Raw genomic sequence first — 141070 nt, forward strand, 5'->3', positions numbered from 1 at the left:
CTCTCACAAATAAATAAATGTTAAAAAAAAAAAAGAGAGAGAGAGAGGGCATTCATTCACTCAGCACCCAAACATAAGAACCCTCCTTTGCTCGTTACTTCAGTTTCCCTCACCAGACAGGTAGAGAACGGGTCAACACTCCTCTTTTATAGATGGGGAAACTAAGGCTCAGAGGGGGATTTGGATTCACAAAATTTCTCTTTAATACCTTACCACCTCAGAAAGGGCACCCAGTGAGTGCTTCACAAGGACGTATTGAACAAGAAGGAATGAATGAATGAATGAATGAATGGAAGCAAAGCACAATACTAAGCCCTGAGGACGATACAGACAGGGCCCAAGGGGAACTTCTCAGAGTTACACAGTTGAAATTATTTATATTTGAATCTGTATTTAAATCTACTTGTTTGTAAATCTTTTAAGGGGTAGATGGGGGAATAAAAAGGAGACTTGGGTCCAGCTCTAGTAAAAACCTGGCAGGGTCCTGCCCCAGCCCTAGGCTGTGGTTGTCTCCAGCCCTACTCACCTCCTCACAGAGCAACCCAGGATCCCGCCTGGGGCATGAGTGGTTGTAGCTCATTGGAGGCAGGCCACCAGCCTCAGCACCCCTGTCCCACAGCCTTCAACAGTCCCTTGAAATGGGATTTAGAGCGCCTGGGATCCAGTTCTGACCCTGCAGCTAATTTGGTAGGCTCACATCCCTGTGGCTAGCAGAAGGTCGGACGTATAACAAGCATAAAGAAAGAGAGGGAGGGAGGAAGGGAGGGAGGGAGGGATTGAAGTTTTCTTGCTTTCAACACTGGCCCCAGCCACTGGCCACTGAGTATAGACTGAATTTGTGAGGCCTCAGATAATAAAACTAGACTAGGAGTTGCAGGGAGGCACATTTGGGCCCAACATGAATGGATCCTGTATTGACCATTACAGCTGTCCAGTGAAACAGGCTGCTCATGAGGTAGTAAACACCCTGTCACTAGAGGAATGTAAACAGAAGCTGACGGTTATTTGGCAGTGAGGTCTCAGAAGTGACTCATATGTGATTTGCAGGGGATTTGAATCACCCAGTAGAATCTTGTCATTTTGTTTTTCGATGCATAGACTCACACCCAGAAGGCCATACCCAAGGTCGTACAGGCAGTGGAAATCAGTTCATTCTTGCTCAGTGCGGCTTATTTGTAGAAGAAAAAAATCAAAAATAAGCTGAATGTCTAATAGTAAGGGACAGGTAAATAAACTACGGGCCACACATCTTGCCAGTAAAGCCATGGTTCTGAACATATGTGGAAACGTCGAGAAGAATTGCTTTTAAGGTGTATCAAAAGTGACACAGAGGATACACTATTTGGTAGAAAAAGCAAGTAATAATACAGTATGTAAGGTATGTTCCCATTTTTGTTAAAAAAAAAAAAACAAACCAATATATTAATGAATTCAGCCTGTAAACCACGGACACTGGTTTCTTTTGCTTTAGCTAAGCCCTCTTCTAATTCTAGAAGTCTAGGAAAGGAGGCTTCCCAGCCCCCTGCCACCTGAACAGTAGCAACAGAGAGAAGGTGCCCTGACCCCTAGAGATCAGGGACAGAAGTCTCCATTCCCTCATGATCATCCCCTGGTTCTGATTTCTGGCCTTCCTTAAGGAGGAACTCCCCCGTGTGGGGGATAAATAAGGCCCTGGCTGGCCTGGGTCCTGTACCAGCAGCTTGTAAACCAGGCAGCTGGACCCACCTGCCCAGGGGCACCAAATGTCAGCCAGATGAACACTAAAGATTTTCAGTCACTGCCAGCCCCTGTGCCTGGAGCCCCCCTGATGGTTGTTTACAGGCTGGCAGACTCAATGTGGGCAGAAGCCGGTTCCACAGCACCTGAAACCCCTGTGGGTCCTGCCCCTGCCCCAGTGAGGGACTGGCTGCTCCACGAGAGGACCAAGCTCCTTGCCAAACAGGCTTTCTTTAATGAAGGGAGGTGTCCCCCACCCTGGACCTCTCCCAGCAGATTTGTCAAAAGCACCATTTTCTTTCTTTCTGCCCCTCTAACGCTTGCAAAAGGTCCCTGTTTTCTGACTACTGTTCCAGACACTCTGTCTCCAAATCACCAAGGCAGTTCACCTGGTACAAGAAAGCACAGGGATTCGAGGGCAGCTATGTCCTAAAACAAATACAGTGGGTGGCTCAGTCGGCTAAGTGTCCGACTCTTGATTTTGGCTCAGGTCATGATCTCACGATCCTGGGTGTGGAGCCTGGTTAAGATTCTCTCTCTCCCTCGCCCTCTGCCCCTCCCCCACTTGCTCATGCAGGCACACGCACTCTCAAAAATAAGTAAATAATAAAACAAAATTTAAAAACCCCAACACAGTTCAATGTTACTTGCCAAATCTAGGCGGGTTGTAAATGGCTTTCCGTCGTAGAATTCTTTCAAACCTTTTTGGCGTACGTTAGAAATTTTCCCTAAGAAAATGTTGGGGAAAAAGCACGGTGCGCACCTGCTGCTCCTCCTGCCTGAAACCCTCTTCCTGCCAGATAACCCCTCCCGCTCTCAGCAGCTCAGACCCGAGCAACGTGAGAACAGGGACTTTTGACTATTGCAGCTCAGCACCTAGTGTCTGGTCCGTAGTAGGTGATCCATAAATATTTGTTGAATAAATAACAGCTGCCATTTCCAGAATGCCAAGCACTGGACCCAGCATTCCGCATACGTCATCTCGTTTTCTTTTCCCCTCAAGCCTCTGAGTACAGGCACCGTCTCTTATGGATGAAGGAACTGTTGCTCAGAAAAGGCTTGGGAGTGCTCAAAGTCACACAGCCAATAAATGGTAGGGTTGGGACTCAACCCACAGCCGTGTGACGCCACGGCTTATGCTGGTGACTCCTTTGCAATTCTGCTTTCCGTTTAGTAACCCACTCACAGTCTCAATTTCCTTATGAGTCAAAGAAGACGAGCTGCTCTGCTTTCCTCACGGGGTGATTACAAATGTGAAGCTACGTAAGCATGAGCGGCAACCGGGTTATTGAAATGAAGGTGGGCAAGGGAGGCCATGCCTGCGGCAATCTGATCCGAGCGACCAGCCTCCCTCTAGGTGCAATGAATCAAGGCAGAGAGACTGCAGAGTTCCCACGTAATCATGCGTTTTCTGAAAAACAGGACTCCGTGGGAAGACTCACCATGCCGTCCTCATCTGAGTGAAGCATTGTAAAGCTCAGTCACCGGCAGTGACCGAGGAAGTAGGTGGGTCCTCCGTTCCCTCTCTGGAAGTTTGTCCACGCCAAGGGTGTGATCCTGCTCTGGCCATGCCCGTTTAAAGGGTGGCTAAGTCCATCATTCATTCATTCCACAAACGTGAGCTCCGGAGTCGGCCAAGCTGGGTTCAAATCCTGGCTCTGCAAATGATCGGCTGTGCGAACTTGGGTAGGATGATGGGTATCTCTGAGTCTGTTTCCTCATCGGTAAAGCAGGGAGAATCAGTGTCAACCTCATAGGGCGGTTGTGAGGATTGAGTGAGTGTAAGTGTCATGTAAGTGACATGTAAGTGAGTGAGTGAAGTTCATGTAAGTGTCAGAAGCATAGAAAATGCTCCATAAATGTTAGTAATTATTATTATTGCATGGGGTGGGCAGATTTACCGTAGAAAACTTCGAAAATTCAGACATGCACAAAGTTTACATAAAGCACCCGCGATTTTTAATATCTCCTAAAACCAGCTCTCCTTCTTTTTGTATATTTGTCTGATTTTTTTTTCTATTCATGTGAACGTATGCCTTGTTTTTTTCCCCTACAAAAGTGGGATTATATAGCACATACTGTGTGCTAACTCGCTCTTTTCACAAAGAATGTATCATAAGTAATTTCCAAGCCAGGAACATCTTTCTATAACACTAAATCACGGTGGCTAAGAACTCAGGCTCTGATACCAGAATTTCTGAGTTTGAATCCAGGCTCTATCACTTACTGTGTGACCTTAGGCAAAGAACTGAATTGCTCTGTGCCACAGTTTTCTCATTTGTAATATGACTCCAGTAATAATCTCTACTTCATAGGGTTGCTGCAAGGATTAGATCAGAGTGCATACGGTACCCAGTGCATATGTACATGGTAAGTGCTGTGTGTCACCATTCTCCAGGCCACACTGACTTCCATGGTAAGGATGTGTGATCATTTGTTTGGCCAGTCCCATTTGTGGGGTTTTCTGGGTTATTCTAAACACCACAATAAATATCCTCCATTAACAGGGTTCTCTGGGGGACACAGATACATGTATAAGAGGTGACCATCCCGGGGCGCCTGGGTGGCTCAGTCAGTTGAGCTACTGACTTCAGCTCAAGTCATAGCTCAAGGTTTGTGGGTTCGAGCCCTGCATCGGACTTTATGCTGACGGCTCAGAGCCTGGAGCCTGCTTCTGATTCTCTGTCTCCCTCTCTCTGCCCCTCCCCTGCTTGTGCTCTCTCTCTCTCTCCCTCTCTCTCTAAGAAACGAATAAACTTCAAAAAAAAAAAAAAAAGAGGTGGCCACCCCAACGTCTGGACTTTTCTGTGACTCCTGTGGGACAGGAAAAACATTAAAGGCAGCTGGGCCAGGCCTGCCCGGTGGACTTGAGAAGATCAATGCTATTGAAAGAGGTGGGAATGTCATTTTCTTATTTGTGAATCAGGGTGTGATGGTTACTCTCCAGGCTATTCTGAGCTACTCTGAGCTCAGGTGAAGCTCAAGTGCAAACCCCAATCCCTTGCCCATCAAGAGTCCCAGGAGAAGAGGAGGGACAGACCTGAATTCTTGTTTGGGCCTTGGTCTTTTGAATGAGACCAAATGTGAGGTGCCTGGGCGGCTCAGTCAGTTAAGCGTCCGTCTCTCAGTTTCGGCTCAGGTCATGATCTTATGGCTTGTGAGTTCAAGCCCCACATCTGGCTCTGTGCTGACAGTGAGGAGCCTGCTTGGGATTCTCTCTCTCTCTCGCTCTCGCTCTCAATAAACAAACTTTTAATGAGAGCAAATGATTTCCCTTCCCTGTCTTACTCATCTGTAAAATGGCCACTGCTGATGTCCCCTGGTTCCTGACTGGTGGTGGAGGCATGGGGAGCTGGGGGCTCTGTGGTAGGCAGACGGCCTGCCTCATCTCTGCCCAGGTCTGTGCCCTTAGGGTCCCAAAGAGCCATTTGATGGCTCGGAGGGGAAAGGCTGGCACTTGACTAAAGCCCAAAGGGGCTTGGGCTAAGGTGGGCCAGAAAAAGAGATCGTCTGGCTGAGGCAGGAGGAGTAAAAGAGAAGAGAATGGAGAAGGACAGTCTTCTGATGGCCTGTGCTTGGGCTCTTGGCAAGAGGACAATTCCCATCATCCCTCTGCAGGTAATCGCCAGATCAACAACCCTCATCATCAATAACTATCTACAAGCACCAGAGTACGTGCCTCTAGCATCAAAGCTTGCTCTCATTCAGCTGTTCCTTGAGCTAAACTGTTCTACCAAGCCAATTGCATAACTTTATTTTCTCTGAGCCTCAGTTTTCTCATCTGTAAAATGTAGCTAACATGACCTGCCTTTAAACATAGGGCTTGAAGAGTCTCCGGAGGGGATCTTGGCACAGGACGTGCAGGAACTCAACACCAGCGAGTTGAGACTGGAACCCAGACCTCCAGATTGCTTCTTCTCAGACCATCTCCCTGAGATCTCTGTCCTTTTTCTTTCTCCCACGTAGCCCTATGCCCAACAGTAACTTCCAGGCACTCCACACGTTTGCCACAGCATGGAATGCCCTTGTTGGGATGGTAGGCTAGGCAATGAGTTTCAGAACAATGGCACGACTCTCCTAGTGCCTCTGTCATCTTTTCCCTGGATTACTCACCTATTGGTTCCACGGTGTGCCTTGGCACTGTCCTGGATAACAGGGACATAAGGAGGAGTGGAAAAGACCACGGATATGGCCCTGTTATCACCTTCCGAGTGGGTTGTTGGTCTCTGGCCCAGGTAATCTGGAACCTTGAACTCGTGGATCCTGGAACCTGGATCTCACCACGTAACTGTCCTTCCTAATGCATTCAGGCCTCCAGCGTATTGATTTAGGCCTGCTCGTATCCACTTCCGTGAAACAATTCACCTTGGCAGCCGAGGCCTTTTTCTGCCGCTCCAAACAGAGCATTCCATTCAGACCCTTTCACAATGATGGGCAGCCGTGGTGAAAGTTTGAGCTCACAGAAGTGTGTTATCCTTGGCCACCAGTGCCGCTTTATCAACATGCTGGAGAGAGGTAAGGGATAAAAAACAAGTATACTATTAACAGTAATTGCTTGCTGCTACCTGCTGCATGCCTGGCCCTGAAAGTTCATCATCCTGTAAGCCTTCAAACATACCTGAGTGGAAACAGAGGCTCTAAGATCCTGTAACTTGCCCAAGCTAGTAAGTGGCCAAGCTGGAATTTCAATCCCACTCTGAAAAAGCAGGTACTCCTGCCATTTTTCTAAAAAAAAAAAAAAAAAGCAGCTTTCTGAAGAAGCTTTCATCCTTGGTGGGTGAACAAGCCTCACCCAAGAAACCGTGAAATTAGGAGCAGCACTGCTCGAGATGCTCTGTGAGGGAGCAAAGGCAGGAAGGAGGGAAGAGGAGGTTGCAGTGGGTTGAGGCTTGCTGGCCTGGGCAGGCTTGGAAGAGGAGACTGGGTCCCTGGTGTGACGGCTCTGGATGCCATAATAAAGAGAATGAGTTTTCTTTTTCAGGCATCAGAGGATCTTTTAAAGATTTGTGCGCAGGATAAAGTAACACAGAGCAGATAAGCATGATGAATTTGATATAAATTAAAGTTCCTCCTTGGGGTGGGTGTTGATTAAGGGGGTGATTATATAGAGCAGGAAGAGGTCCACCCAACTCAGGACAAAACCAGAGGCCATCTACTTCCTGGAAGTTTTTGAAATGTGCTGAAGACCACCTCACAGTCCCACTGTTACTGTGTGGTTAAGCTGGTACAGCCCCTTGATAGGAGCTTTGGCAACCATCAAAAATACTTAGGAAGGATGCATAATAACATGGGAAAACAGAATACAAAGCTGAATTATCTAGTATGATCATTACTCTGTTCAATAATAGTAACAGTAATAGTAATAATAATATCAGCCATGGGGGGAAATAGGGCGAAAAAATTTAGAATGCTAACAGTGATCGTGTGAAGGTGATGAGATCCATGCGTATTTCTTCTCCCTCCAGCTACTTTTCGACAGCTTCCCAGTTTTCTTTAGTGACATTCTTTTTCAAAAGAATCTCTGCTGTCATTTCTCATAGTGATTTTGCCCTACCTACGTTGCAAGGGAGTAATGAGTATATGAACAAATCGACGCAAAGCACTCGGCACAAATTTTGTGCCTGGCACAACATCGGGGTTCTAGGAGGGTTGGGTGAGACGGGTCACTGGCCCGGCGTCCCAACCTCTGAGCAGCCTCTCGCCTGGCCCTCAGTCCCCGCGGCCCCGGCCCCTCGCCCGGGCAGACAAGTCCCCGACAGACATGTCGCCGACGCTCCCCCAGTCCAGCAGGCGCGGTGCCCACGGGGCCAGCCGCCCAGCCAACCCTGCGGACGTGGAGAGGGGGTCGCACCGCCTCACACACCCCCGGCAGCCCAGCGCGACGTCGCGCGCACCCACGGCCCCGCCCCCTGTGACGCGCACCCAGGGGGCGGGACCGCAGCGGCCCCGCCCCACGCCTCCTCCGATTGGCCGCCGCGCTGTCACCACTTCGCGGGGAGCTGGCAGGGTGTGTGTGTGTGTCCGTGTGTGTGGGGTTTGCTTTGTCATTCGTACCCCTGTCGCGCGCTGACGCGGCGGGCCTGGCCGAACGCTCCAGGATCCGCAGAAAGGGCCCCTGGCGCTGACCCCGGAGGCTCCTCGAGGGGGAGGATGCTGCGACCCCCTTACATAATGACGCGACTGACTGGAGCACATGTCAGCGCAGAAACGGCACATGCCGCAAACCCAGGCCTCCCGGTTTCATACGGTGCTAGTGATAGCCCGCAATGAATATAGCACGGTATGCTCTAGCGTGGATTATAATACAATGAAACGCAATCCAACAGTCATGAAGTGTACCTTCGCAATAAGGCAGAATATAGGATGTTATATTTATAGGGCCTATTTATAAGCCTCTATTTAAATCTTTTCTGATAGGCCCAAGCACGGACTCAGACACTATAATGATTGGCGCATTCTTCTGTCCTTCAAAGAGGCGGGTTCTAGAGTCCGTTTTGCCTCAGCGGGCCCTTGGATTGGCCGGCAGAGGCGTACCGGCGCCTTCGATTGGTCCCGAGGGCCGTCCGTCGGAGCCGAGGAGGCGGGGCAGACGGCTGGCTGGTGCTGGGGCGGGCGGGCCCCGGAATTGTCATTTCTTTGTTTCCGAAGGCGGAGGAGGCTCTGAGCCCCCCCCCTCCCCGTCCCACCCCCTCCCCCCGGGTGCTGGCTCCATGTCTGTGTGACCGGCCCCAGGGGTAGAGTCCAGGCCCGACGCGGGGCGGGCCGGCGGCGGCGGCGGCGGCGGCGGCTGAGGCTGAGGTGAGAGACGGCGGCGGAGGCGGCGCGGGCACCCGGCCCCCCAGCGGGAGGATGAAGCGGCGGAACGCCGACTGCAGTAAGCTCCGCCGCCCCCTAAAGCGGAATCGGATCACCGAGGGCATCTACGGCAGGTGAGCGGCGGCGCCCCCGCCTCCGCCCGCGCGGGCCCCGCGGCCCCCAGCCGGCTCCGGAGGGGCCCGGCCCCGTTATGTAACCCCGACTAGGCCGCACGCCCGCGCCGGGGGCTCTTCGGAGGAGCGCGGCCCGGGGGGCTCCGGCCGGCCCGCAGGGGTGCGCCCCGGGGGCGCGGGGCGTGGCGAGGGCCGCCGGCCGGGCGGGGAGGGCGCGGCGGGCGCCGGTCGAGGAAGCCGCCGCGCCGCCGTTGGGAGCGCCCCGGCCCCGCAGGGGGGAGGGGCGGCGAGCCCCCTCCCCTCCTGCGCCCCCAGTCCGCGCCGCGGGGCGCCGGGCGCCGCTCCCGGGGCCGCCGGGCCTCCGCTGGTCCCCCAGTTCCGCTCTGGCCTGGGAGTCGCCGGCCTGAGCCGGGAGACGCGTGGACCATATGCACTAGGGGGAAAGGCTGACAAAGTTGGGAGCAGACGGTGGCCCCACGGTCCCCGGCAGACTGGGCAGGTGGCCACGTTGCCCCTTCTTTCGCCCTCTACTTCTCTTACGGGATCTCAGACTTGGCACCGAGGGCTGAAGCCGATACCCCCTAATCATGCCTTGTGGCCCCGCTCCAGACTCCGAAGGAGCTGATGGTCATTTTTCCCAGCAAACATTATTTTGATCATTCCAGGCAGATAGTTTTCTTCGAACCTTTCACAGGAGATTTTCTCCAAACTCAGTTTTATTTTTCTAGCGAAAAAAAGCAATGTTTCTTTAAATAGAAATTGAATTCACTGTTCTGAGAGGGGGGAAGGACGACAACAGGTTCATGGGGCAACTTAGTGACAATCACAGCTTCCTAGGCAGAACTTGTATATGACTTATTTTCTGGTTCTTCTTAGAATGTTCATTCTAAACGGTACTGGCCTTGATAAAGCAATGATTTTAGTGGAGAAATAATTAGTTTACAAAGGAGAATGCTCAGCATGTGCATATGGGTTTAATTGAGTCTTTGTGGCATTTTACAATTTAGCTCTCCTAGCTGTGGGACTTAGAGAGAGGTAGCTGATGACACCCAGGTTGTCACCAAGCTAATGACCAAGTGTTAGCATAACTGTACAGCTTGCACATGCTGTTGTTTACATACGTGGAAGATTGCTTTTCACAAGCAGCTGAGTGATGTAAACAGGAGGGGTTTTCTTTATTTCAAGTTTAAAATCATTAAGAAGTCAAAGTATAAAGTTCTTCTGTGTATCTATCCTTACATATAGATATATCCTTATGTAATGAGCCGTAGATCATAGGAATAATTCATTCATTCAGAAAAAAAAATATATATATATATACACATATATATATATATATATTATATGGCAGGCCCTGTTCTAGCTACGAGAGTACAGCAGTCAGTAAAACCAGCCAAAATTCATGCTGAATCAATCAAACCTGACCATTTAAACTGAAAAAGTAAAAACCATTTTCCTACAAAGTTAATGGGTGGGGGAAATGTCTCTTCAAGTTACACACGCTATGCTTCTTGAATAAAGGATTTTTTTTTCTGCCCATTGAAAAAAGATTTGAACAACTTAATAGTGACACAAGAATAGAAAAAGCGTATTAAACAGAATTGTAGACCAAAGACAAGTGTGGCTTTGAATGGCTGCTATTTACAGTAACATATGAGGAGGTACCTTTATTTATAGAAAGAAGATTGGGGATCCCATATTGTTTACATGTCTTCTGTTGTATTTCACCGTCTCTTTATATTTGGACAAATGATGCCCAATTTAGTACCTACCTGGTAGTAACCACTCAATCAACATGAACAGTGTGAAGTGAATTCATTCTTAATGAAGATCTATTTATTTTAGTGATGATCTCTTGGAATTCGAATGTTCTTACGCTAAAGGTTGATAGTAAATACCCTATGCAAGTTATTCAGAGTTTCGCTATAAAATTTTAAAACCCCGGTAGCTCTCAAATCTGTTTACCCTTCTCTGTTTGGCATTTTTTTTAAGTTAAATGTTAATAAAAGACCTACATATATATTTACTGGTCTTTCCTTTTGGAGCATCATATATCAAATGAATGTTTTCATTCACTTACCTGTTTCTCAGTTTATAATATGGTGTATTGGCCCGAAGCACAAGATCATAGTTTTGGTTTTTTCCAATTCTGTTTTTTAAAAAAAGTTTAAGAAGTTCTCCTTTATTTCTAAAGCAAACAGAATGAGTGGGCTCGTTATGAATTACGGTGTTTGAGGATTTGTGAGTATCACATTTCTGTGATCATCCAATTTAACTATACTGAACTGTGTTTCCTACCATCTATTTACCCATTTTGTTTCTCAACATGTGGCCAATTTTGGTCTCATTAAACAGAGAAGTTTGGTTTTTTTCTGAGTCTCTGTGGACAGTTTTGATAACCACTATCTACTGTTTCACAGCATAACCTTTCATGAACATTATTTTCACGTTCTCAGTCTGCACAATGTTTTGAACCTGGGACGGCAAGGAGGCAGCTGTGATGAAGAGAGCCCTGGACTGCGGGCGTCGGGAGACCTGGGTTTGGACTCCCCATCCCAGCTCTCCCACTTTGAGTCCCAGTTCGCTCATCTGTCAAATGAGTCTTGAGGACCAAAGGAGATCACGTTCAGTTTGTGACACTCTGTAAATTCTAGCACGCAATACAAATATTATTTACCATGTTGTTGTTATCACAGTTTAACATGTTTGGTTTATCCTGTAAGGAGGCAAGAGAGACTAGAAGATTTGGTACAGCTATAAACAGAAGTTGAGTAGTCAAAACAGAGGGTGAGTTGCTTCTTGGTCTTGCTGAAAAAAATCCTGTTGCTGAGACGCTTTTAATCATGGGCTCCAATCCAGCAACTGTGACTGAGGTGATTGTCGAATGATAGGATTATTGTCTGTATAATGGCTGTGGTAGAATTGTTTCAGGGGCAAGGTAGAAGGAAAATGGATTGTAGACCTATCAACATGATCTCCATTTATATATGTGCCCTTTGTTTGAAAATTGAAATGTATAGAAATATGTGATTCTGGTCATATTAACAATCAAGAATAGGAGAAAAGAAACAGAAATGGTGATGGATTTCTTTTATATTACTAAGGGCTAAAATCCAATGTCACTTATAAACAGCCCAAGCCAGCACAGAGCCAGAGTAGGAATTTAGTGCTGGATAAATGTTGAGCGTGTGCATTAATAAATAAATGAATATAAATGAATGTATCCTACTTGGTTAAGGACCTGCGTTGCTCAGGGAATTGTGAAGGGTGTGGGATAAGGCATAGTTTCTTGTCTTCAGGGAGTTTACAGCAGACCGTCACAATGCCCTCTTAAATTTGCCCGGTGGTGTGGGGGTTCCAAAGAACTTCACGTGAAAATATTTTTGTTGCATTACATTTTAGCTTGCTATTTTGGTTGTTCACCGGATGCACTAACAGCTTAATTTTGCCCGGTGCTATTTTATGATGAAGTAGACGGTCGCCACTAAGTGAGGGAGTATTTGCTAACTCAGATGAGATAGATGTGAAAGTGCTTTGGAAATTGTGAAGAAAGGCCATTCATAAGAGAAAGTAAAATAAATGAGTCCACTTAACTGCGACATTTCAGAGGTCCTCGGGTTTTACGGCCGGGATCCTCTGCCCGCGTCTGCCTTCACACATGCACCAGACGCTCCCCACGGTAACATCTAATTACGTGCAGTGATTTCTCCAGGCCGGGTGGGGTTGGAGTGCTATGTAGTTTTGAAAAGCCTTAAGGGGATTCTGTGTGGTTTACCCACCTGTCACTCCGCCACACTCCCCACTTCCTTCCCCCTGAGAATTACTGACTTGATAATAGGAGGGTGAGACGAGGTGTGCTATGTAGAAGCCAGAGGCAGAAACGCTGAGGTTTAAAGTCTCTGCAGTCAAAATTGTTACTGACCCAAGTAAGCATAATAAGAATTTTAAGTAAGGCACCTGTGTTAAGCTTCGGGAAGCTATTTTAGATCTTCGTTACTGGTGGTTGAAGGAAGTGCCCCATCACTTGTGAATTTATGAATACTTCCTGTCATCGTGTGCTGGGCTCTGCGTAGCACGCTGCCTGAAGCGTGGGCAGCGCAGGACCGTAGCCCGCTCTTAGATTTGTATGTCTTAATGCCTTAAAACCAGAACCGAGGACTCAGGACTTCCCTGGCAGATACAATACCTTGTCCCATCTTTATTTCAGACCAGAGTTGCCTGACCTTTGACTTTTTCAAATGATCAACGTTTGCATCCTTCTCAGCTTCCTAATTTCCTCTTTTGGATCCCAGTCCGAATAATCTGATCTCCAGAGATTTCACTTTCCTGCTTTTCCTGCCTCTTTAATTAATGATGTTTCCTAAGTCTAGTTTTAGCCTCCTCTGGGCTATGCTTATTAAAGCCCCTAGAGGCTGGTATGACCCTTGGCTGCCTTGATTGTACATGTGTTCTGCAACCGAAACCCCAGATACCAATGTTGCAACCTCACAGCCTAAAAGCATTTTGGTAATCTCGGTAGGCTTTAACGGCAGCAACGCAGGACCTGACGTGAAAGTGATAAATTCGGTATGGTTTTAGAGCGGTGTTGGGGGAGGGGGTGAGGACAATGTAGAAATGGAAATGTTCTAACCTTTCCAGTGACGTGTTTACCTAATCCTTATTTTTGCAGTTTTCATGAAAGACATTTAAACAAATCTGCCATACTGGAGTTTTGTACTTCGTTTTTGCTAGTAGTGTACTACCTTTAAAAAAAAAAGGTACTTTCCTCCAAGTTTCATTTATGATTTTTCTTGCCTGAGTGCTCTTGGCAGTTTAGTTTCATTAGATGCTTTGAAAATCCCTTTAAATTCCTGCTACAAGTTGAGGCAGGGGAAGGAGGGAATGTGATCTATTTCAGATTATTCGCTTTAAAATTTTTTTTAACTTTTTTTATTTTAATTTTTGAGAGACAGAGAGCACAAGCAGGGGAGGGGCAGAGAGAGATGGAGACACAGAATCTGAAGCAGGCTTCAGGCTCTGAGCTGTCAGCACAGAGCCCGACGCTGGGCTCGAACTCATGAACGCGAGATCATGACCTCGGCCGAAGTTGGATGCTCAACCGACTGAGCCACCCAGGCGCCCCTCAGATTATTTGCTTTAAAGCTTCCTGTTTTATTAGTGATATTTTCCTTTTTCTTTGATTTCTCATGGCCTTTCTTGAACCTCACTAGATTTGGAGATTGATTTTAATGGGAGACTTAATAACCTATTATTTTCACTTTCTTGTTAGTTGTTTGCCAAATATCATGGAGCCAATCCTTGTTCTATAAGCACTTATATTTCCAGAGGCTTTTTCTCTGGCCGTTTCTCCCAGATCTGCGGGGTTTTTGTGTGTGTGTGTGTGTGTGTGTGTGTGTGTGTGTGTGTGTGTTTTGTTTGTTTCGTCATTTTCTAGGCCGTGATCCGGGTGATAACTTCAGGAGATATAACAAGATATAACATACCTCATGGAGCCTGGAGAGTCAGATAGAAATTTTATAAACATGGTTAAGACCTCAAAGTGAAATACTATAATTGGCTTACTTTTCTTTCTTCCTTTCTTCCTTTCCTCTTCTCCTCTCTTCTCCTGTCCTCCCTTCCTTTATTTCTTTATTTCTGTCTCTACACCCAATGTGGGGCTCAAACTCACAACCCTGAGATCAAGAATTGCAGGCTCTACCAACTAAGCCAGCCAGGTGCCCCTGGGTTACTTTTCTTGATGAAATTTAGTATGCTCTTCAATATATTACTTTTATTTTCTAGGCTTATAGATTTGGGTGTAATTATCTTACTTGGACCATTTTCAAGAAATAGGTCCAGAAGAAAAAAGTTGTGTGCTCAATCAACAAGCTACTTAAGCATAGTGGCAAATACCAACAGTAGAAACACATCTCCTTTGCTACACATTTTTTTTCCATCATGAATTTCTTCAAGTACCCAAGGAGTGACTGTTTCCTCAAGGTCTCTCACCTTTAGGCACATGGATCCCGGTAATAGAGACTTTAAAAAAAAAACAACGCAATCAACTGTTTGAATGTATTCTTTGAGGCTTTATATCTTTACTCTGACATTTAACTGATGTCAGGTTGGCCTCTGCTCATCAGCCTTCCAAAATGCTTATCATCCAGAGACTTTGAAGCCCCTTCATAACTCTGACCTTCATTCCTTTGTTTCTGCCTGCTTCTTTTAAGGGTGATGGACTCACGTTGAGTCATGGGATTGTGACGTCAGAAATAATTTATCCCTCGTCCATGTCTTCTGTTGCCTTTTCTTTTTTAGAGGCTTTGCATTTAAGTGGATTGAAACAGTGCAGCGAGTCCACTTTAGGTGTACCTGTTAGACATCACTGATTGATTTGCGCTGCTTGAGATCTGTTTCCTTACCTAGTACGGCGGAGGTGGCTGGAAACGGTTTAGCTCTGTTTTCAAATTATATTATTACTTTTTTCATCTTCAAAACACTTCCTCTTTTTTTTTTTTTTTTTTAACGTTTATTTATTTTTGAGACAGAGAGAGACAGAGCATGAACGGGGGAGGGTCAGAGAGAGGGAGACACAGAATCCGAAACAGGCTCCAGGCTCCGAGCTGTCAGCACAGAGCCCGACGCGGGGCTCGAACTCACGGACCGCGAGATCGTGACCTGAGCCGAAGTCGGCGGCTCAACCGACTGAGCCACCCAGGCGCCCCTTCAAAACACTTCTAAAAGCCAAATAAGCTACTCAGTACTAAATTCAGTATTTTGCCTATCTTGTAGTGAGGACACTTGAGTTCTAGAGAGGCGAGTGCCACGTTCATGGTCAAACAAAAACTCCTGTCTCAGATGAGAGAAATACTAAGGTTGGAGTCTTCTTTCTCAGGGGTAATAAGCATTATTTTCTTATCTTGCTCTAGGCCTGACAACCTGTATACGTCATGGTTCATTGTATTTATGATTTTTTTTTTAAAAAATGAGTTGTCGGGGTGCCTGGGTGGCTCAGTCGGTTAAGCGTCCGACTTTGCTCAGGTCACGATCTCGCGGTCCGCGAGTTCGAGCCCCGCGTCGGGCTCTGGGCTGATGGCTCAGAGCCTGGAGCCTGCTTCTGATTCTGTGTTCCCCTCTCTCTCTGCCCCTCCCCCGTTCATGCTGTGTGTCTCTCTGTCTCAAAAAAAAAAATAAATGTTAAAAAAAAAATTAAAAAAAAAAATAAAAAATGAGTTGTCTTTTTATTTTTGAATTACATGTTTCCTTATTACAATGACCGTTCTAAGAGTGTGAATTTTGCTGGAAAGCAGTCTTGAGTTGTCCCATCTTTTGTGCCATAGTTATTTCTGTAAAGAACATTTGACTTAATTTTTTTTTCTGCAGAGCTTCATAGTGTGTTTACAAATTAAGTTTATAAATTCATAGTTTACGAATGAGATACTGGGGATGTATTCTTTCCTAAAGTACATCTCATTTTTTAAAAACTTGGTCCTGTTGGAAAAATTAAAGAATTATATAATTTGAATATACACATAGGAAAGGATATAAAGAAGGAAAATGATATTTACTGAATATCTAATGTGAGATGAGAAAGTCCAGTATGAGGAATAATTGTATGGGCTTTAAGTCATATGAACTTGAGTTCAAGGAATGTCCCCGACCCTAGTTATGTGATCTTGAACAAGTCATTTACTTGCTTTCTCTCTCTGTTTTCTCATCTATAAAATGAGAATAGTAAATAAGACCACCTAGTTTACAGGACTGATATAAGGGCAATTGAGATAAGTGACATAAAGAACTTAGCATAATGCCTGACACAGAGAGCTGCTCGGAAAGTTATTTGCTGTTACTATTTTTTTTTCTCTTCATTCTTTTATTTTGTTCCAGTAAGGGTATTAGCTTCAGTTTCATATGTGAGGAAACCAAGTTTGCCCCAAGTTTAGTTCCTTTGATAGAGGCCCATATCTGTCTAACCCCAAAGTCTGTTCTCTTTTTTGTTGCACAGTATGGTACTGCTTCATCACTTCTGAGTGTCATGCATGTGTAATAATTCATACGGAGCTCTCAAGTCTCTACTACATGTAGGGCAAGTGTCATTGTCCTCATTCTCCAGGTGAAGCAACAGTTACCAGGAGCCTTTTTTAAATGAGAATCTCTGTTAAATTAAAAAAAAAAAATCAGTATAGATATGACAACAATGCAAAATGTGATTCTGGACCAGGATATGTCGATGGCTCAATCTCTATTTATTCATCTGTTGCTTCAAAGGACATCAGTGAGATAATTACTGAAATTTGAATAAGGTCTCTAGATCAGGTAATAGTAACATATCAATGTTAATTTCCTGACTGATTAAAAAAAATAACCAATATGTATGCATGGTAACAGGGGGAGCATGATAACAGAAACTTGATAACTTATTTTATCATTTATGGAATCTAGGCGAAAGATAGGAGGGAATTCTTTATACAATTCATGCAACTTTTCTGTAAGTCTAAAGTCATTTCAAAATGAAGAGTTAAACAAATAAAAGTAGTGAGGGGGTACCTGGGTGGCTCAGCTGGTTAAGCATCCGACTCTTGATCTCAGCTCAGGTCTTGATCTCAGGGCTGTGAGTTCAAGCCCGTGTTGGGCTCTGCACTGGGCATGAAGTCTACTGAAAAATAAAATAAATAAAAGTAAAAATATGACAATGTATTAGCACAATGCAACAGACCTTAGTGCTCCTGCTCTGGGATAATCACTATTACATAGTTTTTAATTATTGTTCTTCTTTCTATATAAGCAAATGGGTATATTTCTTTCTTAACAAAAGTAGGATTCCATTTTACATAAAAGTTTCTTGGCTTTTCTCCTCACTTAATCTCTTCTCCATTTCTTACAATAGAAATGTATTTAGGGACGCCTGGGTGGCTCAGTAGGTTGAGCGTCCGACCTCGGCTCAGGTCATGATCTCACAGCCCATGAGTTCGAGCCCCGCGTCGGGCTCTGTGCTGACAGCTCGGAGCCTGGAGCCTCCTTCAGATTCTGCGTCTCCCTCTCTCTCTGCCCCTCCCCCACTCATGCTCTGTCTCTGTCTGTCTGTCTCTCTCTCTCTCTCTCTGTCAAAAATAAACATTAAAAACTAAAAAAAAAAAAAAGTATTTATTTATTTTTTTTAGCAACAGTACAACATTCCACATAGAACTCACTCTGTTCTCTGTGGTCTCCAAACCCCTATTCCTGTGCTCTTTCAACAGTGCCCTGCAGCCTCTAGGTTCCTGGATCCTCAGGTTTCTTTCTTATGAAATGGTAATAACTACCCTGCCTATTTCACAGTTGTAAGGCTAAAATGAGATAATTAACATGAAAGCATTGGGAAAAATTACACGTGTGGTGTAAGTGTAAGGTGTGATTAGGTGCGTGATTACTACCGTTGAAGATACGAAGTGTCTTCAACACAAGATACTGTGGCTTGTTCTCTTTCTCCTCATGTGCCTCTGCCCCCTCCCCATCCCAAACCTCATAGAGTCCACACTGTCAGAGGTGTGTGTGTGTGTGTGTGTTTTAGATGAAAGTGTTTTTGAAACAGAATTTCTAAAACTCTAAATATTCTCCAGCAGCTTTAGGTTCCAGTACCTGTCCTTGATATCTCTGTAGTCCATATAGTCCTTCGTAAAATACTATACCACACAATTCTTAAAAAATTCTTAAAAGCTTTTTTAAGTGATTTCTATCCTAGTTTTTCTTTTTAAATTGGTTGTATTTTACAGTAGATTTGTCACCGCGGTGCCTGTATATGTATATATATATATATATGTATGAGTGTGTGTGTGCGTGTGTGTGTGTGTGTGTGTGTAATTGACTCTCGAAAAGTTCTCTTTGCGGTCTGCAGGAGGACTAGAATAGAAAAGACAAGTAAGGAGCAGCTTAGGTCTTCTCAGACTGTCCCTCCTCTCTGGATTGCACACCGGGATGCAGGTGCAGAACATAGCAGTGGGTCTAGACCATTTGATCTTGATGCTTGTGCACAACTTTCTATAGTCCACCATTTCTCAGTTGTTTTTGTCTCAGGACCTCTCTCCGCTCTTGGTTTGTATGGGTTATAGCTATCAGTATTTGCTATATTAGAAATTAAGACAGAAACTTTTTTTAAGTTTATGTATTTATTTTGCGAGAGGGACGGCGCAAGTTGGGGAGGGGCAGAGAGAGAGGAGAGGGAGAATCCCAAGCAGGCTCCGTGCTGCCAGCACAGAGCCTGATGCGGGGCTTGAACTCCTGAAACCGTGAGATCATGACCCGAGCCGAAACCAAGAGTCGGAAGCTTAACTGACTAAGCCACTCGGGCTCCCCATGAAAGAAACATTTTAAGAATTACTAGTTCATATAAAAATAGTAATAAACCCATGAGAAGGGTGGTGTGGCTCTACATTTTTGCAGATTTCTGTAATGTTAGTCTTAACAGAAGACACTTTGAGAACTCCCGCTGTAGGCAGAGCCAGTGGCAGGTAGGCCAAATGGAATGATAGTCCGGCACCCAGAGCAAGACTGATTAGTGATTAGATTCGTTTGTTCCTAGTGAAGGAGAAAACAGATTGGGAGCATGTGCATGGTAATCTTTGGAGCAGAAGCTGTGTTTGTTTTGTTGGTTGATGTTGCTTTGTTTAAATACCCTTCCCAGTCATCTGTGCACGATCTCTCCATCTACCTTCATTTTAAGTGTGTGCTTTGGTAAAGGCCTTACTGTCGATTCTGAACACTCTTGTGCATTGTAGGTCATTCATTCGACAAATATTTGTTAAGCTTCTGCAGTGTGCGGGTGCTCTGCCGGGCACTGAGGCTAAAGCAGGGAACAAAATAGGCAGCTCTTTTGTTCTGGTGGACTTTACTTTTAAACAGTGAATGAAATAAAATACTACTTATTTATAATTGCGAGTAAACGTTCTTAGGGTCCAGGATGCTGTGTGAGCATATCACGGGGCACCAGTCTTCACTTTGGGATCACGGAGACCTTTTTTAAGGAAGTGACGCTCATGCTGTGCACTGAAGGGCGAGAAGTTATTAGAAGTGCGTCATGTGGTTACGTTGTACTTTGGTAGGGATCTTGTCTGTAACTCAGAAAGAAAGGTAAGAAAATGGACGAATTAACCTTAAACAGTGTTCCTAGTTGAGGGAAGGAGAGCTAACGGTTTGGAGAGAAGAACTGATAATCCGAGGAGATGGTTGTTTTCTTTCTGAGACATTGTGGAGTTCGGTGCTGGTACCATAAGAGCGAGAAGTTTATATGACGGGACAGTACTTCTCCAGTTTTAATGTACACACACACGGTCTAGGGATCTGGTGACCACGAACGCTTCGATGAAATAGGTCTGAGGCGGGCCCTGAAATACCGCTCTTCTGAAAACCTCGTCCTTAATGCTGATGCTGCTGGTCCCTGGACCACACTTGGAGTAGCAGGACTGAAATCATACATAATAAGATTTCAGCAGGAATATCAGCTGGACAAGACTGGAGGAATATTCTAGAGGTGATGTCGAGTAGGGAGAGGTATTTGATAACAGACAAGACAGCAGTTTGGTGTAAGAAGTATCATGCTACGTACTGAAAGCTAAAAGCAGTTCACGGTTGCTGTCTGAGAGGACGGGAAAGCTAGGAATTGAGATAGATGGCCACTAGCACAGCCAGTGAAGTGTTCTAGAGAGTCATTTCTGTGGTGAGGACCAAGTGAACTAAATGGCCATTAGTCTGCCGAGGGAAAAGGTCAGGTACTGAGGATTGATGGCCACACTATGGTAATTATGTGGGCTCCAGAAAATGATCTAAGTGACAAGCAGCTAGTGGTAGCAGAGAGCAGGTGCACTTTACTTGGAAAAAGAAAAATGTCCAATACTACTTCTCATTAATCATAAATGATTAATCCATAGGTGGAGAGTATTGCTAAATAGGTTCAGGTAAAAAATGGTTGTAAATGGCAAGGGCAGGAATAGAATGTGTGTGGGGGGGGTCGGGGGGGTACTTAGAGCTAACAACCCCTTTGAAAGAGTCACCGCCATTAAGCCTGATAATTACACACGTCACTTCTTTATTTCACTGGCATCTAGAACAGAAGCACGTAAGGCCATCAAAAGACACTATTGGTCTGCCTTTGTTTCATTATATTATTATGAAAACTATCTTTTTGTTGCAGTTATGCTTTATATTTTTGTTCAAGACATTTTATAGTTATTCGTAAATGTATTTGGATCAGAGAAAGTAACATCAGGCTATGAACCATGTTACGAACTGTATGCATAAAAATCTTTTATATTTAATCATATTTTCTTCATGGTTTAAAAGAAATATTGTGGAATGCTATAATGGCTTAAAACCTTATTTTCTGTCCCTTTAGAACGTCATCTCTTTGGATTTGGCAAAATCTTATGACCTTCAAAACATGGAAGGAAAGGAATTAGTTAGGGTGTCTACACGGAGAGTAGTCATTTTCGATTACTCGTCTTTTGGCTTTTTTTTTTTTTTTACAGGTACCTATAGAAGGATAATAAGCATAATTTACTGATAGAAAGAACTAAGTGAATACTGAATCAGGCAATTGTCTTAAACTTTCTAAAACCCCGAAGACGGAAAGGAATCAATTCAGTACTAGTCCCAAAGTAAAATCAACTTCTTTTTAAGACGAGTAAATTATTTATTTGCATATATTTAAAAGTGTGGCCAAATACATAATGTAAAATTTGGCATCTTAACCATTTTTAATGTCCAGGTCAGTAACCACATGTATATTCACACGATTGTGCAACTAAACTCTAGAACTCTTCTTGTAAAACTCGTAAAATCTACTTTGTTGATTAGATCGCCTCTTGATTTTTAGAGGCAGGTGCTCCTAAAAGGGGAGCCTGACGAAAGTTGAGGGTACGGCATATGTTTGTGAAAGATCAAGTTTCCTTAGATATCTACACTTCTAAACTGTGACTGAGAACTGGGTGCCAAGGAACACGAAAAGCATGAAAGCAGTTTTTTGAAAAGATACGAAATATATGAAAAGGAACCCCTATGAAGTCACAGACTTGGAAACGAGTAGTCACTGTTACAAAGATGATAACTTTTGTATTGCCTTAGGTTTAGATGATTAGGTCATGAAAAAGTATTCAACAGCCTGTCAGTCTTTGGATAATGGCTATCTAACTAGTGCAGTAGGATGTTGCTGGCCGGACAGGGGGGCTGCCACGCCTGGGGAGCGTTTGGGGCAGAGAGTGGTACTCACCTTCACCTGGGAGCGGCGTCAACTCCACAAGTTGACGTACTCGCCACATCTCCTTCAGCTGCAGTCTGGAGGCAGCCCCATGGGAAAAAGTGTTCACGGGAGAAGTAAAAAACATCTCCATGCATGCCATTTCTTAAATGCCTTAGAAACATGGCCGAGAGGCTATTATCATACTTCTTTAAAATCTAGAAACAATTCTAGACACAAGGAAAAAACCGTTCCGTTTGAAAGCCAAGCAGCTTGGAAAGCTGGTCTGAAACTAGATTTGTGTTCCCGCATGCCTATTCGGGACTCAGTTGTCTCTTCTAATAAAATATGTCTTGCTCTCCACTGGATCAGTGATAGATTTGTTGAGTGAGAATGGGGCCCCCATCGTCACCCGGCTAATATTGAGTCTAGGGAGATGAAACTAAAAGGTGGGACTTAGAATACAAGCCTGTTTTCTGGTTTGCCTTGGGTTCCTTGATTCTATTGCAGACCTCTTGATCGAAACCTATCATCAGAGCCCTAAGAGGTTCTATCAAGAGTTAGTATTAGAGGGGCGCCTGGGTGGCTCAGTCAGTTAAGTGGCCGACTTCGGCTCAGGTCATGATCTCTCGGCCGGGAGTTCGAGCCCCACGTCAGGCTCTGTGCTGACAGCTCAGAGCCTGAAGCCTGTTTCAGATTCTGTGTCTCCCTCTCTCTGACCCTCCCCCGTTCATGCTCTGTCTCTCTGTTTCAAAAATAAGTAAACGTTAAAAAAAAAAAAAAAAAAAGAGTTAGTATTAGAAATTGCCCCTAGTTGCAAATTATGCATCATTTTGCTCTTGTATCATTGAGGGTCATACATGTCTGTTCTTGACATCTTTTTGCCCTTGTGACTTGAGAGGGCACAGAAACAATCCTCAGTGCTGGATCCTGTTTTTGTTGCCCCCCGCCCCCAAGTTTCTAAGTTTTTTTGCAGCTTATTTTAATATATTTCAAAATGATTTATTGAAGTCTCGATTTTGGTGGTGGTGGTATATATTCAAACAGCTAATGTAATCGTATCAATATTGGAATATTTGTAGCACAAAGCAGCACGCAAGTTCTAGCCCAAGTCAAAGTGAGTGTTAGGTATTTTCAATCTATCTTACAAAAACCTTTTTTTTTTTTTTTTTTTCAATTTTTTTAACGTTTTTATTTATTTTTGAGACAGAGAGAGACAGAGCATGAACAGGGGAGGGTCAGAGAGAGAGGGAGACACAGAATCTGAAACAGGCTCCAGGCTCTGAGCCGTCAGCACAAAGCCCAACGTGGGGCTCGAACTCACGAACCGTGAGATCATGACCTGAGCCGAAGTCAGACGCTCAACCGACCGAGCCACCCAGGCACCCCATTTTTTTTTTTTTTTTTTTTTTTAATGCCTAGCCTTAGCCTGCTCCAGAATTGACTAGGTTAGGGACATAGAATTAGGCGCTTATTAAATAATAAGGGGCTTATTAATCTGAAGGCTACTCTCACCTACTATACAACTCATGAACTGGAAGAATGGACTTTGAGATTTTAATCCATTTCCTTGTTTTGAGCTACTGGAGTGGTTAAATATGTGTTCTGCCCAGTTTATCAAAGTGTGTTTCTATTTAACATATATCCAGAGGGAAATGGAAGCACATATTTGTATCTTAGCTAGAGCAAGGCTGAGATGCTTCAGGATTTTTTCTTTAGTGTACATTTTTTTAAGTTTATTTATTAATTTTGAGAGAGAGCGAGCGAGCCCAAGCAAGTGGGGGAGGGGCAGGGGAAGAGGAGAGAATCCCAAGCAGGCTCAGCACATCGGTGCAGAGCCTGACATGGGGCTCGAACCCACGAACCATGAGATCATGACCTGAGCCCGAGTCGGACACATAACCGACTGAGCCATCCAGGCACCTCTCTTTAAAGTACATTTTACATCCTTAGCAGTGATTGGCATCTGCTCCTGAAGTTCATTTCTTTCTGTTTAGGGAAGTCATTTGAGTTTTGTTTGGTTAATGCAGGTGAATAATACATAGAGAGGCAAGAGGAGAAAAGAGGGAAAAAGACAGAACCCTTCAAGCATGTAGGGATGTACATCAAGAATTTCAAAGACTCTTCAAGCAGCTGTAGAGGGGTGGGGAAACAGCAAATTTGAAGCCTTTCAACCGTGACATTTTCTTCTAATGAAGAATAGCCTGAAAGCTGTAATTTTGAGAGTGTTGCAGTATTTTGAAGTCAAATACTTAGCACATTTTTAAATAGTGGTGAGATTAAAAAAAATTTTTTTTATCTTAAATGGAATTAAGCATTTTTGGTCATCACCTTTCTTTGAGGGTTGTGGGTATCAGAGTGAACGCCAGAGCTGTTAAATATTAAATGGGTTCCAGCGACAACTCTTTTTTGTCCTTTTTCTCCATTGTTTTCATGGTATGTGAAGATATTTTTTTTGTCTCTTAAAAAAAAGTGTGTTTTCTTTTTCTGTGCTTCCCAGATAACCTTGAATTAATTCTTTACTTTTATTACTTTGCAGTACGTTTTTATACCTGAAATTCCTGGTAGTGTGGGCACTGGTCCTCCTGGCCGATTTTGTCCTGGAGTTCAGATTTGAATACCTGTGGCCATTTTGGCTTTTCATCAGGAGCGTCTATGATTCCTTCAGATACCAGGGGCTGGTATGTTTATTAATACGTGTATTTCAAGTATAAGCGATTTAATTTTCTAAGAAAATCTTCAGTAACTGATGATAAAACTGTCTAAAGTACATTTTATTAGCAGTCCTTAGGTGACTGTACTGAGCTAATAGGACCTATGGACTGAAACTGGCCTCTTAAGCCACTTTTGTCTAAACCCACAGATCAAATCGTCACATTCCCTGCCTCCTCTACCATTCTAGAGACAAGAAGAGAAGGGAAGACCTGGGGAGGGAAACAAAGTAATGAAGGAAACAATAATTACCTCGTCCTATTCCGAAGTATTTCTGGGGCCCCAATCACTGTGTTAGTGATTGGGTTAGAGTTAGAACAGTGGTTCTCAAACTTTCTGGGGGTCTCAGGGCCCCATTACATTCTTAAATTGCTGAGGATTCCAAGCAACTTTTATTTATGTGGGTTAGATCTGTCCATATTTACTATATTAGAAATTAAAACTTTGAAAGCAAATTTAGATATTTGGTGATTCACTTGAAAATAGTAACAAGCCCATCACATGTTAACGCAAATTACATTTTTTAAATGAAAAATAACTATATTTTCCAAAACAAAAAAATGCGAAGATTGACTACATTTTTGCAAATCTCTTTAATGTCTGGCTTAATGGAAGACAGCTGCATTTTCATATCTGTTTCTGAACTCACTCGATTGCAATATTACATATCACGTAGCTTCTAGGAAAAAACCTTAGGCCTGAGTGAATGAGCGTGTAACAGGCAGATGACATCTTGGTATTGTCATGAAAATGATACTGACTTGCGAGACCCACTGAAAGGATGCAGGAATCCCCAAACTAGGCTTGTTTTGTTTTGCTTTGTTTTTTTACGTTTATTTATTTTTAGAGAGTGTGCGCACGTGTGCACATACCCTTGAGCTGGATAGAGGCTGAGAGGGAGGGAGGGAGGGAGGGAGAGAGAGAGAGAGAGGAGAGAGAGAGAGAGAGAGAGAATCCCAAGCTCCGTGGAGCCTGATTCGGGGCTTGATATGGGTTCTATTTCAGGAACCATGAGATCATAACCTGAGCCCTTACCAAGTGTCAGACGCTTAACTGATTGGGTCGCCGAGGCATCCTCCCCACACAGCCCCAGGCTGTGGTTTGAAAACTACAGGTTTAGAACGAGGGCAAAGACCTGGGGTTGTTCCCTTGGTTGACCTGCAGTTCTCTTGTGTTCCATGACCACACCTTAAACCTGTAACTCTTCGACTTCGAAATCCAGAGCCTAGAAGAGATGGCTTTGAGCTCATGTCCTGTTGGTAATACATAATAGTGGTGTGTCCAGAGAAAGGTTGCATTATTAAAACCCTGAACATCAGCATAATTCTTACTACTGTGGTTCATTTGTGCTCCAACAGCCTCTTCTTTAAGAATGAGGCTCTTTAGGAATGTTTGATGAGGAGAGGAGCCTTTTCTGTGTTAAAATTCTGACTCTTTTAGGTGACCCACCTGTGGAGTCCAAATGAACTCACTGTGATCCAGCCTCAGTGTGGTCTGGTCCGGTTGTTCTTCATGATTTGAGGCCATAAATAGGATTACTCTTTAATGCTCAATTGACCTCTCCTTTTTATATGGTGGGTTTTCAGTGTTTAAAATGTCCTGTTGTCACTTGCTCTATAGCATGGCAGTTTCAGAGATCTTTGTCCAACATGCTTTTAATAACCTCTGTTTAAAAAAGAAGTTCTAAGATGTGTTTTTAATTTTGTTTTGTTTTGTTTCCTTTAGGCCTTCTCAGTATTTTTTGTTTGTGTAGCATTCACGTCAAATATAATATGTCTGCTGTTCATCCCCATACAATGGCTTTTTTTTGCTGCTAGCACCTATGTGTGGGTTCAGTACGTATGGCACACAGGTAAGTCTTAATGGCTTCTTAACATGGATAGAAATCTTAGATTCAACTTTTTAAATGATTTCTTTGAATACATTACTTAGGGTTGGATTTAATGCAGACATTTTTTAAGTGGCCTTTTCCGAATAGATTACATCTTTAAAGTTTATTTCGTCTGTTTTTTCATTATTGAATGAAAAGTTTAAGCCTTTATGATTTGACATCTCAGTTGTAGGCATTTCAACGACCAATCCTCATTATGAAGATATTCTTGTGTGTGTGTGTGTGTGTGTGTGTGTGTGTGTGTGTGTGTGTATGTTGAAGTGATTTCTCTTTAGGTAGACTCGAAGACAGCCACGTTCCACATAGGAAAAATGTTCCCAGAGTTTCAGCTTTGAAAGGAGTGTCTGAGGTCATTGAGTTGAACCCTTGTTTGGTCTAACAATCCCCATAGCATCACTGACACTTAGTGGTTTAATCGCTGATTGAAAGCCTACAGTGACAAGGAACTCAGCTTTTGGGGCAGCTGTAATAGAAAGTTCTTCCTGACACTGACCCAGAATTTTCCTCCTGATATTTTTGACCCAGCACATCTTGACTATTTGGGGGCTTGCTTATCTCACAGAGGACATAAAGAGGCTTTCCCCCACAAATAAAGGGAAGTGCACAGAACTTTTTCTTCAGATTCGAGGGGCCTACAGACCATCCCCTTGAGCCCAAGCATTGCGTCCCTACATGAGAGCCACGCCGAATGAGTGTGGTCTCCCATCCACAGTTAACATTTCTTCAGAGATTTAACGTCTTCTCTCTCGAGTCTTCTTTTCTGTAGGCACAACGTCTCTAGTTTCATCAGCTTTCCTTGTATGTTATCTGAACCACTTTCCCCATCCTGACCTTAGCTCTTAGCGGGTCTCTTAACCGAAACGTGCTGTTTCAGGTGTGTTCTGCCTGGAGTGGAGCCACACAGTCACCTCCGTCCTTACAGCTGTACTTCTGCTGTCTCAAACTAAGATGAGGCCAGACATTCTCACATTCTTCCAGGCCACCGTGGCAGCCTGAGTCGGGAGCGTGGGGACGTGAGGACTGGCTCTCAGCGTGCTACGCTTTCAGCAAAGCTGCACGAAGCTTGATTCTTAGGCCCAGCTGCGGAACCTGTTAGGATTTTGATCCTGGAGGGAGTGCCAGCTCCTAAAAGCTCCCTGGAGCATTGTTCATCCTCTTCTCAGAGGTGCCAAGGGGATGATGTTGGCCCGTGTAGAAGGCACGGGTCAGCTCTGATATTTGAAGTATCCACTGTGAGCACGGTTTTCTCCATCTTTTAGCACTCTCTCATATCTGACTTGATTTATAAGCTAACATGACAGTTCCTTAGTCTGCTTTCCTCTAATTAAAGTGATTGTCTTCATACTTTAGTTTTTCCTTGTATTTCCTGGTCCCGGGTCTTGGTTCAAGTGAGTTGCCATTTACACTCGTCATTGTGTCTGGGTTGCAGTTTTTTCTTTGTCATATGAAGGTGAAGTAATCTAGATAATGTCTAGGGGAGCCTTCCAGCTCAATAATCTGTGACTTTGATGAACCGTAGTGATTTTCTAAATTACTTTAATAATGTCTTAGGAGTTGGGGAAAAAACTACCCCTGTAAACAGTTAATAGAACCTATTGGGCACGAGTTTGGTGGGGGACCACAGGGCAGCAGTGAAGCTAGGATCATAAGGGATACTGGCCTCCCTTTAGCCTGAGGCTCAGAAATGCATGTTGGAATAGCTAAGTTGTGAAGTAGGTTTTAATTTGGAATGATCAGTGCTCAAATAAACAAAAAAGCAAACTTTGTATTCTTATTGAGCCAGACAAGTACGAGTACAGTTTTTATAACACGGGATACATTTCTCTTGCCAACTTGTTAAAATTTAAAATTCTTTCTTAACTTTATTAGGAATAGTTGATGAAATTATATATTGCCACAAAAGAATGATAATATTATATCATAAACTTCTTTTCCTTGCTATTAAGAGGGAAAAAAACACCATACAAAACTGTGTGTACAATAGGACTCTTTCACTTGTTCAAAAATATTTTCATGATTTTATTATTTGACAAGTATAGAAATATAGATATTTTGTCCAAAATGTTCCATTTTTTTTCTATAATGTGCATATTATGTGTATGATAACTTTAGACATTAATATAAGAAATTAAATATAAATTTTTTAAAAAGCTTATTTGTTTTTGAGAGAGTGCAGTGGGGGAGGGGCAGAGAGAGGGGGGACAGAGGGTCAGAAGGGGGCTCTGTGCTGACAGCAGCAAGCCCAACCCAGGGCTCAAACTCACCAACCGTGAGATCACGACCTGAGCCGAAGTCTGACGCTCAACCAACTGAGCCACCCAGGCGCCCCAGGAATATAAATTGTTGAAAATGTATTTTGAAAAGAATTTGTGAAAATGCCCCATCTTTTATAGGTTAAATCTATAAGAATGGTTGAGGCCATTAGCTGCCTTGACAGGACTTTGAGTGTCTCTTGCCTCACACACTAGGTCTAAGGGGATTTAGGTTCTCCTTAGGAACAGACTCCGCATCATCTCGGTGATCTTGGACCCAATTTCTATAAACTCTGGGCCTTACTTTCTTCTTCAGTATAATAAGGCGCTTGGACTAAATGATCTTCTTTGTAGTTTCAAGATGCTATGATTTTTCTTTTATTTCATCCCAAGATCCTTAGTAAGAAGACCTTAGGTTACTGATTTCCCTCCCCCCACCCATTCTGTCTTCTGTCAGTCACTTGTCTTATACACTCTCAAAGGTGCTCTTTTCCAGAGTTATTGGACCTCATGCCTGTGTAGTCCATCTTCATTAAAAAAATCCCATTATTAATCATGTCTTCACAAAGATAGTCCCAGCTTGCAGATTTTGATTGTAAAAATCCGTGAAAATTACCCCATTATTTGTATCTTACTTAATTCTACTGCAAGCTGCTTTTTCCTCCCTTGAAACTTGTTTTTAGTTACAAAAGGAATATAAGCTTATAGTCAAGAAAAACAATTTGTAGAACAGAACTTAAATGTCAGAAACATTTCTTTTAGTTTTTTTTTTTTTAAGTTTATTTATTTATTTTTGAGAGAGAGACAGAGCAAGCGAGGGAGGGGCAGAGAGAGAGGGAGACAGAATCCCAGGCAGGCTCCATACTGTCAGCACAGAGCCGGATGCAGGGCTCAAACCCACAAACCGTGAGATTATGACCCGAGCTGAAATCAAGAGTCAGAGGCTTAACCAACTGAGCCACCCAGGTGCCCCTTAAATGTCAGAAACATTTCTTTATGTTATAACTTATTCTTAAGAATTTATTTTTTACGTATCATTTCATGTTAGTACAGATCTTCATTCTTTTGAAAAGCTGTATCATATACATTATACACATTTATTATAAACAATTCTCTGTTGATAGGCATTTAAATTCTACATTTTTGCTATTGTGAATATGATAGTTTATATTCTTATATATTTATTCTGGGGAGTTTTAAAATATTTCTGTAGGGTAGATTCCCAGAATTGGAATTTCTGGGTCAAAGGTATAATATTTTAAGTTTAATTATACTAACCAATCGGCTTTCTAAAACTTGTTGCCCCAATTTATATTTTTGTCAAGTATGAGAATGAACCCTTTGGCTTACCCTCCCTGTATTATTGCTTGTCTTTAAAATTTTTGCTTATCTAGTAGAGTGAAAAATGGAATCTAATTTTTAAAACATTTGTATCTCCCTAATCAGTAGTAGTGAAGTTGAGCATCTTTTCATATGTTTTTTAGCCATCTATATTTTTCTTTTATAAGTTGCAAATTCTTTTCTTCAGTTGCCTTTTTATTGATTTGTAGGAGCTCTTTGTAAAGTAGGGCTGTGACTCTTTTCGTTTACATATTGTAAATATTTTTTGCCAGAATGTTTGTCTTTTATTTTTGTCTATGATTCCATTGCATCTTTTGTCATATAAAAGCTTTCAGTTTGGGTCAGACTTCTTTTTAATTAGTTCGAAAGTCTTTTTAAAATTTTTTTAATGTTTATTTATTTTTGAAAAAGAGAGAGAGACAAAGTGTGAGCAGGGGAGGGGCAGAGATAGAGGGAGACACAGAATCCGAAGCAGGCTCCAGGCTCTGAGCTGTCAGCACAGAGCCTGACTCAGGGCCTGAACTCAGGAACCACGAGATCATCATCTGAGTGTAAGTCGGGCGCTCAACTGACTGAGCCACCCAGACACCCCTAATTAGTTTGAAAGTTTTAATGAAAGTTACTGTAGTTAAGAGAGCAAAGTGATGGTTGCCAGAGGAAAGGAGCGTAGGGGGATGGGCAAAATGGATGAAGGGAAGTGGAAGGTACAGGGTTACAGTTTTGGAATGAATAAGTCATGGGCATAAAAGGCACAGCATAGGGAATACAGCGAATGACATCATAATAACGTTGTGTGGTGACAAATGGTAGCTACACTTGTGGTAAGCATAACATTACATCTAGAGAAATCGAATCACTATGTCGTACCCATGAAACTAATGTAACGTTGTATGTCAGCTAAACTCAAAAAAGAAAAAAAAGAAAGTTACTGTAATTGAACTCATGTCCCAAACAACCCATCTGTTATGTTAGTTTAATGTATCGCTGATGCTTGTCTCTCTGCTGTTTCCCACAGAAAGGGGAGTGTGTTTGCCCACGGTGTCCCTCTGGATACTCTTTGTTTATATTGAAGCAGCGATTAGATTTAAAGATCTCAAAAATTTTCATGTAGACCTTTGTCGTCCCTTTGCTGCTCACTGGTGAGTATTATGTGTATTCTTAGTCTCTAATTCAGTTCAGTGTTTTCAGTGTAGAATGGTAAGTGCCATTATCAATTTTTTCTTAGAGATTTTACACAAACCCGAAGACAACATAATATGGCAGTAAAGAGCGTGGGCCCTCCTTTCAGGCAGATGAGTATTCGAGCCCCACTTCTTTCCCCTGATAGCATTGTCACCTTGGACATGTCACCGGCTCTAAGCCTTAGCCCTCTCACCTGTATATTGGGGACCTATCTTGTGGAGTCATGGGAAAGATGAAATGAGGGGATATATGTATTTAACTTAATTTCAAGCACATAGGTGTCCGATAAATGTTACCTATTTTTATCTTAATCAGATAGTGATTCCAAAATGTCTTGATGAAAGAGATGGCTCTCTCATGAAATTTAAATGAACTGACTTAATTTTTGCTAGTATTTATGACAAACCAAAATCAACAGGAATCAAGATATCGTTTCCAATATTTTAAAGTCTTTTCACAAGCAAGTGCATTAAATAAACTTGGTCAATAAAACTTGTCACTTTAAATTTGTAGTGAGAGCACATTTAGACTAATTATAATTTATAAGTTTGAATGTTAATGAGACTTAATATGAGTTTTGACAGTGTTTGCAGAAGCTTTGAAATGATATTAGACAGACTGATGAGTCAAATGAAAATATTTCAGCTTTTTATCCCAGAGGTTGTAAGTACAGCTGGTTTAATTTGGTGGTACAAACCAAATGTTGGCACCGATAATATCAATACTTATTTATGTATTTATTTTTTAAATGTTTATTTATTTATTTTGAGAGGGAGAGAGTGCAGGAGGGGGAGGGGCAGAGAGAGAGGGAGAGAGAGAATCTCAAGCAGGCTCCACGCTGTCAGCACGCAGCCCAGCGCGGGGCTCGATCCCACGAACCGTGGGATCATGAGCTGAGCCGAAATCAAGAGTCAGCGCTTAACTGACTGAGCCCCTCATTCAGGCGCCCCCAGGTGCCTAAGTTCTAAAAATGCACAAGGGAGTTCAGTGTTAATCAAAGACATTAGCAACTGTATCCAGCAGTCACTGGGGTAAAGTTCTTGAGTTGGTTTGAAGAATGTCAGAGTCTGGTGAGCAGCCTCTTACGGTCTAGCAGTCCCTTTGTTCCCTGGGGGTTTGCTCCACGTGCCCGCTGCCTGTCACTTCCACAGCAGACATCACATATATTTATGTGTACTAAATGCTCCACTGCCATCATCATCTAGAATGTATTTCTTAATTTCAGTCGTAGGTGTCCTCGTGTGCTTGATGCGTGTGTGGTTTGTGTTTCACTGGCAATTACTGGCTAGGTTTTCGTCTTTCTAGCATTGGGTACCCCGTGGTGACTTTGGGCTTTGGCTTCAAAAGTTACGTAAGCTACAAAATGCGGTTAAGGAAGCAAAAGGAAGTGCAGAAAGAGAACGAATTTTACATGCAGCTTCTTCAACAAGCCCTCCCCCCGGAGCAACAGATGCTCCAGAAGCAAGAAAAAGAAGCCGAGGAAGGTAGGTCTTTACCCTAAAGCTGTGCTGGCTCAGTAGATTAGTCATTATTTTGTCTATCAGTAGATTTCTTTTTTGGCCCTGGAAAAGTTGGTAGGACTTTGGAAGATTACCAAGGATTTTCCTGTTTTCTGGTGTTCCCCTTCAGGGCCATTGCTTTGTTTGATCATGAAATACAGGGCGTGGATGTTTTCTAGCTAGAAGCTGAAGACCATGTGCTTCAAATATGTTTATTTTATTTTATTATTTTTATAGCGTATTTTCCATTTCAACCTTTTATTTGTTACAAATATTTAAAAATGTTTATTCTCAGTAGCAACATAGCATATATAACTATGTGAGTTTATAATGGAAGCAAGCCAAGAACCAAAGTATAAGCAAGATCGCGATGTGGACATAAATAGTTGTTTTTTAAGTTAAAATTCTTCTTTTTTTTTTTTTTTTTTTTTTTTTTTAATTTTTTTAACGTTTTTTTTTATTTATTTTTGAGACAGAGAGAGACAGAGCATGAACGGGGGAGGGGCAGAGAGAGAGGGAGACACAGAATCGGAAGCAGGCTCCAGGCTCTGAGCCATCAGCCCAGAGCCTGACGCGGGGCTCGAACTCACGGACCGGACCGCGAGATCGAGACCTGAGCTGAAGTCGGACGCTTAACCGACTGAGCCACCCAGGCGCCCCAAAATTCTTCTGAATAGAGCAAGAGTGGTTCGGCCCCATTCTAAATGGTTCCTATAATGCAGTGCGGCTCTTAAAGTGAGCAGTTTCTAGTAAGACCACTCTAATGAGCACGTATCTAATTCAGTAGATGAATTGACAACAATACTAGTTTTCTTTGAAGGTTGGAAGTTTGGAGTCATGTTTTTAGTTGAAATATACCAATCTCACTCTCTGCTATAGTGCAGAAGGATCTTTTCAAGTAGACTTGGACAGACTGGAATGTGTAGGCCTCATACGGAAAATTCTTTTCGAGTGCCCTACTAAATGTCATAGACTTATCACCTCATTGCTAGAGTCAAGAAAAACATAGATGCCCCATATCCTGACCTCATACCTCTCCTTTTGTTTCATTTAATCACTTTCTTTTCAGTAAAGCTATTAACAGTTTGCTTAGCCTGTTTTAAAAGATGGTCTCTTAAGAGTCTGACCTGCCTGTGTCCTCTCATCCCAGGGACAGACAAGTTTGATTTGACTGATAAATTAAGTATGACTTAAATGTAAAATCCTCATCTTCTTTTCAAGGCCCAAACTAGAATGGCTTGGTGTTTATAAATGATAGTGATTTTCCATAAACGATAGTTTTTTAAGTTTATTTATTTATTTAGAGAGAGAGAGAGAGAGAGGGAGAGAATCCCAAGCAGGCTCCACGCTGTCAGCACAGAGCCCGACGTGGGGCTCAAACCCGTGAACCATGAGATCATGGCCTGAGCTGAAATCAAGAGTTGGACGCTTAACCTTAACCCTAGGCACCCCATGGATTTGCTTGCGCAAGTTAGCATGATGTGGTGTGGCTATTATTGCTTCTAAATGAGTTTATAAACTGATGGAGTAAGTTTCTAAGCATAGATAATGCAGTTTGTTGACTCTGTCTGTGCTGTGTTTTTATACAACTAAATGTTCCGGTGTGGGTTTTTTTGTTTGTTGGTTTGTTTTTGGTATTGTAGCAGCCAAAGGATTGCCTGATATGGATTCCTCGATCCTTATACACCACAACGGAGGTATTCCAGCCAACAAAAAACTCTCCACCACTTTGCCAGAGATAGAATACCGAGAAAAAGGGAAAGAAAAGGACAAGGATGCCAAAAAACACAACCTTGGAATAAATAACAACAATATTCTACAACCTGTAGACTCGAAAATACAAGAAATTGAGTATATGGAAAACCATATCAATAGTAAAAGATTAAATAATGATCTTGTGGGAAGTACAGAAAATCTCTTGAAAGAGGACTCATGCACTGCTTCCTCAAAAAATTACAAAAATGCCAGTGGAGTTGTGAACTCCTCACCTCGCAGTCATAGCGCCACAAATGGGAGCATTCCTTCCTCATCTAGTAAAAACGAGAAGAAGCAAAAATGCACTAGCAAGAGCCCAAGTGCTCACAAGGACTTAATGGAAAACTGTATTCCTAATAACCAGCTAAGCAAGCCAGACGCACTGGTGAGGTAAGTGTGCGTGCTGTGTCCTTCGACCACTTTTCCAGGAAACCCAACTTAAGTCTGGAAAAACAGACCCTTCCGTACGGGCCTGTGGGAATTGGTGACCAGATACTGTGGCTTTTAACCCGGCGGTATTTGAAGTGTTTATTTCACATGAGTTTGCTGGTCACCTAGTGCCGTTGTCCTGAAGCATTGATTCCGGCCCTTTTGAGTGTTCTGAGTAAGAGGTGACAGTGTTCTCTTTGCACATGTGACCAAATTTACCCGTAACTCGATTCTTGCAGTGGTTTTGAGAGACAGATCTGTGGTCCTGGTCTTGCTCTGTTTGCATATCCAAAGTTCTTGTGGCATAGACACAAGACGAAGAGTTTGTGTCCTGTTCGCACATGTCCCTCTGTCAGACTGGATCCAACAGGCGGGGTGGGGTGGGTGCGGAGAAAGTTGACCTTCCCACCTTGTGCTTGTTTTTGCTTGTTTTGGTTAATTCCACTTAAAACGTGGATTATGCCCCCAGATAACTCTGGGGAAATCAAGTTTGAAAGGTAATCTCTAAACATCCCACAGGTAAATACAATGTTAAACTTCAATTTTAATCACAAATGTTCCTTTTCCCATCTTTAAGTAAGAGAATAACATCGTTGTATTTACCTTGACTGTCTCAGCCGTAAGTCTGCTGTTTTATATATTTTCTAAAATACACATATGTTCTTTTTACCTCGTATCTTTTCGATTTTGAAACTGGGATCTGAATGGGACCTTTTTTTTAAGATTTTTAAAAAATGTTTATTATTTATATTTGAGAGAGAGAGACAGACAGACTGCAAGCAGAGGGGGGGCAGAGAGAGAGGGAGACACAGAATCCGAAGCAGGCTCCGGGCTCCGAGCTGTCAGCACAGAGCCTGACGCAGAGCTCGAACCCACAAACCGTGAGATCGTGACCTGAGCCGAAGCCGGTCGCTCAGCTGACTGAGCCACCCAGGCGCTCCTGAACTGGAGCTTTTTTCATGTGTAACTCAAGAGGACGGTTATAACTCCCTGCCTCCACTAAGTCATCTTCCATTCCTCTTCCTTTGGCTTAATTAAGAGCAGACAATTTCTTCTAGGAGGGAAGGTTTCCAGTGTTATAAATTATATAAAATAGATTATTAATTTGTCTTACTTTTCTGACTGGCAGTTAGATTAAGAGAAATATATGTGGGTTCTGCTGCTAAAGGCTCTAGAGGTTTCCTAGCCCCCAGCCACCTTTAGAAGCATACCATGCTGTTGATGATGTCAGGCCAGCATCCACATCTGTTTGTTGCAACATTCTGCCCATGATGCCCTGCAGAGAAAACACTCAGCAGAGAACCCTCTTCCAGGGGCCCATGGGAGAAAGACCAATTAGTTAACCTTCTATTTCAAATCAAATGTCCCACAAATTTATTATATGCTGTAAATGAAATATGTGCCACAAGGTTTTTAACATCCTTTCTCCTATCCACGTAAGGTTTTTTTTGTGTTTTAATGTTTGTTTATTTTTGAGAGCTAGAGAGAGCATAGGTAGGAGAGGGGCAGAGAGAGAGGGAGACACAGAATCCGAAGCAGGCTCCGGGCTCTGAGCTGTCAGCACAGAGCCCGACACGGGGCCCGAGCTCACGAACAATGAGATCATGACGCAAGCTGAAGTCAGACTCTTACCGACTGAGCCACCCAGGTGCCCCTCCTATTCACTTTAAAGAATAGCAGTCAAGTCAAAACAGTTTTCCGCTGTTGGGTATTACAGAAACAGCAGATAAGACTCAGTCTTGTGATACCATCTCACTTGGGCCCCAGCTGTAATGTTGATTGACTCTGCCACCTAATCTGCCTCTAGCAAAGAAGTTCAAGGACTCAGATGGCCAGTCTTCCTTCTGTGGGTCCGGTGCCCCTATGCCTCCTCCTGGGTGGTATGGCTCTTCCTGTGGTCACTAATGTGTACTCTGATGTGCCTTGATCTGAAGGGCCCCAGAATATTATTACCCTGTTTTAGGGAATACCTGCTGTCAAATACATAAATAGGAAATACTATATTTAAAATGTTTTATAAGCTTCTGTAGGATTATTTTCAATGTCTAATGTATTACAAAGAATAAGGACACTTTGTGAATAACAACAGGGGAGAAACCTAAATAAATTATGGTCCATCCATTTGATGGACTTTCTTTTTTTAATGTTTATTTATCTTTGAGAAAGAGAGCAGAGAGAGAGAGGGGAGAGAGAATCCCAAGCCGACTCCACACTGCCAGGGCAGAGCCTGACACGGGGCTCGAACTCATGGACCATGAGATCATGACCTGAGCTGAAACCAAGAGTCAGACTGAGTCACCCTTTCTGATGAATTTTTAATATAGACATTACAAAATCATATTTTTGAGCCATATTAAACAATATAGGGAAGTGCTCCTGACACAATATTTAATGAAGAAAGTAGAAAGCAGTTTTATGAAAAACATCTCTTTTTCTCATATACACAAAAATGATTCGAAGGGGAAGGAACTAAAATGATAGCAATAATTATTGCCTCATGATAGTATTGGGGCTTTAGTTTTTCTTTTTACTTTCATGCATTTTCAAATTTTCCAAGACGAACAACAATAGAAGTTTATAAACAGAAGCTATCTGAGCACATTACTCAGCTTGGTTGTAGGAGGCCTTATCACATTTCCTCTCGTCCTTCTTGGCCATCTCCCATTTCCTCTTGTTTGACTTCATGTATGCTTTGGTGAATATCAGTAAGACTATAATTGACCCAAACCTGACGTGCTCGAGTTGCTGGCTAGACAGTGGGGTTGTATCTTAAGATGGAGAGGGGCTGGATTCAGGGACCCGTAAGGCTCCTTCTGATGTAAACGTACTGGGCTGACAGCCTATATGGGAGCCCTGGGCTACAGCAGACAGGCTTCTGGTTGTGCACAAGCCAGGCTGGCTGGAGGGAGAAGACTGATCTCCCGCTTCCTGTTTAAAAAAAAAAATTTTTTTTTAAATCTTTTGGAAAACCAGTACTGTAATACAATGGTAAGTTAATTGCAAAACATTCCACAGCTCGCCTGTCTCAGTATCATGATTGAGAGCTGTTCTATTTGAGGAACCGGTACTGTGACTTGGGGGAAAAATTCATTAGGACACCCCTTTCAAAGAGAAGTCTTGTAGGTCCTTGTGGCTGTGAAAAGGGTTGATGGCCACTCCTTGTTGGAAGGAGCAAGTAGTCCTTCAGGTCTTTTTCTCTGTCCCTCTCAGCCCCACGCACGCTCCCCCCCTGTGCGCTGTATTCCACAGGTTGGCGAATGACTGCGCCCAGGCCAAATCTGGCCCACTGCCTGTTTTTGTAAAAAATAGTTTTATTGGAACACAGCCATGCCCGCTCATTCATTTACGTAGCGTCTGTGGCTGCTTTTGTGCCACAGTGGCAGTTGAGTAGCTGCGACAGAGAGACAGAGACCGTGTGGCCTACAAAGACAAAGATATTAACGGTCCGGCCCTTTGCAGAAAAAATATGCTGATAGATGGCTACGGTTAGAGAATGTGCGGGAAGGTGGGGACTTGGGAAGAAGTGTTGCCTGTAAGATCCTTCCCAGGAAAAGTTTGGGAACGTGCGAAAGCCAGCCCAAAGTTTCTCTTCTCATTTGAAAAATACATCTTACAAAATGACTTGACTTCTGCCAGCTTGGTTTCTGAATCCTTTACCCAGGATATTTAGAAACAGTCTTATATTGTTGGTAGCCAAAATATTTAAATTCTGACCTGAGAAAAATTCTAGATAAAAACAGAAAATACAAGAAGGAAGATCAGTTATTTGTTTTTCTAATTTTTTAAAATGTTTATTTTTGAGAGAGAGAGAGAGAGAGAGAGACAAAGCGTTGGGGGGGGGGGGTTGGGGGGGAGGACAGGGAAAGACAGAGACCCAGAATCCCAAGCAAGCTCTAGGCTCTGAGCTGTTGGTACAGAGCCCGACGCAGTGCTTGAACCCACAAACCGTGAGATCATGACCTGAGCCGAAGTCAGACACTTAACCAACTGAGCCACCCAGGTGCCCCGAAGATCAGTTATTTTAACTAAGAGCTGGGTTAAAAGGAATGATGGAAATTAGAATGAGATCTGCTACATTTCTTCTAAAATCTGGTCAATTTTAAAACATTTTAAATGTGAAAAAATTACAGAAGATTTAGAGAAAAGGGAGAAATAGTCGCACCATGTGACACAAATCACTGTTAAAATTTTGTCGTATATTCTTTTCATCAACTAAACTTACCTAGTTGTGGCCATAGTGTTTGTGTAGTTTTCGTGTCCGGCTTCTTTCTCTTAAATTATATCTAAATCATTTTGCCAGTGCAGCCGAACCCTCTTTTTCCCTTGATGTGGAATATTCCATGGCAGTCTGTGAGATCACTCGGCAGCTGCTCTAAGATGGGGCAGGTCAGGGTGACAGTGGAGTGGCTCTCCTGCAGTTTCAGGGCCTGGGAGCGGGAGAGCCGGCAGCCGTGTGTGCGCTCGACACGAAGCTCCCGCTCAGATACAGCCCCAGACTGGAGGGTTCTTCTTCGCCACTCTCCCTTGTTTCCAGGTCAAGGGAGAGAATGTAAAACTCTGACTACAAAATGTAAAGTGATCGCTATTCTGTTGAAATGCTGAAACAAAAAAAAGGCTCCTCGGTTCACTTCCAGTCTATTTTTTTTTTCTTTGGTACCCAACACAGAAGATTCATCCCTTCTATTTTTAGTGCTTGTTCTTAATAAGATATCAACTTTGTCTCTAATGTAGTCGAGCCGTATCTGGTACAAAGAGTCACGAAGGAAAAGTCTCCGGGGTTTGCCTCGCAGAGCTGCATTTAACAAAACCGAGTCGGGTTTAGAATGGTGTTTATTTGTTGGAGCTGGAAGCGTTCTCAGGGGCGTCTAGACCAGCCTCCCCAACCCTGTCTTTTCGTCTGTGAAGTAGATGAGCCCTGGGAGAGTAGACGGCTAGTCTGAGTGACCAAGCTAGAGTGGCGGTGCCAGGGCCGGAACCCACGCTTCTTGACTTCTGCCTTTTTGGTTCTAACCATGCTGCTTTAAAAAGGTTTATCAGGGGCGCCTGGGTGGCTCAGTCGGTTAAGCGGCCAACTTCGGCTCAGGTCACGATCTCGCGGTCCGAGAGTTCGAGCCCCGCGTCGGGTTCTGTGCTGACAGCTCAGAGCCTGGAGCCTGTTTCGGATTCTGTGTCTCCCTCTCTCTCTGACCTTCCCCCGTTCATGCTCTGTCTCTCTCTGTCTCAAAAATGAATAAACGTTAAAAAAAAAATTAAAAAAAAAAGGTTTATCAACCTGCTTTATTTTTCTGCTTTATATTTTTCTTTCTGTGCTGTTATTCATTTTAAATATACACGCAAGCAAAGCTGGCTCGGTGACTGGCACCAGACCTAGATTTTAGGCTCTCGTGGCTAAAATCCGTGGAAGAAGTGCTTAGAACTTCAGAATTCATTTTTTATTAATTCATGAGTTATTCAGAATTCATTCATTTCCTTTTTTGTAGAGAGACGCTGTTCTAAGTGTTTTTCAAATTTTTGCTCTTGCCAAAGACACAAGGGTGTACTTAATCTCTGAGTGTAGAGGGGCCAGCCACTCATACCCTTGAAAGCTTACGAGGTCTCTGAGAATTCAGCTCTGCTTAGGGCTAGCTTGGTTCAGACAGCCCAGAACCACCCAGCATGGAATTTGCCCTTTTGGGAGGGAGAATTCTGGAGTAGGCTTAACTGGTCACCTGGACAGCCAACAGCCCTGAACTGGAAGACTTAAGCCCAGGGATGTAACCATCGACTTACCCTGAGGAGAGGCCACTAGCGAGTGACTTCCTGGAAGGCCTGGGATCCTCGGGTTGGGACACTGCCATGATAGTAAGTTCTGGAGAAAGTTTGAAGCCAGGGAGCCGGGGAGAGCCTTCTCTTTAGGGAAAAATGGGATCTGGGGAAAGTTATACTCTATTCAATACTCACTCTTTTATTCCTCTCTAAATTTATTTGGTTACTTTAGGCACACCAAAACGTAGTTACTTATAACTTAATTTGTTCACATAATTCTGCTTGTTAGGAGACTTGAGATCCTGGGGGTGGTGGTGGGGAGGGGAAAACTTTGTCAGGATTTTTCAGATAATCTCTAAGCAAGTGGTGACCCCGCCTCAGAGGGAAAGGAGGGAAGGGGACGGATAGAGAAGTACTTTAAGAAATTAAAAAAAAAAATTTTTTTTAATGTTTACTTAGTTTTAAGAGGGTGTGAGCGGCTGAAAGAGAGGACCTGAGGATCTGAAGCGGGCTCTGCACTGATAGCAGAGAGCCCAGCGTGGGGCTTGAATCCACAAACCGTGAGATCATGACCTGAGCTAAAGTCAGACGCTCAACCGATGGAGCCACCCGGGTGCCCCCTTTAAGAAACTTTAACTTGTTCACTGGGCCGCCTGGGTAGCTCTGTCGGCTAAGTGTCCGACTTCAGCTCAGATCATGATCTCACAATTTGTGGGTTCAAGCCCCGCATCCAGCTCTGTGCTGACAGTTTGGAGCCTGGAGCCTTCTTTGGCTTCTGTGTCTCCTTCTCTCTCCACCCCTTCCCTGCTTGTGCTCTCTCAAAAATAAATCTTAAAAAAAATAAAAAAAAAAAAAAGAAGAAATTTTAACTCATTGGCTTACACTGAGGAGTATTTAACACTCAGCCCAAGGACTGACTTATATTACCAGATCGGGACCTTAGAGAAATATTTTTGGAACATATAGATTGATGACAACATGTTTTATTAAATAGGCTATATAATGTTCTAGTCCGTCAATGAGTGTATCGATTAGTGTTATGTTTTAGCAGGCTGTGATGTGTTTGTGACTCCTCTCTTTCTGGTTTAAGCTGGGGGGTGGGGGCAGAATGTCATTGTTCTTCATTCCACTTTCTAGCCCCTATAAGCCTTGTGTTTGTATTTATGATTTTAGGTTTCTCTTACAAAGGGGGACGAAGGTGGCCAAAGCTAAAACAGCCAGCTTTCCCCCTTGACCGGACTTGCTGGTGGCACAGATTGCCCAGATGTGACTTGTGACTAGCAGTTTACAATCTGTTGTACTTTGAAACATTTTTTTTTTCTTTTTATTTCAGAGAGAGAGTGCGTGGGGCCGGGGGGTGGGGGCAGAGGGAGAGAGAAAGAGAATCCTAAGCAGGTTCCATGCTCAGTGTGGAGCCTGACGTGGGGCTTGATCCCGTGACCCTGGAATCATGACCTGAGCTGAAATCAAGAGTCAGACGCTCAACTGACAGAGCCACCCACGTGCCTCTGTACTTCTGAATTTAATCTTGTCTTCCAAATACCAGCATTTGAGATTGTTGTAGAACCTCTGACTTACATAAGCCTTCTTAGTGTGGTCTTGCTCTGTGGGGAAAAACGACAGGAGACCGGTTTACAGGACTTCCCGTTTTTCATTTCCCCGCATTTTGAGATGTCTATGCACAACTAAAAATTACATATCCTTTGAAAAGAAAGGGCCATGTTTTTAGATTCTGGTTTTTAATAATCAGTGGGTTCAGTATGACCTGGTGTGAATAACTGAAAAAGAGCTAAGCGAAGAGAGACTCCAAGAAACTCGTATTTTGTCACCTCAGAGAAGCTTTTCAAAGCAACAAGGAAAGTTAGGGGCAGATGCCATGTCCCAGAAGAACAAAGAGACGCCATTTCTTCTTACAACTGTCCGTCTTTCCCGTCCCTTGTAGGAAGCTGTCCGGGTGTTTGCCCATCTCAGGGTTAGAAGTGGGTGGGGCTGGCTCCTAGCTCCAGAGGCCAGGAAAGACAAGGAACTTGGTGGGTGGTTCCAAGTTGTAACAGAAAGTGAGGAAGCAGATTCAGTGCGTGGAACCCAAGATTGTAGGCACAAAGCCATAATACAGTCCAAAGCTGAGACCTGACCGTGGGGAAGAACTAAGAGCAGTGGATTCAGGAGGTAGAGCCTGTGAGCAGCCCCTTGGACAGGTGCCCCAGGGGGGGATGGCACTTGTATGGACTAATCTAGCCCTCCCCCCCCAAGGCCTGAAGAGTCCTCAGTGGGGAATCACAGGGGTTTGGGTGAGACAGGTTACAGAGGGTTCTCTTGAAAGGTGGAAACCCATCTTCAAAGCAAGTAATGGAAAGCCTCCAAGATTGATTGTTAAAGGGGAGGAAGTAGCAAAACATTGCATTTATGAGGCCATTATAAAATATGGGTGGATATGGTTCTCAGATACACAGAAAATTACTTGGAATAACACATACCAGATGGTCAATTGTAGTTGATTGTAGGGGATATTTACTTTCTATTTACATTGTCTATTTCTGTGGTGTTTGAATTTTTACACGGGCTTGTTAATACCCAGAATAGAACCTAAGCTCAGTGAGGCCAGGGACCTCCTTTTCTCTTACCTGCCATGGTACACAGAGTAGATACTCAATAAATACCTGTTGAATGAGCATTCCCTTCGTGCAGAGAAAATGCTAGAAAGAGACGGGAGGAAGATGAGCCTCAGTCATCACAGTGCAGTGCAGTTCAAAGTTGAGTGGCAGTGTGGCTCCGAGAGGCTTTTGAAGTTAGAAAAGTTACATATTACATTAGACAGGCCAAGCACTGAACATTCAGTGTCCCACTGTTTGTTGCTCGTGAGTAGGTTGTTAACAAGCTTATTTCTAAAAAATAGAAATACTTTCCACTCTAAGCCCCTTTCCTTGGTATTTCCTAGGAAGTTTTGCAATTTAGTACTCTGTCAGTACTATTTTCTAAGGATATTCAGGGGGTTCAAGAATTTCTGGAAGTTACCAGGGACAAGGGGAGAAAACTCATCCAAGGGACTCCTCTCAAAAAAGCCATTTGCTCTGGCAGTGGGTCGGTTGTGCTTCAGGGCCAGGGAATCTAGGCACAAGCCACGCCTCGGCCAAGAACTTGGAGGAGATCTCAGTTTGCTGCTTATTCATCTCTCCTGGTGAGTCTTGCCCTCTCCCCTGCCAGCCCTGGCCATGCTCTTTGTCTGTGTGGTAGCTGGATAGGGAACTCAGATCCCACGTTTCTGCTTCAAGGAAATCCCCCAGGTTAGAAAATGTGTTGACTCGAGGCACCTGGGTGGCTCAGTCGGTTAATACGCTTTTGACTCTCGATTTCAGCTCAGGTCATGATCTCACGGTTTGTGCATTTGAGCCCCGTGTTGGGCTTTGCCCTGACAGCTTGGAGCCTGCTTGGAATATTCTCTCTCTCTCTCTGTCTCTCTCTGTCTCTCCTTCTCTCTCTCTCTCTTTCCCCCACCCACAAAATAAATAAACATTAAAAAAGAAAATGTGTTGACTGTTTATATATCATCTCTGGTGCTAGAGGGAGAATGATAACATTTGTTCTCTTTTGCATCTGAATACATTTTGCTGGGTGCCAGAAACAGTTTGCGGAAGAAAATCTGGGGCTTGGGCCCTGGGACTTTACCCCGGCTGCACCCCCTACGGGTGGCCCCTGCACACCGCAGAGCTAACAAACCGTGGCTGCAAAATGACTTGCTTGCTACCCTCCCCAGGGAGTGCTGGCTACCAAAGCAGACCTTTCTGCTTCTGTAGGTACACAGAGTAATTTATTTGTAACAGTATTATTTCTAGCCCAGAGGTAGAATTTAGTAAAACTGTGAAATTTTAGAATAAAGATGATGCAAACTGGGCAGTTAGAGGTTCCAACTAGATTAAATATGTCGAATTTAGCGGCTGCCGAATTATTTGGAAATGATTAAGTGGAAAAAATAAGTAGTAGAGCCATAGTTCTATTTAGTAAATTTGGTGTGTGTGTTTTCTGTCTCTGTGGGAAAATGTTTTTGATTCATGTTTGTGTAGCATTGCCTCTGAGCAGACATGACTTATTTCCACTTTCTGCCATGCTCATAATATTTACGGTACCTATAGGTTTTATTTGGTTGGCTCTGTTTACATTAATCCACAGTATAGTTTGAGTTGATTTTAAGCACTGCAGTTATTTAAAACTATCATATTCTGAGATATAAATGTGGTAATAGGAGCATGATAATTTTATACTTAAACAGGGCTAGTGTGTGACTTGAAAACCATGTAGCTCGGGAGAAACTAGGCATCAGTGACTTTAAGCCACCAATTTGCCTACTGCCTTCACATCCAGGGAACCAAAGAAGATAATTATGTTGTACAGATAAATAAATTACGAAATGACACCAATTATTTGCTGTAGGGAGTCCACACTGGAAATATTTTTCTGTTGAGTACTAAGAGTTTATTCTAACAAAACCGGGATTTCTAGCTAGACAATTGGAAAGTTTCCCTCCCTAGAATTCAGAAGGAACTACTATAAAACTTTGTGTTAAATTCTGAGTCAGTACCCCTGCTGGCACATAATGAATTGAGATTTCCAGCTAAGGGGATTAGTGGTGGATTCCCTGAAGGGGACGTACTCCAAGGAAAAGGAACTATATTCTTTAAATGTTACTCACGCCATCATTTAGAAACTAGCTATTTGAATCCTTTGACAGCCAGTGTGGGCACACTTCAATCTTTGCAAACGTCTGAGACCTTTTTTCCAGCCAGCTGGGCCTCTCGGGGTTAGAATAAGTTTTGGTTTCTCTTTTATGGGAAGAATGACAGCTCTTCTCTCTCATAAGGTGCATTTCACAACTCCCTTGGCCCAGTGTTGTTCCAGGCTTGAAAAAGAAACAGAGTAATGGACTGGAAAAGACGGTTGCCCTTCCTCTCCCCCTGGCCCTAGAGCTGGGAGCAGGACAGGGCACAGCACAGGCTGGGGTTGGCACCATTTGCATTCGCTACTGCGCCTGGCCCCTGGGAGTCAGGATGCACGTACCCTTCCTGCGGGACAGCTGATTGTCACCATGGGGGACTGCACGTCCCCTTCCTGCGGGACAGCCGATTGTTGCTGTGGGGGATTGCAGGCCTGGTGTTGCTAAATCTTCTGAGATTTTGAAGAGATGCCAAAGATAGATATCTATGTCAAATCTCCCAGTTTTGAAGTCAGGGAGGGTCAAACAAAACATGTTTATGGGCCAGATTGGCTTACCAGTTTGCAGCCTCTGCACCTGACCCTTCCTGTTATTCTTGTATTTTGTTCCCTCCCACCCCTCTGGCCCTACCAATCAAAACTTGACTCCTATAGGAAGGATTTTTCTGTTACGGAGTATCTGGTAAATCCCGTGAACTCGTTTGCCGTGTATGAATGGGAACTTTTTGCTTCATCCTCTCCTTCAGTTCTTGGCATTCTTGGAAAACATGCACCTGTTGACAGTGTCTCCCTCCCCCCCAAAGACCATCCCCTTTACATTCACATGCCTACAGCTGACTGTGAGGCTTTCGGAGCACTTAGAAGGAGAAGGGACAGCCGGCCTTGTGATAAGGGTGGTTTGGGTGTCTGGTGTTCCTCCAACCATACGCTACAGAGAGCTGCTTAGCCCTCCTGGACCTAGAACTGGTGACTTCTCCCACGCCAACATGTTTCTCTCCCGTGTCCTTAGAGCATAAAATACATCAAAATTTGGGACGGGGATGCTGGTTATTCAGACTTCACGGGCCAGCTGGTTTAGAATCTGGCCTCCCAGCACCATCCCTTATGACGTGTGTATACTTTGAAGCCTGATGTCAGAACGATGTCTGCTCTTGCCTTTCCAGAGGGAGCCAGACCAGGGCGATAAACTACAGTTCTAGAGTCTAGATTTAGAAAAACTATTGTTTTGATAGGAATTGATGAATGGGAAGTAGTTGATGTCGATTCAGGAAGTGAGGCATTCTCTACTCCAGAAGCTTAAATTCCCCTTTTTTGGGCGTGACCTAAAAAGTTTATAAAGTAAAAGAGTTGGACTTTCCCTAAGGCTTTCAGATTATTCTGAAACTGGCCTGTGACATGGACAAATCTAAGAGTAACAGTGAACACTGAAAAGCCGTGGAAAGCAGATTAATAGCCTCCTCTTTTTTTTTGTTTAAGTTTTCATTTAAATTCCATTTAGTTAACATGCATCCTAATGTTAGTTTTAGGTATACAGTATAGACTCAACACTTCCGTACGAGACCCAGTGCTCACCATGACTAGTAGACTCCTTAATCCCCATCGCCTGTTCAACCTGTCCCCTGTCCCCCTTCCTTCTTGTAACCATCAGTTTGCTCTGTTACAGTCAAGAGTCTCTTTCCTGGTTTACCTCTCTTTCCCCCGCCCTTTGCCCATTTGTTTCATTTTTTAAATTCCACGTGAGTGAAGTCACACGGTATTTGTCTTTCTCTGACTGGTTTTACTTAGCAGAATACTCTCTCGCTCCATCCATGGCGTTGCACATGGCAAGACGTGAGTCTTTTTTATGGCTGAGTGGTCTGCCACACACACACCACATCTTCTATTTTTTTTTTAATTTTTTTTTTTCAACGTTTTTTATTTATTTTTTGGGACAGAGAGAGACAGAGCATGAACGGGGGAGGGGCAGAGAGAGAGGCAGACACAGAATCGGAAACAGGCTCCAGGCTCCGAGCCATCAGCCCAGAGCCTGACGCGGGGCTCGAACTCACGGATCGCGAGATCGTGACCTGGCTGAAGTCGGACGCTTAACTGACTGCGCCACCCAGGCGCCCCAACACCACATCTTCTTTACCGATTCATCAATTGACGGACACGTGGACTGTTTCCATAGTGTGGCTGTTGTAGATAATGCTGCTGGAAGCATCAGGGCGCGCGTATCCCTTTGAATTAGTATTTTTGTATCCTTTGGGTAAATACCTAGTAGTACAGTTGCTGGATCGTAGGGGAGTTCTGTCCTTAACTTTGTGAGGAATCCACACTGTTTTCCAGAGCGGCTGCGCTAGTTTGAGTCCCCACCAACAGTGCAAGAGGGTTTCTCCACGTCCTCGCCGCCACCTGTTTCCTGTGGTGTTGATTTTAGCCATTCTAAAAGGTGCGAGGCGATAATCTCATCGTAGCCTCCTCTTTTAAAATAAGTTTCTCCCAATCACAAAATAATAATTAAAATGTTAAAAGTAAGTTCTGGGGCCTCCTGGGTGGCTCAGTCAGATGAGTGTCCAACTTCGGCTCAGGTCATGCTCTCCACAGTTCGTGGGTTCGAGCCCCGCGTCGGGCTCTGTGCTGACAGCTTGGAGTCTGGAGCCTGCTTCGGATTCTGGTTCTCCCTCTCTCTCTGCCCCTCCCCCGCTCGCTCCCTCTCTTTCTCTCTCTCAAAAATAAATAAACTTAAAATAAAAATAAGGGGGTGCCTGGGTGGCTCAGTCGGTTGAGCGTCTGACTTCAGCTCAGGTCACGATCTCACGGTTCGTGAGTTCGAGCCCCGCGTCGGGCTCTGGGCTGATGGCTCAGAGCCTGGAGCCTGCTTCCGATTCTGTGTCTCCCTCTCTCTCTGCCCCTCCCCCATTCATGCTCTGTCTCTCTCTGTCTCAAAAATAAATAAACATTAAAAAAAAATTAAAAAAAAATAAGTTCTATATGTTGAGTATATCTAACTTTGAAGATCAAGAAAAGATAGCCACTATCTTAATATAATATCCTGTCAGTCTTTTTTCTCTTGCATGCATATATATTAGTGCATACATATTATTTTTACAAACAGAGCTCATACTATGTATAATAGTTTGTTCTGTTTAATTTTTTTTAATATTTGTTTATTCTTCAGAGAGAGAGACAAAGTGTGAGCAGGGGAGGGGCAGAGAGAGGGAGACATAGAATCCGAAGCAGGCTCCAGGCTCCGAGCTGTCAGCACAGAGCCCGATGCGGGGTTCGAACCCACGAACCGTGAGATCATGACCTGAGCCGAAGTCGGACGCTTAACTGACTGAGCCGCCCAGGTGCCCCTATGTAAAATATTTTGTAACTTGTCTTTTTCACTGACTACATCGTGAGCATTCTCCTGTGTCCTCAAATATTCTTCCTTAACGGTTTCTTACTGGCTGCATGTCAGTCAGACACATGAATATACAATTTATTTAGTCAGTCTTCCGTTGAATATTTAAGTGTTTCTGTTTTTTTTTTCTTGTTCGAAGTAATGCTGCAACAAACACACTTTTACGTAAGTCTTTGTGTGGATCTCCAGTTCTCCTCTGGATAAATGTCAGGGAATGAGATGAACATTTTAAAGGCTTTTGATACAAACTATCAAATCTGACCACATCCTTTAAGGACCTTATTAAAAATACTCGTTGTAGCACTCACAGCTTTATTCTTGAAGGGTTTCAAGAAGTCAGTGCCCCTATTTCCCTATAGGGCCAGTTCCGTGAATGCCTCGAGGATTCCTTTTCTCTCTTTGCATTCTTGAGGACAATGAATGTGTTTACCTTTTGCATTTGACAGATTAGGGAGCAGAGACGTTAAGTACTTTGTAATAACGGTTTTACTTAGTAATCATCAGTCTGTTGCGTGTTTTGGGATATCTGTGCCTGCTAAGCAATTGTAGTAACCACCGTGAGACCCGAGGCAGCTTTAGGTCACTGTATCCAAAGCTGTGATCTATAGGACATGTGGGAGCAACTTCAAGTCAGCATCGTAGGCCTTACTGAAGATGAAGTGCATTCAGGCTTGTGTGTGCCTGTCCCGTGCTGCCCGTCCTGTCAGCGAGAATGACCTGGAAAGGGGGAAGGGAAGGAGATGGTGGAGAGGGTGAATACTGTTTCTTCTGGAGACAGAGCTTTAACGTATGAGCTCAGTGTTCCTCATAGACAGCTGTGTGGTCCTAAACAAGTCTTGTCTTGTATGACTGATGTGTAACAGGGGATCTCCTAATGGAATTAGGTCCTTAACAAGATGAAGCAGTTGGCCTTCATTTATTCTTTTCATGTACACCTGCCTTCTTCATAAGCAAACGCCCGTTTACCCCTGTCTCCTTCAGCCACTATTAACCGAAAACTCTGACGGCCTGCTGTAGGTAGAATGTTGCCAGGGCTGACCCTGTTCTAAGCACTGTGAGGGTTAGAGACAGTGGCCTATAAGGACTGGAAGAAACTTTAGAAATACAGTTCCAGGGGTGCCTGGGTGGCTCAGTCGGTTGAGCATCCGTCTGACTTTGGCTCAGGTCATGATCTCACAGTTCGTGAGTTCAAGCCCCACATCGGGCACGCTGCTGCCAGCTCAGAGCCTGGAGCCTGCTTTGAATTCTGTGTCTCCCTCTCTCTGCCCCTCCCCTGCTTACACTGTCTCTCTCCCTCAAAAATAAATAAAGATTAAAAAAAATTAATCAATAAAAAAAAGAACTACAGTTCTGGCTTCTAATTTTATAGCACATTCAGCCCCTGGCTTCAAAGAATATATAGTCTTTGGAGAAAAAGATACATACACAGGAAAATATTAAACACCAGAACAAATTAAAAAACAGCACAGGGCAACAGCTTAGTACCCAACAAGGATCACCCACAGTAAAGGCTTTCACATATCGGGGGGAGAGAGAGGACTTTGGGCCCTGGAGATCTGCACCTTGTGCTGGAGAGCTTGTTTTGTTTTGTCTTTATTTTTTAACTGGGCCTTGAAGAGTGAGATTTGAAAATTGGAGGCCATTCCTCCCCAAGGGCTGGTATAATTAAAGGCAGAAGATGTCTGGAAAGCAGGAGTGGGTAATTTTGGCTGGTGCGATGAGGTTGTTAGAAGCACCTATGTCTCAGCCACTTGGCTGCGTGATTTGGAGACAATCTTCTGAAGCCCCTTTTCTTACAGAGCAAGCCATCTTGTAAGTTGGGGCTTTTTTTGAAGTGTGCTTGACATAATATTGAATCAGAGTCTCAGGTGTACAACGTAAGTGATTCAACAATTATATACGTTATGAAATGCTCACCATGATAAGTGTATTATATTATTGACTGTATTCCCTATGCTGTACTTTTTATCCCCATGACTTACTTATTTCATAACTGGAAGAATGAACCTCTTCATCCCCTTCACCCATTTCACCTCTCCCTCTTCCCTTTGGCAACCACCAGTTTGTTCTCTGGATTATGAGTCCGTTTCTCTCTTTTTTGTTGTTGTTCATTTGTTTTTTTAGATCCCACATATAAGTGAAATCATATGGTAGTTGTCTTTTTCTGGCTTATTCCATTTAACGTAACTAGGTCCATCCATGTTGCCATGAATGGCAAGATCCCATCTCATTCTTTTTTATGGCTGAGTAATATTCCATTGTGTGTATATACCACATCTTTATCCATTCATCTACGGATGGACATTTAGGTTGCTTTCATGTCTTGGCTATTGTAAATAACACTGCAGGAAACATAGGGTGCATATATCTTTTCAGATTAGCATTTTCGTTTTCTTTGGGTGAATACCCAGAAGTGGAATTACTGGATTGTATGGTACTTTTTTTTTTCCTTAAAAAATTTTTTTTCAATCTTTTATTTATTTATTTTTTTTTGAGAGAGAAAGACACAGAGCGTGAGCAGGGAAGGGGCAGAGAGAGAGGGGGACAGAATCCGAAGCAGGTTCCCGGCTCTGAGCTGTCAGCACAGAGCCCGACGCGGGGCTCGAACCCACGAACTGTGAGATCGTGACCTGAGCCGAAGTCGGACGCTTAACCGACCGAGCCACCCAGGCACCCTGATTGTATGGCACTTCTATTATTAGTTTTTTGAGGAGGCTCCATACTGCTTTCCAGAGCGGCTGCCCCAATTTACATTCCCAGCACCAGTGCTGGAGGACTCCCTTCTCCCCACATCCCTGTTGACACTTGTTATTTCTAGTTCTGGGTTGTCTTGCAGAGCCTGTAGCCTCTCTGTCCCCAGCCCTTTAGCGTTCAGAGCTAACCAACAGAGCTGAGAGAGCCTCTCACCTTCCTGATGGGCTCTTGGGGTCAAACCAGCAGCCCTGGAAGCATACGCTTAGGTAGTTTTCTGGAGTGGGTATAGACTGTGACTCCTAGTGGATATAGCTGCTCATCCCTGGGTGAAATCCTGGCTGAGAAAAGATCTCCTCCTTTTTTTGCAGGACTTACTTCCTAGGGAAATTTACCGCCCCAAAGCCTTAAGTTTCTCTGAGCTCTCCGTTAGGTCTCATAACGCCTCTGGGTTTATAAAAACCCTGAAGTGCTTGTCGGTACCCACTGGAGACTTTTAAACCTTCAATGAAGTCATAGTACTGTGGGCGGTAATTCAAGTAATTCACAGAAGCTAAGGAGTATACACATTTAGACACAAATATCTCCCTACCTTTTCACATACTTAAACACAAAACTGCTTTCAACTAAAAGCTGACACTTGAATCCCGTACTTTGGTTTACTACCAGATGCACTTCAAGATCCTCAGAGATATTTTTCCTACTTAGCCTGCCTGACAGACTCATGTTTGAGCCCCATTCTTTTGGTCGGCTAGAAGATTACCCCTTATTAAAATGTAGATCTTTCCTCTTAATAACTACCAACCATTTATATTACAGCTTACCTTAGTTGAGTGGGACGAGAGAGAAAATGAGATAGAGTTAGGGTCTGGAGTGGGTAAGAGGGATCCCTACCCGGCAGCTGTGCTTTGAAGGCGGCCTGCCCATCGGAGTGACGTCCTGAAGGAGCGCTGCTCTGGACAACCCCCGCTGTGGCTGGGAGGGAGGTAACTGCCGGAGGTCAGAGGTGGCTTCACAGGTTACAGGTTGGGTGCCATCTTTTAAAATCATCCGTGGGACGCCTGGGTGGCTCAGTCGGTTAAGCGTCCGACCTCGGCTCAGGTCATGATCTCGCGGTCCTTGAGTTCGAGCCCCGCGTCGGGCTCTGTGCTGACCGCTCAGAGCCTGGAGCCTGTTTCAGATTCTGTTGTCTCCCTGTTTCTCTCTCCTCCCCTGCTCATGCTCTGTCTCTCTTTTCTCAAAAATAAATAAACGTTAAAAAAATTTTTTTTTTTTTTTTTAAATCATCGGTAAAAGTAGCCTGGAAAGGTGTCTGGACCTGATAGGTAACATTTTGAGTTGATTAGAACCCTGGCTTGGCTAATTGGGCACAAGTGGACATAGTTAGGCTCTAGACTCCAGACGCATAGACTCTAGACCTTTGCCATGCTGCAGTCTGTCTCCCACGTGGGGACCTCACTGGGCAGACCTCGCAAGGGTGGCAAGTGGGGCCACAGGAGTTGGGCAAGCAGGAAGTGCATTTATTTCCTGCCTGAGCATTTACCAAAGTTTTGTTAAGATCTGTCTGGCCCAATTTTTTTCTTTTTGGTTTTTTTTTGGGGGGGTGAGATTGCAGGTCTAGAGTAAAGTTCCCTTTTATATCTTAATCGTCTGTCATATAGGGAAGAGAGTAGAATTTAGCTCTGATAAAAGGGCCTGAGTTTATGGATGCATTGTTTCTTTTTCCTCCTTTCTTTCGATCCCTATTTACAGAAATCAGTTTTAAGGGTTACATACTGTTACTTCTGCCTCATTTTCCTCCTGACCACTTGCTTCTAATTGAGGTGGCAGCTATTGACATTTTCGTAAAATCCCATGAATGCATTTGAAGATTTAGCATTAACCTCTAACCCCATTTAATCAGTACCTCTTGGACTTCACACCAATAAATTACATATCTGCATTTTACCCAAGAACTTTTGGCCTTCAGCACCAAAGGGTTAAGTATACCCTTAAGGCAAGTAGCAGGTATTTGTCTGCTAAATGTCCCTGGTGCTTTGACTAGCTTGATTCAGTTCAGTTTACTAGTTCACAGAATTCTTTTAAAACTTGTATACATTTTTCCATCGAGCGTGTCTCAAAAATTGAGATATATCTTAGAAAATAGGAACGTATAGTGCATCCATACAATGGAACATTATGCAGCAGGTAAATTGTTTATGCAAAATTCCTAATGGTGTGGGAAGGCACTTAAGATGCACATACTATGTGTGTGGTACTCTCTCACCAGCATTAAACAATATTAACATGCATGAAGAAAGAGAAAAGAGAAACACAGAACGGAAGTAAACCAAATGTGAACAGTGAATGGTTCCGTCTGGACAAAAGAACTAAGATTATTTACCTTTTTATTCTAGATTTCTGCTTTTCTATTATATGAGGTTCTTACTATTGCCTGGGTGTCACTTTTGCGATAAAAAATAAACCTAATGAGGGATTGTAAATTACCACCTACCTCAGTAAAGATTCAAAATATAGTGAACATTTAGGGGCACCTGGGTGGCTCAGTCGGTTAAGCATCTGACTTTAGCTCAGGTCATGATCTTGCAGTTCACGAGTTTGAGCCCGGCATTGGGCTCTGTGCTGACAGCATGGAACCCGCTTTTGACCCTCTGTCCCCGCCTCTTTCTGCCCCTCCCTCCCCTGCTTGTGCGCGTGTGCATGCTCTCTGTCTCTCAAAAATAAATTAACATTTAAATAAATAAATAAATAAATAAATAAATAAAATATAGTGAATATTTAAAAATAAAATAAAATGTAGTGAACATTTGGGGCACCTGCCTGGCTCCGTAGGTTAAGCATCTGACTCTTGATCACAGCTCAAGTCTTGATCTCTGAGTCATGAGTTCAAGCCCTGCATTGGACTCTGCACTGGGTGTAAAGCCTACCTAAAAAAATACATACACACACACACACACATATGTATATATATATATTTTTTTATATTTATATATATTTTATATATACGCATATATGTAATTGTCTCTCAGGAAAAGCATCGGTTTTTTTTTAAGTTTATTTATTTAGTTTGAGAGAGAGATTGCATGAGTGGGGGACATGCAGAGAGAGGGAGGGGGAGAGAATCCCAAGAGGTCTCTGTGCTGCCAGTGCACAGCCCAACATGGGGCTCGAACCCACGAAACCCCAAGATCATGACTTGAGCTGAAACCAAGAGTAGGTCACTTAACCGACTGAGCCACCAAGGCACCCCAAAAAAACGTTAATTTAACCTTGAATGTTCACTATATATGTATAACATTCAAGGTTAGATTAACGCTTTCTCTGAGAGACAATGAAAAATTTCCCCTCGTAAGTTTTAAAAATTCCTGAGAGTTTTCCATTTAGCACTTTAAGGTATCTCGCGCATCACGCGGTGTTCGTATAGATCGGCGTTTCTTAAACTGGGAACGCTGGTGTCAGCTCACAGGTTTGCTGTAGCTGTTTGGAGAATAGTAATACAGAATTTTACAAAATTAAGGGCAGTTATGAAAATCCTGAAGCATTTTTTTTTTTTATTAAAAGAATTTTTTTTAATGTTTATTGATTTTTGAGACAGAGGGAGACAGAGCACGAGTGGGGGAGGGGCAGAGAGAGAGGGAGACACAGAATCTGAAGCAGGCTCCAGGCTCTGAGCTGTCAGCACAGAGCCCGACACGGGGCTCGAACTCACAGACCGCAAGATCATGGCCTGAGTCGAAGTGGGCCGCTTAACCGACTGAGCCACCCAGGAGCCCCCTGAAGCATTTTTTTAAGTTTATTTATTTATTTTGAGAGAGCACAAGCAGAGGAGGGGCAGAAAGAGAGGGGGAGAGAGAATCCCAAGCAGGTTCTGTGCTGTCAGCATGGAGTCCAATGTGGGGCTTGAATTCACAAACTGTAAGATCATGACCTGAGCTGAAATCCAGAGTGGAACACTTAACTGACTGAGCCACCTAGGCGCCCTGAAAATCCTGAAGCATTTTAATTTCACTTCTCTGTCTTGTAAGATTAGGTGATTTTATTTTAAAAATAAATAAACTTTATTGAAGTACAACACACATCCGCAAACATGCACGAATCCTAAGTATACAATTTATGAATTTTTCGTAACCCTCGTAACCACGCTCTTCTATTTTTATTGCATTGTCTGACAAAATTTCATAATTATACATAAGAAAATATATTGTTGTTCAGGGTTCTATGGTCTCTGGAAGTTACGCTTAAGATATCTTGCTTTTTTGTTCTCATGATTACATTAACTCTCCGAGTTTTTACATATTTCAAGGAACTCTAAATTTCCATTCAGAATATTGTCGTTATTCTAAGTTCAGGATAGGGAAATTGGCCTTCAGAGATTAAAGACGCAAAAAAGTGAAAACTGCAAAATTACTGACAGCTAGGCTCAGCAGATTTAATTTTTCTTTCATTCCCAACTGTGGCTGGTTGTGTGGAACTTGATTCCTGTGCCTCCGCATATGATACAGCTCAGGTTGCTAATCTGAAGAAGCAGATCAGCAGCCAGCGGTAAGTGTGTCAGGCCTAGAAATCCTAGACCAAGCTGGGAGGGACTTGAGAGGTCATTAGCCCAAGATAGGGAAACTGAGTCCTGGAAGGTTACGTGCCTTGCCCAGGGTTGCGGAGTTGGTACCAGAGCTGAATCTAGAATCCCGATCCTAAACCCCATTAGTAAACCACGCTAAGCCTCTATGCTCCTCTTAAAACTCACCCTTTCTACTAAAAATGCAGTCCTCAGACTTTGAAATCGACTTCTCCGGAAAGATGAATAACCTAGCATGTTTTTCAGCCAAACTTCTTAATGGGGATAACCTGACAGCATTGACCTGCTTTGGGTTGCTTCGGGTGAATGAAGGATGGTGTCGGGTTGATATAAATGCCAGTCTGTAATTGTTTAGAGCAGTTCTGGGAGGACATTCATCTGGAATAACCCTGGCAGTAGGGAAAGTATGGCGTGATGTCGACTTGTGACCCCTTCCCTGGGGAGTGAGCTGCGTCAGGAGACCCAGCAGCGTTCTGGATTACTGGGTCTCAAGTCTCTTCCGGGACACAGGACAGGGGGACAGGCTACTGTTCCTGGGCAGTGACCATCGATGGCTTACGACTTTTTTGCTTTTGAGATTTTGTTTCAGGTGACAAAAGGTAGATCGGTAAATAAAGCTGCTCTTTGGTTTTCTAAGGGAGGCCAGGCAACATATGTTTAGTACGTGCTGATCACTGTGGCGGGCCCTGGGGACTTAGTGCTTAACAAAACATGGCTGTAAGGACTTAGTCTGTGGGGCCAGCCGTCCTGGGGAGAGATCACCACTGCCATCCAGAAATCTCGGTTCTGTTGGAATATCAGATCAGTGAAATGCACAAGGGTCTCATCGTAGCAGACTGACTTTTGCCCGCCTGTTTGTCAGAAAGGATGTCCTCTCAGTCCCACATGGCAGCCAACCTCGGCCTGGCCTTCAGTGCCACCCTCCACAGTCCCATCCACCAGACCCTTTCTGCCCTTTCTCACTCTCTTCCCAGAGTCCAGGCTTTCCTCAGGCCAGGCTCGTTCCGTCCCCAAACATCTGTGACCGTCCTTACTTTTGAGTATGTTTTCCCCTTGTTAAGAATGCCCCCTCCCCCTCTTCTACTTCTCTGGATCCTGCCCAGCCTTCGAGGCCCAACCTGGTTCTCATCTTCTCTTGTCAGCGCTCCTGTGGCACTTGTACCCATACCACGGGGAGATGACAGAGCCACAGCTCAGCCTGCTGAAGGGGACAATGGGCTCTGGAGCCTGTATAACCGTGGGCTGGAACCTTTCCTGAATCTAGACTTCTTCATCCGTAAAAATGGGAGTCATAATCTACCCTTAGCCCACAGTTGTGTGTACTAAATGAGTTCATAGCATTAAAGCCTGTAGAACAATGCCTGCGCATAAGTTCTCCTTAAATTTTAGTTATCATTCCTTCTCGCATATATTTAATCACGGCCTTCCTTGCGGTAAGTGTTTAATCACTTTAAGTAGCTGCTTACTGGCCCCTAGTGAAATTATAAAGCCTTCTCATGAAGAAAGAATCCTGATTTTATGCTTTCTGTTGACGCTTTTCAGTCCTACATGTGCATATAAGAGTTCCCCAAGACATAGTGCTTAAAACGAAGCTATTACTGTATTAAAGAAAACAGATGGAGCCAACGTAAGAAACTGAAGAGAGAAGATAGGCTTCAGCTCACAGATGGAGTTTGCTTATGATTCTCAGAGCATGTCATTTGTTCTTTTTTTCATTGTTGTTGAGTCTTGTGAGTCCTGCTGTCATAGTCACCGGAAGCGTGAACACCATTTAGCAAAGATGCTAGTAATTTCAGAGGTTGTCTTAGACACTCCTCTAGGCCCGTGGTGGGAGGGAATCTCAGACGGTAAATTCTGCTCTGTCAGAATATACCAGGGCAGGTGGGTCATAAGCTGGTCGTTACTAATACATCCCCCTTGCTGCGGGGCAAAGGAAATTCACCAGGGTGTGTGGGTGTTGCAGGGGGAAGGGTTGGGGGGGGGGAACCCAAGCCTTCAGGCACCCTCCCTCTGTCTTTCCTTCCTCCTTCCTTAGCAGCTCAGGAACTCACAAGCCCCTCACCTGTCCGTGTTCACAAACATTTGGAGGAAACCCACAGTTACTCTCTGGTGGTGGGAAGAGGCGGGGACCCAGGCAGAAAGAAGCACTCCATAGAAAGCCTGTCGCAGGCAGGCAGGCATCCCGGTGCTGGCAGGAGCCACCGAAGGGAGGGGTCTTCTGCCCTGTGCCCGGCGGTCTGGGACTTGAGCCAGGCTCTCCCGCAGAGGCCCGTGGGTGTCCTTTCCGGGATGAAAATGCCACATTTCTCCCTCTCCTAGGCTGGAACAAGATATTAAAAAGTTAAAGGCTGATCTGCAGGCCAGCAGACAAGTGGAACAGGAGCTCCGCAGCCAGATCAGCTCCCTCTCCAGCACCGAGCGAGGGATCCGCTCAGAGATGGGCCAGCTCCGGCAGGAGAACGAGCTGCTGCAGAACAAGTACGTGCGCCGCGCGGGCCTTCGGTCGGGAGCCAGGCGGCCGCACCGTCTGTGGCTTGGAGCACAGGATTTGCGATGCCGGAGGGACCTGGCAAGGGGGGTTTTCGATGAAATGTTTAAAGTTTTCAATTTAGTATTGGGTAGCCAACATATTATAAAATCTATAAAAACTTACTACATTGCAACCAGTTTATTAATATTAGTATTTTTTGCTCATTTAATAACTTCTTCGCTTAGTTTAAAATAGTTATTGCGCCTTTGTGATAATATAAGTAAAAGTGACGAGAAGTAGTTCCGCTACAATGTGAAAATCTTGCTCCTTTGAATGAAAGTTTCCAGGGGAATAATGCACTCTATTTACCTTCATCTCTGGAACTCAAAAATGACGTTGAACTTTGATTTTATTTGAAGAGGCAAGCAAAAAGCCAGCTCTTCTGTGTGCATTTGTTTATGCTTCCCATTGATTCGTCCTGGAATTTCTTCTTGACTCAATATGAATATGTCATTTTTTTTATTTTCTTCAATCTCTGCAGTGTGTGCCTGGGGTAGTGATTACTATTCTAGGCTGTGGGCTTTCCCCATTGAAAGAGAAGTCCTTCAGCATTTTTGAGCAGCATAACTCGAGCGTTACAGCTTATTATAAGCAAATAACTTCTCCATTGCTTCTGGCTCACATGTGGGATGGAGAACATCTCACCTTACACTGATATACTGAGATAAACTCACCTTATATCGATAGGTAAAGCTGGGGGTGGTGGGAGGCAGGGAAGGGACTGTGGCTAAAATTTCTGTCTGAAATGAAGCACCGTGTGACTCTAACTCCAGGATCTATTTTGGGATCCTCAGAAAACATCTCACAGCTGGAAAGGAAAGGCTGTATTCAGGCAAAGAAAAACCTCCCCTTCCCACCCTTGACCTCAGTTTCAGCGGGGCTGGATAAAGTTTCTTCAAGGTGCTTTGGAGCACTAGACTTAGTTCTACAACTATCTTTCCTTCTGATGGAAACTTGTTTTATGCTTCTTTTCTGGATTACCTTCTGTAGATCACTTACCTTAACAGGCTAGGTCTTACTCTGTATCTTGCTAGGCAACCTCTCTGTTGATGTTTTGGGATTGTTAAATAATAACAACATTATGTTTTTCCTGGGATCTCTGGGAGCTGACTCTTATGATTTGCTGTTCAAAAGAGGAGCCATGTTCCTCCAGGGTTCCGAGTGGGCATTTCTAATTACAAAACTCTATGATAATCATTTCCATATAGATTACATAATGCTGTGCAAATGAAGCAAAAAGACAAGCAGAATATCAGCCAGCTGGAGAAAAAGCTGAAAGCTGAGCAGGAAGCCCGAAGTTTTGTAGAAAAGCAGTTAATGGAGGAGAAAAAAAGGAAGAAGTTAGAAGAAGCCACTGCTGCCCGGGCCGTTGCATTTGCTGCTGCGTCGAGGTATGTCTGCGTCACCCGAGCGCTTCCTCTGAGGTGGGCCTGCCTTGCAGCAAGACAGGCATGGGGATTTGAGGCCTTGGGCAGGATTGGAATAGAGCGATCGTGCAGGGATAGGTGGCCACCGAGCACTGTTGCATGAGCTGGCCAAGCCCCGTCTGTGCAACTCGCACTGTCTTGTAACAGCTTCGTCCTTTGGCGACCTCATCGATGGAGTGGGAGGAGGGACTCACCACGGTTCCCGCACCCGGGAGCAAAGTGCTGCTTGTAAATGGGTTTCCAGTCACTTTGTGTGTGGCCAGTAACTGCTAAACGCTTGGAGAGATTCCAGTCTGGGATTTTATTCCCTTTATAGAGCTGTCGCTACTCTCTACTCTCAGGTGTGTGTGTTTCTGGAGTTTTTGTCTTAAAATAGAAGACAGGGAAAATGTTGCTTGCCCAAGTACTTTGTACTGATCGCTCCTGTCTTTGTTGGCTATCAGCAAACTGTCAAATGAACTGGAAAAGATGAAAGGAAACTTAGGTCACTATTAGATATCATTGAATTTGTGGAGTGAGGAGAACTGGGGACTACTTCTACACCATTGAAAAGGATGTAAGGATTCCAGAAACTGATACGTAATTGCCGCCTGAATTCCAGCAAGGAGAGAAGATCGTTTAGAGAACTCTTGGGCGGGGGGAGAGCGCTGGCAGCGGAGGGGAGGGGGTGCTCTGCTTCACTTTATCACTTTTTCCCTTCTGTGTTTGTTTTGACTAGTGAATTCCATCTGTGTGTAGGGGTCAGTTATGGGTTTACAGTTGCAGGGCGAGGGTAAACTATTATTTATTTCATTTTAAGTCTTGACCCTAATTTGTATCTACATGATACATCTCTACTGTCGTTCTTCCTTAAGTTTTGCTCTTTGCCTTACGACATGTTAAAAGCCTTCTCTTGGGCTCTGTAGAATAACTGATGGACCATCGTTTCGCATTTAAGGAAATAATAGCCAGAGAGAACTCGTTCCTCCTGTGTGAGCCCGCCACCCCCGGTAGACTCTCTAGTGCACGTAGCTGAGCTCACTTGGCCCATCAGCGTCTATACAGACTCACAAGACACTTTACAAGCCTGCCTAGCACGTGGGGGTTTTGTTTGTTCATTTGTTTAAAGATTTGTAAGCACAGACTTCTGAAAAAAGCCCAAGTTTCTGAAGCACTGACACTGGCAGGAGATTTTTCTGAACAGTCACCTGGTGTGGCTTGTGCTGTCCTTAATTCGTCCAGCACCTACCCTGAAAAAAAGTCCACTGAGGAGGATATGACAGTCCCTTAACCAAGTTGTTCAGTGCCTGATGCCTGAGAATCAGGACCTTGGTTTCAGTCTCTTCCCTGACTCCCTTTCGCTTCCAGTCAAGCCTGTTTGTTTTGGTCTTCTCCTTAGATGGCCCTTGTCTGCCAACCCTTCCGTAGAGGCCGTCTGTATTCCCGAGTAAATCTCCAGGTGTAAGTCTCTCGCTGGACCTTCCTTTTTGGTAGGCACAGGACACCTGCTTTCTCCATCTGGCTGTTTCTGTGATGTAAATGCTTAGTCAGCTTCAGAGTGGCCATTGCCATCACCTTTTTTAGTTTGTCCTTAATACGGCCCTGAGAAGCAGCCTGATGCTGTGGCAACTTCACGATTCAAGGGAGGTGAACTTGCCGATGCATAGACCCTCAAAAGTGAAAACTTTTTAGCTCACTGCCCCCTGCTGGAGACAGCACTTGCCCGGGGCTCTCTTACTCAGCTCCTGGGCACCGCCTCAGGTCACGTGGCCTGGTGGAAGCTGGCTGCGTTAGGAAGCTGGAAAACCTCACTTCTTATCCCAGTTCTGAGAGCTACCAGCTAGGTGGTGTTGGACTAGTATTATGTGTGGTCTCAGTTTTCTTATCTGGAAAATGGGACAATATGTCCTGCCCTTGCAAAGAAGGCAGAATGGGTAAAGTACCTCACTTTACGCCTGGCTTGTATTAGATGCCCAATTAATGATAATTATTTTAGATCATTGTTGAAACAATCAAGGAACAGAGAATGAGCAGACTGAGCCAAAAACTAAAACCTGACCAACTCCGGAGTAGAAGAGAAATATCAGTCCTGCAGTGTAAGTAAACCATACAGTCTTTTAAATCCCTTTCTTTCCTTCTCTTTTTTTTCAAAAGGGGGGAGTGCACCGAAACCTTACGGAATCGGATCAGAGAATTAGAAGCAGAGGGCAAGAAGCTCACGATGGACATGAAGGTGAAAGAAGACCAGATCAGAGAACTAGAACTGAAAGTTCAGGTACGGGGGGCGCAGAGGACTTTCTCGTACTTGGGTTCCTCTTCTGTGTTAGCTGTGTGCTCACTGCTGCAGTGTGGAGATGGTGCCTTTTGATAAGAGGCCAAATCCCACCACCTCGGAAAATCTCTGAAGGCCAAAAAGAAGCTCTAGCCTCGTGCAGCTCGTTCAAGTCACATTTAATTAGCTGGATTCTAACACAACCAGGAATGCTGATGGTCCTTTGACATGGTTTATACCAGAATTTGACTTCCTGTAGATTCATCTCATTCTTTCAGGTTATAGGCCAGACTAGTATCTGTGGAACGTGTATGCCTCTTCTTAGCCCTAAACCTCTGTCCATCACCAGGGAATTCACCGTTCTGGATGGCTCTGCACCTTGCAGATTGCAGTTCTGAGCAGTGCATGAGAGGAAAAGCTGCCAGTGCTATGGACACAACCAGTTTTCTGACCCATGTGGACTTTAGCCAAGTATTTGGCATTGGTTCTGCAAAGGGACGTTTAAAAATAACGTTAGAGGGTGCCTGGGTGGTTCAGTCGGTTGGGTGTCCGACTTCAGCTCAGGTCATGATCTCGCGGTCTGTGGGTTCGAGCCCCACATCAGGCTCCGCGCTGACAGCTCGGAGCCTGGAGCCTGCTTCCCATCCTGTGTCTCCCTCTCTCTCTGCCCCTCCCCCGCTCATGCTGTCTCTCTCTCTCTCTCTCTCTCTCTCTCTCTCTCTGTGTCAAAAATGAATGTACGTTAAACAAAAAAAAAAAAAGTAACGTTAGGGTCCCTGGGTGGCTCAGTCGGTTAAGCATCCGATTCTTGATTTCAGCTCAAGTTGTGATTTCAGTTTGTGAGATCGAGCCCCACGTCGAGCTCTGCACTGACAACGAGCCTGCTCGAGATTCTCTCTCTCTCTCTCTCTCTCTCTCTCTCTCTCTCTCTCTCTGCCCCTCCCCTACTTGCACATGCACACACTCTCTCTCTCTCTCAAATAAATAAACTTAAATTAAAAAAAGGAAGTCGCTAGAGTAGATGACACAACTTGGAGACCAAGCCCAAAGTGTGTAATAAAAGTGGCAGCACAAATGGATGGGACAGTGAGGATCAGTCAGAAAAAGGCTTTGGAACAGTTAAATGACCAGGAAAAAAAGTTAGAAGCTCATCTCCTACCACACAAAAAGAAATTCCAGATGAAGAGTTGAATTCGGGGTGAAAAGAAGCATTTTGTTTTAAACTGGGTGAAAATATACTAGAATTTATTTGATCTTGAAAACGGGAAAAATGTTCTAAACGAAAATAATGGGGAAAAAAATCACAAAACAAAACAAAACAAAAAACAAATCAAAAAAATCCATTGAGGGGGGTACAGGTATTGCAACAAATATAAGGAATTAATACTCTTGATATGTAAGTAGCTCATAAAATTTGTTAAGTGAAGCTCAGTTGGAAAAATAGGCGAAAGATGTGAACAAATAATTCACAGAAGAAAAAGAAATGGCTGAAAAGAATATAAGAATATATCCTCATCAATCACCAAAGACCTATAGATTAAAATTAGATATCATTTCTCTCCTGTAGAAATTTGTTTCTTTTTTTTTTTTAATTTTTTTATGTTTATTTACTTTTGAGAGAGAGAGAGAGACAGAGCATGAGCAGGAGAGGGGGACACAGAATCCGAAACAGGCTCCAGGCTCCGAGCCGTCAGCACAGAGCCCGACGCGGGGCTCGAACTCACGAACCGCGAGATCATGACCTGAGCCAAAGTCGGGCGCTTAACCGACAGAGCCACCCGGGTGCCCCTGTTTCTTTTTTTTTTTAATGGCATTATAGTTGGCATACAATGTGACTTTAGTTGCAGGTGTACAACGTAGTGATTGCACACAACTCTGTACGTCATGCTGTGTTCAATGCAAGTGTCCCCATACAACACTAGGGTGTAGTTGCAGTACCTCGACTGTATTCCCTTTTCTGTACCTTTTTATCCTTGTGACTTGTTTATTCTGAACTAGAAGCCTATACCTCTCACTTCACCCCGCACCCATTTTGCCCACCTCACAATCCCCTTACCCTCTGGCAACCACCAGTTCTCTGTATCTTTGGGTCTGTTTCTGCTTTCGTTTGTTTCTTTGTTCGTTTGTTTCGTTTTTCAGATTCCTTACATCAGTGCCGTCACATGATACTTGTATCTCTCTGTCTGCCTTATTTCACTTAGCATAGTGTCTTCTAGGTCCATCCGTGTTGTCCCAAATGGCAAGATCTTGTTCTTTTTTATGGCTGAGTGATACTCTTCTCTGTGTGTGTGTGTACAAATACATATCACATTTTATTTATCCACTCAGCTCTTGATGGACCCTTGGGTTGCTTCCATGTCTTTGCTATTGTAAATAATGCTACAAAAAAACATAGGGGTGCATGTTTGGTGTTTTTGTTTTCTGCGGGTAAACACCCAAGTGTGGAATTACTGGATCATATGGTATTTCTACTTTTAATATTTTGCGGAACCTCCATACTGGCTGCACCAGTTTACATTCCCAGCGACAGTGCACAAGGGTTCCTTTTTCTCCACATCCTCACCGACATTTGTTATTTCTGGTCTTTTTGATACTAGCCTCTCTGACAGGTATAAGGTGATTTTGTTATTTTGCATTTTTCTGATGATTAGGGACGTTGAACATCTTTTCGTAGTATGTCTTCTTTGGAAAAATGTCTACTCAGATCCTCTGCCCATTTTTAATCAGATTGGTTTTTTTTTTTTGGTTTTGAGTTGTGGAAGTTCTTTATATATTTTGGATATTAACCCCTTACTGAATATCTCTTTTGCACATATCTTCTCCATGTAGTAGGTTGCCTTTTCATTTCGCAAAAGTATTTTGGTGTAGTCTCAATAGCTCATTTTTGCTTTTATTTTCCTTATCCCTTGTGAAATTAGCAAAGAATTTTTAAATGATACTATCAGCCTGGGTGAGGATAATAGAAACAGGCCTCATAATTGCTGGCAGAAGTGTAACTTTCTGGAAAAGTTCATATACTTTATTTCCCTTTTCAGAACTCCTGCCTAAGATAAACATTTTAAAATCTCATCATTGATTGATAAACAAAGATGTTCATCATAGTGGTATATAAATGAAAACAAAATCTTAACAAAGGGAGATTCATTTAATAAATTATGGTACATATACAAGAATATTATATAGCCGTTAAAAATTACATTTTCAAAAACCAGTTGATTTAAAAAACTATACAAGACTACATATGGTGTGATCTCATTTATGCTAAAAGATATACATATGCTTCTAAAAGACTAAAAATATATACAGTTTTTTATGCTGTCAGGAGTTTGAGTAATTTTCGTTTTCTCCTTTGAACTTTAATATATTTCTAATTCTCTGTAATAAGTTTGGATTTCTCTAAAATGAAAAAATTAAAATATCTGTATGTGTGTATATATTTATTTAAATATATGTATTTATTGGCGACATTACCAGTTGTTTTAAGTGGGCTTACTCTGCAGTATGTCCTATCAAAAGAATGAACATTTTTTATAACTTTTTAGTGCAAATTGAGAGTAGACTTCTGGCAAATTGATTACAGCATTACAGCAGCATTTGCAACTGGGCAAGGAAAAAGTTCTTTGTACGTTCTGAATTAGGCTTGTAAGAAAGTGTTTTATTTGGAAACAGAGTCCACTGTTACTAGAAACAGCCCAACACCATCAAATTCATCTACTAAAATAGTTTTGTATGTCATATCATCATATAAATACATTTTTCACTCCAAGTGGTAAGATTCTTAACCCATGAAACACCAGGATTCTGTATTCTAGGGGCCAGGTCAGTAATAGTGGGATTTTATTTGTGATTTCAGGCTAATTTGTAGACATCGATGCCAAAACTATCTTGTAACATCTTGCTGCTTTGATGATGTTGATAGGAGCTTCGGAAGTATAAGGAAAATGAGAAGGACACTGAGGTGTTAATGTCAGCGCTCTCGGCCATGCAAGACAAAACACAGCACCTGGAGAACAGTCTGAGCGCAGAGACGAGAATCAAGCTGGACCTGTTCTCTGCACTGGGGGACGCAAAGCGACAGCTCGAGATCGCCCAAGGTAGGAGAGCAGCGGGCCCCAGAGGAGGTGGTGTGACGAACAATGCACAGGAACACAGCACACGTCCCTTAGAGCTCAGAACCAAAGACATTCGGTTTTCTCGGTTTGTAAGTGCCCGACCTTGACATCTAGGAATTATCACATTAATTCATTCCGCGGACGTATTTTGAGGTGAGAGTATGTCAAGTGCAGGGCACACAGAGAAGGGGATGAGTTTCTGTGCCCAAGGAGTTCACGGTGTTGTTGAAGAAAGAGACAACTGCGGAGTCCCCCAAAGGTGGTGGTGTAGGAACATACCGAGGGGCAGGGACTGAGCCAGTCTGGGAGTTAGAGGGCTGTTTCTCAGGGGAGCTGATGTCTGAGTTGGGTTTTGAATGATGAGCAGGGGTTAGCTCAGTGACGAAGCAGTGTAGGAGGGCGAGGGCCAGAGAGGCATCTGAACAGAAGAAACAGCTTGAGGGAGGCCAGGGAAGCTAGGAAGGCCTGACGCGTTCCAGGCCGCCGTGGTTACGAATGAGGGAGCACTGGGAGCAGCTTCTGGAGAGTAGGCCGTGCACTCCACAGCTACTTCCTGAGGCCCTACTGTGTGCTGGGCACTGCAAGACGCCCCAAGGGGACAGGCAATACCAAGCAGGCATGGAGCGTATCAGGTGCTGATGGATGCAGGGATAAAAATGAGGCAGTATCCAGGCAAGAAGTGTGAGTGTCTGTGTGGGGCCACTAGTTTGACACGGTGGTCGTGGAAAATCCTTTGAATAGGTAGCATTTGGGCAGAGGCTGAAAGTAAGAGAGTGAGGGAACCACGTAAATCTAAAATCTCCGGGGGAAAAGCACTTCAGGCCTCAGGAGCACAGGCCACAGCCTGAGGGGCGGGTATGGTTGCTGGCGTCAGAGTGGCCGGGCCACATTTGTAGCCCTTGGAAAGAACTTGGGACTTTGCTCTGAGTAACACGGGAAGCTTTGGAAGGCTTCTGAACAGAGGCCTGATACAACCTGATGAAAAGAAATTTAGATTTTGTCCCAGAAACTAATTAGCCAGCATAGATTACTGAAAAAAAAAAAAAAAAATCAAACAGCTAACTTAGTAGGAGAAGGTTATTTCAACAGGCACTTAAAGAACATTCAAAGCATGCGTACGAGAAGCTGAAGGAGAGAGAGGTACAGATAAGACACAGTGTGGTGGGGGATCTACTAGGGTGTTCAAACTTTTTGGTCTTGGGGACCCCTTGACACTCTTAAAATTCTTGAGTAACCCAAGGAGATTTTTTCCAAGTGGGTTATGTCAATCAGTATTTACCTATTAGAAACTGAAACTTGGGGGCACCTGGGTGGCTCAGTCGGTGAAGCATCCGACTTTGGCTCAGGTCATGATCTCGCAGTCTGTGAGCTCGAGCCCCATCTCGGGCCCTGTGCTGACAGCTCAGAGCCTGGAGGCTGCTTCGGACTCTGTGTCTCCCTCTTTCTCTGCCCTTCCCCGCTCGTGCTCTGTCTCTGTCTCTCAAAAATAAATAAACGTTAAAAAAAAATTTGTTTAAAAGAAATTAAAACTTAAAACATGTATTAATTCATTTTCAAATAGCATAATAAACATATAACTTATTTGTATGAGAAAGAACTATATTTGCCCAAAACCCCAGAGAAAATTTAATGAGGAAAAATGGCATTGTTTTACTCTGAGCCAATCTCTTTAGTTTCTGGTTCAATAGAAGATAGTTCGGTTCTCATCCCTGTTTCTACCTTCAGTCTGTTGTAATTTTACTTGCATGTGGTTTCTAGAAGACTCCACTTACCCCCAGGAGGGAATGAATGTGCAGAAGGCCAACGATGTATTAGTATGATCACAAAGATGGCTGGACCCTGTGGGCCCTGTGTACAGCAGAGAGGCCTATTGCCAGTGGGTAGAGGTGGGGGACTTGAAGGGCCAGAGCAGTGATCAGGGGTGGCTTCACGAGGGAGGGGACATTGAGTGGGCTTTGAAGGATGGATTCTGGGGGCAGAGAATGGCAGGGGAAAGACATTGTTACCTGGGGGGCTTGTGCAAGCAAAAGAAAGAAACGTCCAGATGAGTGGTGGCCTCAGGCTGGAGGACTTGGGAGATGAGGGGGACCGTGCATGAAGCCAAACCAGACTGTGTCTTCCCTAGATTTTTCAGGAGGGACGGGGTGACGTGTTCTGGCCATTATTTTGGAAACGTCTTTCCAATAGCAATGTGAAAGATGGATCTGGAAGGTGAGATTGAGGAGAGGCAGGTAGACTCCCTAGGAGGCTGTGACTGTCTTTTGTCTCAGAGGTGGGGAGTGTGGGGGAGGGAGGGTGGTCCAGACAGGGAGGGAAGGAAAGTGGAGGCACCTGGGGGATGTGGGAGGATAAAGTTGTTGGGAGCAGAGAAGAAGAACAGAACAGAATCAGGGAACGAGAAGAGAGAGTGACTTTGGTTGGAGATGCTCGGAGTTGGAGTCGTTTCCTGGACACCCAGGTGAGAGATCGTCGTCAGTCAGGGGGCATTTGGGGTCTCATCTCCAGCGAGAGGGCCCAAACCCCGGGAGCAGGGGGAATATACAAGTTGTGAAAAGTTAATGGAGCCGTAGGAGGGGCTTGGGATGGCCCAGATGATAGAGCAAGAAGAATGGCAGGTTGGGAGTCGGGCTTATTAATCTGTGGGCTCAGGGAAAAGCAGTTAAGAAGAAGGTTCCTGGGAATTCTGTTCTAAAGCTGACCTTCTGGGGCGCCTGGCTGGCTCAGTTGGAAGAGCACGCAGCTTTTCATCTCGGGGTCATGGGTTCAAGCCCCACGTTGGGTTGTAGAGACTACTTAAACTTAAAAAAATTTTTTTGGTTTAAATAAATAAAGCGGAACTTCTGGCCACACACCGGTTCCTGTGCCCTCCTGGCTCAGCTGGCTGCGAAAGGGGCCACCTCATTTCAGCTGCTCTGATTTGCACTGTGGGAGGACAGCCCCCTGGAGTGCGGGAGCACCTGGTCTCTGAGTGGCCAAGGGGAGTTTGGCTTCCCAGCGCAGACTGGGCTTCCGTGTCAGCCCCCGAATTCTTGCAAAGAGACAAAAAAAGCAAAGAGAACTGCCTTTTTCAAAGCTCCGGGAATGTTTGCATGTTACTGATTAAAAACATCAAACTTGCATCTGCGTGGGGAAAAAAAAAAAAGGATACAGCAGCTCACAGATGCCGTTAGGTATTTTATTCATCCGAGGCTTATTTTGTTCAAAGGGAAGGAGGATATTTGATGCGAACTTGAAGCTGAGGGGCCATGAAGGAAGTCAGAGCAGTTCCTTTCTACTGCTCTTTGCTGGGCCTTCCCACTACTTCCCCCCCTTGTCAAGCTGAGAATATTCTAATAAGGATCCAACTTTGTAATTCAAATCAAACCCCTTGTTGCTTTTCTGCTTCCTACTTTCTGTATCATTTGATTCATCCCACTTCCAAAATGACTTTCATCTCTACTACATGCTTGTTAAAGATATGTCACCGCGCCCTCTTGCATTTCAAATATATTACCACCTTCTGCAGGACTCAAACTGAGTGCAGCTCAAATGCAACCTCTTTTTTTTTTTTTTTTTTTTTGAAAGCATTTAAATTTCTGAAGTTCTGAAGGGCTACTCCTGGGTCCTGAGTGTTCTTCACACAGTAGACCAGGGAGCTTCAAAGCGTGATGCAAATTGCGTGGGCTCTGGAACAGTGGTGCCAGGTTTAAATCCCGCTCGACCTCTTAATCACGGAATGACTTTGGGCAGGAGACATAACTTGCAGAGCCTGAGCTTTCTGGGGGGCTGGGCACTAGGGATGTGGCAGCGAACAAGGGGACAAACCCAGCTTCTGCCCTCATGGAGCAGAGGCCACTGGAGATGACGGGCACAGAGCATCACCCAAATGGGTAGTTACAGGAGGTAAAAGAATGTGGTACGTGGGAGTGCAGACTGGAGCCAGACCGCACAGAGCTGAATCCTGGCTCTGTCATTCGGCCTCTCTCTGCCTCAGTTTCCTCATCTATAAAATGGATGATGATGATGATGATGGTAATTCCCACATCCTAGAGTCATTGTGATAAGTGAGTTTGTCTATGTAAGCACTTAGAGCAGTGCCTGGCACTTGTGTGTTAGCCATTGTAATTATTATCCTTACTAGAAGAAAGGGACAAAAAGGAAAGCATGGGATGTGTTGAGAATCTAGGGATTGGGGGGGGTGCGTGCAGGGTCGGGTCTGATTTTAAGGGGAGGGTCAGGGAAAGCCTGGTGAGGAAGTGAAACCTCAGGAGTGAACACAGAGCAGGAGAAGCCCAGAAGAGGAAGCGGCCCAAGGCAGGAGTTGGTTGGGTCAAGAAGCTAAGCATAGCGGGGGGAGGGGGGATGCTGGGCGGCCGAGTCAGGTAACGTGAAAGTGTCCGGCAGGTGCAAAGTGGGCCGACAGGCCGAGCGGCACAGTGCCAAGAGGTGGGGAGGAGCACACTGTGTCACTCTAGACCCCCCCAGTGCAGCCGCTGCCGGGCTTCGTGTGCCTTCTGTAGGGGAACCCCGAGGCCCAGCGTGCGGTGATGGATTCTCGGGCCTCAGGTGTTCTGTATCCCTCGGTCTGACACTCAGATGTCCAGCCTCCCAGAAAAATATTCCCGCTCAAGAGGTGCAGCCGTGGTGCACCCTCTCGGCTGCCGTGGGTGACTGCCGCGCTCCACACGTGGCTCAACGTGTCGCTTGTCACCCCTCCATAAACAGAATCCCTTTTTAAACACCTGTAAAACCACGGCCCACAGGCCCGACTGGCCTGCCACCTGTTCTTGTATTCCCCATGGGCTGAGAATGGTTTTTGCATGTTAGAAAAAGGCGGGGGGAGCGCCTGGGTGACTCAGTTGAGCATCTGACTCTTGACTGCGGCTCAGGTCATGAGATCGAGTCCCGAGTCGGGCTCCACACTGACAGCATGGAGCCTGCTTCGGATTCTCTCTCTCCCTCTCTCTGTCCCTCCCCCACTGTGCTCCCTGTCTCTCTCTCAAAATAAATCAACTTAAAAAAGAAAAAAAAAAACAAAGTGTGTGGCTCGCAATGCCTAAAATATTTACTGTTTGGCCCTTAACAGGAAAAGTTCCTACCCTTAGAAGCCATCAGAGCTGGAGGCGAACTCACTCGGGATTGGGCCTCCGCGAGGGATTGTGTTAGAGGGACCCTCCCTTCTCACTAACGGTGGGTCTTTGCTCTTTCAGGACAAATTCTTCAGAAAGACCAGGAAATCAAGGACCTTAAACAGAAGATAGCCGAAGTCATGGCCGTCATGCCCAGCATAACGTACAGCGCCACGACCAGCCCCCTGAGCCCCGTTTCCCCCCACTACTCTTCCAAATTTGTGGAGACCAGCCCCTCTGGACTTGATCCCAATGCCTCTGTTTACCAGCCCCTGAAGAAATGAAGGCCAGCTGTGGCTTTTGCCCAGCCATTTGGTTACCAGAAGGCATCACAAAGGAGCGTCTCTGGCAGTCAAGATAAAAAAAAAAAAAAAAAAAAAAAAAAAAGTTTATATTGTATTTTGTGGGACTGTATATGTTGTCGTTTTTAAAAAGGGGGGAAAGATAACATCCAAGTCTGATTAGAACTGCCCATCAGTTTTTCTTGTAAATTTTTAGAAGACCTCACAGAACTTTGCAGTTTATTTTTCTCGGCCAACACATTAAAACCATTCTTGGATTTCAAGTAGCCAGTTTTGCCTTTTATGTATTCTTACAGTTTCCTCTTGAAGAAAACAGACAGACAAACAAACAAACAAAAGCAGGGTTTTTGCTTCCCAATCCTTTATTTTTGTTCTGTTTTGTTCTTAAGCAAGCAAAACCTGCACGTTGGATTCACGTGGGATGCTAACAGAAGCGTTTCTTTTTTAGAGTGGAAGGGTTAATAACCTCACACAGCTTTGCTCTCATAGCTGCATTACCCAAGATGATTATTGACATGACAGAAAACAAAAGGTGATTACCCCTCCGAGGAGCAGACAGACCCCAGGAGTGTCCCGTAAGCCGAGGGGAGCCAGGTGATGGGACTTGGCTCTCGAGCGTCCCTGGGGTCGAGTCGGAAATGCTCCTGTCCCCCTCGGGTGTGCAGTCCTAGAAAATCGCTAGCAGTGCCTTGGGAAAAGACATTTCAAGAGGAAACTTGATGACTTTAAACTATCTTCCCCCTTCCCCATCATCTGTCTTCTATCTGTGTCGAGCTCACTGCGGATCCTGCTGTACAGCTGGCGTGTAGCTGGGCTCTTGGACGCCACCCCGGCTGCATCCCGTGTCCTCTCAGAGAAAGCACCCGGGTGTTCTGGACTTCTCGAGGCAAGCACCTGGGGGCGGGGAGCCGGGCCGTGTGTGTGTGCCACAGACCTGCAAAGACAGCCAAGGAAACCGGGTTCGGGTTTGTTGGGTTTCATTTTTTAATCTCCTTTCGTTTAACTGTGCTTTTCCTCTCTTCATCATCTTGTGTTGGATGATTTAAAAGAAACTTGACTATTCCTCAGCTCTTGTGCCAAGGAGGGTTTGTTTTTTTTTGTTTTTGTTTTTGTTCTTAAGAGTTTTAAACTCAAAACTCTGCACAAAGATTTCGGTTTCAAGTGTATATTAGACACTGGTAGAAAAGTGTTTGCACTGGCCACTTTTGGAAGTGTTTAAGAATCCGGGTGGGGGCGGGGGGAGGGCCGGGGAGAGGGAGGGGCGAGGCAAAATTGTATTGGGAAACTAGGAAAATTAAGGAACCAGATTGGTTTTGCTTCCTTGCCATGGATTCTGGAAGGACACCGTTCTTCCCAAATTTCCCGTCAATTGGCGTGCACGTCATATTTAAAGCAGATTAAGGGGGACGAGCAAGTCAGCAAAATCGAAGTATTAAAAAGAATCATCCTTTTAATCACAGATCTTATTTGGGGGTAAGAAAAAATAAAAAAAAACTTCTAGCTTTAGCCAGGTGTGCATGTTGCTGCCATTTTGCATTTTTGAATCATCTTGTGTAATTGTCACCTTGGAAGTGTTAACTCACAACTGTCACAGGTTTTTTTCATCCTTGTGCAAAAACATGGAAAATTGTCACTGACTTTGTGTTGAGGTTTCCCCCACTTTGCTGCCTTTTGGGACACTATTTTCGTTAAACACTTGGTCTTGGCTGCATTCTTTTTTTTTTTTTTTTTTTTTCTTTCCTGTGGGGTTCAAAAGAATAAAAACATTTTCTTACAGATAAAACTAGTTTTCTGCCTTTTTAAACTTTGCAGGAGGGACCGCAAGGTAGATTGTTCTGAATGGGCCTTCGATGGTCGCCCTTGCTCTCTCCCCATCCCGGGCCCTGTCAGGGGGCAGTGCCCCCCCCCACACCCCTGTGTGGTGGGGCAGAAACAGGATTTGGGATGAATCCATCCAGGGTCTCAAGTTGGTTTTAGTTCTAGTCCAACTTAAGACGTATCCATACTCATTCTCCCTCCCACCCTCCTCCCTCCCTCCCTCCCTCCCTCCCTCCCTCCTTCCTGGTCCATCCCTGCCCACTTTCTTTCTCCCTGGCTTCCTAGTAGAACCAAGGCTGACCTGTTTTCTGGTAAAACCCTCCTCTCCTGAAAAGGCAGGTCAGGGGTGGGGTTGGAAGGGAGTTGGCAAGGAAATACTGAGAGCAAATTTCCTTCCCGTTTTCCAGAATCTTTGGGGCCGCTTTGTGACCGATAGCCTGTTGGGTTTCCTATCTGCTCTAGATCCTGCGCTGACCTCCAAGGTAGCCACTTCTAAACCCTCCCTTGTTTCTAGAGGCTTTGTCTGTTTTCATCTTCTGACAAGCCAGCCTCCTCTCTTGGTCCCTGCTTTCCTCTCTTGGCCATTGTTGCAACTGATCTTGGCTCCAGTTTTGGAAAATTCTGCTCTTGGCACCTCACCCTCTGTCCCCGTTGCTGCATGGCCTTCCTGAGTCTCAGCCACTTAGGCTCTTACAGATACACCACACTTCATACCGTGAGCAGAGCTCCTCAGGGGAAGCACCTTGGCCTGGCCTTGGCCTTCGCCTTCCCGCAGGAACGTGTCTGCCCACGGCATTCTCACCGGCACGTTCTTTTACACCAAGAAAATCTCCAGTTGTTGTCTTTGTTGTTTTAGGCCCATGACAAAGGGGTTCCGCTCCTTAATACACTAAACATTCGTTACGTGCCATAAAGCCGTGTTTGCCATTCTGGATGGTTAAACATTTACAGAAGGAGCAGGGCCGAGTGTGTTTTGACTGGCCGAATAACCTCTCTTTATTGCCATCCTCCAACCTGACCAGGAAATAGCCGCCGTGTGTCCATTCTCTGTGACAATCTTTCCAGGGGAGCCTATAAAGTGAGAAGGAACAGTTCCTCGGGGCTCGGGGCCTGAGGGGAGGGAATCGTCCTTCCTCCTCCCATCCCAGCTCGCCAGCCTCACCTGGCTGTACTCATGGGGCCGTGGCAAAAGCCACCTGGGAGGGCCGAACATGTCTAACAGCTGCTATCGGGCTGCTGCTTGCGAAATTCACAGCACGTTAGAGGGAGCCGAAGAGGTAAACCGGAAGGAAGCCCACCCGGGAGCCAGTCCAGTGAAGGGCATAGTAAACTGTTTTCCAGGCGGGCTGTGGCAGCTAGAAGGACCTCTGAGCCGGTAAGTGCCTGGTCTGGTTGCTCTCTTTGCCGCTGAGCTGGCCTCCTCCCAGGCTTGCTGCACCTGCCCGAGGGCACCGCTCTCTAAAGGCCCCCGTCTGCCCCAGGCCACGCAAAGCCCGGTGGCTTCGGCAAGCCCTCTAGACTGGGGGCAAGCCCTCTAGACTGGGATCCAGTTCCGTGACCTCCCGCAACCTCTCTGGGGTGGGTGCGGTTTCCTCACCTTTAAGAAGGAGTATTGTTCCTGGTCGCCCTGCTGGCCCTGCTGGCTGGAAGGAGTTGCTATGGGAACTGCAGACTACCCAGGGCCTCCCCCTGCAAGTCCAGAACTGCAGCAAGGAGTCGTGGTGGGGCAGGGAGCCGGCAGAATTCCTGTTCCTGGGGCTAGCTGCGTCCCCCACAGCACCCTGGGAGCTCCCCCCAGCCCCCACCCCACCCCACCCCACCCAGCCGAATCTGCATTTTAACAAATCTCCAGGTGATTTGGTGGCTTCGCAGTGTTTAGAAGCCTAACCTGAAGACCAAAGCACTGTCTCTCTCTTCTAGTTCAGAAAAAGCCAACTCTCAGGCTTTGAAAATTCAGTTAAGAGCTTAGTAGATGCAGGGGAATGGGGGGGGGTGGTGCGCCTGGGTGGCTCAGGTCATGATCTCGCAGTTCGTGAGTTCGAGCCCCACATTGGGCTCGCTGCCGTCAGCGCCTGCTTCAGATCCTCTGTCCCTCCCTCTCTCTCTGTCCCTCCCCCTCTCGCGCTATCAAAAATAAACATATATAAAAGAAAAGAGCCTAGTCGATGAGCAAGCTGGAGATGATGGGCCCTGAGCTTTATACATTTTGCTTATTTTGTTTATTATTCCCCTCCCCCATCGGGATGTAAGCTCTGTGCGGGCAAGGGTTTTCATCCGTTTATTTACTGCTGTGACCGAGAACAATGACTGCTACATAGTAGGTGCTCAGTAAACGCTTGTTGAATGAATAAGGCTAATCAACGGGTTAGACGTGTTAACCTGAAAGACCGCCTCTTAACAGCGTCTCTGTAACAGTACCGTGAGAATGACAGCGTGCACGGAACGGTTTCTAGAAGATGGGACAATTTACCATGACATCTTACATCTGCCTGTGTCTCGTTTCTGCCGAATCCTTGTTTTCTTGTCAGATTTTCTCGACAAACGCCTGCTTGACTTCGCCAGGGGCAGGGATTTCCTAAACAGCCGAGTGCGCAGAGGACGCTCACTTCTCCGTCAGGGAAACCTTGCCGCAGGGAACCTGCTGGGCCCATCCATCCGTCACCCAGTTGGAGCCTTAGACCGATTTCCCCCAGTTCTGGCACAGCTGCGTCTTGAGTCAGTGTGGGATTTTCATTTTGGCAGGGATCGGACTATAAAGCGTTTCCTCCAGGAAGGTTAAAAGGACTTTTGAGGGGCTTCTTCGATCTAAGGAGGCCACACTTCGCTGCTGGCCTCCTTTCCTCTCGGGCTCCTTTGTCCCTGCTCTGTTCCTGTCTCAATGCTTGCTTTTCATTCCTCCGCCTTTACCTGAGGGAGCTCTTACATTCCCTCAGCTTCTGGAATGACCCCTGCCAGTGTACCTCTGAGCTCTGTCCTAAGAATCCCGGGCCTAGTTCCACACAGTGCGTTGTGGCCTTTTAAGCCCCACTGGGGAAGCCTGGACGGGTTTGTTCACTCTGGGAGCCCCGCCTGCCCCCAGGCACCTTGGGATGGAGAGGGAGGCCACGCGGCCTGCGGCCAGGGACCTTTATGAGCTGGTTTGGCCTGGCGCCCGCCCCTGCAGCACCAACACGTCTTTAGCATTGCCCTCCCGCTTGTCCTCACAGGCCGACGCTGTTTGACACGCCCTCCGGTCCCAGGCCTGTACTTCCCTAGAACAGTGGTTCTCAAACTTCAGGGTTCATCAGAACCCCCCGAATGGCCTGTTAAAACCCAAATTGCAGGGTCCCACCCCCAGCGGTTCTGATTCCGGAGGTCCGGGGTAGGGCCTGGAACGGTGTGTTTCTAACAAGGTCCCAAGCGAGGCTGGGTCCTGGAACCCCACTCTGAGAACCACGGACTTGAGAGCAAGGGCTGGCCCTGGGGCCCCGGCCCGGCCTGACGCCATCCCCTCCAGCTGCCACCAGAGGGCACCTGGGAGTCTTTTCACCTCCCCCGGCCGCTCGGTGGGACAGCAGATCGTTTTCCCTGAAGATTTCTTTCTTACTGCAATTTTTGTTATGTATGAGGAAGAAGAAATATTGACCTAAAAGATAAGGTGGGTTCTCAGAGTCTGTCTCTGACAAGTATCAAAGGTCGGATGGACGAGCCTTTTGAAGGTATTGAATATCCCAGGTTTCGGGAAATGGAAGTATGTTCCCAGGAGAGAAGACGACTTCCTGGCCACCCCCCCTTCACACCCCAAAGGACTTTCTTGCAGAACTTTCTTGCAGAACGTCCTGAAGTCATTCCATATTCAGAACCCAAGGGGCAGTTAAGATTATAGATGATTTTCATTTTCTTCTTTCTACTTCATATTCCAAACGTTCTACAATAAACGTAATAATACTTTTATGGTAAAAAACAGTAATTGTTTTAAAAACACAGTTTAAGTGTAATTAAAAGCTAAAAAAAACATCAACTCAAAAAACAAAAACAGAACCAAAAAAAAAGCCAACAACAACCCAAGGGGGAACACAGGGTTGGGGTAAAGAGAACTCCCAGCCAGAACTTGCCCCCCACTCTGCGGCTTGTTGGTTCTGCCCAGGTAGCTACCTGAGGGGGAAACACAGCAGGCCGCATGCTCAGGAAGGCCCAGCGGGGACCGAGGGGTAGATGACGACGTGTGAGGGCTCGGTCACCTCTGTAATTCACCTGTCGCTAGAGCTCGTGGCCTGATGCCCAATCTCAGCACAGCCCTAGGTCACGTCCAGTGCTGCTGATCTCACGCACCAGCGCTTCCTGCCGGCCAAGCAGATGGGAGCAGCCCAGAGCTGTTAACACTTGGTTTATGGCCCAGAGGTTCCGAATCAGTGGCCTGCAGACGCATTTTGTCTGACCTGCATAGAGTTGAGTAACTTGGAGCTAACATTTAAAAATGGAGAGGGGCGCCTGGGTGGCTCAGTCGGTTAAGCGTCCGACTTCGGCTCAGGTCGTGATCTCACGGTTCGTTAGTTCGAGCCCTGTGTAGGGCTCTGTGCTGACAGCTCAGGGCCTGGAGCCTGCTTCCGATTCTGTGTCTCCCTCTCTCTCTGACCCTCCCTTGTTCATGCTCTGTCTCAAAAATAAATAAACATTTAAAAAAAAATTATAAAAAAAAATAAAAATGGCGAGGTTTCACACTATCCAGATTTTTTTTTCTTTTCTGCGGAAATATCCATAGATCTGAAATCGCAGGGGCTGACATCCCTCTCCAGGCACAATGGAGCTTGGGGGGGGCCTCGGGTCCCCACCCTGGTTGCTCATTAGAGTCACCCGGGATGCTCTTTGCACACCCTGGTCTCCAGGGTCCCCAAAAAACCCTGATTTAATAGGCTGTGGAGGAATCTGGGGAGGAACAACGTTGTTGTCGTTGTTGTTGTTGTTGTTGTTGTTGTTGTTGTTGTTGTTGTTAATTCCCCAGAGATGTCTCCTATGCAGCCAAGGTTGAGAAATGAACTCGAGTATAAGAGGAAGCCTCTGTCCTGGCTGGGGCCTCAGAGGATATGTTCTGGGCATCTGGGGGCCAGGAGTTGGGGCCAGATCTTTGGGTGTTTAGCTGGCCAAGTTGAGATGTGAGGGAAGGGGGTCTGTCTTCCCGCCTTCCCTGTGCAGACCCTTGTCAGCTCCCTCCTTCCTCATGACCCCTGGGCTTCCCTCCAAGGCCCGTGTCCTGAGTCCCCTTGCCAACCACATTTATCCCACCGATCTTTACCAATTTAAAGTGTTGGCCCTCCGGGTTCCAAAAAAGAAACTCTGCTAGCATCATCTCGAATTTGTTGTTATTTTGTGTTCTTATCTGAGGTGTTTTATATCGCAAGCCTTATGAACAGACTGTGGCCAGTGTAAATCCAAGAGGGAATTGAGTGGAAAGGGAGGCGAGCACGTCCAGGAAGCCGAGAAGCCGGCTGGGAGGGACAGGGGTCAGCCAGCTTCGGGTCTGGGAGGCAGAAAACTGCTCTCGGGCCGGGGCCCTGCCCCTGGGGTGAATGAGGCTTGAGCAAGAGTCCGGAGACTGTGGTAGACTTGTATCACTGTTCCCCAATTATCCACTTCAGCCACATGGAGAGAATTCCACCTCCACCCTCCCCGGTGTCAGAACTGGCTTGTGGAATGTGAGTGGACATCACATGGGCCCAATCTGAGCAGAGATTTTAAATGCACCTGAGTGGTTCAGGTTAGCCTCTTGCTTCCGTCTGCCAGGAGAACAGTTATTTCTCATGCCTGGCTGAGAGCTGAGTGGGGTCAAAGTCAACCCTCATGCCCACGAGCCAAAGAGAAAAACAAAAAGCCACTGAGATCTGGGGGCTATTTGTTACTAGAACAAAAGCCGACCAATACAGAGGAAGAGTCCATACCTGGGTCCTAGGCCCTCCCTTTGGCTGATCCCTGGACAGAGAGGAGCCTGGGGAAGGAGGTGCTGGGCCCTCAGCTCCACGTGGGAGATAGAGCTTATGCCCCCAGCACAAGTGCGTGCACACACACACACACACACACACACACACGTGGTTACAGAAGAGAAACCAAGGTGCTGTGGGGCTGGAGAACAAGAAGCCCACACGTCAATCGTTCTAGTAGCCAGAGCCCAGGGCAGTGGGGTCCTGGCCTTCCCACCGCCCCAGCCCCTTGAAGATCCTCGTCTCCCATGAGCCATGTTTTCAGGACTTTTCCAACAAACAGAAGTGACTACACGTAGGAATCCGTTACTGGCAACGTTGTGCGTGTTCAGAATGCGGCCCATAGAAGTTCTGATCGACCGCCGTGGCCAGGGGAGCTGAAAAGCAAGAGAATTCAACGTCTTAAGTCACCCGCGCAGCCTTTCTGAAATACCAGAAACAGCTTTGGGAATGCATGTTGCAGCCTCCAGGCCTCTAGATCTGGGCCCCCAGGTGGGAACGGGCCGCCTAACATGCTCGCTCTCCTGACGGCGTGTCCTTCCAGCCACTACCCCGGGAAGCCACAGACGCGTCCAGCACCACAGCAACCGGCCCAACGGGGGCGTGGGGTGTGTTTTGGGCACAGGGCAGGCTGGCACAGCGGATGCAGACAGGCTTCTCCGGGGAGGCCCTGTGAGTAAGGCTGCTCTCTGCCCGCTAAGCAGCCCTGACTGCAAATAAACCAAATCCCTTGTGAGAACAGAGGGGCTTGACGTGACCCGCCCACCCACCCCGGGATGCTTTCTGCTGGAAAGAGATGGGGCCACGTCACCTAAACTCCCTGTGCCTCACTTTCCTCATCTGCCAAATGGGGATGATGAAAACGGTCCCCAGGTCAGAGGGCCCCCAGATTCAGTGGATTTGTCCCTGCCAGACACTGGGCTGGTTAGCCCTTGACCTCACCCCTCCCTTCCCTCCGCCTCACCACCGATTCAGGAGGAAAGTACGAGAAACGAGCGGGGGAGTTAGTTGCGAGGAGGACAGGGGCTAATGCACACGCACCTACATCACCTCTCCCACTCCCCCGCCGCCCCCCCCCCCCCCGCAGGCAATCTCACCTCCCTGGGTTTTAGAGTTTTAAATTGTTTCTTTGCTGATGACACCCACATTCATAATCTCCAGCTTAGACCTCTCTCCTCAGCTCCAGACTTGTATTTCCAGATGCCTCTTGACATCTCCGACTCAGGACGTTTAAACTGAATTCCTGATTTGACCCAAACCCGTCTTCCCCTATCCCTCCAGTTGCTCAGGCCATCCCTGGGTGAGGAAACTGGGGCGCAGCGAGGCAGGGCCACACAGACAGGAAGCAGAGAAGCATCTGGCTCCCAATTTCCCAGCCTCCCTGAGACCCCCCACCTGGGTCCCCAGCTGGGACTCCTCCTTCAGCCATCGGGGCGAGGGGCTTTGTGCCCAGGTGTGCAGAGGGAGTGTGATTCAGCCCCATCAGAACATCACGCACGTGCAAGGAAGGGTCTGGAGGGCGAGGGGCCTTCCTGGGTGGACCGTCACCACAGCTCCGGGCAGGCGAGCCGACGGAGGCCCTGTCTGGGCTCCAGCTCCCAGCCGACAAGAGGACGAGCTGGGTGGCAGGAGTCAGGGAGCTCCCGGACTCGGAGGGCCCAGCGGTTAGTTCCCTAGAGCGAGGCGGGGGGGTCAGTGCAAGTTCTCGGCTTCCGGAAACAGGAGTGAGCAGGCAGGTGTGGCCACCTCCAGCATCTACCTGCCTCTTCCCCCCCCGGACCCTGCCTTTTGTTCAGGGGACTCGCCTCCCTGCACTCTGGCCGGAATCAACGCCTCCCCGCTTCTGGGGACGGAGCCAGTCCGCCCAGGCGTCCTTCAGGTCACCCTGACTGGTTCAGGGATGGAAACGCAACCCAGCGAGGGCCAAAGGGATTCGAAGAAACGTTGTCCGTCTTCTGGGCAAGAGCCTTCCTTTCTCTCACACCCAAACTGCCCCTGGGTGCGAGGGTATGAAGTTCAAGGTGGCAGCAGCCATTTTTGGTCTGCTGTCGCGGGCCGTACGGGAGGCACTGCGGGAAGAGCCCCACGCGAGGGCTGGCCGAGCTGAAGGGGGGACACAGGGAGGTGCTTCCCTGGTGCTCACTGACCACAGGACCAGCACGTACCAGGGATCCCAGACACACCCGGCATCTGGCTGCGGTAAACTTCTCCCGAATAAATGAATAGATGGACGAAGGATACCTCCTCTCGGCTCCCCGTCCCAAAGGAGCCTCGGTTCCCTAATACATGGGTGTAATACTCGTCTCTACCTGCTGGACTTCTCGTGGGAAGTTAGTGAATTACTACACACCTGGCACACAGTAGACACACAGCAAATATCATTATAATTATCATCCCCATCCTCCTCATTTCCCTCTGGAGCCTCAGTTCTCTCCTCGGTGAAACGGGAATTCATGTATTCAACAGACTGCTGGCCATCACCTTGTGCCAGGGAGTCTGGTGAGGATCTGAGGCAGGGACGCAGATGGACGGGCTCTGGTCTCTGCCTGGGAGAATCAACCTTCTGGTGTGGCGGGCAGTCAAGAGTTAAAACCCAGCGGGAAGAGATCCCTCGGTATATGGGAAGTCGGCTGTACGGGTGTGGGGTGTCCTGGGGCGTAAACGGCCACCTCCCGAGTCGAGCTAATTGAGGTGAGGGAAAGGAGCTGAGCCCATGTCCTCTGATCTTTCCGGTGCGTTGGCATGAAACCATGAGGGATGGGCTCCAGTTGTCGACCCAGGTCAGACAGGAAAGGGAAGATAAATGACCAGAGAGCCCAGGGCATAGAGTAGGTAGATACATAAAAGTTGAAGGTCGAGGAGGAAAGAACCAACTTGTATGTCAGGTGTTTTTCTCTTGAAATATTATATTGGTTTTTAAAAGTTACGTGAGGGGTTCCTAGGTGGCTCAATCAGTTAAGCGTCCCGACTTTGGCTTTGTCACGATCTCACAGTTCCTGGGTTCGAGCCCTGTGTCGGGCTCTCTCTGTTGTCAGTGTGGAGCCTGCTTTGGATCCTCTGTCCCCTCTCTCTCTGCCCGTCCCCCACTCACACGCTCTCTCTCTCTCTCTCTCTCAAAAATAAACAGTTTTAAATGTTAAAAATTATGTGAAATAATGGCAAATCTAATTCTTTAGACTTTTATCTTTTTTTGAAAAATGAGTGAAATTTTTATTTTAATGGCAGTTAATGTTATGAGCCGCCAAGTGACAACGCCACCTGGTGGCAGCATACTTAAGTCCCAGGTTTGTTTTATTTTGTTTGCGGTAACATAACACTGCGGGCCCGATTTTTGGATGTGACTAGAGATCTCAGAGCCATTCCCCTCTTACCCCTTCTCCCTATCCTTTCGCTGCAACCCGGCTGCCATAGTCGAAGCTCCCAAGTTCTTAGCTTTTTGCCTGAGCCATGCCTGCTCCAGTCTGAGAAGTCAACTTCCTCCTCCTCCTTCGGTGCTGACCTTCCCTAAGCCCGCCACCCTGCCCACCAGGGGGATGTGGGAATAGGGAGAGAACCTACCCCAGTGGTAACAGTGAAAGAGCACAGACGCTACGGACTCCTGTGAGTTCAAATACTTACTGGCTATGGGTCTGTGGGACCTCTCTAAGGCCCCTATGAGCCTCAGTTCCCCCACCAGAGAAATAGGAACTCAAGAGACTTCTTATTCTTTCTACTCCGTGGCTTCCTCTTTATCCAGAGCTGGAGTGAGCGGGGACCAAGAAATGAAGGGGAGGAGTGGGTGGAGTGGAGCAGAGAGGCAGAATGCCCCTGCGTTGCACTTACCCCTCTTGGGGACCCTTTGCAGAAATGCCCAAGGCCGCTTGCTTCCTGGGGCCACCTCCCAGGTTCCCCTTCCTGTCCAGTCCATCCACTTTCTCTTCCAGTCTCTCTCCGAGCCTGGTTGCTGACACCCTGCACCGTCTTATAATCCACTTAGCTCTGAAGGGACAGCGACCGAGCAAAGGGCCATTGGCCCTGCCTTGGGCTCTAGAGACGGCAATGCTTCATGCCTCCCCCCGTCTCAAATGGCTCAAATGCACTTGGGAGGGAAGAGTTTCAGAGCTGGGCTTCCCCAACCTTGGCAGCCACGAACGGTTCGGGAATCCAGCCTTCCAGCCCGAGGCTGCTGCTGCCTGGATCCTGTCGTGTGGCCTTGAACAAGTCACTTCCTCTCTTGAGCTGCAAATTCCGTTGGTAAAAGGGAGCTCTCCAGTCTAGGTCTAGTCCGGCTCCCATGACATGGCAGCCAGGGCCGCTGAAGAGGTGGGCAGGGTTGGGGTGTCCTCTCCCCTCCCTGTCTCCCTGGGGAACTCCAGGCCCCTGCTGGGAGGGGGAGACCCTGTTTTCCCCTGGGGAAGTGAGTCCCAGGGCAGCTCTGTGATGCTCCCCACACTCGCTGTGGGCAGCAGAGCCGAGTGCTGTATTAATTATTACCAACTCCCCCTGGGAAGAAAATTCAAAGTCAGGTCACCATGGTAACCTAGACGGTGGCAATGTGACCAAATTTTTTAAGTGCTCAACGTGTTCCAGGCAAATTACCTCTCAGTGGAAGAGAAAAGAATGGGGCCTCAATCCCACACTTCAGTGGCCGGGGGAAGAAAAACGCAGGAACTCCCACGGGGCCCAAGCCTTTCTAAGGGAGAGGGCGAGGTGGGCGCAGGGCTGTTGCAAGGCCAGAGCAGAGCTGCAGATGACATCCAGGCTTCTGAACGAGGGCCCGGCCAGAGAGCCAGACGCCTTGGGGTTCAGTCCCAGCTCCGGTCCCATCGTGTCTGTAGCCCCCCGCTGGTACCCTGACCTCTCTGGGCCTCCGGTAAACCTTCACCCGGCAGTCTCTCTCAAAGGCCCAATGAGATGAACGAGCCAGTGGGTTGTTGACCTCACTTGGGGCTGGGGGTACAAAGGGGAGGCCCAGGGGGGTTTGCTCATCAGATCTTCGAGGCGGAGAGGCTTGGATTCAAATCCCACCTCTGCCACCTAGCAGCTGTGTGACCTTGGGCCAGTGACTTCACCCTTCTGAGCTCTGGCTTCCTTACCTGTAAGAGGAGGCCGAACAATAGTCCCTCTCCCTCGGCGTGACGGTGATTAAGATAATCCATGAACGGGCGTCCGGGTGGCTCAGTCGGTTAAGCGTCCGACTCTTGATCTCGGCTCAGGTCATGATCTCACGGTTCATGAGATTGGGCCCCACGTCGGGCTCTGCACGGACGACCAGAGCGCCTGCTTGGGATTCTCTCTCTCTCTCTCTCTCTCTCTCTCTCTCTCTCTCTCCCTCTCCCTCTCTCCCTCTCTCTGTCTCTCTGAACAATAGATGAACATTAAAACAAAAAGATAATCCATGTAACGTGCTCAGCACAGCCCCCTGGACACCGTAGGTGCTGATGTCATCATTGTTGCTGCCACTTTAATAAGGGTCCCCTATGCCAGGCTCTGAGTTGAGCAAGTTTTACACAGGACCTATCATCAAATCCTCCCCCATTCCTCTCGCGAGATGGCAGTTACTACTAACCACAGTTCACAAGCGTGGAAACTAAGGTTAGCGAGGCGAGGAGGGGCTCAGACACACCTGACCTGGGTCTGTCTGCCTCCGGACATTCCCTCCGTGGCCTGAGGATGACACGAGCCATGTGTCGAGTGCCCTCACTGGATAGTGAACCAGTGGGCACCCTTGGGCACGTCCAAGTTTCATGTCGCGGCCCCTGTATGGCCCCGGACTCCCATCTTCTGGGGTTTGGGATACTGGGATACTGGTGGGCTGAGGCAGTGATGGGGAATTAGAGGCAGGACCCCCCCCCAAAAGGCCCCCCCTTCAGGCCACCGCCCCAGGGGGTGCCGGTGGCCATCAGCATTACAATGGCTCTGCCTGTCCTTGGGCCCCTGGCTGTCCTCACACTGTGGGACGCAGATAGCCAGGAGCTGTCTCTGACCTCATCGCGCCCTAGCCACTCTGGCCTTGCATGGCCCTCACCTACCCTTTCCTGCTGGGTCAGCATCCCACCCCCCTACCCCCACCCTTGAAGCTGCCCCCAGGCAAAACTGGCTTTCCCAGGACAGAATGAGGTCAGTCCTGTAGGGTGATGGATGGATTTAATAACAGACCATTCCTACCGCCAGCCCATTTGCCCTTCACAGTCCCGGACCCACGTAACGGCCAGAGTCAGCCCCATCTGTCAGGGGACAGGAGTCAGAGGGGGTAGAGACCATCCTCCCAGGGCCCCCCAGGAGCCCAGAGCAGGTCAAAGTCAAAACCCTGAGATATGGGCACCCTCGTTCTAACCTTCTCCTTGACGGTGGTATGCCCTTGAGCAAATCACTGCTCTTCTCTGAGCCTCAGTGTCTCCATCTGCAAAATGGAATGGAGAAGGCCCCGCTGCTTGCCTCCTGGGGTTTCTGCAGGGACGGAGCCAGCGGCAGATGTGATCTCCATGCACTTACAGAAGTGATCCTGGTCACTGCTCATCTTGGTTGGGTTCCCCCAGAAGCCGACCCTGAGATAAGAATAGAGAAGTTCCTTTGGGCAGTGATCCTATGATAGGGAAAGAGAGGGTAAAACAGGCAGAGAGGGAAAGGTTAGGCCGTGAGATCCCTGGGTGGGGAAAAACACATATTTTGAAACAAGGCTGGGAGCCTCTGACCACAGCAGTCTCCCGGGGGCATAAGGTTCCTCTTAAGTACAGACACCGCCTGCTCCCCCTCAGGTTCCCCTCAGGAATTTGACCAAAGACCTGACTAAAAATAAGCAGTCGACCATAAAATGTATGACCCACAAGGAATGGTGTGGCCCTAGACCACCCCTCATACGATGGAAACCAGCCAATCAAAAAGGAATGACTAGGCATTTAGAGTTATCACGCCGATAAGGGTAAAACCAGAGAAGAAATGAGTGGGGGTGGAAGGGGGGGGTGGCGACCAAAACCTTATAAAACAAGGACCCTTGCCTGTAGTCGCGGGCATTCACTCCCTTCTCTGGAAAGAGAGCTCTCCTACTATTCTTGCTTTCTGATCTTATACTCTAATAAACTTTTGCCGGCTACTCATTTTATTCGGTGCCCCCCCCCTTTCATTCTTTGCGGCGAGACAACGAATCCTGGGCATTGAGGTTAAAAAAGCATCCTGCAACAAACCCGGGACGCGCCGGTAGGGAAAGGGGGAAACTGAGGCAGGGAAGGAAGAATCCCAGAGTCAGGACGCGCTGGTGAACGAGCCGCAGCGGGGACAGCCGAGGCTCCGCCCCTCTGGAGACTTCCAGGAGATGGGGTGGAATGGGCCTCACGTCTGTCCCAAGAAAGAGGGGAGAAGGCTGGGCTATTTCCCCACCCCCACCCCCTCAGCTCCCACCCGCCCTTGGCCGAGGTCTGCTCCCGCAGACACCAAGGTCCCAGCACTCCCCCAGCCTGCCCGTGTGGGTGAGCAGCCCCTCTGGCCAGCGAAAGCCCTCAGAGGCTGTCCTGTGCACGGGAACGATGATCCTGAGGGGACGCAGGCAGGGCTCCACGTGCACGATCTCATTTCCTGTTGCCCGCGGTCAGCCTGGCAGAGGAGGCAGGGAGACGCGCCCCATTCTGCGGATGAGGAACGTGAGGCTTAAAGGGCTCAGAGGGGGCAGGGTCTTTGGTCCTTGCACGGCCTCTCAGATGGGCAGGGTCCACTTGCTTGTGAGCTGTAAGCAGTAGCATGCTGATAACTGGGTAACAATAGGAGGAAAGAGCCCTGGCTTAGAGGGTTTGCCGGTTGCCATGGCGTAAATACTCCCACCATGGCCGATTTCATGCTACCGCAGTGATGGCTGTCACTGAGCACCGAGTTGGGAAACGATGCTAACCATCGGCTGCCCGGCGCCGGGATGGGCTGGATTCAGCACACCACTGGTTGGAGCCCAGGGCAGCCCTCAGTACCGATCACGCTGACTTTCTCTGCAGGGTGCAAACACATCGTCCTGTTCCGGCTCCCACCCCTTTGCTGCCCCTGTCCCTTCCCTCTGGAACGTCCCTTCCCGCCTGTCCACGTCGCCAAACCTTACTCGCCTTTTCAGAGGCTGCTCTGGTGCCACTTCCTCCAGGCTGTAGTAGGGGAGCACCGCCAGCTGCTACGACGAACATGACCCCGTAGCCGCAGTCATTCAACAAACACAATCTAAGTTTACCGCTGCCTGTGGTGGTGGAGTGGGGGCGGTTCTGCTCCCCCTGGAAGGAACGCAGCTTCCTTCCGTCATGGATGCCTCATGTCCAAGTTCACCCCAGGACGGGGAGAGAGAGAGCGAGCGAGCACAGGTTCTCACGAGTTTTATGCATATCACTTCTACCCACTTCGATGGCCAGGTCTGCCTCTCCCGACTGCAAGGGGGCCAGGAAGGGTAGTTTCACTGAAAACCGAGGAGAAAACGAAACCGTGAAAACGAACCAAAGCCAGCTTCTGCTTCTATTTCCCCCACACCCCAACTTCCACAGTCCGACCAATTTCCTTCTCTTCTAGATTCTTCCACGACATACCATCCAGAAACGGCTTTTCTTTGGTCTTTGGCTCAGACTGCCCAGCATGGTTCCTGGGGTGGTCTTTTTTGCCTCCATAAACTCACAGAGGCTGAGCTATAGAAGGTTCCTAGAGGCTGGGTTCCCAGTGCTTTCTTTGGGTACGAATCATCTGTGAATTCAGGGTTCACAGATAATGCATATCTGGGGAAGGGCCCATCATTCAGTATCTTTAACCAGCTTAGGTAGTTCAGATGTCCAGCTAACACTGGAACTGCTGATTTAGTTAAAATGTCCCACTTAACGGATGCGAACACTGAGGCCCAGGGGTGGGGGGAGGAATTTGTCCTAAGCCACGGAGTAAGCTAAAACTGGATCTGAAAGTTGAACCCGGGGCTCCTGACTTTTAACTCTGGGCTCTGTCTATATACTATGGTGTTATCTCCCGTAGAAGATCTGATGGTAAATTCCAGCACGAGACACTGGTAGATGCTGAGTTGGTCATGGGTCATCAAGATGACCTTCATAGTCAAAAGATACTGACTTGAATGTGAGCTCTAGAAGAAGGCCGACCTAGGTTCAAACTCTGCTTTTTGCACCTACTTGTTTTGAGATCTTGGGCAAGACTTCTTACCTCTCTGAGCCTCGGTTTCCTCATCTGGAAAATGGGGGTGATAATAGTACCTATCCCATAGGGTGGTTAGGAGGTTAAAATATAGGAAAAGTGCTCAGTGCTGTATCTGGTAAATTCTCAGTGTGTACTTATTGTTGACTCTGATTATCCGCCAAGGTGAGTGGTTGTTCTCAAGGAGCCTGTGAGGCATCTGGAAACAATCTCAAGGGTGAGCCTTATCCAGGATTGAGAGCCTCATCCGAGTAAAGCTTCATCCACTGTGCAGACAGAATTTTCATGAAAATCAGCTCCCCAAATGTACAGGCTAAGCCTCTGGAAATTCAAGCTGCACTGCTTGACCTCAATTTTTATCCAGTTTGGTGTTTAACTCAGTTTTGAAAATATACCCAAGCTATATGTGTGTGTGTAAGCAAGTCTGAGCGAGCATTGCTTCTGTGCACAGAGGCTGCTCGGGTCCCAGCCCACGGAAACGCCAGGTCAGTCGGGGAGGGCTGGGCTCTGCTGCAGAAACAGATGACCCCCACATCTCAGTGGCTACGGACAACAAAGGTTGCTCTCTCGGTCACTGTCCCCGCCCTTCGTGGCTTGGTTGGAGCTCTGCCCGTGGTAGGCACTCTGGCACATAGGCTGAAGGAGAAACTACCAACTCAATTGTTGCTGTTCCTGTAGCCAAGGAAAAGAAGGCTCTGGAAGAGAGCTCAGGCAATAAAGTGGTATGGCCCGGAAGGGACTCACATCCTCACCAAGTCTCTCTCTTCTCTTAATGTTTATTTATTTTTGAGAGAGACAGAAACAGAGCACGAGCAGGGGAGAGGCAGAGAGAGAGGGAGACACAGAATCGGAAGCAGGCTCCAGGCTCCGAGCGGTCAGCACAGAGCCCGATGCGGGGCTTGAACTCATGGACCACGAGATCATGACCTGAGCCGAAGTCGGAAGCTTAACCGACTGAGCCAACCGGGTGCCATTGTCACCAAGTCTGAATGGAGATCCCACAGCACGGAGGCACATCCTGGAGCCCATCTCCTTCCTTGTCTGCATAAAGTGGTGTAGAATAGTACCTACTTCAAAGGACTGGTGCGAGGGGCTACCTGGTATAATGCTGAATAACTCTTGAAATAGCACCTGAGAGGGGCACCTGGGTGGCTCAGTCAGTTAAGCGTCCGACTTCGGCTCAGGTCGTGGTCTCATGGTTCATGAGTTTGAGCCCCGCGTCCGGCTCTGTGCTGACAGCTCGGAGCCCGGAGCCTGCTTCGGATTCTGTGTCTCCCCCTCTCTCTGCCCCTCCCCTGTGCTCTCTCTCTCTCAAAAATAAATAAACATTAAACACATTTTTTTTTAAAAGGTGAAATTTGTTATATGAATTCTATCTCAATATTACAAAAAAATTAGGATCTCAGTATTATTAAAAAATTCAAAAGATAATAATGCTGATAAATAATAAACAATGGGGAAATCCCCCTCCCCCTGCAGGGTTGTTCACCTTCACCCCAAAACTGCCAGCTCCCATTATAATCCTCATCTCTGGGCTGTCGTTTCTGTGGGCTGGTGTCGCCCTGGCCGGGGCGCCCTTCAGCGTGTGACCTGTGCTCTCTTTCACTGTCAGCGACAGAACTATGCCCACACCACGTGCGTGTAGGGGTCACATCCTGCCACAGGACGACCGCCCTTCTCCAGTCTCCCCAGGCCCTCCTGCTGCCTGGGATCCTATGGGATGCCTGGGATAGAAAAGCCCTTGGCCATCAGCCATCCAGCCCCTTCCATTCAGTAATGAGGAAATCCAGGTCCGGGGCGGGGCGGGGGTGGGGGGGGGAGGGATTTGCCTGATGTCACACAGTGAGATGGTGGCGGAGCTGGACCCAAAACCCAGGTGCCCCATGGTACACCCGGTGTCCCTCCTATGGTGGTGGCGCGTCCGCGGGCAGGAGGTGGGGCTGGGCAACGACTGGGAGACTCTCAGGGCCTCTCTGAGGTCCTCACACCAGACAGGTGCATGAGGACAAGGAGGAGACAGCAGGCTGGCGGGATAGAGGAAAGCTGAAGTCAGACGAGGAGGGTCCCAGCCGCTTGCTACTTCCTGTTTTGCTCACAGCTTTAGTCGTGGGAAACAGTTGTCACCACAAAACTGCAACGCCAAACCCACTAGCTTCCCTTCGTGCATACCCATTCCTCCCACTGGTCTCTGTCTGGGAGCATGTCCCCCCCTCTCTCTCGCTCCAGGCCCACAGAACCGGGGGCCCCCGCCACTCCCACCCCAACTACGAGAGGTAGCTCTGGCTGTCATATGTTCAGGACTCCCTGGGAGCAGTGTTTGAGGAGAAGGGGACACATTCATGAAATGGGGCCGGCGGGCACAGATGCCACATTAAAGGACACAGACTCACAGAGGGTGAAAAGGGTTCCATTTCTGACGTGAAAGTCTCAGTGGATGCTGTCTTTCCGACCTTTCTGACCTTTGCTAACCTCCCTTCGAACGCAAAGACCGGCCCTCAGATTGAGAACAGCCAGGGCGCTGGAATTTAAGGACACTACTTGATTACCATTATACTCACACGACTGCTTCGCTTCTACTTGTGGCAATCACGCAAGTCCTCCGTTTACATAGTTTCCTTTGAAAATAAATTTAAGTAAAGACGAGGTGATTTTTCTAGAAACACTGAGTGGCCATCAGCACAGGCAGAAAGGAAAGTGGTTTGGAATGTCTAGGAGTCTGGGAAGCAGTCGGCGGAGGTTTTCCGCGTCTGGGAGGCTGGGCTGAATTAGTCCTGGCTTTCCCCTGCTGGAAGGACCCCGGCCCGGACCTGTCAAAACTGACTCTCCGTGGCCTGAGCCCTTGACTTGCAAAGCATCCAGATTCAGGCTCCCTGCCTGCAGAGCAACACCGGGGTGGGCACTGGAGGCCCTGAAGGCGGGCTCCTGGGTGGAGGCCAACCTCCCTCGGAGGCTGCCTCCTCCTGGGTGTGTGAGCTGCCTTGTCACCTGCGGACCAGGACCCAGAACCGTCATCCTCCTCTCTTCCCTACCCCCCCTTCCCCACAGCTTTTCCTACAAACCCCTCAAACCACCAATTACTTGGGCCTCCCTCTCACTCCCTACCGTTGTAGGTAAAGTTGAGGTTCCCTGGCACCCTACTTCCTGGACCGTGGTTCACCTTCCCTGTGCTTCTTCTCCCAGGTGCAGTCCCCTCCCTGTCTCCCCACTGCCCAGGGAAGCTGCCCTCGAGTCTGATGTGGTTTTCTGGCACCTTCCTTTGAAACCCTACCACCACCACCGCCACCACCCAGATCTGTGGGACCCCTGTAGAGCCGGGCCAGGCCTAGGGTGAGGATAGTGAGGTGCCCAGGGTGCAAAATTTATGCAGACGTCCATTCTCAGTGGCCACCCCGACGGGGAGTGTCTCCTTAACTATGTGTCCAAGGTACCTCACTTGCCTCACTCTAGTCCCACACCTGTTGCAGAACACAGGAGAAAGAAAACCTGCTGGTGAAAGGATGTTCCGGGGATTACTGGGGTTCTGAGTAATGTTCATAGCAGTTACCCCTTTGGGATCCTACAACAACATCTCCCAGGAGCAAGGCTGTTGCCTAAACACAGCTGCGTGGGGTGTGCACTGAACAAGGGTGTGACGCCAAGGGGTAAGTGTGGCTGAAATCCACCTGTCTCCACTCTGTGTGTCTGAGCGTGGGGCCTGCGTCACCCTGGAAAAGGGGGTACCTGGTTGTGTTTTATCCGCTGGTGATGGAGGCTTTCAGTACCTCCCACCAGAGTATGGAATGTGCTAGTGATGGCCCTGCAGACAGCATGAAGCAAAGGTGACGTGAGAGGGAAGGCACTTGCCCTGGGACACAACAGCAGGGCACCAGGACCCGAGTTTCTTGAGTCTTCACTTCATCTTCCCTTTACTTTTTACCGCTCAAGTACAATATGTTAGATGACTGAGTGCTCTGCACAGGCAGAGCTGAGTCTAAAGCAGATGTCCCTTTTATGCCCTTTCTTGCCTGCCCCTCCCCCGCCTCGCCAAGGCCGAGTTAATTCCCTCCACGTCTTTTCAAGCAGCTTGGGCTCGCCTCTAATCCCACGTCTGTCCTCCCCACTGGACTGCAGATTCCTAGAGGGCAGAGACTGTGTCCCGCGGCCTCAGTCTCAGCACACGGCCTGGTAAATTCTAAGTGTGCTGGGCGTGCATCACCCACATTTCCTGGGAACCCTGGGGACCCAGGCTCGGTGCCACGAGGCCAGAGCACTTAATAAGACACAGATCATCAAGCAAAAGTAATTTAAAAATAATGCCAACTGTGACTTGTGTCCCTCTAATACCCTTACAATCCTTTTCCCTCCGTGTCCCCGTCCCTTTCTCTCTCTCTTTTCCATTTCAGGCCCTCTCCACCTATTTTCTTGCTTCTGTGATACAAAACCTGGAAACTAGGTTGTCCAAGAGCCGGAGTCACATTCCAGAGGGAGGGCAGGTGTAGCGGACCAGCCGGTTGTCCTCCAACCCTGTCCCCCTCTCCCTCACTGGCACGTGGCTGCTCTGCTAGACGTGATGTTTCCTGGCCTCCCTGGCAGGAGTGGCCACGGGACTAAGTCCCGGCCGTCGGAACGTGAATGCAAGCGAGGGAGGCCACTTTGAGGCCGAGGCCTTAAGTCACCCGGTGCCTTCTTTTTCCTCTCTGCTTGGCTGCAGCCAGCCGTGGCGACAACCCCCAAAGGGGGCGATGAAGCTTATGGGATGGAAGCGTCCCACCGCGGAAGGGTCTCTGAATGGCCAGGGCCTCCTGTATGAGAGACGGTGTCCTCGCACGGGGCCTGCTGTGCGAGAGGCCAGGACACTTCTATATTCCTTACGCTGTTCTGTGTTGGGGTGTCTTTGCCCCAGCGGAGAGCAGTGTAGGCTTACCCGTAAGTAAGAGAGCCAGGAAGGGGAGAGGCTGGCTGAGCAGTTACAACCAGAATCTTCTCCAGGAGAAAGGGCGAGCGGAGTCCGGGCCTCCCACACGACGGGCTCTGTCCCATTACACGTTTGGTGGAATGACGGAACGGCCAGGGGTGCTCCCAGCAGAAACAAATGATGACGGTTTCTTGTGTAACCAAAGGGGAAGGGGAAAGAATGGGGTCACCTGGCATCCGGGTTCAGTGCTGTCAGACCCTCAAAAGCAACAGAAACAACCTCCGTTCTATCTGCCACTGTTCTACAGGACTCTTACTTACCCTGCCGGCCTTCCCTGAGGGGAGGGCAACAGCAAGCCCCCTGCTTTCACAAGGGCCTCCCAGAGGAGAGTGGGAGGCTTGCCCAAGGTCACCCCGGCTGTTAGAGGCGGAAGGGCCATGGAAACCCCAAGAAGGGATTTGGAGCCAAAAAGGATTTGAACCTGGAAGCAGATGGGGAAACCAGCAAGGGAACCCTCCCCAGGTGGAAAGATTAACTCAAGAAGCTGTGGCCAAAGACAATGGATGGAAATGACCTAAGGAATTGCAGGAAGGAGAGAAGCCTGCTGTCCAGGCACCTGGCGGGGTTCCTCACAGCCTGCTGAGTGGCCACCATTCACACTGACTAGGGCTGGAGGAAGACGCCAAGGCTGAAACATTGAGGTCTGAAAAGGAAATGCAGGAACCACAAAGTTCTGTGAATTGTCTGAGCCAAAAGAGACAAAATGGCCTTGGGGAGGGTCTGGAGCCCAGATGGCCAGGGGGAAGGAAAACCTGATGGGCCTCCAATCTTCCCAGGTAACGTCCTTTCTTTTCAACATTCCCTGAACATTTATGGAGCACCTATAGTATACCGTGCACCTCTGTACCCTAAGGATACAGCCATGAACCAAACAGGAAAAAAAACAAACAAAACATCTTTCAGGGGCCCCACCTGCTAGTGGGGGAAGCAGACAGTAAAACACAACCACAAGAAATAAGTCAATTCTGCAGTGTCAAGATGCAGTAAGAACAAAAAACAAAAATAAAAACGAAAAACGATGGGACCAGGAGTGACGGAGATGAGACAGACTGCGTAATTTGCAGAGCCCAGCGCAGAACAAAAACGTGGGGCCCTTGTTCCAAAGGCAGAGAAAAGAGCTGTTAAAGGTACACAGGAAATTTTCCCTTCTTTCTGCAGTCTCCTCTCTCCCTCTCTCTTTCTCTGTCTCTCAACTTGTCACTGTGTTTTTATTTGCTGTTTAATGTCATTCTAAGTAAAGACAAATCTTAAATTACCAGCATGGGTTTTACCACTCATCTTTATATTGTACAATGCCAACTTTGAAATGAAAATATCAGAGCATTTAACTCGTACGTGGAGTCACAGAAATTACACAATTTGTATTTCATGGCTTGTCCCCAAGGGTGCCCCAAGCCTGCCAGAAGAGGCCAAACAGAAAGAACTGGAGAGAGGAAGAGCTGATCTGCCCAGCTAAAGTTTAAGTGAGCTCTTCTGGGAACAGAGATACCCTTGGGGTAAAAAGTCTCCTGGGTACCCGCGGGCCCTGCCACACTATGGTGGAGGCACCCACTCTCCAGAGCCTGACCGTTGCCAAGTTCCCCTTACCAAATTGTCCCTCCCCCCAGATGCAGGACTGATGGGTAGCACCCAGGTGAGGGTGGGGCCTACGGAACTCAAGCCTGGCCTCTCCTTCCCACGGGGCCACTCTTCCAACCCTTGGCAAATGGGTAACCCCCAAAGGTCTTTAAGCTTCCATTCTGGGCTGTGCTCAGGACCTGCATCAGGGTCTTGCCCCCACTGAGATGTGGCCTTTCTGGCCAGTCACCTACTGGACGCGCCACGATGCTGCCAGTGCAGGGTGGGGATAGCCATGCCCTGTCCCAAGATGCTGTGAGGTGTGTGCACCTGACCTCCCCTCCCCTGTCCCGGGTCTGTGATCGGGGTGCTGCCAGCCACCAAAGACAGCCATAGTCTTCGAGCAGGGCCAGAGAGGGGAGGCGGAACGGGGCCGGAGGTGCTAATGGGCAGGGGGCCAGGTGGCACATGTGAGCTGAGGCCAAGTTCCTGGCGCGTATCCCCTTGTCCCATCAGACTTCACTTACAAAACACAAATTCAAAGATAAAATTATTAAGAATTTCGAGACAGTGATAGTGGAGCATAAAATGCAAAGTGTGGGACCCATCTGAGCATAGGGTACTGAGTCGGGGTGCTGGCTGTGCTCCCAGAAGCCAGCCCTGGAGGGAGGAGAGGTTGTCACTCTGAACAAATATTCCCAGAAGGCTTTGTTAAAAAGATGATGTCTGAGCAAAGACTTGAAGAATGAGAAGGAATGAACCACTCAGATTTCAGAGAGAAGGGTGTTACAGGCAGAGGGAACAGTATGTACGAAGGCCCTGGTTTGAGAACGTGCCTAATGTATCCAGGGGGCAGCCAAGAGGCCCATGCAGCTGGAGTGGAGGGGTTAGGGGCCAGTTGTGCAAGGCCCTGGGGGACAGTTAAGGGATTGGGTCTTTTGGTCTGAGAGAAAGGGGGAGCCAAGGAAGGGTTTTTTATAGAGGAGTGACACGATCAGATTTAGGTTTCCAAGGGGCTTCTGCTGGGTTAAGCCTAGACTGGAGGAAGCAGGGAAATAAGCCAAGCAGCTACCGCAATAACCCGGGAGAGGGATGACGGTGGCTTGGACCACCAGCCTTTAAGGATGGGTGGTCAGAACCTGGGTATTTAGTAACATTCTAACATATTTATTCAGCCCCCAGTACACCACCTATGGTCAAGGCTCAGGGGGTTAATGAAGCAGGAGACACCAGGTTCCAGCTGTTGTGGAGCTTTCCAGTGAGGTAGAAACAGACGATACACCAAAACAGAAGGGCCTCTCTGACATGTCATTTCAGCTGAAATCTGAGTGACATAAGGAGCCACCGTGAGATCGGGGAAAATCATTCCAAGTAGAGGACACAGCATGTGCTTTAGTCAGCTCAGGCTGCCATAACAGAATATTGCAGACTGGGTGGCTTAAACGGAAATTTATTATTATTTTTCCCCAGGTTTGAAGGCTGGGAAGTCCAAGATCAAGGTGCCCGCCAATTCAGTTCCTGGTGAGTGCTCTCTTCCTGACTTGTAGACGCCCAACCTTTTTTGCTATGTCTTTGCATAGCCTTTCCACAGCACCTACAAGTGATCTCTCTCTTTCTTTCCTCTTCCTATTTTTAAAAAATGTTTATTTTTTTGAGAGAGAGAGCTAGAGCAGGGGATAGGCAGAGATGGAGGGGACAGAGAATCCAAAGTGGGTTCCACACTGGCAGCAGAGAGCCCGACGTGGGGCTTGAACCCACGAACCTGTGAGATCACGACCTGAGCCGAAAACAAGAGTCAGACACTCAACTGACTGAGCCACCCAGATGCCCCTCTTTCCTCTTCTTATAAGGCCACCAATCCTATCAGATTAGCTCCCCACACTCTTGACTTCACTTAACCATCCTTGCCCCCTAAAAGCCCTAGGTCCACATACAACCACATTGGGGGGCTTCAATAGGCTCAACTTATGAGTTGAGGTTGGGGAGAGACAGTTCAGTCCAAAGAACCCTGAGTCGGCAAATGAGCTTGGCCAATCCGAGGCAAGGCAAAGAGAAGGCCAGTGGGCACGGGGGGAGAATGTTTCAGACACAGGTGGGCAAGGCGGGCAGCAGGCAGCTCACACAGCCTTACAAACTAGGCCAGGAAATCTGGATTCTACTCTAAGGGCTGACCATTTCTGAGCACTCCCTATGTGCCAGGCACATGCTAACGACCCTACGGGCATCATCTCATTTAACTGTCACAGTCATCCTAAGAGGTAGATGTTCTCTCTGCCAATTTCACAGTAAGGAGACCGAAGCCCGAGCAGCAGTGTTCGCAGAAAGGAGGCGCCCTGTGCTTGCCTGTCGTGGTGCTCAGCCCTGCCAGGGGAGGAGTACAGAGCAGCCCTTAGCTGAGCCCCTGGAATGGGCCCTCCAGACTGGGTGGCCTCAGAAGCAGACGTTGGATTCCATCCAACGGAGGCATATTGAGCATCTGATCCTGGTGAGGGGTTCCTCCGTGTGAATCAGCCACAGTCCGGGCGAGTTAGGACAGGGCTTCTCAAAGTGAGGTTCTCAGTCTTCTATATCCAAATGTCCTGGGGCACAGATTCCTGCCCCACCAGCAGCTAGTAGCTTGGAAAGCTCAGAGGGTGTTGCCAGGAGTTTGCATCTTAAACAGATGTCCCCATGGGAACCTCTGCTGCAGGGGGAGGGGCAGGCAGCTGGGCAAGCAGCTGGCGAAGGGGGCACAGGAGACAGGCATCAGCTGCACCTGCAGAGGGGCCCGAAGCCTTCTGCTGGTGAATGACTTCTTGAAGTAATGTTGCAGCCAGGCGTTGAAGGAGGTGGAAAGTGGGGAGGGAGGGAGAGGGCATTCCAAATGGAGGCACCTGCACAGGCAAAGACTTGGGGGCTGGGCACAACCAGAGGAAAAGGGGAGAGGGGGAGGGTAAGAGGAGGTTGTGCACCAGCTTTCTTCGCTCCCCACTGGGACCAAAGGACAAAGTGACCAAGGTTAGCTTCGTCAGCCTGCAACAGCTGTGGGGACAGCTTTATTGCAGAGGCCCCTGCTGGCTGCACAGGCAGAGCCCCCTTTGCCCAGGCCCCCGGAGAGTTCTTCCTGCTGAGGGAGGAGGTGGATGGGCGGATTTCACAGAGAACAAAGGGGCTGGAGGCTTGGGGGAGGGGATGAGCGAGGACCTCCGTGTGGAGCATGGTGACCCATGGCCCTTCCCTGGGTGGCCCTCAATGGGTTGGCTGGGCAGAGGGGACAGGAGGCAGCCTGCTACGGGCCCCAGAGCAGTCACACCCAGAGGGGTGCTGGAGCTAGGTGCTGGAGCTGGCGGGCTCACAAGAGCAGACTGTAAAAATATTCAGGAACTTTGTAAGCCGGTTGTTAAATTTTGGTAACTTGAAATTGGCCTTGATGGGTGTTTACACAGCATGGAAATTGGCAAAAAATCAAGGATTTTTTTTTTTTTTTTAATTCTTCCACGGAGCTGATTAATCAGCACTTCACTGACAAGGGAGCCACAGCCACTAGCATCATGGGGCGGACGGTAGCCGGAGACCCTTATCCAAAACACACCCTCCTGTGCAGGGCACAAGAAACAGCCAGGTACATCAGACACACTCAAGTGTCCCTGCTCTCAAGGAGCAACCGGTCTGTAGGGAGGCAGCAACAACAACAAAAAAGCCACAACCTGGGATGTTCTCAACCAGGGAAATAATGCTAACAACAGCTGCTATATCTTGATTCCCTCCCATGGGTCATGCTGCTGGGAACCTCTCCCCCATCACCTCCGCTCCTCACAGCCGATCCCACTACACAGATGGGAAAAACGAAGCTCGACAAAGTCACCTGCCCGGGATCACACGGCTGGCAAAGTCACGTCCAAAAGCCACACCGTTCTCCCTCGAGCTTGTGTGAAGTTCCTTAACCGCTGCAGCGCCCTGCCTCCACACACCATGCTGCATGCCTGGGGCAGGTGCAGGGCTGGCAGTGGGAAAGGCTTCCCAAGAGTGGTGACATTCAGTCTGGGTTTTAAAGGATGAATAAGAATTTGCCGGTTTTAGGGCACCAAGAAAGGCATTCCAGATGGGTGGAGAAGCCCAGGAGAAGGCATGGAGGAGTAAGAGGGCATGGGAAGTCTGGGGGAAGAGAGAACACGGTTGGATTACAAGGTTATATCATGGGGAAGCAGGCAAGACGGGAAGGTAGGTGGGACTTTAGTGAGAGGGGCCTTGAATGCCAGGCTAAGAGATGTGGTCTTTTATCCTAAAGGCCTGGGGGTCACGGAAGTGGAAGGTCCTGGGACCCATATCTGAGAACGATGTCAGTATTTCGGCGAGATTGCTACTATATCCGTTTTTACAAGTTGCCCTGGAGCAAATGCTTCTCAAACCATCTGTGGAGAAGGACCATTTTTTAAAAAATTTCTAATCTGTCCCAGACCAATACTTTTGTAAAATACAAGGAAAAAATGAATTACTAGAAAAATAAAATGAAAAAAAAAAACCAGCCATTTGTTTTTATGATGAGATTCAAGACCTACGATTACTCTATCGGATTGCGCTACAAGTTTTCAACCCTTAGTTTCTGTGTTCACTTTGATAGAAAAGAGCTGGTCCAGGCAGTCTCTGTTATAGGCACACATCTAGGACAAATAAGGGTTCTCCTCGTGAGAGTCAAGCGCTGCCAAACAAATGCTATTTTGGAGATGAGGAATCTGTCGTCCAGAGAAGGTAAAGTGGCCTGCCCAAGATCACATAGCTGGTGAGAGGCAGGGCTAGGATTTAAACCCAGGGCTGTCTGCCTTATTGAGGCTGTCTGCCTCAATCCACCTGCCAGGTGCAGCCCAGACCCTCTCAGCAGAGCCCTCCGGCCTGGCCCTGTAGCCTTGTCCCTGCTCTTAACACAAGGTCAAGAGCCCTGCAGTGGGGGGAAATGGCACCATTGTAAGAAGGGAACTTCCTTGCCCAGGGTCCCACGCCCGAGGTTGGCGGAAGCAGCCAGGCTCCAGGGCTCCTGACACAAGTCTGTCCTCAGTGTCGCCACTCCGCCTGCTTCTGTGCCTGTGCGCTGACCTCTAGGCCAGACAGTGCCAAGGAGGGCAAGGGAGGGAGGGGCACGAGGAGGCAGGGGACGCACCAATTGCTGGCAATTACACAGTGCTTTGTCATTCTTAATTAGCTCGGCGGCTCCATAGGCAAAGACCTCCCCGTGGAAGCAGAAGACAGCGGCTGGTGCTACCCAGCGGGGGCAGACTGGGTGGGTAGGGGTCCCCCAGGAGCACTTTCCCCAACGCGTTTAGGTGCTGCTGCTTCTTCAACTGCAGAGGGCCACCCACTTGCTGGGCACATGCTGAGCACCAGAAGACAGAACTTAAGTCGAGGCCTTAGATGCGTACTGGCCACCGCCTCGGTGCCAGGCACTGGGCTGCTGCTCCAGGGAACCCTGGGGTGAATGATGATTTCTAGCCCCCAGGCTTGAGACATACCCCGCTGCTGGGGGAAGCAAACAGGTTCAGCCATAAAACATGAATGACGACCGGAGTTACCATTTACTAAGCACCTGCCACATGGCAGGCACTAGGCCAAGCGTTTCCCACATATTATCCAATAGAAGCCTTACAAAGCCCTCTAAAGTGGGTATTATTCCTGCTGTACGGATGAGGAAACTGAAGCCCGTTAGCTAGGATTGCATATATATAGATATAGATATAGATGGAGAAGTTGGTTTTAAAGTTTTTGTTTGTTTGATAGAGAGAGTGAGTGGGGGAGGGCCAGAAAGTAAGAGGGAGAGAGAGAATCTCCAAGCAAGCTTCTCAATCTTATCGTGGAGCCTGACTCGGGGCTCAAACTCACGAACCGTGAGATCATGACCTGAGCTGAAACCAAGAGTCGGGTGCTCAACTGACTGAGCCACCCAGGCGCCCCTGGAGGATTTGGTTCAGAGCCCAAGTATGTAGAACTCCAAGGTCAAACAGTTGACTAGGGGAGAGAGGGAGAGTGAGAGCTTGGGCGCGCGAGAAGAGGAAGCTTGTGAGGGAAGACAAGTGTGTGGGTAGCTACGACTGGGTATTGGGGAGGAGGCCAACTAGACTTTCAGGGCAAAGGTGGGTAGGCTGGGAGAGTTGAGGAGGCAATCTGGCTGGATGTTTCTGGAAGAGGAAGCATCATGAGAAGGGTCTGAGGAGGGAAGGGTTCAGAACAAATTGGTTAGAGTTGCTGGATCAGTGGGACACAGGAGGCAGGTCAGGTGAAAAGTCAGAACCAAGTCTCAGGAGGAATGTGTGGGCTCCTGACTCATCAGTAACCCAAGCTCCCTCCGATTCCCGGGGAGAGGGCTGTCTCAGACCTGGGCCTGAGGTGGAGGGGGAAGTCCTACCTCTCCAGTCGGGAGAGGGGGTGGGGGCTCTGGGGTGAGGCTGGACGACCCGCAGCTCGGACCGGGCCAGGTCCCAAACCCAGGAGGGCTCCCTTCCCTGGGGGCCAGTCAAGAACCATGATAAGAACAGTCATTCCACCTTTACTATCCAGCCAGTCAGGAGAGTGACTCCGATTTTATTAAAATATACAATATATATAGCACTCATTATAGGCCAGGCATAATTCTAAATACGTTCCAAACTTTAACTCTTTTAATCCCTACGCTAATCCATGAGGTATAATCCCCACTTTACAGATGAGGAAACTGAAGTCCGTGGAATTTAAGTGACTTACTTAAGGTCACGAAGTAAAGAGGCAGGGGAGACAGGATCCCGGGCTCCAGCATCCATGTGTTTAACTACTGTGCTCTGCTGGTGGGGGAAAAGAAAATACACTCTGCTGTAAAGACTCCCATTTTACAGATGGAAAAACTAAGGCCAAGCCAGGTAAAGGGACTGGCTCAGGCAAGGAGGGAGGACAGATCACTGGAGGAAATCGGGGCTCCTGACGTAGGCTAGGCTTCTGTCTTGGTCCCAGTGCAAGTCCGAGTGATAGCTGGAGAGAAGCTGAGAGCCCTCCCAGGGAGGGAGCCCTCCCTGGCACCCACTATCTCATCTGGGGTCCCAAAAGGGCCCAGGGCAGAGAAAACAGTAAGATTACAATCCTGGCACCCTTTTCCTAAAGACAAAAGCCAGTTATAACCACAGGTAGCTTCTCCCTCCCTTTTATTTATTTTCTTTCTCTCTTTTTTTTAAAGTTTATTTATTTATTTTGAGAGACAGAGAGTGACCAGGGAGGGGCAGAGGGAGATGGAGAGAAAAATCCCAAGCAGGTGCTACACCGTCAGTGAGGAGACCTACTCAGGGCTTGAACCCAGGAATCGGGAGATTGTGACCTGAGCTGAAATCAAGAGTCAGATGCTTAATCGACTGAGCCACCCAGGAGCTTCTATTTTTCTTTCTGATTGCTAAAGGCTATACGACCACTGCAAAAATTTTTACAAAGTTAGATCAGATGAGCAAAAAGAAAAGAATAAAAAAATCGCCTTAAAACCCCTCCTTGAATACCGGTATATTTTCAAGACTTCTCTGCTCCCTCTCGGTTTTTATAAGCATCCAAGCTGTAAAGCAAGAGACTTGGCTTCCGATGCTGGCTTGCTGTGTGTCCTTGGGCAAGTCCCTGCCCTTCCCTAGGCCTCAGGCTCCTTACCTGCGAAATGAGGGTTTGGACACGGTGACCTCAGAGGAGGCCCCTTGCCGCTCTGACCTTCTGTTTCTGCTTCTGTTCCTGGATTGGCAGAAGGGGCATGAGCCGGCTGCCCCTCTGCGGGGGATTCATGGCTGACAGCTCCCAGCAAGCCACCTCCGGGACGATGCGATGGCCCTGGAAACAGCCTTCGCTGCAGTCTCAGCGTTCCCAGGCCCGCCTGCTCGCTAGGCCCATATGGTGCCCCCTGCCAGCTGGACACCACCAGCTGCCCTTCACCTGCCAGCCCTGGGTGACTGCTTTTCCTTCAGGCTCCAGAATGCTCTCTCTGCTGCCCCGGAACCTAGCTGGCTCAGGGTAAGAGAGCTGGGGGCCTCTGCCCTGAGGACCTATCTACCCATCGCCACAGCCCTTTGGGGAGAAGACAGCCTCATACGGTAAAAAAGATAGAGGGAGGGAGGGAAGAAGACAGGAAGGAACACTGACTGTAATCCAACTCCATTTGGACCCCTTGCTAGGCATTCAGGAATGAATCCGAAAAACGCACTGCCCTTGAAGGATCCAGAGTCTAGTGGAGGCAACAAGAGTAGAAACAGGCAGCAGAAACACTTGCAATGCTGAGAGCTCAGGCCTGTGAGATCCCAAAGGGAGAAGCCTACTAGATAGCAGTCAGGGAAGGCTTTCTGGAGGAGGCAACTTCATAGGTCAGTTCTCAAGAAAAGGTGTCTGCCTTTCCAACTCAAGTTTTTAATTCTTACCGGCAGCCCTGTGGAATAGGTGTTGTTGTCCCTTTTACAGATGATGCTCGGAAAGGTGAGTTCACAACCACCAAATGAAGAAAAGCCAGGTTCAAATCCCCATGAGCCTGGGACAGAATGAGACAGAATGGCTGAAAAAGCACTTGGTTTATACTCTGAGAGAGGAATGTCAGTGGGGCCTCACTACCCAGCTGGGGATAGCACAGCCCCATTTCCCCCTCAACACAGGAACAGGACTCCTGTCTTCTGTGCGAGGAGCAGTCCTAGAGGCTGAAGTTCACCTTGCTGAAGCATCCCCATCTAGAAGGAGCAAGGCTGTGGCATGAAGACAAGTGCTCTCTTTTGACTCCCTTCCACAAAGCGTAACGGGAAGGCATAGGATCCTAGAGAGAATCCTAAATCCTAGCCTTAGAACATCTGTGCTTGAGGAATTCTAGAATCCACACTCCCCTCAAAATGCCTCCTAGTAACCATGGCAGGGTCTGGGTCAAGGTCATGCAGCACCTGGCCCTTCCAGGTTGGAAGGATGGCTAGAAATAGGATCCCATTTCCTTTGACAGATAAAGATGAAGACATAGTGGGGGGGGGGAAGAAATTGCCTAAGGTAACACAGCAAGTCAGTGTCAGAGCATAACACCCAGGTCGTATCACTACCTGGGGGGTGGGGTGGGACAGCCCAGATGCCCAGGTGGTGCCAGAGAGCATCCTGGGTGCTGTTGGAGGAGTAAAATCCCCAACTGGTCTTACTAAGGCAAACTTTTATAGTCCTGCGCAGTACTCAGCAAAGTTCTAATACCCCAACTCTCCTAAGCCTCGGACAAGACTCTTCTTTCCCACCCTAAGTCTACCCATCTGTAAAATGGCCCCCAACTACCTTTCAGCTGGGCTGCTTAGAAATCCTAGGAATAAGGGGATTGGAAGAGGGAAGAAAAGAGGGGGCGTCTTGGGCTTTAGGCTCCCTACCTCAATGGCGCCCTTCACCGGGACAGCCTCGGGGAGGAGAGAGCAGGAGCCGGGCCAGGCGTGGCCAGGCAGGGCCGTCGGGGGCGGGCCCAGGGGCGGGGCCTAGCCGACCATCGCCCCGCCCCGTCGGACGCCTGCGCGGCCCTCGCGCCGCGGGGGGAGGAGCGCGAAGCCCGCGCGCCGCGCGGCCCCGGCGGAAAGTTTTCCCTGACGGAGTTTTGGCGGCGGCGGCCGGAGCGGCCATGGACGCGCTCAAGTCCGCGGGGCGGGCACTGATCCGGAGCCCCAGCCTCGCCAAGCAGAGCTGGGGGGGCGGCGGCCGGCATCGGAGTGAGTGTGTGCGCGTCCGCCGGGCCGGGCGGGGGCCGGGGTTGTGGGGGGGGGGGGCTCGGGCCGCGCGGACCGGCCTCCCGCGGGTGCCGGGGACAGAGGCGCTGCCCGCCCGGTGCCCTGCGGCCCTGCCGGGTCCTGCGGGGTGGGGGGGGGGGGGTCGCCCGGGGTCAAGTTGTGCTCCCACTCCTGTGCCCGCTCTGTGCGGCTGGGGAGGAGGGGCAGAAGCCGGGGGAGAGCGCGGAGCTCGGGATCCCCAGGTGCAAGCGGCAGTCGGAGGGGCCGCAGGTGAGGCGAAGAGACCTGCGCGACCTCCGGCACCTGACCCCCTCGCCGCCCGGGGCAGCTGAGGGGAGACCGGAGCTCAGCGTCGGTGCCTGGGGCAGGAGGAGTGGGCACCGGGGCTTAGGGGAGATGCCCGCACCCTGCGCCCCAGCCGCTGGGTGCGCGGCCGGCGGGCGGCCACGTGCCCCCTCCCCGCAGTCCAGCCCTTGAGGTTGTCTTTAGACGCCCAGAAACCGACTCAGGTGTGAGCGGGGGTTCGCAGGTACCTACTTGAGGTTGGGGGCGAGGCTCAGCCTGGGGTCTCAGGACGTAGCACACACCGAGCCGTCCAGACCCTTGCGTCCCCTCCTCTTCCCACGTCCTGGCTGATTTTGAAACCTGTTTTCTCTCACACTTTCCCTCTCGGGCCTCCGAAGTCCCGCGGCGCCCAGGCGAATGGCAGGCTCGCCGCCACCCTCTCTCGGGGGCGTCTGGGAGGCCGGGAGGCCGTCCCCCACTCCTCTCCTCGTCTCGAGTTACTCTCGGGGAACCCGTCACCTGGCACCTTCCCCTGAGGCCTGAGAAACCCAGCCCGAGTCCTTCTTTTCTGTCCAGGAGAAAGAGCGTGGGTTGCCTGGGGTCACACAGGCCTTCCCGGTAGATATGGAGCCAAAGCAGGGCTTCCGTACCCTCCCGCCCTCCTGTCGAACACCTGGGCTTCTCCCTGCACCTAGAAACCACTGACAGTACAGTTGCACCCCACCCCGCTTCCTTTTCTTTCCAGGGCTCCGCCAGGGGAGCCCGAGTTCCCTCGAACCACGAGTGCCAGCGTGTCTGGGCCTAGAGAACCCGCCCTGCCCCTCCCTCTTGCCCCCACTCTGCGGTTCCAGTTGTGGCCACCCCCTAAACGGAGACTGGCGTTCAGAACATGGGCTGGTGACCGCTGGTAGGGGTAGGGTCAGAGACCCATTAGGGCTGGTCTGGGCCAGGCCAGGGATGCACCCTCTCCCACCCTTATTGGCCTCCCAAACAGCCCCTTTAAATATTTATGGGATTTGACTAGGACTTCTGAGAATAATGGTTTGTTTCAGCGGGGGAACCCTACAGTTTTTTTCCTGGGATGGGAGAGGGACGGGGTGCTGGGTAAGGGAAGAACACTTAGAGGCCTCTTTGATTCTGGGGAAAGGGGAGAGGTAGCCACCTTGGATGGTGGAAGAGAGTTTTTCCTGCTGCTCTGATCTTGGACAAGTCATTTTCCTTTCTGACTCTGTTTCTTCGCCTGCAAAATGGGGATGAAAATTCTAACCTGACAGGGGTGTTGAGAAAGTCACTGATAATGCTTCCTCCTGGCACCTAATTGGTGGTTTCCTTCTGTCCCACACTTGCCTTTCTTGTCATGTGGACCCTCAACAGGACTGTTGCTCTGGTGGAATAAGTTTTGGGGGCTCAGAGCCCATCTACACCTGCAGAGGAAAGGAGAGGAGAACTCCTGTCCCCTGCAGACCCCCAGAGTGCTGTTCTGAGCCTTCTGGACCCAGAATGATCTGGGTGGGATCTTCCCCTGTCCCCCGTTATTAAGTGTCAGTTTCCTTATCTGTAAATTGTCATAACAGTAGTACCCAGCTGGGGTGTGTGTGTGTGTGTGTGTGTGTGTGTGTGTGTGTGTGTCTTAAATGAAATAGTGCTTGCCTGGAATGGCAAAAGAATTCAATAAAATAACAACAACTGCTTTTGTCACTTTATGTTTTACACAGTGTTTTTGCTTCTGTTATTTCATTCGCTCATGTCAGGTGATAGAGCAGGGATTCTTATCAGACATCCCCCGTCACCCCTGTCAGAGATTAAAAAAAAAAAAAAAAAAAAACAAACCTGAGCCTCAGGCTCCAACACAGCTTCCTAGAGGCAGCCCTCCAAATTTCCCAGCCCAGGGGTCTTATCACTGTGCCTCCTGGGGCAGGTGCCACCCCAGGTTGTGCTGACAGTCTCTGAGAACAGTGGTGGCCACAGGGTAGAGAGGGAGGCCGTGGGGTGTGTCTGGGGTGGAGGTGCTGGGGTAGCCTGGCCTGGGGTGGTGTTCCAGACAGGCCCTGGGCCCATCCCTCAAGGCCAGAGCCCTGTGGTTGACTTTTGGGGCCAAACTGAAGCCAGTGGGGTTAAGGATAGACTTGACACCTGCTATCAGCTGTGACGTGCTCCTGCCCCTCAAGATCCTCAGCTGGGATTAGCATGATCATTGTTTTATTTGTGGAGAAACTGAAGCCCAAAGAAGGGAGGCAGTTTGCTTGAGGTCCCAGCAAGCTAAAACCCCAGGCTTTTTTTTTTTTTTTTTTTTTTTTTTTTTTTTTTTTGCTGTGAACCTCATGGCCCTCTGTCTCCCAACTAGTCCTGAGTTTGAAGGAGAACTCTCCTTCTCCCACACATGGCCTTTTTCCCATCTCTTCGGGAGCGTTGAATATTTGATCTCAGTCCCTGGCCAGGGATTTTCCTTTCTTCCAGCTGCCTGGAAAGGTGGCTTATCCTGGCCACACAATACCCTTTTTCCCAAGAGAGATCCTCTGACCCTCAGACTTGCTTCTTCACGGGTTGTGCCAGGCTGTCAGAGAACTCCAAACGCGGCACAGTTTCCAGTAAAGCTAGTTTATGGTAGTATGTGGGGGACAGAAGATCTGTTTGTACTTACTTGTAATATTTACAATAAAAGCTATTATAAATAACCCCCCTAGTCATATTACTTATTGGTCACAGACTATGTGTCGTGCACTGATAGGTACTGGGGAGTCTGGTGAATAAGCCAGTCTGTCGGCCCATCGTGCTTCCATCTGATGGAGGAGGCAGACAGAATGACCAGGGTGCAAACGGAAGGTATGGTCATAAGTAGTGGTGGCACTATGAAGAAAGATCGAGGAACTGCGGAAATGGGTTCAGCTTCCGTAGACTGGTATGACCACTCCGCTTCTTCTAGAAAGCAGATGCCGAGAGAAGGATCTGAGTGCGAGCCATCTATCTGGGAAGAGATCTCAAGAAATACCTTTAGGAGAAGTGAGAAGAGAGTCCAGAAAGTGGATAAGTCACCAGCGTGAGTGACTGGAGTGCCATCCCGTGGAGAGCTTTGGGAGGCAGTGGAGAATGAGCTCTTCGGGAACTCCATCCGAGGGGCAGTTCCCGGCAGGGGTGGGCACAGGGTGCTGGGGCTGGAAGCCCTTCATGCCCCAGTCTGCGTGGGCATTGGCACCTCCAGGAGCCCGAGAGAGCCGTAGGCAGAGAGGTGGCACGTCAGGTGACATGTGTGCAAACGGCACGAGAACACAGGAGGGAGGAATCTGGGAATAGCATTCCAGCCAGAGGGAACAGCAGGGGCAGGGGACATTTAACTGGAGGCTGGGGCCCTGCTTCTCACAGGTCTGGTGGCCGAGGGAGGGACGTGTGCCTTGCAGGAGTCAGGTCACCCCTGCCCACTGAAGGGCACTCTGTCCAGGCAGCCGTGCAGGGCACGATGCCCGCCCCTCTGACCTCTGCGTGGCCCGGGGAGGGAGGGGCTTGGTGGGCTGCAGGAGTGGGTGCACAGCACTGTGGGAGGCCAAGACCAGCTCTGTCAATTATGAGTCATGGCCAGACTCCTCTGAGCTGCTTTACCTGTGAAGTGGGAGTCCTGCATATCCTTGCCTCTCCTGACAAAATACTGCAGGTGGCTACGTGCACATCCAAGCTCTTTGCACTTGACCCGTGGTGATGACAGTAGCTCACACTTCAGTGGCCCTCGGTGTGTACCAAGCACGATTCTAAGCCCACCTGGCATGTGAACTCATTTCATCCTCACAGCAACCCCACGGGGTGGACATGGTTCTTGTCCCAGTTTTTAAGTGAGGAAACTGAGGACCAGGGAGGCGGCGTGACTGAAGCCCACAGCCCATCTCCAGACCGCATGGTTTTAACCTTGACAGCATGCTTTTCTCTTACAGACTAAGGAGGTGCCTAGGAAGTGAGAGCTTGTGCCATTATCATTTAATAATTTTCTTTGGATAATCTTAACAACTTCTGAAATTTGCCTGGCACTTTTCACATGCTGAACCCGTTTCTGAATGATGCTCTTGAGGGACTGAACCCATTTGTCAGACAAGAAGGCTATGGCCTAGAGAAGCAACCGCATTCCAGGTCATGGCAGAGCTTGAGTCCCCTTCTGAGATGTCACTCTGTGGCTTCTGAGGCCATCTCCCCACCAGGCTGGAGGAGGCTGGAGGCCAAGGCCCTTCGAGATTTCCCCATGGCCCCTGGGTTTGGCTGTAGCTCTGATGTTCCAGACACCAGCCAGGCTGGGTCTCCTGGGCAGCAAAAGGGGCACAGGGTCCCCTCGCCCAGCTCTGAATCCTGGGCAGGGGACCTTAATGAGGAAAGAGCACACGTTTGCAGCCGCAAGTAAAACTGGGCATATGGTCCATCCCCAGCCAACTCTGACAGCAGGGTCATCTGTAAAATTGCTAAGTTAAAATAGCACAGTCATTACCCACCACAGGGCCAAAAATAACCAGGACCGGAACAGGGCTGTGGACTCAGGCCTGTATTTGCCCAGGGGCCTCTGGGAGTTCTTCCTGAAGTCCCAGGCTCTTCCTAGGGAGGAGCATGTGGCCTCTAGTCTCTGGATGGTGAGCAGGCATGAATTGTGTTTGTTTTATCCAGTGCTCTTACGTGTTGGTTTCTTCAGGGAGGGTGTGGGAGACCTTATATTGAAAAGATGAATCAGGGGCGCCTGGGTGGCTCAGTCGGTTAAGCGTCCGACTTCAGCTCAGGTCACGATCTCGCAGTCCATGAGTTCGAGCCCCGCGTCGGGCTCTGGGCTGATGGCTCAGAGCCTGGAGCCTGCTTCTGATTCTGTGTCTCCCTCTCTCTCTGCCCCTCCCCCGTTCATGCTCTGTTTCTCTCTGTCTCAAAAATAAATGAAACGTTAAAAAAAAATTAAAAAAAAAAAAGAAAAGAAAAGATGAGTCATACCTAGAAGTACAGGAGCCTAGGGGGCGCCTGGGTGGCTCAGTGGGTTGAACGTCAGACTTCAGCTCAGGTCATGATCTCATGGTTCATGAGTTCGAGCCCCGCATCGGGCTCTGTGCTGACAGCTCAGAGCCTGGAGCCTGCTTCTGATTCTGTGTCTCCCTGTCTCACTGCCCCTTCCCCGCTTGTGTTCTGTCTGTCTCTCTCTCTCAAAAATAAACATTCAAAAAAAAGACGTAGTACAGGAGCCGAAGCAGGGTTCCCTCCTTAGAGGGGAAGGAGGATCTTGCTGGGCCTGGGAGGGCAGCATAATGGGAACGGGGACAAGGACGAAGGAGAGCAAGCAACATTAGCCAGGAGTTCACCGTTTCCAGCTGCTGAGGGAGACAATGACTGGAAGTCTTTCAAGAAGGCAGATGGAAGACAGCTGCTGGCTATGGGTGATGTGGCTGTAGGAGGAGGACAAGGAAGTCCACGCTCGAGAGAGGCACAGGCAACCCACTGACAGGAGGGATGAGGCCCCATCAGGAGGTATGACCATGGGCAGGCCCTCTGCTAAGCGCATTACATTTAATAATTTAATTATTATTTCACCAGAGGGTGGAAACAGCAGCCCTGTAAGCTGGGGACTATTGTTACCCCCATTGTATGGATGAGAGAACTGAGGCTCAGGGAAGGGAATTAATTCGTTCAAGATCACTCAATGTCAGAACTGGGATTCTAGGATTAAGGCCTTTGCCCTTAAGGAAGGCTTCCTGGATGAGGGTGGATGCAAGGGGTTTCAATCAAACGAAGGGAAAGGCATTTCTGGTAGAAGGAACTTGAGCAAAGGCGTAGGAGTGGGAAAGTAAATGTTACATCAGGAGGAAGAAGTTCTACATGGTTGGAGCTTCCGTGTGTGTGTTCTGTGTTGGGTGTGCATGTGCCTGTCTGTGCACGCAGGGATATTGTGGGAGAGGAGACTGTGGGAGAGGAGACTGTCATTCCCCAGTAGTCATTGTGAGAATTGCCTGTAGTAGATTAGGAGCTTGGGGTGGGGGTGGGGGTGCAGGGGGAGAAAGCTCTGACTTGCTGTGTGATCTTGCACAAGTCCCATCCCTCTCTGGGCCTCAGCTTCATCATCTGTCATGTGAGGAGTTCTGGCAAAGGGTCTCCATGGCTGATGAGTGGCAACCAGTCTACTGGGGCCCTCCTCATGCAGGAGGCCATAGAATAGGGGAAGGGTCAGGCCAGGGAAGGAAGAATGCAGACTATGACAAACATTTCAGAGGTCAGGGAGGACTGGGGAATATTTTGACAGCAAAAAGGTCATCTGTGACCTTGGCAAGCTTTGACCCTTTGGAATGGAAGGAGCGGAAGTGGCTTTGGAGAGGGGCCAGGAAAGGCTGAGCCTGAGGAAATGGGAGAGTAGGGACATACAAATGGGGGGAGCGAGGATGTTTGCTGTAGAGCAGGGGTGGATAGGCAGATGAACAAGGCCACCCCTGATTGATTAGTGTTGCCTGCCTGGAGCCTTGTATTGAGAAACAGTCCAAAGCCTGTAAATCAGAGGGAATAGAGCTGCAATTGATTGGCAATGTCTGCCAAGGACACTAGTGATAGGCATGGTGACATGTAGTTTGCCGTTCTTGCTTAGATGCATGTTGGGTTGAAAGTGCTGTTCTGAGTACCCACAGAGAGGAAGCCTAAGGAATTAGGAATTGTGGGAGGAAATATCTCTGGCTCTAGGAACTTCCTCCTAACCTTTTGCTAAAATGAAGGTAGTTTGCCTCATGGGAAGTTAGTATCGGCTAATGGTCAGGAGCTTGAACTTGAGAGTCAACCATTGTGACAAATTACTCGTCCTCTGAGCCTCCCTTTCCTCTGTGAAACCGGAATGAAAGAATGCCTGCTTGCAAGGCAGCTGTGAATGTTAGAAGTAATGGTAGGAGCTGCTTTGTTATTATTGTTGCCTGTGTTACTTGATAGTTCTGTTCTGCGCTGACGATGTGGTGGTTTTCTTGGTTTCTTTAAGAACAAGCCTCGGGTCTGAGTTGCTCCGGGGCCCCCGTCACCCAACGCAGGACTGGGACACCTCAGGGACTTTCTGATTCTTTTTTGGAAGATCAAATGAAATAGGCCTCATGGTTGATACAGCAGAGGATAAGGTCACTTTGGGGGCTTCTCAGCAGGGACTGGGCCTCGTGTTGGGGTGGTGGCCCAAGTGCACAGGTTGGAGGGCAGTGGGCCAGGGCCCGGAGCTGAGGGTGGCCCTGCAGGCCTGAAAGAAGACTTGGAGTTGTCCAGGTCATTTCTTCGCTCAGCAGATACGGAGTGCCAGCTGCATGCCAGGCTCTGGATGACCAGTCAGCAAGTCCCTGCTCACCTGGGTCTCAAATAGGGGGACTGGGTATACCTGTACCCTCCCTCAACACACATGGATTCTTTTTCATGAGGAAGCAGTCTCGGAAAGGGACAGTGGCCTGCTCAAATCAAACCCAGAGAGATATGGGTATACAAGGCTCCTTCTGGCTGGTGGAGAAGGAGGCAGAGCCCCTGGAGGACTAGAACTCCAGGACGGTTGTTGTAAGGAGCAGCATGGGCCCAGACAGGGTAGAGGGCCCAGTGCTTCCAGCTGGGCCCATAGCACAGGAACCCTGGAACCTGCTGTGCTTTGTAGGTGGGGCCCACTGCCCTGGCACCAGCGATGCCCAGTCCTGAGCTTTCTTCCTATGGCTCTTCCTTCAGAGCCACTGAGGGCCCCTGGAAGAGCGGGGAGGGCACAGGATTGTCCTAGCTCCTCTCCCAAAAAGTAGTCCAGAGAAGCTGGCCCTGGCCATCTCTGTGGTGGACCCTGGAAACTGATTCCTATCTGGATCCTGCCCTGTCCTAGATTGTGTGTGAGCTGAAGAGCTCACAGTTTTCTCATTTGTAAAATGGGTAAAATCATAATACCTCCTCCATTGCAGCATCAGAGATGCTGACTGACAGGATCGTGGAGTGTTCATTCGTCCTGCTGATTGGGCTTGGAAAGATTCCTAGAAACCTCCTTCCTCTTCTGTCCTCATTACTTCCCTGCTGAGTGATCTCGTGCCTCTGGGCCTGAGCTGCTAAGGAAGAACCCTGGGGATGGTTCAAACCACTCATGAAGACCACACTTGCCCTCCTGTTCCTCTGTCTGACCAGGGTCCTCTCTCACATGAGTAGGGCTATGTAGGGGCTTTTCCAGTTCTCGCTCCCAGTCTGTTCCCCTACCCAGTGAGCTGGCCTCACCCCGGCCCTTTCCAACCTTCCTGACCTCAGTTGTGGGTAGAGTTTTCAGAGGACCCCTCCCATGTGCCCTGCTCTGGACTTGAACCCGGGTTTGCTGATTCAGGCAGCCTTCATACAATGTCATTTGAGAAATCACCCCCTCCCCACCACAACCGCACCTCTCTTCCTCTCTGTGGCTATGCAGAGCAGGCTGGGGCCATGGAACCACCCGGGTTTGAGTTCTGTTCTGACTCCGGCCCTTTACTCACTGTACGTGGACTTTGTCTGATGACTTTGCCTCGCTGAGCCTCAGTTTCCTAATCTGTAAGGTGAGGATAAAATCCATCTCACAGGATTGTATGAAAGATTCAGGAAGAAAATAGCATAGTTTGCTCTCAGCAAGTTTGTGTTAAAGAGTTTGAACTTGAAAATACGGGTTCCGATTTTGGCTCTTGTACTTGCTGGCTCAGTGGACTCGGTTGGGTGATTTCACCTCCCTGGGCCTCAGTGTCTTTGTAAGTGGGTATGATAAAAGTGTCCTACCTCATAGGTTGTCCTAAGGATTAATGAGAATATTTTACGTAAGACTACTTGCCACGGTGCTTGGTGGGTTATTCCTTTATTATAGATAAAAAGTAATGATAGATGGACGACCCCAGTGCGCCTTGCTAGGTCTTCCTAGGAAATGCGGGCCGGGAGGACAGGGTCTGAGGCCTGTCCCCGTCCTGCCCAGAGCTGCCAGAGAACTGGACGGACACTCGGGAGACACTGCTCGAGGGGATGCTCTTCAGCCTCAAGTACCTGGGCATGACGCTGGTGGAGCAGCCCAAGGGCGAGGAGCTGTCGGCTGCTGCCGTCAAGAGGATTGTGGCCACGGTGAGCCCCGATCAGGGTGGGGGAGCCGTGAGCCAAGGGCCACCTTCTTCCTGGGGTGCCACTCATCCCCTGCTCATTCCCCTGATTGGATGCGTCTGAGCTGTTCTTGCCCTGAGTCCCCTTGCATCTGGCCTAGGGACTCTGGTAGACAGGAGCCACTGGGCTTGTGGGGTCAGGGTCAGTGTCCTCCTCTCCCGTTGTTGTGGCCATGGCCCCTCCTAGTCTCCCCTCCCCCCAACTCGGGTCCCCTGCCTGAGGGTTAGTGACTTAGTGCAAGGAGTAGTGGGGAGGTTGCTGTCACCCAACCACTTGCCCTGTGGCCCGAGAGACAGGGTTAGCCCACCAGAGACCAGATCTCCCCACTCCCTTACTCCCCCTCCTGAGTAAACGTGGCCTAGAAATGCTCTTCCCTTGGTGGTCTCAGACCCCTCAGCTCAGACCCTCACAGGTGCAGTGGGTAGAGTGGAGAGTCCCCAGGAGTGATCCTGCTGGGTTGAGATAGCCCACTCAGCACTCAGAGCCTGAAGTCCCTCCTAGCTGTATGTCCTTGGGCAGGTCCCTTGACCTCTCTGAGTTCATTTATTTCCTCCTCGGCGGGGAGCTCTGTTGCCTATAAGATGACTCAAGTTCCAGTGTCTGGCAGACAGTGGGTACTTAATGAACAGCAGTTGTCCCTGTGTTTAGTAGAAGAGAGCATTGTTGACTAATGTCTTCCCCGGTTTGTCTGCTGTCTCTGAGACCTCACACGGGCCTCAGGTCTGGGACTTAGACCAGCTAGGTGTAGCCCATAAGAGCAGCTCCCAAGTGAGGCAGGCAGGCAGGCTTCTCTGACCCATGTCTGCCCCAAGGCAAAGGCCAGCGGGAAGAAGCTGCAGAAAGTGACTCTCAAGGTGTCACCACGGGGGATTATCCTGACCGACAACATCACCAACCAGCTCATTGAGAACGTGTCCATTTACAGGTATGCTCAGCATTGGCCACGCTCGCTCTGTGCCTTGGGGCGGTGGGTGGGGTGCCCTTCCTGCATCCATGCACCAGCACTTCCTGTCTGGGTGAACTTGGAGCCTCAGTTTCCTTGTGTGTATGTGGGGGAGGAGCCAGATCCCACCTCCCAGTGCTGTTAGGAAGTGCTGTGTACCCAGCCCCTGGCTCACAGCGGGTGCTCGGTTAAAAGGCAGCTGCTGCTGTCATTATTGCTGGTTGCAGCAGGCAGCTGAGGCCTAGTCAGGGCCAGGACCCTCCTCCCCACTCCCCTTCCGCAAGCATGCTGCTGAGTCAGGCTTGGAGCAGAGGGCTGCAGAGTCGCTGCCCTTCTCCTTCCGCTGTGAATATAGCTGCTCAGCTCTGGACATCTGGCCAGGCATTCAGGGAGGCCTCAAGGCAGAGTCCAAGGCCAGAGTATAAATGGTATGGGGGCAGGGGGGGTGGCCATTCTCAAGGAGACAGAGCCTAGCCCTTGGAACCTCAAGCTCTTCCCACTCCCTCTCTTGGCTGATCAATTGTAGGATTTCAGCGCTGGAAGAGACAGTCCATTTTATAGATGGAGAAGCTGAGGCCCAGGGAATTGCCCAGGGCCCCACGGTGAGGTAGTAGCTGAGCTGGGAGCACCGAGGCTGGAGCTCTGTCCGGCAGGCTCCCAGCTGCCAGGCATTCCTCCACCCTCTTGCTTTGTCTCCAAGCAGGTGGTTCCATCCGCTGGAGCATAAGCAGTGTTGGGGGTGTTGAGGGTGGGGGTGTGTTGGAGGGTGTGGCTTTAGAGTTTCTGGCTGGCATCTTCCTCTCACCTTTCTGACTCTGCTTGCCTCCTTTAACCAGGGGAGGCCTCAGCCTCTGCCCTCAAGGAGGGAATGGAGGGGAAGAAATAGGAGATTAGAGTGTTTCCCAAGAGGGCAGAGAAGAAGGGGCCTGTCTGAGGAAACCTGGGAAGGCCTCCCAGGGGAGGTGGCAGGAAGCTTGATCCCCTGAGATAAAGAAGAGGGAGCTGCTGGCCTGGGGGTCTTAAATGGTGCTGATCCCCATGTCCATGTCTGATTAAAGCTGGGGCCACACTGGGGAAAGAGTCTACTGAGCTCCTGTCCCACCTCTGGGCTGCCAGTTCCTCTCAGATTGAGATTCTCAGGATGAGCAGCCAGCAGGGAGGCAGCAGACTGGGGGTGGGGGGGGGGGGTGGTGGGAGGGCAGGTTTTCCAAGAGGAGGGAGCTGCTCTGTGTTCCTCCTGGACCCAATGGGGCTCCTGGTCTGGCCGTCTTCACTCACCCTCGTGCTACTCCCAGCTCCTCCGCCTCTGCTCACAGCTCCGGGAGAATTTGCCAGCAGTCTCAGTCACCCTGGGAGAGAGGACCTAGAACTCCTCCGACCTCTGGGCAGGAGAGGAGGCCTGGTGCAGGGCATCAGTGGGCGGGGAAGTGTCCAGCTTCCCCTTCCCTGTCTAGTCAGCCCAAGCCCTGAAGGATTCCAGCCTCTGGAATCCTCAGGTGAATGCACATCTCAGCTCTGCCGCTAGCTTGGTGGTCTGAGACCGTAAGCTTCAGTTTTCTCATCTGAAAAGTGGGAATAATAATGGAGCCCATCTCGGGCAGCTCTGAGAATTAAATGAAGTGATATCTAGAAAGAAGGGCTTAGCTATTACCATTTTGAGGTGTGGCTCAGTGGGGGGCGGCGGGGGGAGGTGCCCTCAGTCTTTCCTTCTGCTCCTTCCTGCCTAGCGTGGGTACCCCCCCCCCCGCCCCCCGATGCCATCAATGGCCCAGAATGCCAGGCCCAGAGGTCAAGGCCACATCTCCTGAGTTTTACCTTCAGGGAGTGGGATAGCAGGCTCTGGGGGACTCAGGGGAGATGCCCTATGGGGCATCCCGGGTGTGGTCAGGCCCCATGCCGGGATTTGGTGACACTTCCCACTTGCCTTTCAGGATCTCCTACTGCACAGCAGACAAGATGCACGACAAAGTGTTTGCGTACATCGCACAGAGCCAGCACAACGAGAATCTCGAGTGCCATGCCTTCCTCTGCACCAAGCGGAAAATGGTCAGTGCGGAGAGGCTGGGCCTAGGCAGGCTTTAGCTTTGCCTTGGCAGCCCTGCCCTTGGGGGCTCTGTGTGGTAGGGGAGGCAGGACCCAAAGATGGCATCACTTAACAGGAAGTGTGAAATCCCCCGGGACCCCAAGACCATGCTGAGAGCACTGAGTAAGGCCACAGCCCTGTCAGAGCGGGCTGCCCTAGGCGGTCAGCCTGGCCTGTGGGTGGTGACAGGCCCGTGGCCCCAGTGAGTGCCCTGGCACCTTCCTCTCTATAACATGAGTGATTGGATTTGAGATTTGGGTGGGGGGCGGTCTGTAGTATGGTCTGGGGGTGCAGGGTCTTGTAGGAATTAGTCCTTGGGGAATGGTGATCAGAGGGTCCCGGGAATGGCAAAGGGACCTGGCTTGCTGTAGCCAGAGCGGGGAGGGAAATGGCTATTTTTCGCATCTACGATGTGTCTCTTTCAGTGGTAGGCTTTAAGGGATCTTTTTGTTTAACCCTCTGTGAGGTGGCAGCTGTTACTGTCTTTATTGTTTTTATCTTTAATGAGGAAGCAGACTCACAGAGGTCAGCTGTTGCTGAAGATGACACAACCAGCTGGGCAGAGTGAGGGTTCAAACCCATGTTCTTCCCCTCCCGGCGCGACCGTGAGGAGCCACGAGCTCCCTGCCCCAGTTTCCAGGCTACTCCCTGGCCGTGTCCGGCTGAGATGGGTGGGGCCTCAGTGGTCTCTGGGCATTTGTCTTGAACTTTGGGACAAGCAGCCAGGCTGTGTCCACCTTTGGTGTTGGGGCTTTCGTTTTGGAGGCCCCTGAGGTCTGAGCATCTGCTCTGTGAGGAGGTTCCTGACATTTACTCGTTGAGTGTTGGCCTCCGTTGACCTCTGTGTACAGAGTCCAGAGCCCCAGTCCCCATGCCCAGTGGTCCTTGGAGCCAAGGAGACGGGATCCTCTCCCCTACCCCTCTCATCCAGGACTCGTCAAGGACATCACAGTCTTTAAGTGCCCCTCAGGCTTCCTGCTCTGCATCAGGGCCTGCTTGAGATATAGTATTAGTTTCCTATTGCTGTTGTGAGAAGTCACAAACTTAGTGGTTTAAAACAACCTGGATTTATTCTGCTACAGTTCTGGAGGTCAGAAGTCTTAAGTGGGTCGGCAGGGTTGTGTTCCTTTTGGAGGCTCTAGGGAAGAACACACTTCCTTGCCTTTTTTTTTTTTTTTTGGGACAGAGAGAGACAGAGCATGAACGGGGGAGGGGCAGAGAGAGAGGGAGACACAGAATCGGAAACAGGCTCCAGGCTCCGAGCCATCAGCCCAGAGCCCGACGCGGGGCTCGAACTCACGGACCGCGAGATCGTGACCTGGCTGAAGTCGGACGCTTAACCGACTGCGCCACCCAGGCGCCCCATCCTTGCCTTTTTTAGTCTCTAGAGGCCACCATTCCTTGGTTCCGGGCCCCTTCTCCAACCTGAGAGCCAGCGGTGAAGCCCCTTCCAGTCTCCCTCCTGCTTCCATTGTCACATTGCCGTTTCTAGCTCTGACCCTCCTGCCTCCCTCTTACAAGGCCCCTTGCGATTGGGCCCTCTAGGGAATCCAGGATAATCCCCCTCCATCTCAAAGTCCTCCACTCAGTCACACCTGTAAAGTCCCTTTTGTGGTGCCAGGTAGCACTCAGAGGTTCCAGGGATTAGACATGGACATCTTTTGGGGCTGTGATTCACAGGTCTCGTGTAGGGAGCACTATGGGACAAGACCGATTAGGGTCTGATCCTGGCTGATGTGCTGTGTGACTGTGGATAAGACCCTGCCCTTCTGTGGGCTGCCCGCCCATCAGCAGAATGAAGAGGTCACCTCAGTGACCTCCAGGATTGTTCTGAAAGGCCCCTTTCTTTTGTGCACCTTGTTTCTTTCCTGCAGACTCAGTGTCGCCAGACACTCACCCGAGGCCTCGTGATGCCCCAGGTCCCTGAGCTACAGTGGCTTCTCCCATGACAGCCTTGTTGTCACAGTGACTCTTGGCTTTGTCTCTTATGAGGCCACACTGACTTAAAAATACAGGCTCATTACGTCTCCATTGTTTGTCTCTTCCTCTCCACTGACCAGAGCAGGCGCTGGGCTGGGGCAGCTGGCCCACGGCCACTGCTGCAGAATGTGGACCCTGGTGCGGAGGGGCTCTGAGCTGCAGAGGCTTCCTCTGGGAAGGGAAGGTCGGAGGCAAAAGAAAGCGGATGCTGGCCCAGCGGCTCAAGGGAGGCCTGCCCTCGGGCCAGAGGACTTTAGACAGGCCTGAACAAAATCACCCTGCCCCAGGCCAAGAGGCCAGTTATTGAGGAAAACAGCCTACCCGCTGCTTGGTGCTGACAACAGCGCCCTGATCCGGCAGAGGGAACGGCTCCTGCGGGCCGCCTGGGCCCAGGCTCTTCACTTTTCCCGGCACGTTGTCCTCTGTGCCAGGGGCTGACTGGCTCGATCACAGCGTACCCATCCTTCCCCAGCTGGCCTTCCCCCTTCAGGGAGCCTCGGGGAAGCCCCTCAGCCCGCCCAGCCCAGGGCAGTGTACGGGCCACCTGATGCAGACGCGGTGTTCTTGTGCCCCTCCTAAGGCCCCAGCCGAGCGCAAGCTGGCAGGAGCCTGGCCACGTTGGAAATGCTGAGATTCTCAGGGCTTAGTGGACACATCTGAGAAGGAGGCAGAGGTGAAACGAGGGCCTCAGGTTCTGCAGCCCACCTGCTGACAAGCGTCACTTGTCACTCCACAGACGGCACTGCTGCCTGGCCCGGGGCTGAGCCCTGTGGTGGGCACTGGGGCCCCAGGGGATCGGCCATGGAGACACCAACAAGATGGTTGGGGGGGAAGAGCCAGGATTCAGTAACTGGGGGGCGTGGCTCTAGGGTGGAGGTTCTTAAGTCTCACTGGAGGTCCCTAAGACTTCCCAGAGCAGGAGACATTTTGAATCGAGCTTTGAGAGCTGAGTAATGAGTGGGAGTTTGCCGGCCAAGAGAAGGGGGGTCAGGGTGGTGAAAGGCCGCGTGCACCCCAGCACAGGAAGCAGCATGTGCAAAGACAGGTGCAGAATTAAATGGTAGGATTGGTGGGTGAGGACTCCCATGTCACTGGAGCTGGGGTGTGGCAAAGCAGAGGCAGCCCGCCAGGGGGAACTTGAATTTGGATGCTGACATAGCCCTCATTGCTTTTGGCCAGCGGCCCACAGTCTCCACCTCCCCACTCTTTCTCGCCTGGCTGCCTGCATGAGTGAGAAGCTGTGGCCACCCGGGGTCGGGGGAAGGGGTTCCTTTCTGGGTCACCCACCGGTTCAGCTTAGCTCGGGCAGCATGCCACCAGGCCTCCCTCTCCCGGTGACTGCTGTTAGGCACGGCCAGGATGAGTTTCTCTACAAGGAAATGTTTCCATCTGCCCAGCTGGGAGGCCTCGGCCAGCACTGCAGCCTGCCTCTGGGTTCTGAAGTGAAGGTGGGGTTAGGGCTTCAGTGGGGGACCCAGGAATACAGTGCAGGTGGACTGACAGCAAGCAAGGTGACACCCCCTGATTCTACCCCGAGCAGGCGGGGGGCAGAGCTGCTCTCCCTCACGTGGGCACTGGCATTCCTCGGGTAATCCTTTTGTGCAGGATTTATGCTTCTGGGGCAGCAGGGCCATAAGGGACACGTGGCCCGACTTGGTGGGAGTACCAAGCTAGGATCTGGGATCCTGGGGCGTCCTGAGCTAGATAGACCTGGCCCCTTGAAGGAGCTAACAGCCTGGTTACTGGGAACGAGACAGGGACATGAAACACTGGGTGTTAGAACCCAGTCCTGGTGAGAAGAACGCCACAGGCCAGAGGCATTCTGAGGAGGGCTGGGCTCACAGCCTGTGGAGTGAGGGAAGGCAGGCCTCCCGGGGGTTGGGGGGTGGGCAGGCCCTATCAGTCCTTTCTTGTAATGCTGCCCCAGAGAGCCGGGCCCACCCCGCTCCCAGTCCCTGCCCAGCCTGGGCTTGCAGCCACCTGCACACATGTGCATCTCGGGTTATATTTGGTTTACTTACAGCTCAGGATTTCGGGGCAAAAGGGCGGGGATGTATGCAAATGAACAAGTTGATTTATGCAAAAACAGTATCAGGTTTGTGCCCGCAGATATCCTGGAGGCAAAAATTGGGGTGTTTCCATCTCCCTGCCACCTTAGGTGACCAGCCCTTTCCTGGGTGTATAGTGATTTGACTCTGGCTGCTAATCAGCCCATATTTTTAGTTCATGGGCAATTCTCAATGGTAACTGGGTCTATTAAACTTGATTCAGACGTGACAGCTTAAATTGTAAACAGCTGTGAAGAGTTTCATACTTAATTACCATATTTAGGTTTTTGCCATAAAGCGCCAGTACTTCCATCAAAAATGTAAATGACGGAGACATTCAAATGAGATTTTATACTTCGTGAAGTTTAATTGGCATGGATCAGTCAGCTTGTTTAAGGATTTTAAATTAAAAAAAAAAAAAAAGCGTTTTGAAGGCAGTAGCCACAGCTTCATTTCTCAATTAAACCAAGTTGTCTGGTGGATGGTATGAGAGTGGGTCTGAGACTGGTTAGGCCCGAACTTGTGCACTTGAAAGAATCTGGTGCTTTCTTCCCTAGGCCCAGGCTGTCAGACAGAAACTAGATGCCGCTTCCGGCTACAGCTGAGCTCTGGGGCTCCCGCTCCCAGAAGCCAGACTGTGATTAACCCTGAACTGGAAGCAGAGAGAGGAAGGTTGCTGAGATGAATGCGGGCTGGGGCAGGTCCTGGCCAAGCGAGGCCTCAGGAGGCCTGCCCCTTGGGCAGATGGAGTGCAGCCAGCCTGTTGCACCTCTGGAGGGCTTTGGCCTGCTCTGGGGATCAGGGGTGTTTAGACTAGATTCTTGCCCTTGGGCAGCGGCCCAGATAGGGTGACACAGGCATGTGAACTGGTGACACTTCCATATGCATGATGCCAGAGAAAGGTAGGTGGAGCTGTGGGGCACCAGTGCTGGTGACCTGAGAGAGCTGGTGACGTCTGAGTCGGGTTCGAAGGGGTGGATGGGAGTTCCTCAGGGGTGAAAGGCCAAGATGTGGCCCCCTCTTACAGGTATATGGCGCTGAATGGTTTTGGTACCCTGACACAGGTGCACATTGACATTTTGCTCCTGTCAGGCAATGTACAAGCCTCCTCCTCCCTTTTTTGGGATCCAGTTGTAAGTCCCTCCAACCCAGCATAGGGCTAACCAGAGTGTAACCTTTGCTTCTGACTGTGGCTCATTCAGGCAGTGACTGGGCCCTTTCCAGTTCTGGCTTTTCTGTTCTCTGATTTCAGGGACTCAGTTTCTGTGTGAAGTCCTCAGGTAATTAGGGAGGGCTCTTGGAGGAAGTAAGCCTCCTAGTTAATTGAATATAGGGAAGCCCAAAGGGAAGGGGAAAAGGTGGAGGTGAGCAGTCGTTGCAAAGGTTGGGAATGGAATAGAGGTGGGAGCCGTGGCTGGGCTACAGGTGCTGAACCTGGGGCCCCCAGCTGCCTGGAGTGGTTCTGGCCTCATTACACCCCAGGCTGCTTTGGTGACCTGGGCGGGGCCAGGACTCTGCTTTTGCCTGTCTGGAAGTTCAGAGCCTTGAAGGAGCGGAGCCTCAGCCTCCGGGCCTACATTTCTCACTTGCTGTTACCTGCCTGACCTGTACCCCTCCCCCACCCCGCTTCCTGTTTTTCAGGCCCAGGCTGTCACCCTCACAGTAGCCCAGGCCTTCAAAGTTGCCTTTGAGTTTTGGCAGGTGTCCAAGGAAGGTGAGCCTTGTTCAGGGACACTGTGGTGGGTGGGGGTGGAGCTGGGGAAGCTGACAGAGTAGAGAGGAGTTGGCGGGGGGGGGGGGGGGGGGGGGGGGGGGGGGGGGGGGGGGGGGGGAGGGTGGTAAAGTCCCTGGAGTCCAGGCCTGACTCTCCACTTCATCAGCTGCCTGGTTGGTGACTTCGGACAGGTCCCTTCACCTCTGTGAGTCCCTGTTCCCCCTGTGAAGAAATGGGAACAGCTGTCCCCCACCCCCACCCCCCCCCACCCCCGCCCCCAGGGTGATTGTGAGGATTAAGTCTACAGAGTTTCTCTCCTCTCTGCTGGAGATCTAATGCCTGCCCCCTGAGAGTGGCCGCAGACCTCCCCTGCCCAGCGGGTGCTGGGAGTGGGGCTCCAACGCCCTGTGCCTTGGTCCCACAGAGAAGGAGAAGAGGGAGAAAGCCAGCCAAGAAGGAGGGGACGTCCTGGGTGGGGGCCTCCGTGACAACACCCCATCGTTGAAGAGCTGTGAGTCCTGGGCAGGGGGTGGGGCCAGAATCAGCTGCATGTCTCTGGGTCTGCCCTTCATCCTGAGGGCCCCCCTCCCTCCTGGGCTGGGGCAAACCCTTGGTTTTTTATTTGTGTTTTATTGTTAAATAAATTAAATACATGTTCATTATAGATAAATTAGAACATGTTGTTAGAAGGGAAGATTGCTCATTTTGGTGCATGTTCTTGCAAATATGTTCCTGTGCAGCTATATAAATGTATGTATACATCTCTCTGTATACATTTAACATCTTATTATGTGATCGCTTAAAAAAAACTTAACACCTGTTGCGAATGTAAAAGTTTCAACCTAAAATGTTAGTTGGGTAGAGGTTCTCACCGTCCAGCTGCTTCGGGAGGTGCCCAGGTGGGGCTCTGGGTGGTCTGCTTGATAGGCCTGGGAAGGCCATGCCTGAGGAGGGAGTCAATAGCCCAGGAGGCTCCAGGATCGGGCTGGGAGATGGGGCTTGGAAACAGGGGGTTCCTCCCACTGACACACCTGACTGGACCCCTCATAGTGGTTGCCACTGGGAACCTGCTGGACTTGGAAGAGACGGCCAAGGCCCCGCTGTCCACAGTCAGCGCTAATACCACTAACATGGATGAGGCACCGAGGCCTCAAGCCTTGAACAATAGCAGCGTTGTCTGGGTGAGTGGTCATGTGGCCTGGGGACCCCATAGGGATCTCACAGCGAGCCTCAGCCTGATCCTGGTTGAGGCCTAAGGCTGCTCCAGGACCTGGGCCCTGGCACGCATGACTTCAGTCCTCTGGGCGGGCCAGACCCAGCCCAGCAGCGCCCAGGCCCAGGGTGGGGGGCAAACAATGTCCCCTTTGAACTCGGGGCTGCCTCCCCAGCAGGCTTGGCTCCCAGCACAGCTGTCTCCTTACAATGGCCAGCCTCTTGGTCTGAGCGTCCATAGTCGGCCCACCACAGGACCAGCTAAAGGCTCCCTTGTTCTTGGTGTGGGCACAGTTTGCTCCTGACACCCGTCCCCGCCCCACCATCTAAAGGAGTCTGAGGCCTGGCGGTCAGCAGTTGGCCTCTGACTCGCTCTGTGACTCCAGGCAAGCCCCCTGACCTCTCTGTGTCTCAACTTTTTCATCCCTTCAATAAAGATGATGACCTCTGCCTGCAGAGTCTCCCAGAGGAACCTGGGTTGTTTTTTTTTTTTTTATCAAAAGTGAAAAATTTTTTTCGTCTGAAAATAATTTTAGAACTACAAAAAAGTTGTAAAAATAGTACAAAACATTCCTGTTCACCCTTCATCCAAATTCTCCAAATGTCAGCATCTAACGTCACTGCGTTACAGTGATCAAAATCATTAACATCAATCTGATAGTGTTACGTAATCTACAGGCCATAGTCACATTTCTCTACGTGTCCCCCCCCCCCCCCACCGCCTCCCCGTGTCCTTTTCCTCATCTAGAATCCATTGCAGAATCGTTATTTTGTCATGTCTGTTTAATTTTAAAGAATCTGGAATGTTGGCAGACTTGAAAACTCATATCCTGGTCCCTGTTGGGGGCCACCTGTAGGCACCGCGAACCTGTTCTCTGCTGCCTGGGATCCACCCTTGGCACCCACCCATCCACTGAGGGAGGCTGCAGGGAGCCCTTGCCAGTGTTTTCCCACCTAGGCTCTGGGATTCCTGCCATCATTTAATCCCTCATGAGCTTGGAATTCTGGCATGGCTCTTGGAAGTGGATGAAAGCAAGAACACCGTCTTCCCTACCCTCTTGCTCTTGGAACTTGAAAGCCATAGACCTCATCCAATCCAACCCACTCATTTTACGGAAGGAAAAGCTGAGTCCCAAAGAGGAGCTGCAACTTGCCCAAGGTGTCACTCGACTAGTGGCAGAGCTGGGAATTGTACCCACCCAACTGTGCTCTTTTTCCTGTTCCGCATCCCAGGTTTGAGTCCCTGGGTTGAGATGCACGTGGCAGTCGCCAGGTGGGGGGTCTGTCTGTGCCTCTTTCCCCAGGCACCCGCCAGACCCCTATGCTTGTGTCCAGAGTCCCTGTGGCTTATCCAGGGCTGGGACACCCTGGCTGTGAGCATGTGTTCCCCCACTGAGGGTTCATATCTCCTGCTTTGTTTTCCCCAAGGAGCTGGATGACGGCCTGGATGAAGCATTTTCAAGGTAACGTTAGCTGGGCTCCTCGTGCTGGGGAAGGAGGTGTGGGCTGCTCTCCGGGGTCCTTTGCCTGTCTGAGAACATGAACTCTGATCTTCTCCAGAGCAAAAATCTCAACTCGGATACTTCCAGGGATGGGGAACTCACTATCCGGGGTTGCCCGTGTCTGCTAAAAAGCTCCTGCTATTGAATCAAAAGCTATTCCTTGTGGCTTCTCTACCACAGCCTGAGCTGAACTGAACACTCCGCAGCTCAGGCTGATTTCCTCGCCCTGCACCTGGTGTAGCCTTCAGAACCTGGCTTTTTGCAGGCTTTGTTCCCTCCAGAGGTTCTGCAGTTGTGGAAAGGGGCAGGGAGGGGGCAATGCTTAATTAAACCCGTAGAGCGATACACAGAGGAGGGATGTCAGGCACAGCAAGGAGGTATTTTGGTCTTGCCTGAGGGTGGTGGCATTTCCCCATCTTCCCAGGGGCCCTCCCTGTAGCCATGACTACCTTCAGCTTGGGGACATGGCACTGAGAAGGCTGGGCTGAAGAGAGGCCTGGGCAGCTCAGGGTTCTGAGCACTGGGCCTGGGCAGTCAGGACCCCCTGTCTCCCTGGGGACCCTGGGCAGCCCCCTGCAGCCCTCTGCTTCCTCCCCAGCCCCTTCCTGCTGGAGCCTGGTAGATACCCCTCGGCGCAGCCCAGGGAAGAGTGGGGGGGGGGGGGGGTCAGCACGGTTGGCCCTTTCGTGGAGGCAAAGGCATTCTTTTCACTGTCCTCCCTGCTTCACTAACTTCACTAACTGACTGCAACCCCCTCATTTTAAGAAAATCTTCCGTTCGCTTTTTCCAGATTACTTAAGTATCATGTGCCCTTTATTAACAACTTCGAAAATCAGCAGAGCATTAAACAGGAAAGAACACCATCCTATAATCCCACAGCCCAGACTTTTGGGCTTAATTCACGCTAATCCTATACATGTACACTTTTTTTTTCTTTTTCTTTTTTCTTTTTTTTTTTTTTTTTTGGCATTGATCAGCTCATGGTATTTGCATTTGGGGATCCCGATTTTCACCTAACGTTGACATACCAGGAGTGTTTCCCCAGGCTGTTAACAACTCCTTGTAAACACCTCATTTGTTCACTACTCCCTCATGTGCTTCTAAGGACCTGAGTCGTAATTTACTTAACTCCCCCCTGTTCTTTGGATGTTTGGGTTCTCTTCCTTTTTAAGTCTGTGTTTTGAACAGCACTGTATTGAACACAGTTCTAGCCAGTAGTCTAGTTGAACCGCCTCCGTCCCGCACATGCCCCTCACTGACCTCGCCAGCACGGCCCTTCCCTGCCCTTTCCTGGTGGAGCCGGGGGTGTGGAGCCCCTCTCTCCGTGGCGGGAATGCCACTGCCCCCCAGTGTTCTGAGCCGTTAGCCCTCAAGGGTAGACTCTGGTCAGAGGCTCCACCTCTCCTGACATCCTGGGGTTTCCCTTCTGGCCCCGGTGTCCTGGCCTTCTCCCATCCCTGCCCTCTCACTCTGACCCTGGACTGGCTGCTCAGGCCCCCGCCAGCCCCTTCGGGGACCCTCGGCTCACACAGCTCTGCCTTCCAGGCTTGCCCAGTCTCGGACGAACCCTCAGGTCCTGGACACTGGATTGACAGCACAGGACATCCATTACGCCCAGTGCCTCTCACCTGTCGACTGGGACAAGCCTGACAGCAGCGGCGCCGAGCAGGATGACCTCTTCAGCTTCTGAGGTCCCGGGGCTGGCGGGACACGTGACAGACCAAAGCCTCTTGTGGCGGGGGTCGGGGGGGCAGCTCCAGGGCCCCCAACCACCCTCTTCTGGTTGGCAGCACCGTTGGCCTGCAAATCAAAGCCGCGTCCGGTCAAGCAGGGGGAAAGGAAAAGTTGGTTTTGTTTTTTTTTTGCCACACTCTTATCCTAAGAACTGAAGGATGCCTTGAATATTTATTCAGCGACTCCTGGTTCACCTCAGAAGCCAGTTTTGCATCAGGCACAAGAGCAGTGTTTTAACCAGCTTTTTGCCCTGTCCTGAGAAAGCTCTGCTCTGCTCTGCTGTGGGTATCAGGACGGTGACCAAAGTATTTCTTGTCCCTTCTCTTTTTCTAAGGACCCAAATTTCCCTGGAGGCGTCCCCACGCCTTACAGAAAGCTGTCATTTTTGAGCACAGGAGGGCCCTGTGGCTTCAGGGGAACCCCGAGTCTTGTGCCGGGGCCCCAGCAGGTGTGGGCCTGAGCCCCTGGCCCCCCCGGGCTCTGAGAGACAGAGGGGCAGCCCCTGACCAAAGACAACGCGTAGCTGGCACTTTAAAGCACACACGGCAGGTGTGGCCCCCGGGGGCTCCTCGATGGTGCTGTTGGCATAGAGCTTTCTGTCTGGCTGCCCGTAGGTTCCCAGGGTCTGACTGCAACAGTGGAAATCATCTCTGTGTGACTGCCCTGTCGGCGTCCCCCGCCCCGCCCCGCCCCCCGTCGATGAGCGTGTGCCCACTCTCCTGTTTCGTCTGAGCCCCGAGTCCCCATGCTCCCCGGGACAGTGCGTGGAGCCCAACACCTAGACTTGGTCAGGACTATCTGGTCGCCGTTTTACAGGCAAGGAAATGGGCCCCAAACGTGGAAGGGGTGGAGCGCACACTAGAACCAGATCCCATGCCAAAGTTGCCTTCTCACCCTCCCTTCTCCCAGCTTGCACCTCCTTTCTGGTTTTGTTGTCCTCCCAGGAACCAAAAACCCCAGCTATTTTCTGACCAAAATGTGTTTCATAACAAACCATCTGGTGCCTTTCCACACAGAACTGGCTTGAGCCTCCGTGCCCTGCTAGCTGTCTGGCTGCCGACTTCCGTGCTAATGGAAGTACTGATGCTAATTTGGAGGGTGAAACAAAACCAAACTCTGGAAGCGTCACCCTCTTCCTGACTCTCACCCCTGGGTCGGGACATGTCAGCAGCAGTCTGTCCTCAGTCTCCCTTCCTCCCCCCTCCCCCCCCCCCACCACGTCACCCCTCGGGGCGCCCATCAGAGGTGCCTCCCAGGCCTGGCTTTGCTAAGCTCAAGTCGCTGATCACAGTTGGAGCAGGTTTCACCAGCCCAGGAGACACACACACCATTTCTCAGAATCTGCTTGTCCAAGCACTTGAATCAGCACAAAGACAGAAGGGCCTGGGCAAGGAGTGGGGTGGCGTTTGTAGAGTCTATCAGAATATGGGGTCATTTCTTTCCCTGCCCAGCTCTTGCACCTTGCTGCCCACCCCAGACCTCCTTGGTATTGGCCCTGGATTTGTTACGCGGCAGCACGTGTTGGGCCTGACAAGCTGTCCCTGGCAGGAGGATCTGGGAGCCCCGAGAGGCCATGCTTGTGTGTGTGTGTGTGTGTGTGTGTATCTGGGAGCCCCAAGAGAGGCCATGCTTGTGTGTGTGTGTGTGTGTGTGTGTGTGTGTGTGTGTGTGTGTGTGTGTGTGTGAGAGAGAGAGAGAGAGAGAGAGACTTGACCTTCACAGTGGTCTTTGGCTGATAAGCCTTTGGGTATGCTCCAGTGTGTCTGCAGATAAGTCTTATGCTTTACTTTGTGTTGCTGTTAAAGTTGTTCTAATGAGGAAAAGAATAAGTAATAAAGGTTCTCTTTTTGAAAGACAAAGAGCACTTGCAGGGAGCGGCCTGGGGCCCTGTGGGAACGTGGTTGGTTTGGCAGTTCCTGGTTTTAGTGGTTATAACAGCAGTGACCACAGGCCGAGATGTGGTGGTGGGGAGTGCTCTGTGGTCCCCTGGTGGAAGCCCAGCTGGGAGCCCCTTTTCACCCAGCAGATGTGGGGTGTGGTGAGGTCGTCCCTGGATAGCTCAGAGAGGCCACACCAGTGATCCAGGGCCACAGAGACCTAGGTCAGGGCGTCCTGGTCAGGGGTCTATGAACCAACCCATCGAATGTGCATATGATCACGTGTGTGTCCACATGTGCGCTTTTCTCGGGGAGGATGACCATCGTTTCCATCTCATTCTCACGTGGGTCCGTGACATTCATTCATTCGATGGACTCTATTGCTAAACAGCAACTGGGCTTGGGGCTCCGTGCTGGGGCTGGCAGTCCAGACAGGGTCCAAACGGACTCCAGAGGTGTGGCTTTGGTGTGACTAGGGACCAGGGTGGAGGACAGTGGAAAGTGTCTAGCTCAGGCTGTGACACTGGATCAGTCACTTCTTTCCTGAGCCTCAGTTTCCCTCTTTGGGAAGAGGGTTCAACAAGCTCCATGCCCCCCACCCTCCCTGGGTTTTGTGAGACTCGGGGGGGACCATTATGTCATTGTGGCTACTGAGACGGCTCAAAGCTCATTCAGAGCAAAAGGCATTTGGACCAAATACATTTAAGCAGGCTGCACACCCAGTGTGGAGCTTGACCTGGGGCTTCAGCCCATGACCCAGAGATCAAGACTCGATGCAGGGCTTGAACTTGCAACCCTGAGGTCAAAGCCTGAGCTGACACCAAGAGTCGGAATCTGACTGAGCCACCCAGGTGCCCCTGGGCTAAGTACATTTAAGGAAGTCCAAGTAAAATTGATAGCAAAGGCACCTGCTGTTAACTGAGCTCTTACTATGTGCCTGGTGCTGTGCTAAACTTAATCTCATCTGAGCCCAGGTGCTTTTTAGCTCCTTTGCTGCAGGCACTAAGGCTGGGGAGAAAGTCAGTCATGTGCCCAGTACTTTGCAGAACCATAGGGCAGACTCAGTTTTGTCTGACCCTTGACCCCACCACATCCTGACCTCCCTGGAGCCACACCAGTAGTCCTGTTGCTCCTAGCCTCTTGTGAGCCCCACGGTGTCTGCCACAGAAAGGCCCCTCTCTTCAGGCTCCGGTGGGGGTGTCCAACATTTATCCCTTTGTCCCTTCCAAACAGTGATATTTAAAATGCCTGGAACCCAGAGGTGGTTCACAGGTCCCTGTGATGTCAGCCGGTCAGGCAGACTCACTGTGAATTCTGAGTGGATCGTAGATGACTAAGAAATTCTCTCCTTTCTTCTTCTCCCATAATCTGAAAAGACACCCAACAAGTTCATCTTTCGGTTTAAATTTGGCCAGTGCCTTTAGTCTCCGGATGTCTCAAATTATGAATCCCGAGCACCCGCCGTCTGCTCTTTCATGCATAACGGATGAAGCCGGGAAGAACAGAGTCGCCTTTCAGATTTGATGTGACCTTCAGCTTCACCGGGTGGGTATTGAGGTCTCCTCTCCCAGGAGGAGATACCATCCCAGTTAAACCTCTCCAAGGACTTCTCAACAAGCCCAGATAAGGAATTGGGGTGGATTCCGTGCCCTCAGGGCTTGGGGTCGGCCTTCCCCCACTGCCACCGCATGTGTACAGATCACAGCAGGCGGCCCCTTTATCTGTTAGAGGACGTGAACCTTTCTCCAGTGTTGGATACCTGCCAGGCCCTGTTAGGTCCTCTACATCTAACGTTGGTGATACTGGTTGTAACAACCGTGCTAGGAGATGGGTGGTCGCGGTCCCATTTTCAAGATGGGACAAGTTGAGGGTCAGGGAGGATAAATGAGTTGAGCCAAGTCTCAGAGCCAGTAAGGAGCAGACCTGGATTCGCACCCCGGGGGGTGGCCCGACTGCAGTGCTTGTGTACTTACACGGCACTACCCACCCTGTGGAGTGAAGGGCAAGTCCAAGCCGAGCCGCCCGCACCCAGCAATGGGCAGCCTCTCCCAGGGGACAGATGAGAGCTGCCGGCCAGTGGGGGCGTCCACGGGCAGAGTGGCAGGGTCTGGGACAGGGGCCATCTTCCAGACGGGTCCGAACGCGTCCTGCCTGCCTGTAACCAGGCAGCTGCCCTGTGGGGCTGCTTCTCCGGACATGCCCAGTTGAACGCTTGGCAGCCGTGTCTCCTCACGTCATCGCCAGGTAGTGCCCACCCCACCCCCCAGTGGGCATTGCCCAGCCTGTGGCGGGCAGGGAAGGGGTGGCCAGGGTGAGCTTGGGGGTCTCTGAGAGGAGGAAGGCTTCCTCTGACAGCAGACTGCACGCATTTCTGGTGGCGAAGGGCAGCCGCAGAAGAACCAGGAAGGGGAAAACAGCTCTGGAACACTGGTAGCACCTACACACATCGGCTAGTTGAAGCGGCTGCACAGTGACTGGGCTAGTAGGCATTGTACGCCCATTTTAGAGACCATGAAACTGAGGCTCGCTGAGCTTATGTGGCCTGCCAGCCTCCCACACGTGGGAAGAGGCAGGCCTGGGATTCAAAGCCTGTGTGTTCTCCACCGACCTGGAATGGCCCTGCCTCCCTGTGGGTCACTTGGAACGTTTGGACGATACCTTGCTTCCTTAGGAACATTCTGAGCCAGGCGCTCGGCACACAGACGCTGGATCAGGTTGGTGCTCCCAGCCCGGACAGATGTGAGCTGTGTCACAAGTCCTGGTTGCCAAGCAACAATTCTGACTGCACCTGCTGAGCCCCCGCGTGGGGTGGGGCCACCAGGGCCCGTCCTGATCTCTTCACAGTCTAGGGGTTGTGGGTCACGATGCCCCAGGGAGCTGGGCATGGGCCAGGTCTGTACCACACCAGGTGGACATTGGAAGTCAGAGCTGAGGAAGCCAGCAAGAACTTCTGGAAGAGGGGAGCGTTCCTGCTGGGTCTTGAAGAGGGGGTACAAAGGTTGGAGACTGCCTTTGCTACCCTGAGCTCTGGGCGGCCAGAGCCCGTGTTTGAGACACCTGTGGGCCCAGTGTTCAGCATAGCACCTGGCACAGTGGCTGTCATTCATTGGAGTCAGCTCATCCAAAGGGGGTCAGCCAACCTGGCTTCCTAATGAGGACCCTGAAGGGGGAGGCACCCTGGATCAGCAGGCAAGACCCGCCTCTGGGGCGCCATGGTCCATTTGGCAGGGTATCTGTTCTGGAGACAAACCCATCCCAGGACAGACTTCTCCAGGCGCCCCGGACTGGGTGCTCTTAGTCTCCGCCACGCACGGCCCAGCCTGGTTTGGTAAAACGTGTGGTCTGCTTCGCTGCCCTGACCAGACATCTTAGTTTTCCAAATGTCTTCAAAGCGGCATTCTAGAATGTCAGTGCCAGAAGAGCCCCTAATGGTCCTCCAGCCCACCCACTTTGCTTATAGCTGGGAAACTGAGGCCCACGGAGGGACTGGACTTCCCCAAGCTGTGCGGGAAGTTAAGCAGAGCTGATATTCCAGCCATAGTTTTTTTTTTTTTTTTTTTTTTTTCCTGCTCAATCCTCCACCCCAGAGGGAGGAAAGAGAAGTCCCTTCCCCACATTCGCTGGGAAGGACCATGTGCTCGAGGCCCGGGGGCTTCTGGGAAAGTGGAAAAGATTAGAAGAAGGGCTGGAGAAAGGGCCTGGTGAATTCCCAGGCATGGAGTGCGTGTCAACTCATCACCTCTTCGGCCCCTCCTCGAGCCCCGAGGTCTCTGCAGCTCAAGCTGCCGGCTCACAAGCCCTGAGAGAACCAAGAGCTGTGGTTATGAGCACAGCCTCTAGAGCCAGCCTGGGCCCAAATCTCAGCTTTACCACTTCTTAGCCGTGTAAATGACTTCATAGTTGGGCCTCGGTTTCCTGTCGGGGAAAGTAAGATGGTAACAGTATTGTCCAAGCCAGGGCGTTTTGAGGAATGAATGAGTTAAGGACTAGTTTGTATCATAAGGTGCCGAAAACACCGTCCACTGGCGCTGTCCCTCTGTCCTTGTGAGGGCGGCTCTGGGGGCGGAGTGAGGCAGGGGTGGGGAAGACCAACCTCACTCAGCCCAGGGGAGAGGCTCACCCCACCTTTCCCGGCGGCAAAGTGGAAGAGGAGATGAGTCGTGTCCCCCCACCTTCTACCCTGATGCCACTTGAGTTCACAGTCTGGCTTGTCCCCACCATCAAAGTGTGCCCTCTGGGAAAACTTGAGAAACTTCCTTGTCCTTTTGGGATTCAGTCAAGAAACATTCTATGCTAGCAGTTTCAAGTAGGAAATACATCTCTTAATAAAGAGACTCCGCTGGCAGGGCTAGGGGCATGAAGGAGGCCCCAGCTAGGGATCGGGGAGTCGGGGAAGGTTGGGGTCAAGGGAAGTGCTGGGCAGGGATCTTGGCGCCCCCTCTCCTGCGGCTCTCATGTGATCCGGTCTCACAGGCGGAAGCTGCTTGGGGTCAGCTCACAAAGGGAGGTGGGAAAGTGGTTTGTAGGCCTCTAGCCCTGAGATCCAACAGGGCACATAGAAGGGAGGTGGTGCTGGGCGCCTGGGGGGGCTCAGTCGGCCGAGCGTCCAGTTTCGGCTCAGGTCAGGATCTCACGGTTTGTGGGTTCGAGCCCCACATTGGGCTCTGGGCCGACAGGGCGGAGCGTGCTTGGGATTCTCTCTCTCCCTCTCATTCTGCCCCTCCCCTGTGCTCTCTCTCTCTCAACATAAATAAACTTACGAAAAAAATTTAGAAGGGAAGTGGTGCTGAACAGCCACCAGACCACCTGGCACCCCTCCCACCCTGCACTCCGGGGGGTGGATAGTCCAGAGAAAACCTACCTGCCACACTGACCCCCCTCAGGTGCCGCACCAAGAGTCACACGGGATCGTTAATCCTTGTGACAGCCCTGTGAGGGCCAAGCCTCTGAGAGGCAAAGTGACCTGATAAATGACAGAACGAGGACCGCACCCCAGGGCTGTCTGCACGTGAGCCCGGCCTCTGCCCCTGGATGCTGGCTGGGCTCACCACTGATTGAGTACCCCCGTATGCCGGGCAGGGTTCTAGGTGGTTGGAACATGGCAGGAAACGGGAGTTGACGTTTCACTATGGGGAGGGGACACCAAGCCCCCTCCCCTGCAAATATGAATCAGCCTCTGGTGCTCAGTCCTGTGAAGATGCTCGCCTCAGGGCGAGGGGATGGGCGACAGGGTGGGCAGGGGACCTTGAGCAGAGACCTACAGGAAGCAAGGAACCAAATTTGTGGCCGTATTTGAGGACGGGGCATCGTAGCAAGTGCAAAACCCCTGAGGCGGGCAGAAATGTGGAATGTGCCAGGGACAGAAGAAGGAGCAAGATCCGTGTGGCTGGAGAGGAAAGCTGGGAAGCGAGGTCCGAGAGCAGGTCAGGTGTGTGGGGCCTCCATGGCAGGGGCCTTCGACCGGCTTCTGAGCAAGACAGTCATGAGGAAGTTCTGTGCGGGGAGAGACGAGAGTGCAGACAGGCCACACGCAAAGGTGGTGCAAGGGCCCCAGGGGTACCACGGTCATCCGAGGTCAGGCCCGTGCATACCCGAACGTGAGCCTGGGAACACATGAGTCCAGCGGGGAGCGGGCGTGTGTATCCCTTTGTGCATATATGTGGGTCCCTGCTTGTCTCTAGGGGGCAGCAGTAGGGAATGTCTTTGATTTCGGCTCACTCGCTGTCCGGGCCCCCTGCTTGCCTGACATTTCCACAGAGCTCAGCTCTAGTTTTTATAGTGAATCAAAACAGATGACCCGTGGGACCCGGCAGAGCTGGCATGTGCTTCTTGGGGACTTGGGTCGAGGGTCTGCCCCCTGGGGGTCTCAGCTGAAGTAGGGAGCACTCCCAGCCACGTGCTTTAAACCCAGAGACCTCCTCCTCCCCCCGGTGACCAAGTTGGATGAGGGCTCCCTCCACCCAGTCAGGAAGACTGATGTTTGATCCCTGCCAACCTTAAGCAATAGCCAGATTCCTAAACCCGAGGGCCTTCAGGAAAAGCCACGTACGCCTTCAGTACTAACTGTGGAAAGGACACAGAGCTAGGACTCAGAAGGACCTGAGATCAAATCCCATTTCTGCCACCTCCTACCTCATAACGTTGGTCGGATGACTGCTGCGTCCCCATCTGTGGAGTGGGGACCCACCTCAGGGTGTTATTGTGGGGTCTAAGTGAGCACTCCCTGTGTGCTAAGGGCTCTTCGTGAAGCCGCCGCATTTACTCCTCACAATAACCCTCTAAAATGGCTGCTGTCCCCATTTCACAGAAGAGGAAACCGAGGCCTGGGCAGGTGCAGTTACTGACCCCATCACTCTGCTGGGAATGGGCAGAGTCTGGGTTTGGGCCAGGTAGTCCGGCTGTAAAAGCAGCAGCGTGAGACGGGAGAGGAGAAAGCAGGGTGCCTGACTCCTGGTCAGCGTTTGGTCAGTGGTGGTTGTTATTATTGAGGCCGAATCCTATTCAGGATCAAGCTCCTGACCCCAAAGGGTAGCTCGGGGCTCTCTTTTCTCATTTTAAATTTAAAGAAGGTAGTGGAAAAGCACCAGGCGCAGGGGACAGAAGTTCAAACCCGGGCTCTGAGAGTCCTTCGCTGTGTGACCTTGTGAGCCTCCACGTGTTCTCATCTTACATGAGGACGCTCACACCGGCCTGCCTGTAAGGATCAAATGTGTACAAAAGGGCTTCGCTTCCTGTCATGAGTCAACTTGTGCCCTCCCAAAAAGATACATGGAAATTCCAACCCCCGGTACTTCAGAATGTGGCCTTAGTTGATGGCTGCTTGTTGGGAGAGAGAGCAAGAGAGAGAAACCAGGGGAGAGGCAGAGAGTGAGGGGGAACCGAGGATCCAAAGCAGGCTCCACGCAGAGCGCCTGACATGGGGCTCGATCTCACGAACTGTGAGATCGTGACCTGAGCCGAAGTCAGATGCTCAACCGACTGAGCCACCCAGATGCCCCAGAATGTGGCCTTATTTGGAAATAGGGTCTTTACAGCAGTCACTGAGTTTAAACAAGGTCATTTGGGTGGGCCCTCATCCAATGTGACTGATACCCTTATCAAAGGGGGAATTTGGACGGGACGGACACACGCAGAGGAAAGACGGAGGAGACACAGGGAGAGCGCCATGTGAAGGCTGGAGCCACGCTGCCGTGAGCCGGGGAACTCTAGGGCAGTCAGAGGCTGGCAGAGGCAAGGCGTGGTCCTTCCCCTGCAGGTGACAGACAGAGCACCGTCTTCTGGCCTCCACAACTGCGAGACGATACGTTTCTGTCTTTCTAAGCAACCCCGTTTGTGGTGCTTTGCCACAGCAGCCCCAGGAAGCTAATACACAGGCTGTGCCAGAACATCCAGAATGCCCTCCGTTTTTTCTGGGGATACAAACACCCCACCCCGCCCACGAACCCTGTGAAGAGACCCAGGCTCACAGAGGCGCCGTCGGTGGCCGCGTCACACATCAAGCGGGTGCAGTGCCAGGACTCGAACCCGGGTCTGCCTGACTCCAAAGTCCGTGTGGCTCTGCCTGGCAGCAGAGGCCGAGGCTGGAGGCCAGGCGGCCGGGGGAGCCCGGAGCAGCCCAGGAACCGGGGCGCCGCTCTTCAGCTTTGCTCCGCGGCCTCTCCCCGTCCTCCTCCGCACCCCTGCCTGCCTCCGCGGCCGTTGGGTCTCACGGCCTGGGCCACAGGGCACTTGGAGGGGGAGATGGCGGTTAGTGGCTCACTGGTGTCAGAGCCAGAGCTCCCGGGTTCCAGTCCTGACTCCTGCTGCCCAGTTGTGTGACTTGAGCAAGTCACTGCCCCCTTTCTGAGCCTTGTCTTTGTGAAAAGGGACCAGGAATGGATCTCTGCCTCGCGTGCAGGGAGGTTGTGAGGTCAGGCACAGGAACGAGTTCACGGGATGCTGTAACTGGGGCCACTGCCCAGGCGGGATATAAAGTCGTGCCTGAGGCCACAAGGGTGCTGTGTCCCACACTAGCTGATTGGTCTGGTCTCACCCGGGGTGGGAAGGCAGGTGGGTCAGATTTAGAAGATTCGGAAAGCTCTGAGATGGATTGGGATATTTCGTGGTCATAATTTATCAAGTGCTTTGTGCCTCATTTTTGTTTTCATGCAGTTTTCACAAGAGCTCTGCAGAGGAGGTGATGTTGGTCCCATTTTATAGATGCGGAAACTGAGGCTCAGAGAGATGAAGTTTGCCTCAGGTCACAGAGGCGGGAAGGGCCAGGACCAGGGTATGAGGCCGGGCCTAACTCAACACACCCGTGCTCTTTCTGCTTCACAGAAGCTCCTTCATGCCAATACCAGCCTGATGGTTGGCGGACACTGGGCTGGGACCCGGAGAAGGGAAGGGACTTGTCAGAGGCCACACTGAAGGGCCGGGGCCAGACTCAGGTCCAGGCTTTTCTTCTTCAGAGAGCAGGGCCGAAGGGCAGCTGCCCATGCACTTAGCAAACCTCGATCGGTCTAGAGCCTTCGGCCGCCCGTCCTGGTATGGAGGAGGCAATGTGGGGCCATCGGGCAGAGGCATCGAGGCTGGCCTGAGACATAGACCAGAAGAGGGCCAGAAGGTGAGGTCCAGGCAGATCTCTGCCTACAGCGTTGTGCCCCAAGGTGGCTCTGTCAGGAGAGGCCTCAGCTGGGCTGGGGGTGCCAGGCCAGTGTTTCTGGCCCATGATGATGATGTCCCTGGAGCGTGGTGTCTGTCCCAGCCCCGCTGGGTCCCCTGGGGCAGTAAAGGCCCCATGCCTCCTCACTTGCACTGCCGCAAAGAGAGAGCAGGAGAGAGAATGTCTTGAATGCTGCTTTATTGCAGTAAGTTTGTCGATTCAGCTCATTACATTTCATTAGAATTATTTAATTAGAATCTTAATAAAAGAGTAAAGCAGGAAGGAGGCTGAGGAGCGGAGGTGGGGAAATCCGTGCTGAGCGTGTGAAGTAGACCCAGTTGGGGAAGTGGGGCGGCAGGAGAGGGGACTGGTCCCGCTGAGGACACCGGGCATGTGGAGAGGGGTCGGACCCATTTCCCGCCCTCACGGGAAACAGACAAGACGCCAGACAGTTACAAGGCCCAGCGCTGGGGACTCCAGTGGGGGAAGCAGAGATCACTGTGCCAGCCATAGAGGGGGCGTCTAGCCTGGCGTGGGGTTAGGAAGGCTTCCTACAACAGGTGACACCTGAATGTTGAGTTGGAGGTTGGAGTTTTACGAGGAGGGGAGAGGCTTGAAGCAGGTTTGGAGAGAAGACAGTGACTTTGAGGCTCCTGGCGGGGTGGGGGGGGGGGGTGCAGGGCGGAGTGGAGTTCTGGAGCCAGGACCTGGAGCTGGGTAGCTGGGCTGGTTCCCCATCCCAGTGCCACCGCTGGGGACTCTGGCAAGTTATGCCACCCCTCTGAGTCTCATTTTCCTCATCTGTGGAGGGGGCAACAGTGGCACCCACCTCGTAAGGGCTGTTCTGTGATTAGATGAGCTGATAGGTGGCCAACGCTGTGTGCATTAGCTGTTAGCGTTATCCTTCTTCTCCCTCCTCCTCCTCCTTCTTCTTCTTTAAATGTTTATTTATTTATCTTTGAGACAGAGAAAGAGAGAGAGAGGGAGCGATGAATAGAGGGAGGGAGAGTGAGAATCCCAAGCAGGCTCTGCACTGTCAGCACAGCGGGGCTGGGAGCCCATGAACGCGGAGATCATGACCTGAGCCGACATCAAGAGTCGGATGGTTAACGGACAGAGCCACCCAAGTGCCCCAGGATTATCTTTCTTATTATCCAAGTGGAGATTTCCAGGGCTGGTCAGGTACGCACGTCTGGGCGGGAACTTGTTTCTGGTAGTGAAGCCACGGGTTGTGGGTGGGCACCCTAAGACGGGGTGGCAGGTACAGGTGCCACCCATCATCTCCACTCCCTCTTTCCTCATTCCCTGAAGGCCCCATGTTGTTCAGAGACCCGCCCTCCACACAGCCCGTGCTCTTCAGGGCAGCTGACCTGACTCCAGCTCCAGAGCGGGATCTGGTGAGACTCCGCCAGTCGGGTCATGGCACTCCCCCAGGTTCCGGTGCTCAGCGAGGCTGAAAAGCTGACCTGGTTCCGTGGTCGGGGGAGCGAGATTCTCCCCCTCTCCGTCTTCAGGACACACACCAAGAAGCACGTGGCCCCACTGCCACCCCTTAGGGAACCAGGCCTAGCAGGAAGCCGGTCTGTGCTGGTATCCCGCCTTTCCAACTGAAAAAAAAAAAAAAAAAGGGAGAAAGGCGCCGATTTGTAGCGTTTGCTGATTTCCACGGTGTAAATATCCCCTTCAGGGCCAATTGCAAGCTGCCAACAGGATGTCCCTGAACGCACGCCGGCCATAGAGCACCTGCAAGCCCGCATAAGCCAGCTCCAGCACCGCTGGATGAAGCTGACCCCGAGGCAGGCAGAACTGAGAGAGAAAAGCAGTGGTGCCCCGAGGGCTCTGGGAGCTGCTGGCGACTGTGCCCTGCCCAGGACCCCCCCCCCCCCCCCCCCCCCCCCCCCCCCCCCGACCCTGAGCTTCCTCTTTCCCAGAGTGTTCAGTCACCTGCAGCCAAATGCATCCCGTGTGCTGCAGGGTGCGGAGCGAGAAGCGATCGGGGGACCAGCCTTGACCCGTGGGCGTTAATGCGGCAGAGGAAGAGGAGGCTGTGAACCCAGCTGCCACTGTAGTTTGGCAATGCCAAAGGTCACGTTTGCATTCAGGTTTCCTCACATTTAAACCTGCTGCAGTAAAAGATAAGAGAATTTCCTAGCTCAGCTGTAGAAAAAAAAAAAAAAAAAGTTCCTAGGCTCCGGTCCATACCCGGAGCCAAGAATTTAGGGATGGAAGCTGTTATTCTTTTAATTGTCCAGTCTCATGGAAGCGGCCGCCCCATCTTTAAGATCTCTGTGCCGTTCATGTGTTCCATGGCAGGAGCAATTCAGGCCCTCCAAGCTATGCCTTCAATGGCACTTTTTTCCAGATGGCCACAGGCCATAATGTAATTCATTAATTTAATTTAATTAGCTGTTTCACCACGACATACCACAGCCTGCTAGATTCTCGTCCCTGGATACTAACTGGATTTTTGCTACCTTCAGCCCCAGCTAGACCAGATAATTATCTTCCCCATTTCCCTGAGGGTGTGTTGTCTGAAACCCACCCCCTCGGACCAATTTCTAAACCACTCAAGTTTTTTTAGGTGGAAACAACAGAAACTGACGCTCACTGATTTAAGCAGAGCAGGAATTTGCTGGAAGGGCACCAGCCGGGCTCAGGAAAGGGCAGGCGGTGGAGGAGGCTGGCAGCTTAGGACGCGTCAAGGGGCCCCTGGAGATGTCTGGTTCTGATGCTGCTGCCGGGGCCCCCATCGCTGGGTGTCACGGCCTGGGCTCAGCGGCTGTCCCCCACGAATGATCTCCGCTGTCCTCTGCAGCACCGTGGTCATCCCCGAATCCAGGGCGGGCTCCTGACTGACAAGTCAGGTCACATGCCTGCTCCTGGCGGATGGGGCGAGAGGGTCAGCCCCAGCATTGGGACGACAGCCGCCTCCCTATAGGGTTCACCCCATGAGGTATTCCCCCAAACAAGCAAAGGGTTTGGATGCCGAACAGGGAAGAAAGAACCCATAAAACAGCAAATGCTCCCCTGGGCGAGGCGCCGTGCTAACATTTTGCCTGCCTTACCTTTACTCTTTCTCAATTCTCTTTTGAAGGGTGTTACTTTTACCAACCTCATCTGACAGCTGG

At 49.3% G+C, this 141070-nt stretch overlaps 2 protein-coding genes and 1 long non-coding RNA gene across 6 annotated transcripts; 2 read left to right on the forward strand and 1 right to left on the reverse strand.

Moving 5' to 3' along the window:
* The first annotated feature begins 8406 nt into the window (after positions 1-8406).
* MACO1 (macoilin 1) lies at positions 8407-71995 on the forward strand. 2 transcript variants are annotated; one of them, XM_042950071.1, is made up of 11 exons: positions 8407-8645; positions 24371-24512; positions 26269-26395; positions 31043-31166; positions 32515-32693; positions 34352-34853; positions 58319-58477; positions 59738-59920; positions 62090-62210; positions 66127-66301; positions 71509-71995. In XM_042950071.1, the coding sequence occupies exons 1-11, from the start codon at positions 8566-8568 to the stop codon at positions 71709-71711; spliced, it is 1995 nt and encodes a 664-aa protein (XP_042806005.1). In that variant the 5' UTR covers positions 8407-8565; the 3' UTR covers positions 71712-71995. The 2 variants fall into 2 exon arrangements, with proteins under 2 accessions (XP_042806005.1, XP_042806006.1); XM_042950072.1 differs by lacking the exons at positions 8407-8645; positions 24371-24512 and adding an exon at positions 26006-26117.
* A 19195-nt stretch (positions 71996-91190) lies between these two features.
* On the reverse strand, positions 91191-104574 carry LOC122226627. Of its 2 annotated transcripts, none has more exons than XR_006205708.1 (6): positions 104486-104574; positions 103523-103629; positions 102768-102941; positions 101853-101929; positions 93537-93717; positions 91191-91248 (listed from the first exon to the last, which is right to left on the reverse strand). It is a non-coding gene; the product is annotated as an uncharacterized LOC122226627 (long non-coding RNA). The 2 variants fall into 2 exon arrangements; XR_006205709.1 differs by lacking the exon at positions 104486-104574 and adding an exon at positions 103804-103869.
* Positions 104575-104649: 75 nt separating this feature from the next.
* On the forward strand, positions 104650-129274 carry LDLRAP1 (low density lipoprotein receptor adaptor protein 1). 2 transcript variants are annotated; one of them, XM_042950121.1, is made up of 9 exons: positions 104650-104815; positions 114027-114169; positions 115018-115130; positions 117080-117194; positions 122901-122973; positions 123398-123484; positions 124024-124154; positions 125614-125648; positions 127233-129274. In XM_042950121.1, exons 1-9 carry the CDS (start codon positions 104728-104730, stop codon positions 127375-127377), a joined length of 930 nt encoding a protein of 309 aa, XP_042806055.1. In that variant the 5' UTR covers positions 104650-104727; the 3' UTR covers positions 127378-129274. The 2 variants fall into 2 exon arrangements, with proteins under 2 accessions (XP_042806055.1, XP_042806056.1); XM_042950122.1 differs by having other exon boundaries at positions 125617-125648.
* The last annotated feature ends 11796 nt before the right edge of the window (positions 129275-141070 follow it).

Source organism: Panthera leo, chromosome C1 (assembly GCF_018350215.1).
Source record: "Panthera leo isolate Ple1 chromosome C1, P.leo_Ple1_pat1.1, whole genome shotgun sequence".
Classification (NCBI taxonomy): domain Eukaryota; kingdom Metazoa; phylum Chordata; class Mammalia; order Carnivora; family Felidae; genus Panthera; species Panthera leo.

Bases quoted from the DNA above. Each gene is read 5' to 3' on its own strand.
- MACO1 (XM_042950071.1), top strand. From the start codon at position 8,566: ATGAAGCGGCGGAACGCCGACTGCAGTAAGCTCCGCCGCCCCCTAAAG. The intron at 26,396-31,042 runs GTAAGTCTTAAT...TGTTTCCCACAG, and splicing joins TCAGTACGTATGGCACACAG to AAAGGGGAGTGTGTTTGCCC. The intron at 58,478-59,737 runs GTACGTGCGCCG...ATTTCCATATAG, and splicing joins AACGAGCTGCTGCAGAACAA to ATTACATAATGCTGTGCAAA.
- LDLRAP1 (XM_042950121.1), top strand. From the start codon at position 104,728: ATGGACGCGCTCAAGTCCGCGGGGCGGGCACTGATCCGGAGCCCCAGC. The intron at 115,131-117,079 runs GTATGCTCAGCA...CTTGCCTTTCAG, and splicing joins GAGAACGTGTCCATTTACAG to GATCTCCTACTGCACAGCAG. The intron at 123,485-124,023 runs GTGAGTCCTGGG...GACCCCTCATAG, and splicing joins CACCCCATCGTTGAAGAGCT to TGGTTGCCACTGGGAACCTG.